Source organism: Neocloeon triangulifer, unplaced genomic scaffold, assembly GCF_031216515.1.
Source record: "Neocloeon triangulifer isolate White Clay Creek 2 clone unplaced genomic scaffold, ASM3121651v1 ptg000001l, whole genome shotgun sequence".
Taxonomy (NCBI): Eukaryota; Metazoa; Arthropoda; class Insecta; order Ephemeroptera; family Baetidae; genus Neocloeon; species Neocloeon triangulifer.
The window spans coordinates 8,466,267-8,587,153 of NW_026775544.1; the positions used below are offsets into that span (position 1 = coordinate 8,466,267).

The window sequence follows — 120,887 nt, forward strand, 5'->3', positions numbered from 1 at the left end:
CTCAATTAGTCCTAGTTTATTCCGTTATAATTATAAAATATTAATTTGTAAAATTTGGATAACATGGAACACAAAGAAGAATGAAGCTCAGATAATTTTAAAAAAAGCTTGAGCTCTACACGAGCTGTTGTGTTATAAATCACTTGTCAGAAGCTTGTCATGTGACAATTTTTCGCAGGGAAGCGTGCGCTCTCTCACTTGTGCATATTCTATACGCGAGGCAATAAGTTTTGAGGAAGACAAATCACAAGAAAAGCTGCCGCGCTCCTTCCCGCTCCCCACAAAAGCGGAGGGCGCGTCGTGCCGAGCAGGGATAATTTATAAATACCGGCTGAAGGGCTAATTGGCACTCATCAAGGCGAAATGAGTCCCGCTAAATATTAATTTCAGAGGAGGCGTGTGGCAACAATAGCTTGGTGTAGTTTGGAAGTGACGGCGGTGGTAATAAAGTGAGCGGCGTCATCTGGCACGAATAAGGGCGCAAGAGAAAGAGAGAGGAACGAACAGATTGCTCTGCTCTCTTCTCGTGAGATGATCAGGCAAGAAGGTGCGTGTGCCACAATTATTTATTTTTCCCTCGGCTAATGCGCCTGTGGTTTATGATTTATTGCGAGACTCGACTGCCGTCGACCAGATGAGAAACAATTAAGACCTCTCGCTTTGTTTGCTGTTGTCTATTAATTCGTTCCCATTCTCATTACTTATTGCTCACAGGTGGATTCTCTCAGGTAGCAGATACATTAATATTTAATTTTCTTGAATTCTGGCACGGACTTATATTTATACAACTCGCTCATCTGCTGGTCTATCCACGTTGGGCAATAATTCTATGCTAATTTCCTGCCGGCGTCATAAAAATAAAATATTGCAGTGGGTTGATTGCGGGCGAGCTGTTGGATGGTTTTGTATTTTTATGGCCATCGTGCGCAGCATAACAGCAGTTTGAGTGTTGCTATAGAAATATAGTTTAAACTGCTCTTTTAATTTGTGAAATCATGTTGTTTATTTCTTCTTTTTTGTGCAAATTTTAGCAGTGATTTCAAACTTCTGATATATTACATATCTTCATTGTTAAAAATTTAACAAAAAATTATTTAAAAATGATTGTAAAAAATGAACTGTTTTTTGTTCTAATAATACTTATGAGGGTGATTTAGAATTTAATAAACAAAGCGATAAAAAGTAAATTTTTAAATTGAAATTATCAATATAGCATAATTTTATTGATGATATCCAATGTTTTTCAGTTTTTAGAAAAAAATGCATGTACCTCAAAATATTTCTCAATTTATTTTCTTTCCTCATTTTAGCATTTTCGTTATTATAAGATGAAGTAAGTTTCGTCATTACAAAATAGTAAAATTTTTTCCATTTCAGAGCTTGTGAAAATTTGAAATAGCATACTAAAAATACCCATAGATTTCACTTGTCCAAATTGTATTGAAAGGAAAAAGGAAAAATTCTAAGCTATACAAGGCAAGGAGGGCAATGCTCCCCACATCCCCAACCGAAAACACTCATCCTGCTCTATGGAGATGGCAAAAAACTACTGCGTATCGATGCCAATCAGACAATTAGGGATAAAAAAAACAACAATAAACAGCCGGAGAGACCATAAAGATGCTCTACAGAAATTTTCATCCAAAGAAGAAGCATATCAGGCATAATTCAATGAAGGGACAAAAAGTGTTTCTTGGCTGAAAATTGCCTGTTCTAATCTCCTAATAGGAAAGGAAGATATGTAATCCGAGCTTTGTTGAATTGCTCTCTGCGCGTTTATAACACAATATCAGAATGAACACATCTCCAGCACTGCGCCGGCTTTTTCCCTCTGACTCTCTGCGGCATGAAAATATGACCGAATGCATGAATTCGTCCGCTGTGCCGAGCTTTTTGTGCACCCCTCTTAGCGTAATCACAAAAGACGCGCGGCGCTTTATTTTGCACCCAAGAGCGCAGGAAATCCTCGGAAACAAAAAATCGCGTCCTTTGCCGCTGCGTGTGTATATGCGTGCTCATTTTTATTTATGCCGTTGTTGCTATCTGCGTGCAAATCATCATTGAGAATGGCTTTTGAAAAATGATCCCGCGCGCCCCGACCATTGCTGTTTGCCAACGCGTGAAATGCCAACGCAAACAAACTCATGCTGCTGCGATACGACCATTCAAATAAATGAACGTGTCATCGCTCGATGCACAAATTATTTTTGTGCCGCCAACAGAAACCCTTTTGCCAACAGCCTCCTTCTCAAAATCGGCTCTGATGCTTTGAACTTTGTCAAATGGTATGATAACCTAATTTCACGTTTTAAAATTTATTATTTTGCATTATTAATTCTATACTCAACATGAAATTGCCTCAAATGGAATTGCCTTTGGATTTTAAATTTTGTGCTATATTTTATGATATAAACAGAACAGATTTATCAAAAAATTGACTAACATTATTACTTTTTGATGTAACTGTAACTCTTCAGACAGTAAAATATTAAGTTTTGAAGTTATAGATACAAATTAAGGACTTTGAATTATATATCATCTAATTAATTAAGTAAAAGGTTGAAAATAAATTTCTTCAATTAATTTGTATTAAATTAAATCATTGATAGTTTCAATTAGTTTTGAAGAAGAAACACAACTCACTGCTTTTTCGTTCAACAAATTGCTTTTATTTCAACGTAAAAATTTTTCAATAATTTGCGGGCAAATAAACAACAGTAACAATCGTAATATCTATTTTTATAGTTATGAATTATTTATTATATAAATACTGAACAGGCAATTTAATTTATTTTATTAAAATTTGTTTATTACAAAAGTATATAATTTATTTTATTTCGTTTAATTTATTTTGGAATTTTCAATATTTTGAATTTTGACCCCTCGTTTGTTCTTGAAAAAATGTTTATAATTGTAAGATATCTTTTTTTTAAATACTTAAACTATAACTTAAACGATTGGTAATTGTTTGTGTGCACATCTTAAAAAAGGTTTTCATGGGAATGGACAGTTTATATTGTTCCTATTTTATTGTTCCAAAACAGAGCGCAATATTTTTTGGGAAATCAGTTATTATCAAGCTCTATTAAGCTTCGTCACAACGTGAGGTTCTCTGGAAGCACGTTTGGCGCGTTCTTAATTGGGTGTGCCTGAATACATCTCGTACGTGCAAATTTTCCGCCAGCTAAAAAGCAGCCGGGGAAGAAGGGCAGAAATGCTAGGCAGCCCGCAGAGCGCGCACCCGCAGTTACCAATACCCGCTCCGCTGCATACGCTATGTGGAGAGAGGGCGGCGGAAAAATAAAAAGAAAATGCTCTCTATCTTCACGGACAATTGAACCGACTGATAGAATCTTATTCTCTCGGGCGCGAATGATATGTCAGTATATATCCCGAGTCTGGTGAACCAAAACGAGCCAAAGTATACATTCGCTATATTATCTCAGGGCGCTTCCTCCGCTCTCATCTTCTCTCTCTCTCTCTCGGCTCTGTATAAACGGAATATAGTATTTTGTGCCGCCATATAAGTGAAAAAAGAAAAGAGAGCGAAGAGATTTGATGGTACGCCGCTTTGAATAGCTTTTGGATATAGAATAGCTTATCAAATACATTTATCTCATCTTCTTTTATATTCTTTTGGCAAAAAGAATCACCCTCTCTCCTTCTTGCTTCGAGAGCCCGCTGCATTTATTTTCCCAGAATAACACACACATCCTCTGCACCTCCACATTATAACGCGCCGCCGCCGCCGATCCAATATTCATTTTCAGTGGCGCAGCTATTATTCGCCAAATAAAACAGCGCTATTCTACATCCACCCCATCCCTCTTTTCTAAAGGGCTTTTTAGCGGACGCGCGCGCGTGTTGCACCAAAAAATCCCATTGCCTTTTAGAATTACACTGGATCTTTAGAAAATATATTGTAGCTTTGAAAAATGCCATCAAAAAATCAATCTGTGTTAAGCAAAAAACAAACAAAATACAGCTATAAAAAAGCTAATACAAATTATACTTTTTTTTATAATTGGCCTAAGAAATGTTTCTGATAAATTTTTAACAATTAAGCCGAAACAAACAAAACAAAAATTTGTTTATTTTAGTGTTATTACATAGTTATATTTGCATGTGTTTCTCAATATTGCAATATTGCATGAATGACAAATAATAATATATATTATATTAGTTTGAATGATAGCAGATGAAATTTTTAATAATTTTTAATAATATAAAAATTGTCTTATTTTAAATATTATTTGTTTCAAAGCCATTTTCATTTCAGTTTGATCCTTTTTTAAGATAGGAGATTTAACATGTAAAAATTATTTTATAGTAATCCTATTGCCAGAGCTAATTGGAAATTGGAATATGACTATAATTTATTAATCAAAAATTGGCGCAAGTATTATAAATAAAAATGTCGAGAAAATCAGTTTTTGTAAAAATTAATAAAAAAATTTATTTTGATTTACATCATGTTTATAGGGATAAAAATTAGTCAGACAAAAATCAAAAACCAACTGCCACAAAATAAAATGGAAAACCAAAAAATCGATGCTTTTTTAAGAATGTATTATGTCCGCTATTCAAGAAATTATATTTAAATTGAATTAAATTAACTTCTTAATTGTTGTTTGAAATATAGACCACAACATGCTGTTTATAAACTATAGTTCTGAATAGTTTTAATAAAACTCTGGTAATCTTCCCCTCTTGAAATTCATAAAAATTATTGTTTAAAACGTTTTTATTTAAAATAGAAAAATAAACATTTTCAGCTTGAAAATATGATAATTTTCTAAATTTGATATCTTCATCTCTATGGGCAGATGAGACTGATGAGATTCCTATTGTTTAATTGTCCTTTTTCAAATTTAAAAAACGAAAATGTCAAAGAAAACATTTATATCTGCATTAAATTATCTCTTTAATATTTATTATTGTCGACTGGCAATCAGTTGGTCTCCTACTCTGGCTTGTCTCTTGTTCAATTTAGGGTACCAAATTGCGTGATGAATTCGGGACGTTCGGCCATAAAACGACAGGCAGGCATATTGTTTGCAGCTCAGCGGAAGTCGAGCGAGGTAGGTTTCGGAAAGGTTGCCGCCTACTTTTTGATATGCACGAAATGTGCCGCACACATATTCACGGTTATATACGCGCCAAGCCGCTAATTGCACGGTAATAACCATCAACATTACCTCCTCCTCCGCCTCCTGCTACAACTGCTGTTATTGTGTGCTCGGTGTGTATATGTTTGAGCTCTCTCTGTGAAGAGGAAGTGGCCTTTTATATGAAAAACCCACCTCCACATCGCATGACAAGAGCCCCAATCACGCGAGATATTCTTGTGGCAGTCTCTTTGGCTTGCCAAACTCTCGCCTAGCATTTTCCTGACTTTTCATTTTCTGCCCTATAAACCGGCCGCCGACTGCCAGAGGCTGCAAATTTAGCGTGCCGCCACGAACACAAATCCGTGCATGAAAAACGCGGTTTGCCGTCGGCATAAAAAAAAAATGATCGGAGCTGGAAATTTTTCCTGAAGTGCCTGTCTGAACAGTTTTTATCAGAGTTTTTTCAAGCGCCCGGCGGTAAATTCAATTTAACAGGCATAGATTTATCCGAAAATGTTTTATGAAAAGTGCAAAAACCAAAAACGTTTCCGCATGTGTACATATTAAATGAAATGGTGAGGTCTTTTGAAATTTTTTATTTTTAAAACTGGAACCTTAAAAAAGAATTCATATAAAAAATTAGTTCATGGTGATTTGAATTCAATCAATCCTCAATCGTATGAAAATACATAATACTAAAAATAGTTATAAATTTAATATAACCACGAAATAATCAGTTTAAATTTATCAATTTTGATTTCTTAAAATGATTTATACTACTTTACTATACTTATCTCCTTTCGTCTGTGGTAATGTAAAGTTAGGTTGTAAGATGTAATCAAAGTTTTGCAAATAAAATAAACTGTTTACAGGAAGCTAAATGCAGCATATTTTTTAGTTTCTCCTAAAATTTACAGAATAGATAAGTCAGAAAAATTTGCATTAAAAAATAAAAATTTTCTGATCATACTTGCATACTTTTAAAAAAATACTCCCATATGTCTGAACTTTTCAGCATTTTTAAAAATTTTAATTTTCGGTATGAAAGAATATGAAAAAAATACGCCTCTGTTTCTAAAATATTCACGGCATTTGGCATTTCTATTTAAAACCTAAAATCAACCACACTGAAAAACGCTATCATTTTGCAGCACATAATGTATATGGTGTATGGAAGCTTTTTGAAAAAAAAAAAAGAAAAAAAAGCTTAAAAATCTGCTCTCGATCCGGTGAGCAAGAAATGGAGCATCCGCAAAAAGCACACCACCACCACCAGGGGCGTCATTTGTGTAATGATGCTGGCGGATAATGGCTCGGAAGTCGACGAGCATCGTCAACAACAACACCAACACGAGTGATTATTCTTGGCGCTCGCGCGTATATGCATGAGCATATTATATGAAAGAGAGAGAGAGAAAGAGTAAACATATACGCAGGCCGGGCCTTTGTAACGGGTTACCGGACTGGAAGGCCTCACTTCTTGTAATTAAAAACACGCAGAGCGACTTTCATTGCCATTGGGGTGGTGGCAGGGCGCACCACCGCGCGTTTCAGGCCAACCAGACAATCAGCAGCGCACAAAGCACCCCGTGCGCTGCAGTTTTTTCGCGGGTGCATTAGCTTGGCTGACCTAATTGCTGCATGATGTGAACGCGACGAGATAATAGCCATCCGGGTGCTCGACGCGCTGCTCGCACAATCGTCCCTGTTTGCCGCGTGTTTATCTTCCCGTTAATTTTCCGTTTCGGTTCTCTGTACGCGCGTGGTGTTCGCTGCTGCCGCCCTTTCACGCCAAACAATAAGTCAATGCTGCTGGTTTCGCGCTGTGTTTGCGAACTCTCGCTCTGCTGCCACTGCAATTATCGCCCTAGCTCGCGAAACCCTTTCGGCTCTGTCGTTGCGGGGATTTGCCATGCTGACTGCAAACCGTCGCAGTTTGATTTTTGCTGATTTATTGTTGGCGGCAGACAACGGGTCACACCGTGTTTGGGAATGAAACAAAGCTGCGGCCCTCTCCTTTTGTTCAATTACTCGCGCGCTCTGCTTTAGCTCACAGATTCAATACATTTGACCAGCAGCAGCAATATAGAATAATCTCAATTTAGCCTCTTATTTAAATGAGATAAAATAAAAATTACTGTAAAAAGTAATAAATATACAAAGACCTTCCTTATCAAACTCAAGTAATGACATGACCGTTAATTCTTATAGAAAATGACATATAAGAGAGAGAATAAAAATGTAAACATTTTCAAACCTATCTAATTACAGTCTAAGGAACAATTTGATTTGAAATTTTACCAAAAATCAAATTTCAAAATTATTATACAAATGAACTCATTTCATTTTCTTGATATTAAAAAGTAACTATTTTTCCATTTAAATATATCCCTGATATTTAAATTGTTTATAAGAGTGTACAAAAGTATCAATGAAAGTTTTGAATTTTTAAAGCAAAGAAATAGATCCCCTAAAAGAAAAGAAAAAAATAGTGACAGTTTCAATTATTCAAAGAATAAAATAGAATCTTTTGTATAGCTGGAACTTATTGCAACAAGATATATAACAAACTGGATTAACTAAATAGTTCAATGAAGAGCCAGCGGCGATTGGAATGAAAAGCGATGGAAAAAAGAAAGATTATTCGGCCTCTCATGCATCTGCAGCACAATTATTGTAAATGGTTCAAGCCTCTGGTCCGTTTTCTCCCTAAATCGAATTGGTCTGTCTGTCTCTCATTTCACCCCAAGTGCGAGAGGTGGCTGCTGGCTGAGCGAGCGCCGGCTGGAAATCTGAGTTGTGTTTATTGCCATAGAATCCATAATCCTATTCGGAACTGCGCTGTTCTGTCGTCTCAACATCAAGCTCCTCTCGCGCAAATTTATATAAGATAGATATTGTCTACACCCTGCTGGTGTGCGTCTCAAAATTTAATGCCTCTCCAGGGCCCTTGCGCGTTGCCTCTCCGCACTCGCTCTATATAGTGCCAATTATAGTTCGATGAAGTTGCTGCCGGGTTGCGCCAGCTGCATTGAAAAGACGCTCAAACATGTGAGGTGATAATTAGATTTCAAAGGGAGAACTTCTTGCCGAGTTGATGAAGCGAAAGACACCCCTGCCAGCCACCCAAGATTCTCCTCAAGTCCGCATGTCTAACAAATATAATTTCGAGCAGCTATACAGCACGCAGAGGCCAACACGAGCAACCCGACTGAAAGTAATTCGAGCGGCAAACTACCTCCAACAGAAATTATTTCACTACCTGAATATTATGCTATTCACGATGTCTCCATTTTGAATTATCAAATAAATTTTGAATGTGAGTCAAAACTAACTTTATGCCTGCGTGTGAAATTAGGATTAAAATTCACGTATATGTATATCAACGCGTCAAAATAAAAACTGTCTTTAACACAAATTGGAGTAAACTCTTCAGTATTAAAATATTGCTTGTTGAAATGAGTAAAAAATTAAAATAATATTATAAGGGAATATATTATGTTCACACTAAAAAATTATTTATTATAAAAATAAAAATTATAAATTACAAACTACTCAGCTTCACTAAAATTTCGGCTTTGTCTTGCGTCCCAGTGAAATTTCTTCTCTTTTCAGTCAAAACAATATGAATAAAATAATTTGCAAAAAGTTTCCCAGCGTGTTTATCGCCTCTTTGTTAATAATACTTGCATGGCTTTGCGTGCCTAGTTTTCTCCTTAACAATTTTCATCTATTTTTTTCTGATGGGGAACAAAATAAATTTTATTTTATTAATAAGTTTATCATTCCAATATCAAATCAACTATGGATAAATTTTTAAAGACAAACTTTATCTTGTGATATAATTTACGCTAAAAAAACTTGGACAAAATTTTAAGCTATAATTTGACTTTGAACTTTATTGAAAACCTATATTATTATGCCCAATTATGCCGAAGAATTTTCAATATTTAATTCACGCTTCAAAACTCTAGGTCAATCAATCAAGAAAATCTGCTGGATGCAACGTAAAACGGCTTCTTTGCAACCCCCGCCGGCGTGTTCCCCTTGAGCGGGCATGCTACTCACTTTCCGCGCGTAAAACACACAAAGGGCCGCAGCAATAAGACATGGTCTGCCACTGAGGCGAAATCCCTTTTGTGCGGAAGCGCACCAAAATAAAGCCCAGCAGTTTGTAGCGCATGCATGTTCCAGGTGCAATTTAACCAGCCAAGTATGAAAATCATAATTTCTGGCCGCTGCTCTTTCTAGAGGGGCGCTTGCTGACTATACGCGGCATGTATAAAATATTTTTGTCAGAAAAGTATCAACAGGATAAATAATGGTCTTTTTTATTCTCGCGGCACTCAACAGGGTGGGACGCTTGGTACGATGCACCGAGATTTTTTAGAGGTTTGTTGTGCGCCAGTGTAGGTTAAATATAAAGCAGATAAGATCAGCCAAGCGGAAAGGGGCATGCGAAAGACGAAATGCAACAACTATGAATGGTAAAGAGGAGGCTCGAGGCGCGCACAAAACGTTAAACAAGCGGCGCGCCAAAGAGCCTCTCATCGGCTGCTTTTTGTCAGGGGCCTCTTGCTTCGATGATCGTTTTATTCTGCAAGCGATGCACACTCCTTCATTCCTTTTGTCCCATTATACCTGAAGAAATGTCTTTATTTTTGATAATAAATAATCTTTTTATATGCCCGCCGAGGATGCACTTTTTGTGCGGTACTAAATCTTTTAAGACGATACCTTTGATGTTGGCGGAATTCCAGCAGCTACGGGATCAGACAAGAGAGGCTGGGGACTAGACCCGCACCTAATTATTTTGTCAATGCTTTTTTTTAGGTTCACATCCCCGAGGCCATAGAGTGTTATGCAGTGTGCTTAATATAAATAATGAAAATTTTTATTTTGAAAGAATGTACAACTCGACTAACTTATGTTATGCGGAACTTTCAAATTAAATAATTGTAAGAATTATTTTTATTTTTATTTTCTTCTCAATTTTTAGATGCTTAAGGTCTAGCTGAGTCAAAGTCTTATTAAAATTTGCTTTTTGATAAAAGTTACATAAATAACCTCAAATATATATATGTTTTTATTTATTTGTACATTTTCTACTTTAAATGTTTTTTTAAAATTATCTCCTTCATTTTTATTTACGTTAAAAACATTTATTTTATTTTATTAATTATTCCTTCAATTATTAATTTTTCAACGTTATAAAAAAAATTACCATTTTTGCTGCTGGCAAATAAATATAAGTTATTATTGCCCCATGCAATTTTCAGTTAGGTAAAGGAGAACAATGCTGTTATTAAGATAGTATCAACATCGGCGATCCCAACTAATAAGTTGAGAAATATTTAATACGATAAATATGTATTAATCGGTTTGAGAAGAAAATCGAAAATAAAAACTACACTGAACAAACACTAAAAGTTGATAGGAGAAAGACACAAAATTTCTGAATAAAAAGCTTTTAATAATTTTAATATAAAATCTTTTTTATTGAACTGCAAATTATTAAATTTTCATTGGGCTGAAGACCATTTATGAAGCAGAAAAAATTACTCTTTATTGAAAACGTTCCGGGGATCGACCTTTTTCACAAAGCGTGGTCGTGACGTGGGCAGCTGCCGTTTTAAAAGTCCGGCAGCTCTCGCATAGGCAGGCAGGGGCGCTGAGAGTGTGCAAAAATGACAGTTTGAGGCTCGGATCGATTGGATGAGAACGGCAATCATAAATAAAAGCCACAGCAGCAGCGGCCGAGCAGTCGGTGCCGTCATCCGCATGCACACACTGAATAAATGGAGATAACAGCAGCTAACCAAAACGAAAATTGAAAAATTTCCTCTCTGTGTGCGTCGGTGCTCGGATATGGGCGAGCGTCAGCAGCCAGCCGGGGTTTAGGTCGAGAGGGCATTGCGCGTTGGCGAAAATTGTGTTTGCCCTCTCTCGTCGAGTGTGCTCCTCTCTCACTCGCTCGCGCACAAAGTTTAAGAGAGAAAATAACACACGATTTATACGCCCAAGGGGTTTTTAGTGGGCCCAAAACGGACACATATTTCCTGTTTACCATGCTCATTTCCTGAGAGCGCCGCCGCCGGAGAGAGGCTGACTGACTGACTGCTGTGCACAGGCTAATGCGCGCGCGATGCCCTTTCAGGTCCACCAAGTATTAATTTGTGTGTCGAGTAGCTAAAGAGGTTGAAAAGGAAGCAAACTCTCCGACTCTGTAATTTGCTTTTAATTGGGATCGTGCTGTTGCTCTTGCCCCGCCGCCGCGCCGCCGACCACTCTCCGCTCATAATTTCCCATCGCTGCACCCTCTCTTCTCTCCCTGCATACAAATGCGTTCCCATTTGAATTGAACGCAAACCGTATCTACATAGCCAAGTTCCATACTTTTAAAACTTAAAAGAATTTAATATAATATTTCTGTTTCAAAATTTAAGAAAAAAAATATATTAAGAATTAAATATAATTGATTAACTTAAAAGAAAATAATATATCCGTCTTTCCTCAATCCCACAATTATTTGAAATTTTATTTAATTTGAATATTTCTTTCTATGCTATACTGCCTCTGTCATAATAAATCAATTATTGTTAGTTAAAAAACAATTTTTTTTTTAAGTATATTGTTTTATTTTTTTGGGATTGTTTTGGCTCTGTAATGAGAGAAAAATAAGTCATCTAAACCCAAGAAATAATGCCCTGGCTGAATCATATATATACAATAACCAAAACACCACAGAGAGCATCTCTTTAGTAAATGTGGCCAAACTTAATGCAAGAAAGATAATGCGTCGCACAAGCATTCAGCTGCTTGCTACTGCCCCGCGAACAAAACAGGCTCGCTCTTTGCATATGTGTGTACATAATAATAAATCACTCTCTGCCCTGTTCATGTAAATGACACACATATAGCACTCGCGCTCATATGATACGTAATCTTACTCACAATCGCAGGCGAGCAACTTTTATTGTACAACAGCTGCCGCCAAAACTTGATCTGATCTTTCCCATTCATCAGTTCTCAGCAATAATAATAATGTGATCATAGAAGCATTAATTTATATATCACATATGAAAGGGGCCCTTTCATCAGATGTGCGTATTTAACACAACTCTCGTAGCTTATGAGCTGCCAATAAAACGGGCGTGCATATGCATGAACGCAGGGAGAGATATTCATCAAACCAGTGTTTAAAGACAAAGTCATAGTCACTGGTTGTGAGAGCAGCGGGGTTGAACTGAGCCATCTGAACCGCGGCTAAATAGCTTCATTAACAAGTTTCTATACATAACATCAACGCAAAATATATAATAATACTATAAGTTTTTATAAATAATGTTAATTAAAAAAAAACAATAAATAATGTAATGAATATTTATATCAGTGTTACACAAAAAATTATGCTCCTTTTCATCTTCATGGTGTCAGAATATGATACGCAAGCAAATAACCGCGATATTTCAAATTAGTCAATTAAACCAAAATGAAATCTGCTTGGCATAATAAATAGATCAAATGCATGGATTTTTAACATGCTTGGTTGACGGAACTATATTTATAAGAGCTTAAAAATCAGTGTATAAAACAGCAGAGGTAGTAAGGAAAGTAACGCAAGAACCACGTATCCAATTTCTTCAAATAGTTTAGCAAAAGAGTGGTTGAATAAATTGAATAAAAAAAATGAAGTTAGGCAACTCTCACGACAGGAGTGTTGAGATGGTATACATAATCTTAAAATTAAGGGGCAATGTTAAGATCATAAAGATAATTAAAAGAAAGGTTTTTAAATACCTATAACTGCAGCAATGAACTCCTGAGAAAGAAATTAATTTTGAATTTTCAAATCAGTTTCCCAATGTTAATATTATAAATAATTATCTTTTATATTTTCCTTTATAGTTTTGTATTTTATCAAAATTATTATACAGTATTGCGTTATGCAATGTATACATATCTGAACCGGCACCTAATGAATATGAGCACTTCTCGTACTCATGAATGATTAATTCCTCTCTATCTGGTGCACCCTCCAACGCGAAATCTCCTGAGCATTTATTCCATTCCAGCGTGCAAAAATGCTGCTCATGCTGTGGCGGTGGCACAGCAGACCCTCTCCTCAGAGCGCGCACTTTCAGTCTAATAATTCTCTCCGCACTCGCCATCAGCAGCGAGTTTGGGTTATAAATTCAAACATCAATGGCGAAATTTGCAATGCTCCAGCGGGCTTTTTTATTCGCGGCACACACACAGTAGCGTCATACACAATGTAACGTAAAAAGGGTGCGAGAGAGTGTATACGTATTTGCATAGTTAGTGCCGCTGAGTGTAGGTAGACGGTTTTGCTTTTAAAACATTAAATATACATGCGAGTGTTGGTATTATGGGCCTGTAATTTGTATCAAGTTACTAAAAGCATGGCGCACTTGTTTAGATAACGCGGCGGCGGCGGCGGCAACAGCATCAGACAGCAGCAGAGAGAGAGAGCGCGCGGTCGGCCCCAAAACACACACCGCTTGCTCCGACGCGCAATCAAGTGGAATTATCAAAAGCATTCTCGGCATTCTGATAATTTAATTATGCGGTGGAGTTGCTCTGTAAGTTAGCCATTTCAGCTATTTGGAACGAGACGCGCAGCACGCGGGGACACGCAGCTTTTTTATGCCAGTGCCTCGCGTCAATAACTGGCGACGCGGCTCTCGGCTCGGCCAGCACCGCACACGTTGCGCCACAGGGGTGATATGTATTTTCCATTTTGCCGATAATTATCAGCTGCGAAAGTGGCGAACTGGAAATGTATCCGATAAACCTGGCGGCACGCTTCATTAGCATAACCATCCAGTGCATAATAATGAATTAAGCCAATAAAGAAGTTCTTGTTAAACGTTTTCAATGGTATAATTATGCTGATTTTTTTTTTTAAATTTTAACAACCAGAAGAAATAAATGATCAGTTATAATAAAAACACGAAGGATAATTAGAGTAAATAGTATACAAAATAATAAAATAAGATAATAAAATTTTACAAATGGATTATTGCGAAATTTATATTTGAACAAAAGCATAATATGAAAGCTACTGAAAGTTTGAAGATGACACATAATTAGAATGAAAGTAAAATTATTTCATAGCCATTCTTGAGCTAAAATAAAAATTAAACTTGACGAGACTGATGAATCAGGAAAATTAAATTATAATTACAAAAGATTTTTTAAGATGTGGGTTGTGTAAATGAAATTATAGTATTAAATTGTTGCAAAGTAAAACTATTCAGAATAAACTAAAATTTTAATAACATTTCAATAATTTGTAATATGAACTTTTTAAATATTTTTTGTTTTTTATTAATATTTTTTTTTAATTGTTAAATATTTATATATATTTTTTAGCATGTCCACAAAGCAAATAGATATCGGCATTTATTTAAAGCAATTCAACAAACGAAAATTCTTAATCTATTGTAAAAGCCAGTATTATTTAAATAATTTAATTAATGTATATATTACATACGCATGTTAAAAATAAATTAATCTTTATTGCGGCCTCATGCTCCTCTGTTGACGGTTACAAGGTGACATAATTATAATGTATTTAAAAATTCTTTTCAACTATAGAATATTAATGAGTTTTTATGCTTTACAATACAGAATATATCTTATATCAGAATCTTCATTATTATAAAGTTATAATTAAATATGCTCGGCATTTTTTTAAATTATTTTCTATAACTTTTTCCGTCGAAACAATTATTGTTTAAAATCCTCTGCTCAATTAAATTTGATTTGTAAAAGGACTTCGCAACTACTGTTGATAATTTAGTTGCAAAAACTGTGTTTATTGAAATTTAAGAAACGCAGCTCATGAAAGTGCGACAACACATTTCGTTAAATTCTCCTCTATGCTGCACCCACACTCATATACTCAAGTCGTAATTCTTAATGTCTGATGGAATTAAGCAAAGTGGTGCTTACAATTAATAAGAAACAAAAACACGTTGCAGAACAAAGCGAGGAGCGCCAAGGAGACGCGAGAGGGAAGTTAGTTCATCCCCGTCGCGCGTCCGTCTCGATTGTCTGGCTCGGACCGCACCACTTCACCACTAGCGGTGGTGTTGTGTAGGTATATGCAGTAAGTGGTTATACACCGTATATCGGTCGGTAGTTGGCCACAATACGCGCCCTTAGGGGCGGCACGGTGGCCACCAGCCGACCACGCGGCTCGCGATTGGCGGCTGGCGGCGCGGCGGGGCGGGGATTCGGCCGCCTCGTCGCCGCAGCTCACACCAGGGGCAGATGGCAAGTCACCCTCGACGCGAGCGGACGCGCACCTCTCTTCTCAAGGGTAAATGCATCTGCCGGTGTCCGACGGCCACCCCATGCCTAACGCCGACTCCGAAGCCAAGGCCATGACCGCGCACACCGACCTCGCCACCGAGCTCGGCTACGCCGGCATCCAAGAGCTGCTGTCCGAGCACCACGGCGAACTCGTCCAGACCGGCAGTCCCGGATTCCTGTGCTCGGTGCTGCCCAACCACTGGCGCTCGAACAAGTCGCTACCTGTGGCGTTCAAGGTGGTCGCCCTGGACGACGTCGCCGACGGCACCATGGTCACCATCAACGCTGGCAACGACGAGAACTACTGCGCCGAACTCAGGAACTGCTCGGCCATCATGAAGAACCAGGTGGCCAAATTCAACGACCTCAGATTCGTAGGCAGAAGTGGCAGAGGTGAGTTGACGTTTCCTGCAATTGTCCTCCATTGTGATGAATCTCGTTGTATCATTCTTGTCATATATCCAGAAAATGATTAATTTTTTTAAATTGTTTATAGACTGACAAAGTTAATTTTTCTCCTTAATTTTTGAATTTGTCATTTACATAAAGCAAACCTTGACCACTGTGTTTCCATTTTGCTTTAATTTATGTGTTTTAATTAAAGTTTTGATTTTCTGAAAGCAGAAAGTTTTTTCTGCTGGCAGAGAATTGATTTTTTAATTAAAAGTTTGGCAGTAGAAGCCCGACCACAAAAATTGTTTTTCTTGATCTCTTGCACGGTTTCAGTAATCCACGTAAAAATAAAAATCTGTCTCAAAATCAAGTAATTTAATTTGATTAATTCATAATATTTATAAGAAAAATAGTCCATTTAGAAAGCTTTTTCTTTAAAATCAGTTTACAATCACTTTTCAAAATTAATTGGAAACACTAGTTTAAAAGACCCTGAAGTTCTGATTTAAAATATCAATTTTGAATTTTATATTTTAAGAGAACGTAATTGAATTTAAATTGAGAATAATTCTTTGGAGCTTCTGGGTCTCAGCTGCTTATTTATCTCCTTGATTAGAAGCGAGTCGTCTTCTGGTTGTAACGTCTAATTATCTCGACGATTCGGTCCCTTCCTCGAGCTGATTTACGCGACACTCTTGAGGTGCGAAGCCGAAATTCAGCGTGCGGGGGTGTGTATGCAACCCGATTGTCTCTCGTGCCCTGCAAGTTGCCTTGCGAGGAAAGGAAGGCATTCCATCCATATACCGCGTATATCCGCCGCCGAGCCATCTAGTTTACATGGCTGGTACATCCCCCCTTGTTAGGTCGGCTCGCTGGCCTGACTCATCGCCCCCGCCGCTTTCATCTCTCGGCTTGCATTAAGAAGGGACGACGAGGGTGGAATAGACGAAATTATTGCGTGGCGGCACTTCTTCGATCATACGTACATATATACGCCCTTTCTAGTAACTAACACTTTCTCTAACCAACCTCCACCGCATCACTTGCTTGCATGGAGCAAAAACTGACATTGCACACATATCCACCCTCCCTCCTGCCAAAGATGCAGCCTCGTAAGAGCCCATGTAAATTCTATTTATTTTGTCTGCCGCGCTGCAACTCGCTCGCTTTCTCTCTTTCGCATTTATTTATTCACGCCCTTTACGAGCGTGTCAAATTTAATTTGCGTCGCTACACCAAAGCCTCTCTAAAATGCCGTCCATCTATATGTGTAATAAAAATTTACTTGACATTTTGCGCTGTCGCGGGATATCCAAATTTTATTGGAAGTATCTGTTGAGGGTGCAGCTTTTTCATTTTGTGTTGCTTTTATCTGTTGCAGGGAAGAGTTTCACACTAACTATCACAGTCAGCACCTTGCCTCTCCAGATTGCCACGTACTGCAAAGCCATCAAGGTGACTGTCGATGGGCCCAGAGAACCCAGAACAAAATCAAGTGAGTACCTTATTTTTAATTTGAATTTACATTTTATTATACCCCTAACACTGAAAAACCTTTAAAATTATTTGCAGACTGTTGCTTGAATTTTTTTATTATCTCGAGACTCAATTTTACTAAATAAATAATCTTTAAATGGAATACAAGCAATTAAATAAATTTAAAATCTGCTTTATTGAAAAAAAAGCATTGATATCTTCATTTATGAATAAAAATAATAATTTATTTCAAAGAGAAAAGTCGATAAACTGTGAGGGTTTGACCGCAATTTCCAGCACGAAAAAAAATGCTGATGACTAAATTTTGGCGAAATCACGAGCGTAGAAATTGTAACAAATGCGGTCCATTTGTTCGGCCGCGTGATATAACCGAGTGTGTCTGGTCGAGCTGGAGCGAGTTCATGCAGACGAGCCACATAATTCTTGAATAACCATAATATTTTACGCGGATGTCCTCTCCGCTCGTTTTTTCGCCGCCTATTATAAAATCCGCGGACGGACGTAAAAAAGCAAGCACGGAGCGGCGAGCGAGCGGTCGCTGAGCGAGAGAGAGAGAGAGAGAAGCTTAGAGTGTGTATGCAAAGAGTATTATTCGTTATAAATGCTTTGCTTACGTTGCCATGACAACAGAACAGACGCGAGTAATTAGTCGTTGTGAGGGGGTGTGTGAGCGGACCGAGGCGGGGTGTGTGGGGGTTGAAAAAAGTGGTCGGTTGGCCGAGCCATGGCCGATGTAAAGCACGTATTAGCCATCAGATCAATGACAACAAGACGGCCAAGCTTTTTCCCTCTCTCGCATCGACGTAAATGCAAAAAGCAGGCCTTTTGCATATTGATAACCCTAAATTAAGGTAATGGCCCTTGCGGGTGCGCTCAAGGGCGACGTCCTGTCCCGAATGTGTCCGGCAAATCTCTGAAGGGCCATTCCGAGCAATCTGATTTCGGAGCAAGGATAATACGTCAGTCAGCTGTTTCAAACGGTTTAAATGGTTTAAATCCAGAAAGGCGGAAAGAGGGTTGAAGTGTAGATTTGTTTTGTCAAAGGGACACTTTAAACCAGTTTACAATGCTTTACTTCAGCTGAATCTCGCTTTTATTTCGGCTAATAACATCAAACAAAATTAAATTTTGGAATGATATAGTTTGTTTTATTTTTTCAAATATTTTATGCAAATTTTTAAGTTGCGCTAACAATTATACATCACTATTTTTTTTTATTGTTTATTTTTCACAAATCAAGTCAATGGAAAAGAAATTTTTATAAGAATTTAAGATTTTTATTAATCAGGGTTTTTATTGTATTTAATTGAATTTTAGTATTATTTATCTTTATTAAAAGAATGAGAATTTAAACTTTCACACGACCCAGATTAAACTCTTAGAATTTTTGATATGTTCTTTGTCGGGGTGAACGCTATTACTTGTCAGCAAAACTCACAGGGCAGATTTATCTCTTTGGCTCGACGGAAAGAAAAAAGACGCTGCGTCTGCTGAGAGCATTATTTTATCAGTGCATCTTTCAGCGCTCACCACGCATATGATCCAAGAGTGAAACTGGCCGATAAAAAGCAAACCCGCACTAAATAGAAGCGCGAAGACCAGATATGTGTTGTGCGTGTGTATGTGTGTTTTATGTTCGCTGCCGTAAAATACACAAAATAACATTTGTCTGCCGCGGAAACGTTTGAAGTATCTTTTGAAAGAAGTCTCGGCGCGGTAGTAAGATGTCGAGCGACATTTGTAAACATTTAACGTCAAAACAAATAAGCATCATCTCAAATTTAAATCTAACCCGGTGTACACGTAATAAAATTTCTTCGTCTCATCTCTTTCCTGAATCGCGCGCGGCGCACACAGCAAAGTCTGCTCCTCTCCACACGCGGTGTCGGTCGGTCGGATCTGTGGAAACCAAAATAGTTCTTAACTCATTTTGTTCACTAACACTATTTTGAGGTGAAACCCTCGGCCTGCAGCCACCACCCAATTATGCCGAGCGATCTCTCGCACACTCTCGGCGGGGTCCAGCAGCTGACCAAAGTTGTGTACAATTATGCGCGTCCCAGCTGTGTGTTTGTCGGCAGATCATGAGCTATAATTAAATCACTCCCTTGAAACTTAAGGAATAACTTTTAACGCAAATATGCTAATTTTACAGACTTTTATGGAAATAATTAAATAGGGGTTTGTAATCTATAAGAGAGGAATTTTCTGTAAATTTAAATAAATACTTAGAATTTTTGTATATTCAAAAGCAATTGGCAATCTTAACCATTTTTGAAAGGAATAGTTATCGTTAAAAAAAAATAGTTGTATATTATGCACTTTAAATTTTAAAATTGTTATGTTAAAAAAATATTATTTTTGTTTATTTATTCATATTTTTAACATTCAATAGTTGAAAACAAAACAATTTATTTGAAAGTAAAAAACTGTATTTGTTATTTATTTATATTAATATTTTTAACAGAATCATTTTACTACGAATTTTTATATTTGATTTGCATCTTGTTAAAAAAAACATTATAATATTGTTTCTTTTTTATTTCTGCATAAATAATTACTTTTAAATTCCCATTTCGATTTTATATAAATAAAAATATAACTTAAGCTGAACGATACTGCATTAGTGTAATCACAATATTGATATATCCAATACTTAAGAGCTCATTTCGATCGCAGCACTTTTCACAATTGTATTGCTATAATCTTATGATTCAATTTATGGCTGAAAATTTTTTAGATCAAGCATATTAAAAATAAAAATAATAAAACATCAGAAATTGTCTTTCGCATAGATGGAAAAATATAACAACCACCCAATTTAAAGGAGGTTTCTGACTTGTTTCGGCAGGCGCTATTATGGAAAAAATCCCGGCCGCGTTTTGGATGTCAGATTAAAATCACATCCTGATTTCGCCCTCGGACGCACAATTCGGTGTGGTGAAAAATGATCGCGGCGGCGTCGGCTCCAATCCTCGCCAACTGCTCATTGGCCAGACACAGCGTTGAAATTGATTGAATTTTTATCCGGCATTTGTTTCCAATAATTGACCAGCACACGCGCAGTTTTAATTGGCGAACGCAAATCATTAAGCCGCCGAACCGAGCTAAAAAATAATTACATATCTTTGGCAGCGAAACAAAATTATATAGAGAGAGAAAAAAGGTGCCATAAAAATGGTTACGCGCAGTCATAATGCTCTGGTTTTTATTTCCACTCCCCTCTCTGCAAATGCATATGTTGCGGAGCGCGTCCGTGTGTGTGTGTGTGTGTGTATGTATGATACAAATCTAAAACACGGCCGGCTATGCAAAGATGGCTGCTTTTTAACCAACATAATGCGCTGTTCAAAGCTGCCGACCGACTGGTGGCCACCACCACTCGTACCACACCCTTTTTTACAAAATAAAGAGTGGTGTATAACCCTTTCCTCTCTTTTTACGCGCTCGCTCATCAAGAGCCGGCGAGCAGCAACAGTACGTCGTAAAATAAAAATACGATATGCTCGGCTCGGCGCGGGTGAAATTGTTGATTCCGCTGTTTGTTTTCAAAACGCGCAACATCACACACAGAGCCAATTCTCTCTGCGTGTGTGTATTTGCTGCTGGCGAATCTCTTTATTTTTCCCAGACAGATATACAGACATTGCTGCACAGCACAGGGGAAAAATCCTGCATGGTGTGAAATGCAAGTGGCCCTCTTGAATGCGCTCCTTACACACACGCATGTACGTCCCGTTTTCCCTTTCTCGGAAAAAGACCCTCTCGAAATTCCATCTCTCCACCGCTATACTGGAGAAGAGCATTGTTATTTTTGCTATTGAAAGAGCAAAGAGGAAAGTTGTCTTGTGCGTGTGTAATTGAGATGTGCTCCCGCTGCTGATCTTTTCTCGGACGATGTTTGACCACTCTCGTGAAATATTGCTCCCCAGCAGCAGCCTGGCGTATACAATAATAATAATAAGACTCTCTTTCCTGAGGAGCTTGTTTTCTTTTCACTTTGTTGCTGCCCGGCAGTAAAACAGTAAAAGTGACATTAATGACCCGACGGGGATGATAAAATTAATCTCTCTCGCCCTGGTGCGCGCGAGTCTAATTTTGATTCACCAGCTGCACCGCATTGTCTGGTGGAACTGTCCACTTGATTTAATTCGCCTTTGTTTTGTTCCAGTGCATTTCCTGCCAGGTCAGCATCCCGGAGCCTTCGGGCCCTTCTCCATGGTGCCCTCGCAGTGGCTCGACCCTGCCTATGTGGCCGCCTACAATTGGGATTACATTCGCAGAACCACCGTGGCTGAATTCTGCAAACTGCCTGGGGTCATACAGCCGCCGTCGTTTATGAAAGGTAAACAATTATTTCCTTTCCTCATATCGTTTCAAATTTTTTTGTCGTTTCTTATAAAAAAAATATATATGATTTGGTACAAAAAAGTCTAAACTGATTCAGTTTAAAAATTAAATAATATCACAAGCATAAAAATTTAACTTATTGGCTTGTCCGAAATATTAATTTGGGCAGCTCAATTGACACTAATTTTGTCAATTAATTTAATTCTTTAAATAGAGTTTTTAACAGAAAAATTCTGAAATATTTATCATAATAAATTTTCTATTTTCCGACTATTTAGCATAACACAAAAAATTTTAATTTGTTCACGTTTTTTTTTCATTTTTGAATTTCCACTTAAAACTGGGATGGATTGTTTCCAGGTCACTTCTTTTCTCACTTCCACGTTTATGATTTGAGCTATGAAACATGGCGAAATAAAATTTTTAAAAGCCTTAAATTCACCCAGGATATAGTGCTGATTTTCTAAATTCCCGTGTGAAAATTTTTATTAGAAAAAATTAAACAAATAAAAGATGAGTTTCATTTTTTGTTGATCGGGTTGCTATTATTTGCTCGGGATTGTAATTGAAATAACGTTTTGATTCCTTTTTTCAATAATATCCTTGCTTCAAGTTAACTTAAAACTTGCAAAATTCTTAACGGTTGCACCATTATATCTGCATTTGAAGTTTAAAATAAAATAAAATGTTGTGGGAAGATTTGGTGCGGTTAGAAAGAGTGGCGTTTAAAGATGTAAGGCGACAACACTCTTAGCTAATTTTCACTTAGTGTGGCCATTGAAGTGAGTCATACAGAGCAGCAGGCCAATATATTCCCATCCAAGTATAAAGCCCTCCAGCTTATTATAGCGCCCCCTCCTCGGTAAATAAATGCTCTGCTGAGGATGAAATCGGATTAAGGAAATAACCAGCAGCGGCACAAAAGCACAAAATGCGAGAGCGCCGCGAGAATCCCAAAAGATTTGAGCCGAGTTGAATTCTCGCTCCTCGCCAATGCAAATTTCCTTGAATTTAATAATCACCTCGTCGCCTTAAGGGTTAATCTGTCGTCTGAAATTTAATATGCACGACTCTCAAGTTATTGCCAATCTATGTGTGTATATTTATATATATTGGCTATTTGCATTGATTTCACGCGAGATGCATTTTATTGCGAACATGCGGGGCTCGTTTTTCCCTCTGCGCTTTGCTTTTTAAAATTGCACATATACGCCTGTCAAGCCTTTTGCTCGCGCTGCCGTGATGTGGGGCGGCGAGATTATTGATTGGAAAAGGGCACACACGTATATTTTTATCTGCGAATGAAGTTCTGATTAACCATCAGTGAGGTTGCCACTGTTGAATATTTCACAGCGTACTTTTAAATATAAAAAAGCAGACCACCAGCACTTCACAGAGAGCAACGAATGTGTGCCTCTCGTGATTGTGTGTGCACTGGCTTTGACATCAATGCTTGCGTTATTCTATATTTACCTTTGAAAAATGCATTTATTTCTTGCTAGAAATAAAAAAAAAGTTAAAAATTAAATTCTTTATGAATGACTATATGAATTAAAATGATTTTTATAAGTTTTATTTTCTGTTTACAAATTAAAAAAAAAATAAATTGGTTAGATTTTTTTGATCTGATTGATTTTTGTATAAAATTGTTGATATTTTAAATGTCTGAAGAGGAATATTGAACCCTATATTGAATATATGTTATTTGCAAAATTGAAGTGGAAAAAATTAATGTATTAAATTTGCACTTATTCTCATCCTTAGGTTTTTCTTGACCCAAAATTAAATTAAAATTTTTGTATGTTCACAGGCGGTGCTGAAATGAGACCTAACGATTTCTACCTCGGCCAACCTGGCGCTTTCCCACCACATTACATGCCCCCTGGCGCCCTGCTGCCCTACCCACCCCCACCAGACCCGGCAACCCTTGTACAGCCCGCTGGAGCCAGTCCCTTGACCTCGAGTTCGCCACCCTCGCAGGCAGCAACCAGCACGTCCCTTTCGCCCGCACCCCTACTGCCAGCACCTAGCAGCCTCCTCATCAAACGACCCCTCTCGCCTTCCTCTTCACCCCTGAACTCGAACAAATCCAGTTCCCCAACCTCTTCGGAGCAACAGGAGAGTGTAAGGTCTGCATTCCAACAAGTAAAGCCCTCTGCGTCCAAAGTGCAGGTGTCGCCACCCCTCACAGCATCCTCCAGCTCGCCCAAGGGCGAGGAAGAAAAAGCTGCAGCCAAAGTGAAATCAGACAGTACTGTTATCAAAAGTGGTTGCGGCCCCACGCCGAGTAATTTGGCGACGCACAAAACCGTCTGGAGGCCGTACTGAGAGACAAAGCTGGAAGCAAAAATCGAGTGATATGTAAATAAAAACAAACAACTCCCATGATATGTGCAGTATTTTGACTGAAAATAGTGTACAGCGTGTAGCGAAAGAAAGAAAGAAAGTAAGTGCAATGAGCAGAGCTTTTGGTCCAAATAATTATAATAGCTGCAGCCGAAATGTATGTGCGCGACTTGTTGTTTGATTGCACCTTGTATGAATACAGTATGCATACTTGTCATGTAGGTATTTTTGTAATTTATGCTGTGTACAGTATGCATTATATACAGAAAAAGAGTCAATAAGAATATTACCCAAAGAAATTCAATATATTAGAAAATTGAGAAAGAGGAAAATTGGTCGCTACGTTTATTTAAATATTTATGAACCTAATGCATTCAGTTTCAAAATGAAATAAAAAATGCAAAATAAAACATAAATCGCAAAATATGTTTCATTCCTGTGTGTAACAAAATCGACCAGCGTGATTTCCACAGAGTGCGGTGAGCACGAATTAAGCGCCGTTCTCTTTATTTCCGCTCTGGGTCAATCCCAAAAGTTGCCGTTTGAGTCTTCAAAAGTTTACGGCCGGACCAGTGGCGGCCATTAGACTGCTTACACCGGGAGCAACGTCCAGCAGTGGTGGGATATATTCTACGACGCTAAAAAGGCAGTAAAGTAGTAAGCCAGAGGCTCATTTACCTAATTGAACGCCCCGCGCGAATTCAGTGAAATTATTAGCCTGCATGCTGTCTCGCTCTTCCCCAACTTAATGAACCTATCCTCTAATATACAAAGAGCGAGGGTAGAGAGAGAAAACACTCACACACACACAGAGGGCTTTCGTGTAATGCTCCGAGTGCAACTCTTGGAATAACGCACCAGAAATTCTCTCTCGACATGAAATAACAGAGCGCACTCGTTTATTACTGGCCACCCCGACAAAGCTGCGGCGCCCCTGAATGGACACCCACTCACACCGGCCGAAAAAATCAAATCAGGGTTCGGTGCTTGGCTCAAAGGGGTCAAAAATTGCCGAGGGCGCCGATGATTAAATGAAATTGAATCAGGAAGCTCAAAGCTATGCTTCTGATTTTAATGCATATGGCAACACCCAAAAAAGGCAACTTTGAAATGGTTTTCTCAAAAATATTTAAGATTAAAAAATCTTATAAATTAAAAAAAGCCGCACAATTTCAATTTTTTTATTGATTTATAAGCATCAATATTCAATTTAAGCTATTGAATAAAAGAATATTTTTTTTTTCATTTATTCAAAAAAATTGACATCCTGATAAGCAAGAAACCTGTTTTAATTTGTTTAGACATTGAGTATATTATATGGAAATTTGAACAAAAAAGTAAATAACAGAGATTAGTTTTAAACATTTATTTCAATAAAATGAATTATTATGATTAAATAAATTTCAGTCAAGTTTCATTATAGAAATTGAAAAATCTGCCCAACATATATTGCATTATATTATTTTATTTTTATGCCTGCATAAAAGGGCCTATAATTCCAGTAAAATTTGAGCCAGAGTGATCTTCAAATTTTTACTCTTAAGTTGAATCGTTCCTAATTAACAGTTGAAAAAATAAATCTAATGCTGACCTTAATTATTTCCAATATTTGTTGTGAAGAATAAATGGTGTACCAAATGGATATTTAGGTACAGTCTGGAAATTCTAGATTTTCTGCGTCAACAAGAGATTTGTTCAAGCCTTCGCTTCTTCCTTCCCTCTCCACATTTCCACAAGTTTGCTGTCTCGGCGAATCTCTCTCAGCTGCTTATCGATTATGCTAAAATCACATTATTAAAAAAGCGGCACTGGAATAATCCGCAACATGTTACAATCGCTGATTAAATTTATCCATATTTCATGCGGCTTTGGTGGCACCGCGCTGGGGCTGGAGGATTATACTCGAAAGAAGCGCAGGAGCGCCGAGGGAGGAAAATAAATTGGATGTAACTGCCTTTGTGCGCGCCGGCAGAAAAGTATTACCGCCTCCGCCGGCGCGACTTACGTTATTCAACAAGTGGATCTCATTAGTTGCTGATTTAAATAACTTTTTTTTAAAGGAAAATGAGATTTTTACATCTGTCGAGTGAGCGAGCGAGCGGGAGAGAGCAAAGCTGTTTTATATGCTCAGGGCGATGTTGGTGCTGCAGAAAAAGCGGATTGGGGGAGTTCGCCGCCGCGTGTAAAAAGGAAGAGCGAGCGCGAAAAAACACTTATCCACGCAATCTTGAGGTTGCAGCGAGTACAAATTGGATTAAATTAAGTGGCGAAGAAGAAGAATACGGAAAAGAAGAGGCGCCGCCGCTGATTTAAATTTATTTGCCTCTCGCGCGCGTATTTCACTCAAACCGTGGCATCCAGACTCTCTCTTCAAGCAGATGTACAGGTTCGGAAATATAGGTCTGTGGGGGTATAGATTTTGCATTTATAGGTACAAATTTACATAATGTCTTGCTAACCCAATTGAAGAAATGCGAAGCGTGTTATAAATCTTAAATTGGACTCTTGACACAAATTTAGTATAATAATATATATAAAACAACTTCACGTTAAATTAAACATTCAAATATTCGAAAAGAAATTTTACCACTTAACAGCCTTAACAGCACATACACGACACAACTCTACATACACATAAAAATTACAAAAAAAAAAAACATTCACACACACTAACAAATTAACAGCATTCGTTCAGATAATTTAAATTTAACATCAAATACATATTTTATTTTATTTTATACATAAGCAAGATAAAAGTTAAAAAATTTTAATGTTTTATAGTATTGTGTATTATAAAAATTTAATGAAAAGTTATTTTTTTATTTATTTATTTTTATTATTATAATTCAATTTGAGTAAATAATTATCAGGTTTTTAAAACAAAAGTATAATTTTGAATATTGATGTTTAACTATAAAATAAAAAAAAAATGTATAAATGAATGTATTGCCTTCCAACGCTTAAAATAGCTTAAATACCTTAAAGGATTATAACATTTGGTGGCACCACCTTAAATGTACTATTTATTATGAGTAAAAAGTGAAGACATAATCAAAGTGTAATTAATTAATAAAATTTTGTAACCGCAATTAAAATTTCAAGTCCACATCTCGCTGGCTGCATGGTGCATGCATCAAATAGTTAGAAATTCTTCAAATTTTTTTCAAAACAGGTATTCAGTACAAACGCGTCTCTCAGTAGTTCTGCGCTTTTGTGTCTCTCATGTAGCTTCAGCTGCACTTCCAAGAAGTGGCACCTTTCGCTACGTGTCTAGCATCGGCAGAGTTAGTTGTTTGTCGGTTTTAAGTAGCCATTAGAGAATAAATCACGACGCTCATTATGGGCAGTGACAGAAAGTTAGCCACCCGCGGGTCAACACAACGCTGACCGAAAACAGCTATTTTCACGGCATGATTCCCATTTACCTTTCCATAAATGGAGCCCAGCATGTGAGAGAGACAGAGAGGCTGCGTTTATATTGTGTCTCTTTTTCTTTGAAAAACTCTTGGTTCTTGTGACAAGTAACGCTGCAACCTGATCATGAATTTCCTGCTGGTGTCGCATTCTCCACTGTACCGATGATGGAAAAACGATATTTTACGATTATAACCTATAAGCAGGATTAAAAAATTGATTCAATTCAATTTGTAAAATTCTTTAAAAAATTTAAACATTGATTAGGTGCTGATTGCAGTAAGGTATTAACGTGTGGGGGGAATCTTTTTGGTTAGAAATAAATAAATTTCTTTTGACGTGTTTTTTTTTCAGAAAGAGAGACAATTTTTACAATGGGAAAAAAGCCAAATTATGAAGAAATAATTTTGGCATCAAAGTTTTGCTATTAAAACTAAATATATAATGATGAAAAGTATTTGACACTCAGTTTTCAATGATTAGAAAAATTTATAATGAAGTATTTTTTTTCCGTTTTGAATTGATTCATCAAAAATAGGTGAAATTGCGCTTAAAAAAAACTGGAAAATTTTTTAAATAGGTTTTATAACTATTTAAAAGTACATTTCATGTTTTTTTTTTGTATGAAGTACATGATTAACTACCCAGATTAAAATAAAAAGAAGGTATAACTTTAACAGAAAGCTTCTTTTAAGTTTTAATCCAGGTTTTACCATTGAACCTGTATTAATATATTAATATAAACTATGCTAATAATTATGAGCTGTGAACAAACTCGTGAAAAACTGCCCCTGTTTTTAATAAATCACGTTCAGCCAGAACTCATCTCTCTATTATATTTCTCTTTTGTACGCGGCTATGCAGTGCGGGAGCAAACTAGTTTTTCCTGCGCCACGCACACAACAATGATAATTCAGGCGGCGGTGACGTCACTTTTCGGGTATAGAGGGTGGTTTGGTACGTGGGGAGTTATTGGTTTCGGTGCGCCGAACTGCAGCCCCTTTTATTCCCATACTCTTCTCTTAAAGATTTTTATCCGGCGGCCGGCGCTGCAACTCTTTTATGCGCGCTGATCACCCCCTCACCCATTATTATCCCGCCCCGGCACTCTCCCTGTGGGTCCGCATTAACAAAGCTGCCGAATGGAACAAAAGCTGCTGGACCCTGCTGCTGCCGCCGCCGCGAGGGGGTTACGACCCCATAAGTATTATTAAAGAAGCGGCGCGACGCACATGCCTAGTTATCAGCATAAATGACTCACGAGCCAAACAAGCGTGCAGAAAGGAGAGAAATAATAAAAAACGCCGGCAGACAGAAATTCTCATTTCGCATCGAGCTGCAGAAACCGCCAAACGCAGTCGCGTATCTTAATTATTCGATCTGGCGGCGCATGACCACTGCGAACAACTCGCCCTCGTTTTTTTTTTTTTTGTCTCTGATTTTTTCCCGACAATTATTCGCGCGCGGCGGCGTCGGCCAGCACACGGCATGTTTAATCTCTCGCCCTTGTTATTGCACAGATGGGAAAAATTTCAGTGCTCCCCGCCGTATGTACTATACGTGCGCGTGAAAAGGGCTTCTGGCGAGATTGAGGTCGACCCTCGGCCAACGTTATGGCTGTTTTTCAAACCTGCTGCTGCCGCCGAGCTGCGTTTTGTGTTCGTTTAAATAGCGCGTGCAGAAAATCCAAATTATTTTCATGCTTGACTCCACTGCTTTTGTCCGTGTAGGGCTGGTGTATTGTAGTGTAACTCAGGTTGTCGCGAAATGGCCCTTTTTGTATTTTTGCTTGTAATGTAAAGAATGATTGCACCTTAAAAAAAATTCTTAAAAAGTTACAAATATAACTTAATAATTATTTTCAAAATATAAAGTGTTATCAGTTATTTTAATTTAAAAAAATTTAATATTTTTCAACATTTATATTTTCTATTTGGAGGAAGCTTTAAACTAGATAGGATTTTTTCAAATTATAATAAGCCTACTAAAATGTTAACTTTTTATATTAAATTTTCATTTACTTTTATCGTCATAATCGTAGGTTTTGGTTCTATGTATATTACACGAACATGAATGGTAAGAAAAATATTTAAATAAGCATTAAAACCTAAAGGAAAATAATATTTATCCTTAAATATTAAAAAGGCTATAGTATGATCTATGATAGTATAGTATACTCACAAAATGCTTTATAGGGCTCACAGTGCACACCTTAAATTATTTAAAACATTATTTTCACTGTAATTTTAAATTTTATGCAAAAAACATTTTTTGATTTCTTTTTTCGTTTTGAAAATTAAAAAAAATGATAAAGCGTTGCATTGGTATAATTTGTTTTAATCAAACGGTACATATATGTATTTGAATTCACTCTAAAATGCATCATGAAAAAATAGGAAAACCATCAATATAGAGAAAAAATAGTAAAAATGCTGTAAAACGTGGAAATCACGCCTAGCTCTTCTGCATGGTTGACTAATCCAAATACCGTGTTCATATGAATGTGCTCAACAAAACTCGCGGAACATACAATAAAAAATAAACAAATTGATTGAAGCTTGAAAAATTCCATAGAGCGAGCGCAAATACATAAATATTTTCACACGCAGCCCTCACAATGGTGAAACACGCACACAAATATTTGAGCAGATAAAGACGCAACTGCATATCCAGCAGCAGGATGTCTCCTGCTGACTGGAGCAATAATTCAGGCGCGAACGAAGACGTAAAAAAGCCAGCGACGGGCGAGACGAGAGGCCTCGCGGTTTCTCTTGGGCTCACTTTTCGGATTTGTGTTTTGATTTATGCCCGCGAGCCCATTCAACTTGGCATTAGGGGGTCTGTGTTGCCGCAACATTTCCAAATGGCTTGCCCTGATAAAAAGTTAACACGAGTCTTAATATCAATGCGCGAGAGCCAACCAGCAGCCTCGTCCGCTCTCTCTTTTCATCCACAAGTGTCACGCACTTTTCAAAAGGGCTGCTGTCCTATAGCTCTCCGCACACCTGTACTGCAGCGAGCAGAGGGCGAGATGAAAGGAGCACTTTTATAACTTCGTGTCACTTTTTAACACCTTTCAAACGCGGGCTTTCATTCCTCTCCGCCTCTCTGAAAGTGTAACGTGCGAGCCAGGCCACATTTTCGCTATTAGCTCGCCAGCACAACAAACCGCGCGAGCGGGCTGCCTATCTACACATTCTGCAGGCGAAGAGATAAAAAAAGACGAAGAAAAGTGAAAACCGTTGCTCTCAGAACTTCTAACTTTTGAAATAACATAATAAAGCATTAATTTTTTTGTTCTCAAAAGCATTTTAAGAAAATGTATGTGTATTTTTTTACAACTCAAATTTTGTTTGTAGTTTTCATTTTTATAATTTTGAATATTTGGATGATTTATCTTGTTATAGGCAGAGATTGCCTTGTGGTACACCAATAAATGTAATTTGCAAATAAAATTAATACATACATGTAAAATAAAATATTATCATGTAACGCTAAGTAAAATTTTGTTCATATAAACAATCAGAAATAAATAACCTTTAATTTAATTCTTTTAATTTTTTATAAATTTTTTTTTTCTTTAATTTTTCATATGAATTTAACTTTTTTTTTAAATTTCAATGTAGATTTCATAAAATTATATAAACTGCCCTCAGATAATTAAAATTACACCATTTAATAGGTTTAATAATCATTAAGTAGCTGGTGAATGAAAATATAATTTAATTAGAATTATATAAAATTTAAAATACTTATTTTCCTGAGACAATCTATTTACCATATATTTTGGGATGAACAACAGCAAAATTAACAATAATTTGAAGCGATTCATAAACTTTTTCTAGTTTTCGTTGTTTCAATATGGAAACGCATTCAAAATAAAATTTAGTGACTTTCAAGATTCATATTTGTGGGACAACACTGGCCATAGTTGTCTGATCTCTTAAGAATTTCAGCCGTCACCGTGTTTGCACATTTTTTGCACCTTTTATTGCTCCACAATGCAGTCGCATGACGCGCATAGTTTGTGTTTGTCAGTCTCAAGTTGTGGGGACGCGCATATTTCTGCCGATTGTGTCAAGCATTTCGAGTGGAATGGCTTCATAATGCGGGTAGAATAAATAAATATAATACTTCTCAGTATCTGCCGACCTGGTCCAGATCTACAAAGGCGATGAATGAAAGAATGAATGAATGAACGAGCAATAATAGGTTTTGGGCAAACACGCAGTTAAAGGTCAGAAAAGAATTGTGACTTTTCTGATGCGGCGAGGCAGAGCGGGGAGGAGGAGACGCATCATCACTTTTGTTAGCCACCAAATCTTTTCAAAATGATATTTATTCTTGATATCTCACTCCATGCTTAAAGAAAGAGGGGATATAAATCTGTGAATGAAGCCGACACACAAAGCCGCCTCAAGGAAGCAGCTTTAAATATTTGTCCTCTCGAGCTTTTGATAAAAGGATCGTAATATCATAATGGTCAGTATCGTGGCTTTCTGAAGCCCGGACACAAATTCCGATCTCCTTCACCTCACCGGGCATAAATATTTCCTCTCCTTTTATATCAGATCAATTGATCGGAAGTCAAATATTTGACATTTCCCTTTTCAATACCTTTAAGATGGTCCAGTTCTGTATTTTATTAGCACTACAATGGTGTATTAGGAGGCGTCATTTTTGAGATTTATTTTTTACTTGGCATAAGAAAAAAAAAACAGATGAAAATGAAGTACTTATTTAATTCATTTTGTAAAATTCAATTCAATTAACAAATAAACGCACTTATTATATAAATACGACCAAAGAAAAATAATATAATTATTTTAATTTTAATAACAATCTGAATATTTATAATTTATATTTGTATTGCATATTATTGCTAATTATTATAATTTTTTTTAAACTAAAATTTAAGACTGAGGGTTAGTGAATTGAATTAAAATTTTTTTTATAAATAATATTTAATGAATTTCAAAGAGCTATGAGTCATTATTATTTCATGTGGAAAATAATTTGTCCTCTGTCGTTTGGTGCATGGTTTAATAAATTTTGTGTATCATTTTTTTAAATTTAAAAAGAGTAAATTTTAGGTTAAAACAAAAAATACATTATATAGTCATCACTGGAGGTAAATATCGCATGTCTCTTTATCTTATTTTCTCACCTTAATCTGAAATTTAGTTAATTACAATCCAAATTCACTATCTAGATTTACTTTCCAAAACGAAATCCAATGTAGATAGTTTGGCTCTGATTGTAAATTTCCCTACACAATATATTAGAGCTATTCAATCTGAATGGAAAAAGTTTGAACTCCACCTTCATCCCCAAAATCACTCGCAGAAGCAGGGGCAGATTTTTTTTATTATTTTTGGCAGCTGATCGGGTGCAGGGAGCCGCGCCTTTGTATTTTGTGATGAAACGGCACACAGCAGTCGGACAAACTCTCGAGGTTCCAAGTGGGCGAAATAAAATATTATAGAGAGAGCATTAGTTTTGATTCAATATGTCGCCAACTGAAATGCCATTAATGCAATAAGGTGCCTTGTCATCGCATCATGTGCAGCTTTCGAGGGGCCGGACGCGGTATTAGTGCATGATAAATCACACGCCGCAAGCCATACATTTCACTCCGCACACACATACACACACACACTGAATTATATAACACAATGCCCGCGCGCCGTGTAAAAAATTGTCACAAGCTGCGTCCGTGCAGCGAGCGGACGGATCTTTCTCTCTGCGCAAATAATAAAAAATCGTATATATATCGAAAAGGAGAAACGCTCTTTCTCTCTCTCGCGCCGCGTATGTAATAAAGAGAGACCCGCGAGGAATATAAAGGGGAGAGAGTGGTTTTGATTCATTTTTGCGTCTGTGCTCTCGCGTGTAACATGGCCGATTGGCTCATTCGATGCGCTCCTTTCTGCGGCGCAAATCAAGGGACAAGCGTGCATTCATTTCCCGCAGCACCACAGCGGCCGCCTATTGTGCTCGTTTGACGTCTTTATTGAGCATCGCGAGTGACAACCTTGCAAGCTGATTTTCATAATTGGAAATTTCGCCGTTGTCACTGCGTCATGTCGACGGGAAAGTTACCACTGATGGCTAGCAACAATTAATTTTGACCGGGGAAATCCTGTGATCAGTTTCGCTCCTTCATATCTTTTCTTCGACCTTATCGGTAGATCGTATTTACCTCCCAGTTTTTATTAATAATTATTGATGATACAAAAAAAAAATGGAAGCAGAAATTAGATGCTACAAATTTGTTTTGTATTACAAACTAATAACATAATATTTTTTTAACACATATAAAACCAATACTTGATTTTTAAAAAAGAAACCACACAAGTTTAAATTGTTTAAACAAAAAATTGTCTATAGCAGTTTTATTTTTTATAAACAAACAAATTTACAATAAAAATTTACAATTTTTTTTCTAAATTTAATTTTATATAACTTTAACAACATTTTACAGACTTAAAGTTTTATTGTAATTTAAAACATTTACAATTTTTTAATATTGTTATTTACAACTTTCTGTAAGGCCTTAAAAATTGCTTATAATATAATTCTCTCCTCATTGAAAATATTATGATTCAATGATTCATGGGTTCATGATTTTCTAATTAACAACCCTTGTGCATTTAATGAATTACAAACCTTTCTATTAATATTTGAAAAGGGGAGAAATAATTACAGCCACGACAAGACCTTTGGTCAATGTAAGTAAATTAAGCTTTCCTTTCCACGCGACGTAACACGAATTTGAACGCAAAATTTTGCATTTCATTGCGAGGTCTAAATTTTTGAATCCAATTCCGGTATGACACTCGCAATAGAGCAAATATACACGATTAAGCAGCACACCCATAGAAGCTCTCTCCCTCTCTCTGCAAAGTATTTGCTGTACAACTCACCCCTGGGAGTTGTCACCCTTATTTGAGAGGGTGCGAGACTCGGGAGGCGCTGTCAGCATCTGTTTGATCTGCAAACCCTCCGCGCGCCAGAGCCGCCGCGCTGCTGTCTTGCTTAAAATCTGTGACCTGTAACCCCCTTTAAAATCTGATGATATTATACGCTATGCGTGCCCTCTCGCCCCCGGACGCCCTCCTGCACCCCTCCATATGTGTACGCTCATCGAGTGAATTATTTATGGGTGTGTGTGTATGCGAGGCTGGCAAAATTGTGACCTTTCTTCTGTCGATTCAGGGGCAGGGAGGAAATGCTTCCACGGCTTTGATTCGAGACCAAATTGTTCGTCTCGCAGTAAAAGCAGCGCGTTCAAAATTACTCCCTCCTTTGCACTCAAATTTGGCCAAAGTGTGGGTGATTATTGCGGCATATGCGTAACCTTGGTTAAGTAAAGAGCTGCATAATTAGAGAAAGTAGATATTCGGAATTTTCGGCATTAAATAAAACGTTTCAAAGTATGTTAATTTGGAAGTTTTATATAAAACTGTTGCATTAATTATATAAATATTCTAATATTTCCAAGCATAAAAACTTCCTTAAAATATGGCAATACCGCCAATACCGTAATATTGATCAATCAAATTTTCAGATTTGAAAAAATAAAAGATTAATTTCTTTCAGAATAACTTGACAATGCACAAACCATGAGCAAACGAATTTATTAAATCTAAAAAATTTTCAGTTCCACCAGCTTTACATTTTGCTAAAGTCTTGTCCGTGAATAGGACAAAGGAACTTGAAAAATCAAGTGCTGCGATAAATTTATCCTGTTGTTCGCACATGTATAATGCATGCGTGAATTTTCACCAAGGTGCTGCGGGGGTTTTACCTTTCAGCTGGTGTTCTCGCGCGATCACACAAATTTGATTGGGGCCAATTCTCGTGGAACAATAAACACGGTAGTGCGTCTCTTGCGCGAGTGGGAAATTCGGCTCCTTCGTGTGCGGCACCCGCTGGTTTTGTTTGAACACAGATGGAAGGCTTTATTATTAGAATGCCGTATGTCGTCGACATACGCGTATAATTCCCTGCAGCGAGGCATTATTGGCATCACGCTGTCTTCAAGTAAGAGGTTTCCTCCCAGATTGCACGCCTCTGACTGCGCCTCGGCCAGCCGCACTTAATTGAAACTTCAAAGGAGATCTGGAGGATATTATTTAATATAATATACGACTTTTATTTTTTTCTTACTCCCCATTTCTATTCAGCAGTCCCGTTTTATTGCAGTTTCCCAACCGACGTACCTTATATGCAGCATAACAAAATCAAGTGTGACAACCGCGGCTGTGTAACCGAAAATTTTTGCGCCTATTATGTTTTGTGTGCTGCTGCTGTTCGAGCGGGAAGTTTTCCACTTTTTATATTGCCCCAATAAAACACGACCGCGTTAGATGAAAAGAAAAACTTCTACGTTAAGCTGTTCTGCTGGTCACGTTTTTCGCCTTGAACCTGAAACTTTCTAAATTTGTCCCTTTGGCTTTTTGTGTAAAAGGAAGGGAATGGTGAAAAATTTGGCTTTATAGAAAAGCTCTTTGCGGTGGAAAAAGAACAAAAAAGACGCACAATGTGTTAGGGTAAATATTGAGGTTCTTGGGATTTTGATGCGTGAAAATTGCTTCAACCACAAAGGACAGGTTTGTTTGTTACGGTAAAAATAAGAGCCCCTAAATGCAAAGTCTAAAGAATTTTATTGATAGGGCGCAGGTCTTTGATGTATGCGAAAGTTGAAGGACGCGGTGCAGAAGGTTGTATAGAAACTTTTGGAATGATAAACCCCATAAATTCCGTCACATTTTTGTTTCCACTTAAACATTTTATTACTTTCAAACATTGAAAAGCAACATTGTTGTATAAACAATTATAATTATTGGCATGGCAATATGTGGAAATATATTTTAAAATATTGTTAATAACAAAACCACGAAGAATGATTTATCAGAAAATACATAAGATTTCATAATTATATACTGTTGGATTTTTTTTCATAATTTTTTAGCTCGCTATGAAAAATTGAAAACATAAATCTTAAAATAACTTTATTTCATGCGTTTGAAATGAATGTTTAACCGCTTTGTTAATTTCTCTTAAAACAAAAAATATAGCTATGAACTTAAGTTTTAATATTTTATTTTAATTTCCCAAAAATCCTGCATTTTATGGTTTTTTTTTCAATTAAAATTGATAAAAAAAAAGTCTCGACCATTTGAAACAATTGGATCAGCACAGAGTTATTTTAAAAACATGCTGGATAAGCTCTCCTTTTTTCTTGATGTAACTTTTTTCTTTGCCATTTGAACTTTTGCACAGCAAATGTGGTATTTTTTTTTTTTTGCCGAATTGAAAATTACGAAGTAGGTAATATAGGGCCATTCAAATGATGGGGTCCGGTGGAGAGGCCGGCATGCAAATAATGATACACTTGATGGCATCAAACATTGCCATCATCATCGCCGCCCGCTCCCTAAGGACATTATGCAAAAAGAGTGCCCTATCAAATTGAAGCAGCAGAGCCGACTGCTGCGTGATGGACGCGGCTCGCGGATGGATGGATGGCCGGGCCGAGCTGTTGATGGAATAAAACCTCATGAGAATGAGTGGTCATCACACACGGACGGGCACCGAGCGAGCTGGTGGCGGCGGCGGCCAGCGTGACATATTTTTATTAGTGATGTGCACCCACAGCGCGCCAGGATGTGGCTGCCATGGGGCTGCTCTCTGTTAATATTTTGCGGCATCAAATATGCAAATAATTTCAATGATAGAATTTAGTCACCATGGGAAGTTTGCAGGTCGTATATTTTTCGGCAGCAGGGGCTGAAAATGACTCTCGATTTACAGCAGCCGCATGGTATGAAAAAATGCATTCTTTTTTTTAACCCATCAGAGGGAGATATTTATGGCTTTATTATTTTAATAATACTTTAATTTGTCAAGGTTTGTGAATTTATTTTATGAGAGAGGAAATTTCAAAATGTAAAATGCAGGCAACCATAAGAAGGCTTGAGAAAGAAGAGCAATTTAGAATTTGTCGGATAATAATTCAATACAAAAACAAGTAATTTTGCTCATTTATCAGCATTCAATGATTAAAATGTCGCTAAACATTAAAAAAAAATCTTTGTAGCCTAAAACTTTTTTATGAAACTAATTTATAAAATTAAAATAAGCGTATTTACTAGTAAAAATTAAAACTTATAATAGCGTGTATTAAAGGAGGATTTTTAACTACAAAAATTGCAAGTTAATGATTTTTTTAAATATTTAAAAAATAAATAGTAGAGATTGCCTATAGGCTATGAGGTTTAGTTGCAAAGTGTCTTTAATCACGTCAGAAGGTGAAACAACAATTTGACATGTTTATTTTTAAAATTCTTCCGCTGCCACCAATAGAGATTAATGGAGACATATACACACAAAACACGCAGCCTCCGTCTGTAATGACTTGTAACGATAGAAATGTACCATTAATCATTATTTTACTGTGAGACTTGTAACTCACTGAGTTAAACTCAGCCTCTTAGAGATTTCAAGAAAAAAAATCAGGATGTTATTGTTTGATGGGCACCGTGTGGGGCTGGCTAACCATCCAGAAGAAAGATCTAAGGAAAAATATCTTTGAAATTCATTGCTAGTGAAAATTTCCGATTTTTCTTTTATATTTAATGTTTCAATAAGTTTCAGATGTAAATTTATAAATTTTAAAAATTCAAGTCCAATCAAAATTTAAAATTTGGCCATCAATTCATGTAGAAGTAGACCATTTTTTTAACTTAACAATATTTAGAAGACTAAACTTTCACCTCCTTTCCCAACACACAAACAGTTTGATTATTCCAGAACGCATAATGAGGAAAACCACTTCTGAAAACAGTTTCTCCAGAAAATTATTTTCTACAACTTTCAGCATCTTTCACTCTCGCCACTTCCAGGAATTTTCCTTTCCACTGGCAATTGTTGTGTTGATGCCACTGCTGTGCATGCATATAGCAGGAAGACATCATAATTTATAATAGTTGCGCACAACCTCGCGTGCGTTTTGTGACTTGTGTTCTCTCTTCTTAGGGCGCGCTGCACAAAGCCTTCACCACATGCGGGGTGCTTCGCCCTGGCCATAAAACTGCTCACCCTTGAGCACAAGGCGAGTAGTTGTGTTGCAACGCGCACTTCCCTTTGGGCTGCATGAAAAAATATAAAACAAATATAACGCTGCCTGCACATCCATTCATTGACCTTTTCGTGACTAGGATTCGTATAGAGTCTTTGGGTTGCTGAAAGGAAAACTTGCAGTCGTTTTGAGCTCCCCGAATTCCGTACCATAATAATGGTAATGGACATAAAATAAATTCAGTGTCGCGGGCCAAATTTCGTAATTTTATTGCTTAGGGATAATATAAATTAAAGCATTTGGCCTTCGCCAGAAAATTTACAATCAAGGATATCATAAATTTGAATATGAGACATTTTCATCTTTAGACTGATAAAAGTCCCAAAAATAAATCTTTGACCTGAGTAAGTAAAAATTTTATTTAAATATTATGGACATGTACTTCAATTCAAAATTTTAAAGAAATCTAGAATGGAAACTTACCTTGAAATTATTTAATAATTTACATCCTAAAATTTTACATATTAAAAAAATGTTAAGTAAGGAAAGTCGTCCAAAAGAGTATAAAAAAAGAACTTTTTGCCCAAAACAGCCCAAAATCAAATGATGTCAATTTAATTCTGTGTTTATAAAAAAAATTTGAATTTAAATTATAATATTTTTATGTTTTCATTTTATTAATGTTGAAAAAGCGATATTCTATATTTTTCTAAGATTTTTTTATCACTCATACCTATATGTAGCAAATTACTTATTTGAAACAGCAGGATAGAGCAGGTTCAGTCAAATGTAAAACTTGATTACGAAAAATCCCCCGACGTGCAAACAAGGTTTTTTATTTGGTTTTATTCAGTGGTATGCTGGCGGTACAGCGCGGCGAGTGCATACGCTCTTTGGTTCGAATAAAATTGTTAGGGGCTAATAAAAATTCCGACTGCGCCACTTATCAAATGCTGATTTGGCCGTGTTGCCGGCTATTGATTTTGCGCCACGATTGGAGCAAAAAAGGTAGGAATGAAAAGCAGTGGCGTGGTGGTAATAATGTGTGCTTCGAGGTCTCCACTGTGGTTGTTAAAAATCTACATGGCCGACGAGGCTCGCTCTATTATACAAAATCACGAGTGCGCGGCTGTTTTACAATGCATGGCGTGAGCTATGGCCGATGATTTTTTTTTCCAATCGCCTGCTTTTCCACCAGAATTCGATTCCGTTTTGCGTCGCCGATTGGACAATTGGTGGTTTATTCAGCCGCGCAATTTTCCGCCTTTCGCCCCAGAGCTCGGTTGGCCGCTCCAGATAAGCTTCGATCCGCTCTTGGCGCAAATGATCTAAGGAGCTGGCCGCGTTAAATTTGATAACAATAAGCCCTGGACCTGACCGAAAAAAAACTAATACACCGTACCAAACGATCTTTCGCCCCAACGGAGGCAATTCTCCCCGAAGGATTTTCTTTCCCTCGGCGCACACCGCTCATTTCACATCCTCTTTTAGAACTTATGGTACAGTTGCCCCGCTTTATATCGCTGCGTGGCCGGCCGGTGGAATTAAATGATTATCTTTATGGTCCTCTGGTGGATTTATACGAATAACGCACAGTGGTCTGGGGTCCAGTGGTGTCGTTTTCGCATAAATTTGCTACACGGTTGACCGACCGAGACAGATTGCGCTTCTTGAATTTAATAGTTTTCAAGCAGGGCACTCCTGAGGGGAACACAATCAGTCTTTCTGAATTTAATTCATTTTGTCAAAATATTATAATGATGTACAGGAGGGCTGGCAGTACGAGCTCCATGGGAATGTAAATTTAATTGTTTACACATAGCAAAAAAAATGCATAATTGCTAATTTTTTCAATAAATAAATAATTAGTTTTAGAATAATATAAATTATGAAAATAAATTAGTATCTACATGTAGCTGTAGTCATATTATATAACAGAAAAATATGCTTCTTTTAAACTCAATTACATTTTAACAGAATCATTTAGCATTTTTAATATTTCTTTAATTACTTGTATTTTGCATAATTTATTTATTTTAAAATAATGATTTTTTTATGTTAATAACACATAATAATTTTTATACTTGTTTGAGGTCTTCAGTACAAAATATTTATTTAATTTTAATTTCATCTTTACTTTATAATGAGGTTTTCATGCTCTGCACATAAATTTCATTGTAAATAAATATACTTCCATTGGTATAATTCGGCTTAAAATTGAAATTGATTGGCAATGAGGGAATAATTTTGAAAGAGGAAAATTTTAAGATTTATTAATATAGGATTGGAGTTCACGGATTACAAGTTAGAATGTCCGTTGGGTTTTAAAGACTTGCCACAGCCCTTTTTTGGATGATATTTCCATACATAAAATGTATCTGCCTTTATTTGCGCAGCAGAAGAAGTTTAGATTTTTTTTCATTCTTAGCTTCTTATAAAAAAGATTATAATAATCTTGAGAAGTCAACTATTTTAAATGAATGATATAGTGATCCCTCATCCCACTTAACTAGTAAATATTTGAAAAGCTTGCCAACTCCAAATGGGTTGGAAGCAATTTTCACCTGATCAAAAAAAAGAGCGAAATTAAAAAAAAAATGTCATAATCCCGAGAGAATCAGCGCCGCATAACTTAGCTTGATAAACTAAACTAACCAACTCTGGAGCTGGAAATTGTGCATGCATAATAATGCAGGCCGCGCTCGTGGGGACACATGGTGGCTGCTTTTATTATTCCGTTCGCAAACAAACTGCTGGCAGAACACACTTGGCAAAATAAACGATGTATGCAACCGGCTGAGCAGCTTGCACAGCACGTCTGGCAAACCAGGTAATGTTTCAATTACAGCGGGCATTGTGTGCTTGACTGGCAGACACAGGAGAGCCTGAGTGCGCTGCAAGGTTATTAATCAGTTTGCGCCCTGTCGATATTGACATAAGAAATTATTTGTGCGTTGTCAAAGGCGGCCATCAAGTCAAATGGTAATTGGATTAGTTGCAGCAGGAGCAGTTTGCTCGCACCTGTCCAACGAACAAAGCCTGTTGGTGGATGAGAGCAGAGAGGGCCGCGCGCGCCGTTGCAAGTTTAATGTGTGTGTGCACGCCGCGTACCTCTCTCTCATCCTGCCGCTTGTTTGCATGACTTGTGACAAACGAAATCAAATTTACTTCTCTCCCTGTAGGCAAATCCGCGGACTTCTGCTTAATTGGCGAGCAGGAAAGCTGTGTAAAATTTTTACGCTTTCGCTCTTGAAAGTTTGTTAGTTTTAAATATTGCAATATAACTTAATGTTTTCATTTTTATTCAATCTTTTTTTTATATGTTAATTATTAATTTTCTTTTTTATTCAAACTAAGTACAAATAGCAGATTAGATATTTTCAAAATTATCCAAAATGATCGAAAAGAAACGGCATTAAAAATAAAAATAACAAACTTGTAATCCGTGTAAAGATTCTGCCTAAATTTTACATCTTAAAATTTGAATTTGAGATATATTCATTGTTTTTAAATTTTAAAGGTCAAAGGCACATGAACTGAGCAAAAACAATTTATGTTCCTAAGGGAAGAAATCAGACTTGATAATATTAAATTTGTCCCTTATAGTAGTGCCTTGCATTTAAAAAGCATTAGAGCATTTAATAATTATGCTTATATAATAATAATTTTATTTATTTTTTTAATTTTGTTTAAAAAAACCTAGTAATTTATTTAAAATAAAAAGAGCTTAAAAGAAGTTTTTTTATAAATTTCCTTCCATCTAAAGATTTGCTAGTTTCTTTTTAAAAGTTCAATGAATTATTCCACAATAAACAGGCCACGCGTCTGTTCAGCTATAAAAAAGTTTCCATGAATATGCGTCGCACGCCACTTTTCCGTGAATTTCGTGTGCCTTAACCGACCACACAAGCATGGCTTTGTACTTTCCTTTGCTTTTTGCTGTGATAATTTCACGCTAATGTTCTGCGACATTTTACGCATGTCCAGCAGCAAATTTTGCCACGCTCGGCCCACGCGCTACAAAATTCGTCTCGTCTTAGTCAATTCCACACGACGATCGTTTTGTTCAATTTTTTTCTTCCTTTTTATACAAATTCCTTCGACTCCTTTCATTTGGCACTTTTTGCCCGGCAGTTGCAGTCGTAAAAACATTCACCAACTATATGCTATGTGATTGAATAATGTTCCTCACTTAGCATTATTTGACGGGGCTGTTAAACCTACAGAACAAAACCGACCGTCGCTCCTCTGCTAGAATAGCAAAGGCCTATGCTCTTGTTTGAAAGGGTTATTCTTGATGCTCACAATAGCTTCATCCTTCGTCTTGACCTTTTAATAAACCCATTTGGGCGCAACCTTCAACCCTGTTGGCGACGCTCTGAGGGCGACAAACCCTAAAAAAAAGCTTCGCGTGCAGTGTGTCGCAAGTGTCAAAGCAACACAAATCGCGCTCACAACAACCCTTGGAATGTTCTACTGCGGGCGAAATTTTCGTCCTTTTTTACTAAGGGGCTTGCATTACTCATCACACTCCAGGCAAAATACCTGCCTTTATTGTTCTCAACAGAAAATAACGAAAAAAAAACTCGCAGCTTCAGATTCTAAATAATCTGAAATAAATTGCCTTAAATTAAATATTTTGTGTTGAAAAGGTGATTTTTTATGCCGTGCAAACTGTCTAGTTTTAAAGGCGATTATTCACAAGTTACTAAATTGTAATGTCAATATATAGTTTTTGATGATTTTATTTTAAAGAATCTCACTTTAAGGGGCTTAAGAAAAATGACTATGCCGAATTGAATTTTTAGTTCATTTCCTTTAGTATATCAAAATCCACTCACGTCAGTGCTACACAGAAAAAAATCTCAAAAGCTGTACTTTCTAAAGAACTGTCTTTAGCAGGCAGGTTTTCTTTTTATTATTCTTTTGCTTTTTATTAAGCCATCTCTTGCACAAACAGCTGCTACTCCTGCAACCTTTTCAGCAGCATACTTTTGCTTTTGTACAATTCACATTTATAGGCCTCGTCGTGACTTATGAAAAGAGACAGCAGCCAGAAGAGAATCCTTTTGGTACAGAGATCTGCTTATCGCGCACAAAACGCGCATTGATATAAGCTCACCCTCTCAGGGCTGTTGAAATTGCAATTGATGGCCATTATAAGATTAATTCCTCAAGCACAAACTCAACCTTTGACAAGCTATATACAATCTACCTTCGCACTGTTTGCAAAGCAACTTTAAGAGATCGGGAATTTCATGAATAAAAAAAAAGGATTTTCTGTGAACATTTTCAAAGAATAAAAATAAAATCATGGGTTAACCATGTATTTTTATGGGACGTTGAAGAAATCGAAACCATAGCATAAATGAAAGTAAATTAGATTGAGCAATAAAAGAAAATTGAAATGTATTACCGTGCCCTGTTATAAATTTTCCCGTGAAAGAGCCGATGACAGATTTCGAAAGGTGTGCTCTCCTCGCGTGTTTGTTATTGAATTCAATCGCTCCACATAAATGTGCACGCCGGTCATTGTAAATCATAAGGTACACCGCGACACATTCATCTGTTTTGGTTTGATGAAAAGCTCTCCCTAAATGGCTCTAGATGCGGATCTGGGGTGTCTATTGTGCGCTACGTTGGTCTGTCGCAGCGCATGGCTCAAAAAACTACTTTCATACAACTTCAATCCTATAATGTATAATGTGAAAAATGAGGGGAAGGATACAGAGCCCGCGCGTCGCATCTGAATGGGAACTGGTCTGAAAAGTAACTGCCGTCAACAAACCAACGTAATTTATGCTAAAGAGACAGGCAATTTACAATTTATATTTTACTTGTTAAATTAATCAACATCTACAAGCATCCCCAAAAAGTAAAAATATCGAAAAATATCAATACAATATTAAAATTATTCAATTTTTTTCATTTTATTTTCAAGTTTTGTAATTATTTTTCTTTTAATCGGCGCTTCTTGAGAGTTTTCCTGAAGGAACTTTAACTGTTGAATTTCCCAGCAATTCATCGCGGTTACGAAGAAATACAACGAGCGATAGTGAAAGTTAACAGAAAAGCCACACAATGGGGCAAAGCAACGGGCAAAGGATCGGGGAAATCAAATCTCCGGTGAGTGCTTCCCCCTGTTAGAGCAACGGAGCAACTGTGCGGTCTGACCGTATTGGGTCCCCTCTTACGTCTGACGGGGGAACTAGCTAAAATATTATCAGTGGCACAAATTTTCTTCTTTCATGCTTGTTAATAAATTTAGATGTCATTTAAAAATAGATCTGGCTGAATGGTCACCACCAGAGCCAAAACCTATATCAACAACAACAACAATTAAGTTGTTAAGCTTGTTAAATTAAAAGTCGTAAATATTGTGTGGAAAGAAAAGTCATTTGTGTGGTTTTTACTTTCAAGTGCTTTCAAGTACACGAATTATTTTATTTTTGCTCTCTCTAATCATCGGTAATTAATTATAAAATTAGTTTGTTCATTTAATCGTTACTATCGGTTACTATCATTTATAAAGGACTAAATTTAAAATAAAAATATCCTTGGTGGTAAGTGGTAATATTATTGAAAATGCAATTTAAAAAAAAAACTGTTTTGTGAGATGAAGCCCAATTTTATTTTAAGCGTTTTTAGTAAACTAACCCAGCCTTATCAGCAAAAAAGTGTAAGTGTAACATTTTTGTAGAAAATAATAATGCAATACCCTTTTTCTTCCTGTACTTCCCAATAAACAATAAAAAAAAATATTTAGTTTATCCCTCTTCTATAGATAAAAAGTATTTAATGTTTCCTAAAAAGTAGATTGCTGCGTGTGAGAAGCACTCTTTCACATTTCAATCTGCCAGTTTTGCAGTGAACTGATGCGTGGAAGAATATAGAGATCCTTTCCCATTGAATGATGAACGAGACCAAAGCACGTTCATTGCGGATTTTGCCTCCTCTCATATTCAGAGTAAGCATGTTTGTGCTAAATTTGCGATCGTTCGATTTATAAATAGATTTTGACGTTCTATTAAACCGGATCTTTTTATCTCATATTGCGGTTGATGAAATCGGCAGTCCAGAAATTGATCCAAGATTTAATACTAAAAAATTAGAAAATTAGTTTTTTAATGTGTTGAACGAAATTTTCAATTATTATCCGCTCTATGATTGAATCGATTGAATTAACTTTTACACGTGACTCAACGTGATTTATATATTGCCAAAACTATCTTTTATTGATGGAGATCAAATTTGATTAATAATTCTTTTGTAGTATAATAATAATAGGTCGAGGGTTAACACAAGATGATTGAAATCCAAGTCAGCTTTTCCTCAATGGGTTTTTGTCGTTTATTTTTTCACGCAGGTAAAATCAGGTAAAACAAATAGGGTTAAAATTATTTTAGTTGTTATTTTTGCTAAAAAAGTAAACATATTTAAAAAGCATTTGTAGAGAATTAATATATTAGTATACATATATACTCTGATATTTATCATTATAATAATTGTGAAATACGCATTATCCAAACCGTGTATAAAATATTAATTAAGAAATGACTTCAAAATTCATTATTTGAAAAATTTGATTTTGAATTTAAACATTTCATTTTTTTCTTTTCATTATTGGGAACCACAAAAAAAATCTTTTTGATTCAAGGCCATTGAAAAATATTCAATTGTTGAAAACAATTTATTTAAAAAAAGGAATTGTTGGAGAAAATGGCACCACCACTAGTAAGGATTTTACTAAATATTCCGAGATCAAAGACCCCATCCGCCGCAGTGACATTAAATGCAATCCAAAACAGTTAACTTAAGAGTTTTTTTTTTCCGAAACCAAGTTTCGAATTTCTATTGATGATTTTACTTCCGTCTATGGCTGCCGCCAAACTTTCCAATTAAAAAAAAAATCAAGTTATTTCTTTTACTCTTGGCAGTAAAACCATTGCGTGGTAAACATTTTTGTTATTAGAGGAGCATTTAGACGAGTTCAGACCATTATTATAACAATCCTTCAACGAAACCGGCTCATCATTGAATTTGAAAAATTCCTCCGCGGGCAGAAAAATATTAAAATTTCAAAATGGAAAATGTCATTTTACTACATGTTGCGATTGCAAAAAAAAAATTATTGAAAATAAAGTGGGGTGCTTTCAAGATAAATGATGGTGCTTTAATGCGAAATCCACGGCAAGCCAAATATCCCAATCAAACAGCCTTGCTAACAGACCCTGGCCATCTCTTGATGGCGAACTCGAGTAGCTTGTTGGGCAGCGCGGTCTAGCTGCAGCGTCCGCATTGCACGTTCTCTGCGCTCCCTGTTCTTTACCTTGAGTTGAGCTCTAACCTTGGCCACATCGTCGGGGCCTGCATTGAAAATTAAATAAAAAATGATATGTCAAATCCGGAAAAGTCAAAGAATAGCGATATTTTTACTACTCACAAACACATCCACAGAGGCTGATGTTGTTTTGTCTGCAAAATGCCACTGACGTAGGTAACCGTGCTTTTCTTGGGTCAGCCTGCAGTAGCAGGCGTTCGGCAGGGGCAGCACTGTCAAGTCCGAGGCCCAGGCCCTCCTGCCGTTCGAGTCGGATCAGCACAGCATCAGCCTCAAGCAGAACTTCATGAAGTTTTGACGGGAGGGTGTCGACGCCTGAGAAAAATTAAATCCACAAGAAGGAACTGAAAACACGAAACGTTTCTTTTGCTTACGAGTATGGGCATCGATGGGCACAAGGTTGGCCAGGGCAGCAGAGATCTGAGAGCCATACGGCATCATTTCCCGAATCACCGCGGCACCTTCAAGGGGGCCCATCGTCAGCGATTGGTGGAAGATGTCCTCATCTCCATGAGGAAAATCGGCGGGCAGGTTCATAGCACTAAAAGTAATTGCAGATATTTGGAAAAAAGAATAAAATTGAAAAACAAGAGCGCGACGGTTAATTTGAATTCTGAATGAGTTGAAAAAGAAATGCAATAATAAGAATTTTGCAACAATTAACAAATGAACAAATAATACACACGTCACCATAGAAACGATCAAATCTAGCTTTTAGTCTACAGTTTTTTTACTCCTTATTGACGTAGTCAAATCAAGTCTTTACAACAATGATTGTTAAATTTTCCAATTATTGATAAAATATTTCCTATTTGTTGAAAAGACTTGATTTGACTATGTCAGTAAGGAGGCCTTAAGCGCCATACAAACGTGAGAACTTTAGACGAGGAATTTACAAATTTTGAACACAGTTCAGGTCAACGGCGCTTTGGGCCGTAGAGGTGGTAAAATAGCGCCCCTTATTAAAATATAGCTATTCTACTACTATTTTAATATAATCGTTTACAGTTCTGGACTACGGCTCAGAACTGGTAAGATAGCGCCCCTTTATTAAAAATTTTTTTTTTCTTTCCTCAATTCTTTTATTTTATTTTAATCTAGATTCTCTAACTGAGAGTCCATTAGTCTCATAGAATTTTTTCGCTTTTCCCATTGATGGACAGGAGATTCTGTATCAGCTTTTTTTTATATAAAAAAAAAGCATTTCTTTGAATAAAATTTTTTGCAGGCCAACCATTAGCAGCAAAATACTTTTTCCTATTTTGGCATATTTGTGATTCATTCTTGCATATTTAAGATCAAAGGCGTCCACTTATTATCATCCTTATTTATTTTATTGAAATTATTGGTATAAGAAAGCTTTACATTTTACAATTCTCTCTGGTGCGAGTTTTATTATCTTGTTAGTGTTTTCTCTTTTGCCGAATGTGATATCGACGAGCCAATAAAATAAAGCTAAGCAAAAGTATGAAAAAGATATTAAAAGTTTTGTTTGATTATATCCTTGCTCACAATTTCAAATAGCAATTTGTGTGTGATCCTTTCTGCTGCATTATATAATTTATAATTTCATACACAACTGGTTCGTCTCTGACAAAACATCTTTAATATAAAAAAAAAATTATAAAATTCCATCCAGACTTTATTTTTATTTGTCCACATTGTTAACATTGTATATTCAATTGTTGAATACAATTTATTTAAAAAAAGGAATTGTTGGAGAAAATGGCACCACCACTAGCAAGGATTTTGCTAAATATTCCGAGATCAAAAAGACCCCATCCGCCGCAGTGACTTTAAATTCAATCCAAATCAATTAACTTAAGAGTTTTTTTTTTTCCGAAACCAAGTTTCGAATTTCTATTGATGATTTTACTTCCGTCTATGGCTGCCACCAAACTTTCCAATTAAAAAAAAATCAGGTTATTTCTTTTACTCTTGGCAGTAAAACCATTGCGTGATAAACATTTTTGTAATTAGAGGAGCATTTAGACGAGTTCAGACCATCATAACAATCCTTCTACGAAACCGGCTCATCAATGAATTTGAAAAATTCATCCGCGGGCAGAAAAAATATTAAACAATTTTAAAATTGAAAATGTCAATTAACTACATATAAAGTTGCGATTGCGAAAAAAAATGATTGAAACTAAAGTGGGGTGCTTTCAAGATAAAAATGATGGTGCTTTAATGGTAAATCCACGGCAAGCCAAATATCCCAATCAAACGCCTGGCCTAATTCGTCAAAATTTTTGAGTCCGACTAACTCGCAGCCATTATCGCCTCCGCTCGGACGACCAAGCGGACTCATTATTTATCCATAAATTTGTGAAATCCTGCAATGGTGAATCAAAGGCTGCTTTTACATGACGATCAGCAACTAAATCTCCCCTAACAAACAGGGAGAGAGAATATATATATAGAGAGAGAGGCAACCAATCTCCATCGGCGCTCTCTCTGCACTCACACACACCATTATGTCCCATCGGAGCCATACACTCTAATTATAGCTTAATTATACCATTGAATATATAGTATTGTGGTTTATCGTCTCTACTGTGTAATCTGAAAAGTTTATCCCCAACTCGAGTCCTGGCCGGCGTTCGTTTGAAATCTCTCTGCTCAGCGCTTCATCCTCTCTGCTCTCTCGCTTTGATTCACTCGCTCTGATTTCCAACGCGAAGCAGGTAGCCTTTAATTAAATAAGGAAGCGTATGGAGAAAATTATTTTTTGCCCCTGCTCCCTCTCCGCTCTCCAAGGAGGGTCGTTACTTATCAGCAAGCTTGCACATTATTTGCTCTCTGTTGTTTTACACCCCAGCGAGAGAGGATGTGTGTGTAATCTGGAAAAAGTTTGACGGCATTGAAATAATGGTGACCGCATTCGCGAGCATTGAATAGCACAAAAGCAAATAAGTTGCTTTACGCTACTGGCCTTTCGTACCCCTCGAGGAATGGTACTCGAGCGCTGTATTTTTCTCCGCCCTTGTGCCCTTCTGCTCTTGTAATTTGAGATCACTTGTGCAGTGCACTGCTGATTACTTCTTTGTTTCCCTTCACTTCCCTGCAACACCTCTGATGTTTTCCTTTACGACTTAACGTGCAATACACTTTCATAAAATTAGCGTAAGAATCAGATTTTTAAATTATTGGAACTTCAGAAACAAATAAATTGTAGCACAAAATGAGGTAGTTTTATTAATTTTATTTGTGTTGAAGAAAAACTTTATTTCATATTATATATGAGAAAATTAGCTTGGAGTCAATAAATAAACAGAATATTTACCCATGAACCATGAATACATTCATAAATGTATTTTAATAAAAAAAAAATCTTATTTTACATAATTTTGTCTTCATTCTTCATCCAAAATTTCTTCCTCTAATTGTATTTTTATTATGCTCTCGAGCTGCTCACAAGAGAAAATTTTAATGCAACAGCATTTCTGCTATAGGCCTTAAAAACCAAACCCAAATTGCAAAGAGCTTATCTCGATATCTGATTGCTCCACGCTCATCTTATAAAAGTTTCAGAAAATAAACTTCGATGGACATGCGTGTCCGATAAGTTGCATATATGGAGATTGAGATTCTAAGAAAACATCCTGTGGACACGCATGCACAAGTTTTATTTTTAGAATGTAAAACCTTGGCCGCTTACTGCGGAAAAACCGTCGGAGCTAGATGCAAATTAAATCCTCTTGCATACTTGTAATTTTATTTCAATTATGTCTATCAAAATATTGCGTACAGAAAATACAATTACATTGATGTCGTCCTTTAATGTTAAATTGTGTAAGAGAATCAAATTATTTTACCATCTTGATTTTTAGAAATAATGTATCCCCATTTATTGAACACTAATTAAATGTCATTTGCTTCAGTTGGGACAGTTCTATCAATTCGTCGGAGGAAGTGTCACCACAGGGGCGGAAAACCATATATAATATTTTTTCATCAAGTAAACAGGATTTTGATTGTGGTGTGAAGATACATACTTGTTCGGACTAATTGAGGTTTGAAGATAACTTCAGACCATATATATTCCTATCCATATTATCTGTTTTCCTTTCGGGTAATTAAGAAGTTCAAGCTTATCGCAAAACCCACTGACCACCAAAAAAATCTGGTTCGAGACAGTTAACGATGGAAGGTTTTGAAGATATCTCGCAAAAGCAAAACGAAAATTGACTTTTTCCTCATATAATGAATTAATATGTGGTTCATTATGATATCGGCATAATCGTCCAAGCAACAACATCCTGTCGCATAGAGTGAAAGAAGTAATTTTCAATGAAAGAGATTTAAAAATTTTATCTCCAAATATTCTCCTTGAAGGATCGAAGTGTTTTCCTTATTCTAATCATTTAATCTGCTGTTTATCTTATTTACTGCGAAGTTTTCCTGGACGATTTTCCTTGTGGACTTTCATTGTTGTCTATTTAACATAAGATTTAAGTTAAGCAATGCTAACATTGACCTTTGCAAAGTCAAAATTCATAATCCTTTCCTTTCTATGTCCTTTCTATAAATAGCCTTCTTTAAATCAGATGAATTTTAACTGTTTGAACCATGCAATAAAACTATTTTATGATACCTGAGTAAAATAAATGAAAAATTTAAATCAGTTTTATTATCATGAATTTAGAATCATTATAATAACATAATCAGAAATTGACATTTTTCTTCCCAATGCATCCAATTATATAAAATTTTAATTAATTTCTAAATGTGAAGCAAATTGATTTAAAAAAAAAAAAATCTTAAAAGTAAACTGAAATTTTTAATGGGACTAATTAATAAATTATCTCTAACCTATACTATAACATGCCTTAATTATGCAATATATGTAAAGTAATAAAAAAAATTTCATATAAATGCATTAAAATGATTGATTTTGGAGTTCATAATTTAATCGAATTGGCATATCAGTAAGCATCATTAATAAAATTGAAAAATTTAAAAAAAATAAATAAAACATTGCGTTGTCTCATTCTAGGTGGGAAAGTCTTTCTCCATGAATCGACGCACAGACGCACATGGATCAAAGAAGAAAAGTGCTGCGGATCAAATGCCAAAGCTCCACAACACATATTTGAGGTGACTGCTGCGGGTCACAAAATTCCTGCTTTTTACGTTTTCGACCAGCATTAATTGTGGTCTGAGCCCATCACCACAGAATTCAGCAACCATTCATAATGCAGGGGCGCTGAATGATGCGCGATGATGGTGGTGATGCGCGCCCGCTGATATAAGTCAGCCATAGTGGTTAACCTTTTTATGTGTTTTTTACACGTGGAGAGCCCAAAGACACATTCTCTCTCTGCCCTCAGTCTGTCGTGCACCATGACCACACTCACTGAATCTATATAGTGGTAAACCAGCCAACTGCACCCACTTTGGAATGAATGAACACACCACTAAATACACACACCCACATAAAAGGTTTTTTAACTACCGCGCTCGTATCCTTTCAAATGTGTGTAGCCTCAAATATGCGCGTGTTGGCTTCCAGCAGCAATTCCGCATTCACGGTATTGGCCACACGAGGAGACCATCGCGCATCACCGCATCTCTTTATCTCTCGCACTTGGAAATAAACGCAAAGGTTTCGAGTTGTGGTGATGGTTATAATTAATTCACTGTGCCCACAAATTAATTAAACGTCTAGACATAACAACTTTTTATACTTTTAGAAATTGTAAGTTTTTAAAAATTAGGAATTATAAATAATACTTCAGATAATAATTTGTTTAAAGTTTACTTAAAGTAAAGTAATTTAGTATTTTTAAATTTTTTGCATAGAGCTTAAATTAAATTTAGGACAAGAGTCTCTAAATTAATTGTTTTCGACAAATCTTTTTTAAAACTGATTAGAAAAGTAGGATGAAATCGGCAGTAAAAAATTATCTAAGGAACGTGTCTACAGAAAAAAATATAAAAATACAGTTTTAAATTATTATTTTATCTTCTTAGTATTTAGATTATTTTTCAGTAAAAATCGCATTACAGTAGGTGACTAGGATTTAACAGAAAATTGGTGACTATTTCAAAAGTAAAAAATATTTCATTTAAATCTGACATATATTATATTTTAGAAGTTTGAAAGTTTATTATTTATACATTGCATTTATTTAATATTTCATAATTTTTAAAACAAAAATTAACAGTAAAAAAGTACGATTGCAGCTGGCAATTTTCATGATTGTAAATTTTTGATTTGCGATTAAAAATCGGGGAAAGTTTTTTCGTGAAAATTTTATTAATATACTTTTATACTTATCAACTTAAAACTTAAAAGTCATATTTTGCTCAAGTTTTAAAAAGCTTGTGGATGTTTTCTGCTCGTTGTTATCTGTTGTGGTTTATATTTTATAATATCCTGTCACTTGATTCACGACGGGAAAAAATACAGAAGTTTCCAAAAAGAGGCATTAAGTCATTTGATGATGCACTCTTCCCGATGACAAAACTCGCGCGCCGGCGAAGTGCCGGCTGGTGTCTCTTTTTTTCCCTTGCGCTTCCTGCATGCATACGGAATCGCAAATGCCTCTATTTCGAGAAGGGCCGCACACATGTGAACCAGTTTTTTTATCATCTACATTAATCATAGAAAATAAATTCCATTCCAAAATATGTATGAAGAAAAATAAACGAAAAAAAATCTGTGCGAGAGCCAATTAATCGGTTCGAGTAGCACCAAGAGAAAGAAAGATAAAAGGCTGCTGACAGGTGCACACGTGGTTCCTGCTGGAGGAAGACAGGTTGGTGTGCATCAGACCGCCCATGGAGCGGCCGAGACCCGCCTCTGTTGTGCGAAAGAGGCGGCGCTTTGTTTCTTGGAAGGCAGCGCTCATCTGGGCAAGACCTTGGGCGCCTTCTGAAGGTGGCCGGACAGGGCGCGGACGCGCGTCGGACGCATGCGTCGCACCGGGCCTTCCGACCGAGGAGAGAGAGAGAGAGAACATCATTAAAGGCTGAATTTAATACACACTGATTGTTGGGGGCGAGGAGGGGGAGCGCGCGGCGAGTTGGCCGACGCAGAGGAGGTGGTAGAATCATATGCTGAAACCACAACACAGGAATGAACAGCTAGGGAGCCAGGCCACTCATTCGCCGTCCAGAGTGCCAAGAGCAAGCACACATACGTACCACACCTCAACACATACACTCACAAAATTTAACCTCTCGCGGCGGTTGATGCTGATCAGCGCCAATTCTATGCATTTACCAGCTTCGAGGACCTCCAACGTTACCCTGTCCGAGGAGGCGCCTGTGCTCAGCACCCTGCAGGACACCACCAACAAGATGTCAACGTCGGACGCCGGCGGTGGCACGGCCGTGCAGAGCTCCTCCGGCGCCTCCGGAGGCGCCGCCAGCAACAACGGCGGCGAGTTTTGGTGGACGGAGCGGATGCTGTGCGAGGTCCAGTCCGAACACCCGGGCGAACTCATCCGCACGGGCAGCCCGTATTTCCTGTGCTCGGCCCTGCCACCCCACTGGCGCTCCAACAAGACGCTGCCGGTGGCCTTTAAAGTGGTGGCCCTCGGAGAGGTCATGGATGGCACCGTGGTCACCGTCCGCGCCGGCAACGACGAAAACTACTGCGCCGAACTGCGGAACTGCTCAGCCATCATGAAGAACCAGGTGGCCAAATTCAACGACCTCAGATTCGTCGGCAGAAGCGGCAGAGGTAAATTTACAATTTTATATATTTTTATCGGGATTTGTTAATATTTTGCCGTTGTCTCCATCCGCGTTTTACTCGCCATTGTTTTGTATGCGCGCGTGATTTGGCCGGCGCCGACGGGGGTGACTGCAGGGTCACGCGCGCCGCACGTTGATAATGGCCTCTCGGTGCTGCTGATGTGTCATTTATTTCGCTCACGGTCCCCTATTGCAAAATTAGCGGCCAGCGTGACACGACTTCAATCGTAAATCGTGTGTTAAATACATGCAAAATGCATGGAAATTTTACTCAGGCAGCTTGTTAATTATATAAAGTTACAATAAACTTCAAATAGAATTATATAAAATCTGTAATTACTATATTTTAATTTATGATTTGGAATTTGAAAAATTTTTGATCTGCTGGCAAGATTATTATTGAGCTGTATTAAAATCAATACTGTTGTGAGGATCAAGAGAGCTTCCAATGTTATATTGCCAAGTTTTTTGTATTATAATTTTTATCACAAATATCGGAAGTAATTCAAATAAAAATCAGGAAAAATTATAGCACGCTTGCACCCTAAAGATTAAGGTACGCTTTTGGAAATCTTATCCAAGCCGTTATCCAGAGATATGTAAACATGAAGTACAAAGAGCGATAAGCTGCGCGAAATAAGTAGTTTTATCGAAACACATGTTTCAAATTTTCCTATCCAATTTCCTTGTTCCCAAACAGGGTTTTTACATTGTTAAGGCTTTTTTAATTTCTGAAAGTAATTCCTCGTTTCCTTAGCAAGCCGCAAACCATAAAGATTCATCGAGGTTAACCAATACAATTGACTATACTGCTGGTGCATCAAAGAAAGTCGGAACTTAAAAATAAAAGCCTCCGATAAACCTTTTATTCACATCACTTTTCATTTTTACACTTAATTCGTCTGCGGCAATTTCGCCCAGAGCACCAACCAACCAACAGGTAGCCTGCTGATTTGAATCAACCACAAATCAGGAGCAAAATGAGCAGCACATTTTCGAAATTCTGCCCGATTTTTATACAGTCTCAAAAACGAACCCCACGCATTTCAACAAAACCAAATTCGAATTGGCTTGAATTCCAGCAACAATATATCCCTCGCTTTTCGTGTCGGCTCGCGGAATGAATTAAAGCGATCAAAATTTGGGCCTATCATAGCCAGACCGGCGGCGATGCATCACTCTCTCGCTTGGTCTCAATGTACATACATATGTGCGCCATTACAAGCAAATAAATATATTCGGCGGTGGCGGCAATAATATGTATTGGCCAAATGGACGGGGCGAAATTTGTTTGGCAAGCCGCTCGCTTCTCGCTCGCCCGCGCTCATTCATTCGGCGCGTATGAGATGGATGATGTTATAGACACTGCAGCGGCGCTAGCTGGCCGTGTTTGTTGTGTATATGGACGCGGCGGGTCTAACCCGATGATGGACACATTATCTGCCGGCGTACATGTTAACTGATTTGCGTCGCTCCCATCACTATCCCATCGATCAACAACAATCCTAAAAACAAAACGCTCCCGCCGCTCCTCTGTAATGGTCACTTGTATTGCGCGCCGCTTGTTATATATAGACGATAAAATACATACATATACGTACACACAGATGTCCCTGGCCTTTTGCTGCGTACACATTATGGCACATCACAGCAGAGCATCCCCCCGTAGCTATTATGCTGTTTGTGTGTGTGCCAAACTATGTGCGCTCGCCATGCGGAAATAGTAGTGCGATTGGAAAATCTCGGCGCCGCACAAACACACACACACACATACACACATCCATCTATAATGTGCCGGCCCATGATAATGAACATCCCTTTCATTACTCCGTGTGTGCTGCCGGCTCGCTTGCCGTGCACTGAATTATTGATGCACCCGAGTGCAGCTCTCAATCGGAAATAGGCCTAAACAGCCCTAGCAGCGCACGCCACTCGCACTGATTGGCCTCCGATATTTCATACGACTCGGGTATCGCATGGACACATTTATGACTGAGTGTGTGGCCGGCAGACGTGCAGCACCGTAATTGTCGTAATTGATAATTCATATTTTAATTGCTCCATTTCTCGTCATATTGCTTCAGGAAAATATTTCACGAGCTGTTTGAGCTGCTGATTATCGCATTTCTTTTTGTTGGTCTAGATTAGTATGCACGTGTCACTCTTTCAATATGTGAAAGGTTGCGTATAAATTTATGTTTTTAGAATTTAATGCAGCTTCCTCTTGACGCTATATTTTTCTAATCTCTCATCCCCAGATTTGCTTGCGGTCTAATAAAAATATGTTTTCAAATGATAAAACTAACTCATAAATATGAAAAAAAAAAAAACTCAAATTAATTCAGCACCAAAAGATCTAAATTAGATCTGTAAAAAATTTTAACATACTTCAATACTCGAGTTAATTTAAGTAATAATTTTTATTAATTAACAAACTGCATAGATTATATTAAAATTACTTAATATTGTTATTATTTTTTTCTCTGAAGTTAAGTATGGAGAACATGTAAGTTAAAGGAATTTTTTACTATAAAACAAACCGCTAATTTCTAAAAAATTTATTCTTTATTCCCCCTTCTGAAATTTCTTTTCTCATTTTTTCTTGAGAAGTGAATTATGTTTGAAAAGTTGGTGCCTTACTTTTGTTCAAAGACTGGAGCTGCTCACTGTGTGATGAAAATCCCCAATTCAAAATTTGAGCTATCCAAGCATAAAGATTTCTGGCGCTGCAACAATAAGAGGCAGTTTGTTGTAGGAGTTTGTATATTATGTCTCCATTGAGACGGCAGGGGTTAATTGTGTGTCGGATATGCAGCGGGAATAAAAATTCGGCGTTATAGAAGCGAGAAGAGCAGCGCATTTACCACGCCACTCTTCTCATTCAGGTGTACATCTCCATTATCGCCGTGAGATGGAAACATTTCTAGACGGATAGAGTTTAAAGGCAGCGCTAAAAAACAAACCTTGTGGAGCAAAAAAGATTGAATTGGTCGCTATCCAGACGAGAAAAAAATCATCATTGTGCTTTATTAGATACATTTCTTTGCATTGCAAATTAAGTAAAAAAAGAATTCATGCGACAAAAGTACAACAAAGTGGACACACTCATATCTCTGAGCTCTCAAAATTTTATTGCCAATTTTACTGCTTACTAATTTAGCGTTCCGCAGAAGTGCCGGCAATAAAAGAAGCTTTTACAGCTGGTAGCGTTCAGTGCACTTATGTATTTCAAAGTGATACAATATGATATATCGGCCAAATGTTTCTCACTTTATTCCAATCAGCGCTAAAAATCCCATAAATGTCATGATTTATCAATCATTTGAAAAGGAAGGAAAATTTTTATCTACAGCTGCAGAAATAATGTAATGAAAAAAATTTAAAATTACATTTTAAATTATTTTTTACGTATCAGCAAAATTTAATTAAAAATTCTTTTTCCTGTCTAGTGCAGACTTTATATTGCATACCTTATCTTGTAGTGCTTTCCTCAACTTCTTTTCCTCTATTCACGACAAAAAAGTCGCAGCTCATTATTCAACCGCCCTTCGAAAATTATCTCCTGGGTAAAATCTGTGTTGTGCCTGGGAAATCGCATTTGCATACACATTATTATCGCGTATATTAAAAGAAGCGACAAAGCCAGAGGAGAGCAGGAGGACAAAATGCGAGAGCGCCGGGCAGCAGCTTTATTAAACTCCCTGCCTGCAACTCATTAAATTTCCTTTCTCCTTTATGATGTGGTTCATAATATTTATCAAATGTCCAATTCTCTCTATAAAATATCACATAAAGGGTTATGGCTTTGTTTGACAAAACTATATATATCGTGGCCTGTGTGCCTGCGAACAAGGGACCGACAGAGAGAGGGCATATTATTAGCGTAGTTCAGTTTGTTTCCTGCTCGCCGCTCTAAAGCACCTCACCACATAAATCGATTTTTCTCTCAACAAACACTTTGTAAGCTCTTTGTGCACATAAAAGATATAATGACACAGAGTGTACCGATGCTAGCTCCGGAGAGTGACGGTCGCTTGGGCTGCCTGCGATAATTAGACGCACATAAAAACACAATTTGATGCAAAAGAAAGAATGAGAGGAGACAAGCGGCAATTTTTGAGTTATATAAAAAAGACGGACACCGCTCGGAGGCGTGCGTGAGAGACGAATATGACATATTATTTTAGTCTCATGTGTCTTTCCATTATTTCCCGCCAGTGAAAATAAAGGGGAATGAAATAAAAACACACGAACTGTTTAATTCTCTGCTCTCAAATAGAGAAGAGCGGACGAAAGATCTTTTTTCTCGAGCTCTTGAAACTCCATTCCACCCTGCGGTTTCGATTTTATAATCTTGATTCAGGGTAAAAATGAGCGCCTGACCGGCTGCTTTTCATACTATAAATATAATTATCGGTGGCATAGCAGGAGCAGTGGCGGCGGCGGCATTTTTATCTGTCAGAGATGCTGCTGCTCCTTTCCGTATTAGAGATTCAGTAATTCTAGATCGTCTCTCTCATTCTCTGTCGTCGTCTTCGACTACCACAAAAATATTCCTCGTTTTTGTGTGGGTTTTGCTCGGCGAGCAATACAAGCAGGCGCAATTTTATTTCAACACATTTTTCCCTCCAATATATATATATTCTCATTACACACACGCGCGCCTCTCTGCAGTCAGAACTTGCCAGGGCACTTTTTGAGAAATATCTTTTCCATCAAGGGTGTAACTGGCTATTGAATTTCGCACGTCATGATACATCAGGCACACTCACCAAGGGGTAACTCAATACGTGGCACGCAAACGAAAACTTCAACGCATATTTTCAGCATAATCTCGAATGACACACTATGTAAGCAATGAATCAGCCTAGTGGACGGAAAATTATTATTACCAGCAGAGTGGGTAGCTTTTTTGCAACAGACACGACATGCCTGCATGCAGCAGGCGCGCGGGTTAAACTCCCCTGCTGAAAATTTTTAGTTCCCGAGTAACCGAAATCCCAGTTCCTATTTTGCAGTTCCTAGGAAGTGGGGAACTGGTGGTAACTGGCCCAGTTACCAGGAACTGGGTCGGTTGCCAGGAACTGGACCCAGTTACTCGCTGGTAACTGGTCCTAGTTACCAGCATTCCAAGGAGGATAAAAAACAGAAAATACATTTTTCCAATCTGTTTTATTTTGTTACAAATAAGTGACGCGAAACATTATTAATTTTTATACCGCGGGTATTATAAAAATTGAAATTTTTTAATGAATAATCAGTTCTCTTTACTTACGTGAAATCGTTGTCATCGATACTTCGCTAATCACACAAAGACACAAAGCGCTTGATTCTTCCTTAAATTTCAATTAAAATTTCACAAATCACTTTTTAAATATTTCGTTAAATTTTCTTTGAACGAGGGGATGAGATAAAATCGTCGCGCCGTCCGCCGCGTCGCCCGGCCGTCCAGCTAGTCGGCTTGGCTGACTGGCCACATGGAACTCGAATAGGGTTGTATTGAGCGGCAGATAAAAAGTACCTGAAAAAAAGAGGAGAAACAAATTAACCACCAAGTATAACGTGTCCTTGTATTATATTAAACTTCCCTGATAGTTTAGAGTGCTTTTTAGCTGTCCAGCGACGATTTTTCCTGTTCAAATTTGTAAAAAACAACCACCTCATGGAAGGGTTGTATGAGCTCGAAAAACACAAACATGGCCCGGAAGCTGTCAGAGCGCATGCTCTCAGGGTTTCTCACAGGTACTCGCGCTCAGCACACCAAGCGACACATCCCCCAACCACCAACTTAGGACTTAGAAATTTTCTCTGATCAAGTCAGACTGGGCTCGTCGTTTCTTAATTTTGTAGAACCTTAGCTTTGGGTGTTTAATATAAAGATTTAAAAAAATATATCTAGCATAAAATGATTTTTTTGTTGGAATTTGGAATAGTTTTTTTATAATCATTATAAAAAAATTTCTGATTAAATTAAACCAAAATTAAACTCAATAATTTGGGAAAGCACCACGCGCGGCCAATCAATTTTTAAATTAAATATTTACATGCCTAATCTGGAAATGAAAAAGCAAATATTAAAAATGTATTTAAAGAAATATGTTTTTAACTGGTTCTTATTAGTAAAAAAACATTTAAAATCTTTTAAATGATTTATGGTGTCCTTTTTAACCAAATAAAAGAATTCAATAACGACACAATAACCCACAGAAACCAAGAGCCAGTGTCTCATTCCAGTGTCCAGCACGGCTGGGAACCGTTTTCCAGTGTCTCCCGCTTACTAAACCAGTTCCTCACTTCCTGCCCAGTTCTTTCTGCTTACCGCCACTTACTTTCAGTTACCGCCAGTTACTAGGAACTGTTTTGGTTACTCAGGAACTAAAAATTTCCAGCAGGGTCCTTAATATAAAAACCAATCAACGTGTCAAAGGGAGCAACAAATATTTTATTCCGACGAAAATCAAAATTTTTTGGATAAATTGGGCAAAAAGCAGGGTTCGGAGGCGCCTGCTAATAAATTTTTAATTTGGAAAACGCTGGTTTATGCTCAACCACCGTGAATTGGTATTACACAACCACAAGAATGAGCTTACAAACACACACCACTACTTTGTATCGCCATATTGCGCGCGTGCAAACCCACAGCAGCAGGAATCCATTAATTTTGCCAAAAATTTTCTGACTAAATAACTTTCGCACTCTCCATTTCGCGGTGGAATGTGAATTACGGAGATTTTTACACAATTTCTATAATCAGAATAATTTTGCTTGTTTGCAGGAAAGAGCTTCTCGTTAACGATCTCAATCAACACTTCGCCACCGCAGATCGCGACATACAGCAAAGCCATCAAAGTCACCGTCGACGGACCCCGCGAACCGCGCAGTAAGACTCGTAAGCATCCTATTTGGGTGATTAGTCTATCTAACAAAAGTGCATGTACGGGACTGCCAACCGTTTTACATAATTTTAGTTGCATGTTATTGCATGATCTAACTCATCTATGTTTCTAACTCTTCCTTTTTCTTCAGCTTCAAATTAAAAAAAAAAATAATAATAATAAATATTTTTTGAAGCAAAGATAAAATTAAATTTGAGAGTTTACATAATGCAAGAAATAATTATGAATAATAATTTTAAAAAATTAGCAAACCAATATTAAACGGACGTATCTAAAATCAATATAAATATGAAAGCTTTTATTATAGTTGTAAAATAATTCAAAACAAGACATTTTTATGAAAAAATTGCATATTTATTTTTTATTATTATTCAGTCTTTTTGTGGTCCTGTAAACTGTATTTGAAAAATAATCGATGGCAATTTGTTATAATATACCAATTCAAACAAAAGAAATGCGAATTACTTCATCAAACACAGATGTCACGTACGTATCTAACTTCGAAATACAATATCTTTTTTTGTCCGGACCTTTCAAAAGTACGTGAGTTTCGATTGCTCACCTTGTGAGCATTTCAAAAAATTTCACGGTCGGTGACTATGGCGGCAGCTCCTCCGTTCCTAAAATCTCTGCTTGATCACATTTCAGTGGTTCTTGCCATATAAAGAATAGGACTGTGCCGTTTATAAAAAGTAGTTTCCGAAACAGACGAGAAGTTCATTGTCACGCCGAATCACTCACGCATGCAAAATTGTATGATGATCAATTTCCCATCCGTCCCCGCGCGCCAATCTCGTCGTCGCCGTTGATTTGCTTCGTGGTTTTTCTCGGGTATTATGCGCTACTTTGACGATGCCTGCGAGATTAATTTGGCCCTGCCATACACTAGAAGCAAATTAAAACCGTGCATGTGTGCGCTGCAAACTGCTTTTATGAAATTCCATCTGATTAAGCTGCCTGAATACACAGTTAATGCAATATTATTACTTCGCGATTATTACTTGATGCTTCCTTAGCATTGCAAATTAAGCAAATCGAGTTTAGATGAAGCACGTGGTTTTAGTTGATGTGATGGTTAAAAACTTTTTGTCGTCAAACAAATCTCATTCAAAGCTAAAAAGATATTCTATATTGAATTTTTACCGGTCAAAATATTTAATCATCAGTGAACATAAAAACTGCAAAAGCTTTTCTAGCTATCCTTTTGCCAACAGTTTTGTGAGTTTTTTTTTCTTCAAAATTTTGTAAATTTAATTCTAAATTCAAGAGGATATCTCTCGGAATGCATCCGTCCCTTATTCCGTTGCATCAGAAATAATTAGACTCGATTAGAATGATAAAGTGATGTGCACCCTCCTCTCATTAATTTAATCTCTTCTCGCGCGCGTACAAAAGCAGTGCCAGCAGCTCCGATATTATGATCAACAATGGAATGCGCATTTTAATTTGTGGAACATCAATAGAGAACAAGACAGCACATCATTAATGAGCCACACGCATGTTTGAATAAAATGCTGTCTCATCCTCATCAAATAACTATTAGTGATGCGCACTTTCCAATTAATTATCTTTAATAAATTTCAATCATTATAAGAAATTATGCAAAATTAGAATTTTTTACCTTAAACTCAGAGAACTTCTTAGAACATCAACATAACTTGTATACTTAAATAATTTTGCTTTCCACGTGAGACATTTTTGGATGCTTAAGGCAGATTAAAACTAAGTTTTTTTTTACTAAATTCGCCCCTTGATATCATTATCGTGCCAGATTTATAAACCAAACAAATTAATGTAGAAGGTTGAATCTATTTTTAGATTTCCTGCGACGCTCTATTTATCAAAATTTGAGGTCACGCAATTTTCATATCATCTCGTTGACACTTCCGTGCGTCAGTGCATGAGACTGCCGTACTTTCTAATACTGAAGTGTAGCGCTAAAAGCAGAAATTAAAATAATGATTTTAGGGTGAAAATACCGTTTGTTTGGCTCTTGAATTGCGCAATTCTGGTTGCATTCTGATGCGATGGAAGTACAGCAGAGGTGGCACAAGTAATAACCCGGCGTGCAGCAGCGTGCAATTATTGCATGTTCTGTGTGTGTGTGCAGCTCTGTAATTGCCGCAGCAGATGACATCCAGCACATACACACACGGGCAGATTATAATAAGTAAACACATACATGGGAATAAATAATAAATTATTGAGAGCACCCGCTATCATGTCCAAGTACACCTGGCTCTGATTAATTGCGCATTACAAACCGACCACGCATTGATTTGTACTAATTGTATATCAAACCAGAATAGGTTTTCTTCGTAGTGCCTCTATTTCTTTTTTCTTTTTTTTATAATAATTTTCTGCAAAGAGAAGGCAAGATCAGTTGCCGGCTGAAACCCTCAGGGGCACACTTCGGAAGCCTGCTGCTGATAAAACACACGCGCACACCAAATGAATCGGCAAACATATGTATATATACCTTTTTTTCCATTACAGTGGAACACCTGTTTTACAACCGAATCCACTTGAGGCTAAAAATTCGCTTTGTGATATTTTTTAATTCAATGGATTTAGTTGTTGTTTAAAAGCAGGAAAATTCGTCTCAATATTTGTTATCAGCATTTAAATATTCGCACAAAATTAAAGAGCCGCAAATCGCTTCACCCACAATCTCTTCCGCCCAGAGCTCCAATTTTTAAACTGGATTGACTGGTATCATGGAAAGCCACTTTTGCAAAATCGTGAGAGAATTGTTGATAAAGACATGAGGAGAATGCCTATATAATATTTCCTGTCCCGCGATAATTCACAATGCGCCTATTGAAAGCAAAGACCGCCCCCGTTTATCGCCTATTTTCCTTTGGGAACGTCGCCTTCACAAATTAGCCTTTCTAATGATAAGCGAGAACGGCAGGAATTTCACACGAGATTGCCTATCAAGCATATCCAGCACATTTGATTTTAGATGTTCTTTCCTTGGATTGATAAAAACTAAAAATAAAAATTGAGTTTCTATATGATATTGAGTATATATTTTTACAGTAAAATTTAATTTTTTCCACTTTTCCTTCACATTTTACGATTTTGTTTGAACTTGCACTTCTTTTATCGCGTGTGCTGCAAGGCTCCGGACGTGAAACGCGAGGCGCGATCTTGAAGGTGATTAACGCAAAGTGTCTCCTTTTTCTGCCTTCGGACATCAATGCGTTGCATCACCACGCAACCAGGGATATCGTAAATAAATGTATATAGAATACAATATGTAAAATATGCATAAGACTTCCTTATTTCAATCAGCCTCCAAGATTATACTGGAAATTTCCATCCATGTTTGATTTTGTGCTCAAGTATTGTCATGATAAATGTTTTATTATTACTTTTAAATACTTGCTTAGGCAACCTGCGCGACGTCTGTGTAATCAGGCCATTAATTACATGATTTATAATATCTTCAACTCTTTAGAATTTTTATATTTCCATAAAGATATTTGAAAAATTGGAAAAAAATTAGTGATAGTAAATAAATAATTCTATAACGGTTTAAAAATAAACATGATTATTTTTTTTTTTAAATAATATTGTTAATTAAAATATTTTTAAGCTGAAGGACTTCTGAAATTGTTCTAATTTTCCTCTTTGCTTTATGTTTGCACGCTGCGAGGCTTGATTTTTGAATTTTATACAAAAAAGCTTGGGCAAATTGAAAAATTATACAAGCGCCTGCTGTTGATTTTAGGTCAGCAACAGCAATTCCGAGCGATCGCGTTAGGGCAGCGTCCTTACTTAGATTCACACCCGTTCGGCAACCACCACCTGCGGGACATTGAGAATTACCGTCGAAAGTCGGCCGACACCTCTTCCTCGTCGTCCTCCCTCGGAAACGCGAACGCGTCGTCGGTTACTCCGCTGGCCACTTTCAAGACGCCGCACACGCCACCTTCGACAGGTGAGTAGCTCTTGAGAGCGCAATAATTATCGCAATGCATTTTTCACAACAATTATGCCGCGAGGTGCATAACCTCTTTTTTTCACTCCGGAGAAAAACGAATTCGAGTATTTGTGCTTTATTCCTCTTACTCGCCTGTTCGCCGCCGCGTGAGTTTGTTGTATTTTACTGTAAAACTCTGGGCCGTCTTTCTGCATCGCTGGAGCATGACTCTGTCGATTCGATTGCCTTGAATTTTGTTAGAAATTGAATTGTCAATATCCCAAAACAATTATGCTCCTTTGCACATCTTCCTTAACAAATGATGTAGAATTTTCATTATCATCTCGCGTGGCTCCATCGCGCTTAAAGATACTTAGGCGTATCTCTCCAACACGTCTCTATTAGGAGTTAAAGGCAGGTTCAAAATAAAATTTCCCATTTAAATTTTTTTAAATTTTAGGCCTATAACAATAATTTATACAAATTAGACATATATGGATTTGGAATTGACTCATGAGTTAAAAAAAGTCATCTGATATATGAATCTTCTTTTGAATTTGCCATTTCGGAGAGCCTTAAACAATTAAAAAAATAATTTAAATCTTGCTTGTGCTTTGAAAAAGCTATTGTTCATAGGTTATAAATTTTATTAAAGTATTGTATTTTACAACTTTTTATATAAAATTTAATAAATTGCTTATAAGTATTTAGTTGACACTATAAATAATAATGGTAATAATGTAAGACAACTTATTTTTAAATTAAACTTTATTTATTTATTTATTGAAGCTAATTTTATTTTTATTTTTTTGTTTAAATCATTTGTATTTAATTTTTAAAATAAAAATACATAGCTTTGAAACTGAGTTTATAAACTCTTCTTTTAAAGTTCATCATTAATATTATATTAATGTATTATTATGAAAGAATAATTATAACTTATTGCATTTGAGATAGAGATTAAACCAAATTTTTGGCATCAACTTACAATTAAACAATGGCAAGGCAATTATTTATCAATTTCTCATCTGAAAAGCTCTCAAAATATCAGTGAAAAATTTTAAAACATGCATTCTGCTTATCCATTTTGTGCAATAAAACAAAACCAAGCATAATTATGCACCCCAATATTCGCGAATGTGAAAATAGGAATAAAGAAATAATACACTAGAATAACAAACATTGAGAAATAAATTGTGAGCTAGAGACGGACGGTTGCTTGGCAGCTTTAGCGCTGCAAGGCGCCACTAAGTTCGCGAGCTCCCTGCACTTGACATCTACATTATTAATATATTAAAACATTCAGCGAATTATTAATCGCTTCGCATGCCGCGCTGCATGATACCTTTTGCTATACGCCTGGCCGACGTGTCAATGCAACGTCTCCGACACAATATTACACATACACGTAAAGGAAAACTTTGTAGGAGACCATTAAGTCGGCTTAATTAACATGTCGACACCATGTTTGGGTATGATGAATGTTATCAATTCATTATCGCGGACCGTGCAGATGACGGCGGCTGAGCAATTGTTGCCTCGTGACAATGAATATGATAAGCAACAAATCATACAGCACACGAGCCGCCGCCTGCTTGGCACTATTAAGCACGTCTACACACCCTCTCTGTAAGAACCCTAATTTATTAGTCGCCTCTCTCGTGGATGAGAGGAAGAAAGAAACACACCTGTGCGCCTGCTTATAACTTCTTCAAGTTAAATTGGTAATATTAACAATCAAAAGTGAAGTTGAGCTTTTTAAATTGAGATAAAGGAATAATTATCGTGCCATGCATGAGATGTCTTATCCGATGAGTTCTTGTAATTTATTTCTTATAAATAATGTCCTTATTCATTCAAAAATTATATACGGCCTGGCCTGAAAACGGTATAATTAATTAAAAAAATAAATGGCCTTTAAATGTAAGCTTGTAGCATAATTATTTAAAAAAATCCAACTATGCTAATTGAAACTTTATTTCGAATAAATATCAATATTTCAAGCAATAAATTGCCAACATGATCAACTCACAATATGAAAGTTTACATTTTCAAAAATCTTTAACTACTTAGTCTCTGCTTCATATTAAAAAAATTATTTGTCTAAAATGTAACAAAAAAATAATTCGTTCTGATATTTTCCAAAAAATTAAATATTAAGTTTCTGTGTATTGAAAAATGGAGCGCAACATTTTTCAAACTCTTCTACTAGAATTTTCATAGTTTGCCTCTTGCACTATGGCCATCATTGACATAATTACACACTTAACACGTTAAACCCATTCCATTTTGTGCTGTCAATCAACTCGTTTGCTAATGTGGACGGTACGTGAATTGCAGTGCGCCATCGTTATTTGTCACCTTGATGGCCGGAGTCAAAGACCTCGCGAGCATTTCGTCGAGTTTTTCCTTCCTCTGAAATCCAATCAAAAAAGTATATATAATCCAATTCCTATCATGAGAAACAAAGCACCACTTCTCACGTAGCAGTGCTGCGTTTGCCGTCGGGTTTCATCATCGGCAACGACTTGAGAAAAAACGCGCCGGCTGCAATAATTTTATTTCTCAAAATTATTGTTTTGATCGTTCCATAGAAAATCCATTAATTTTTTATATTATTGAAATCAGTGTGCCGGTAAAAAAACACACTCGCGCGCAGTTAGAAGTGGCCCAGTGGATCTCGCCGCTCATCTATATGTTGTTTGGAATATAGAGACACACACTGTATATGCATGTGTATAATAATATCAGAAGCAGAAGCAATATAATAATTTAATGGTGACCACAAAAAGAAGGGGAGACTTTGTGTACCGGGAGGTGGGAGGTGATGGTCGAGTTGGAATCATCTTTTTCTCTCTGTCAGGTGTCCCAAAATTGTGCACACAGCGCGAACAAAAACGCTCTCACTCTATATAATCCGTTTAGATTATCTGTCAGAGGAGCAGATCTTCAAACCCAAAAGCAAAATGAGTTTTAATCAAAATTAATTCGCAAAGTTATTATTCTTTTTTTATGTAGTATTAAAAAATGTAATTTATTTTCCTTTTTTTATTTTTGAATTTTGTTAATTTATTTTTGTTTTTAATTTATATTTAAAGAAAAAAATTAGTTTATTCCTTTTCTTAAAAACATACATACAACTAGATAAAATAGACAAAATTACGTTTAATTAAATGCGAACTAATAGGTGCTGTTTTTCCAATACAGCCAATGGCACAATAAAGATTAAAAATAACTAATTATGATAAGCGCCGCGGAGAACAGACTGAGTTCACAGAAAAGTTTGAATTCTAGCGTTCAACAATCTCCGAATGGAAGTAGCGCTGTTTAAGTTTTTATATGGCTGTGTGTCGGTGCCTCTCCTAAATTATCACGATGCTGCCCAGCATCGTCACGTATCTCATGTCATTTTCTCTATAAAACAAAAACGATTAGCTGCTCCTCCTTCTTTTCTCCGCTCTATAATCCCGAGATTCTCCGTGTAATTTTTATACGCTTCTGTTATAAAACTCCATCAAGAAATTCAATCTCCTGTATGAAATGAGAACCGTGAAAACGATATTACATGGACCTAGCTATACGAAATTTTCGGCTCGGATTTTTTATTTGCTCCACATTATATTTTAAATATTTTTTTATTTGCTCCACACGGAGATTTATGGCAGGTTTGGGGATTAAAAAAAATACTCACCCGTTTTCCGATGAGGGAAACAGGAAAGGAGTTGTAGGAGTAGGAAATTCCGAAATATGAATGAATGTGTGTCGGCTTTGAAACTGAAAATGCGCGATAAAGGTCCACGGGGCGCGTTTGTTTCCTCATTGATTTGGAGCCAGACTGCTGAGAGATGCTACTTTTTGTGCAATTATCTGCCGCGTCTCGGATGCAGGGAGGCAATTTAGCTTTGTATCTCTCTGACGGATAATCGCCCGATATGCCGCTTTTGCCTCTTACCTGCTCCGATCTCCTCGTCGCGCCGTGATTTTCTACTTCTTTCGCTGCCGATTGTTATTTTTCTTATTTGAAGTAATAATGATTCTGTTACGCCTTGATAGCAACGCGCATCATGTCAGAATGTAAATTACACGGTGGAGCGTAACAACAACCAAAAGGAGCCTCCAATTTGGTCTGTCATTTCGAAAACAATACTGCACGCTCTCTCGGCTCTTTTTTACCTACCAAATAAGTCCTCCGGCGGCGGCAATCTAAATAATCACCCGATCGCTCGCTCCTTTTCTCTTGATTTTTGGACGATTCTCCTCAGTTTATGTGCGTAATAACACTGATCGGCATAGAGAGAACATAAATTTTCTTCTATTCCTCAAAAACGAAAAAAATTGCATCAAATAAATTTTTAAGAAGCAGGAAAGTGGAAATAATCTGATAACATCATTGTAAACGTTGTTCGCTTTGAAATTTAAAAATCACCGATGAAAGTGATTAAATATAGAGAATTATCAGCATTGTATAGCGGGAAAATTTACAAAATAATACATAATGAAAATTACTGTGCACTCAGCATTCATAATATTGAAATTTTTTTATTTCCATTTTTTCATTTTGAGTGGGCCAGTTCAAATCAAAGTTGTATTTGAAATGCAATATAAACCAGTCGCTTAAATAATAAAATATTTTAATAAATTCTTATGAGCTATTCGTGTGTGTGAGGTAAAAGATTACTTAGATTACTGAGTTGGCTCATTTAGGTTTAGAGTTGCCCAAAACCCCACTATTGCAAACTACCACAATTCATTAAAATTTTTGGAGGAACCGCAACGCACGACAGAAGTGTGAAAAATTGACCTTATCTGCGTGCAATCATCTCGGTTTTGTCGGTGGCACCGCTCATTCAATTCACCGCATGTAATCAGCCCCCAGTAAAACCAAGAGATTTTCATCAAGAATGGTTTACTGGGTGAATCCTGCGGTTAAATCGGTTACAAGTACTACGAACGCCCACTCATTGAATCGCTCGCTGGCTGGTTGCCTGTTGACTGATTATGATGGATCAACCAGCCAGCAGCAGAATAAAAAGCCGCAACAACCTTGTGAAGGTTGAGGCTGCAACAGCGAAAGAGGCACTTCCGGAGATGTGATGTAATTATATTATTGCTCTTGGGGTTGTCCCTTTTTCGTCCGCGCTTCTCAGAGCTGCCCACGCGAGGCCCGCAATCACGCCAAGCTTTATCAATGTGTGAGGCCAATTTACTCCACCACTCGTCTTTGAATCGGCCGGCGGCCGCCGCCGCGGCGGCACTCTTGTTTACAAAGAAGAAAAAGGAAACTGGCGGCTGGAATCGCTTTGAGGCACCCGCTCTCGCTCTTGGGTGATGATTGACCTGCAAAGTGCGAGCAGGCTACTTTTTACCTCAACAACCTCAACATGTGCGTTTAGCTTTTGAATTTTTTTTTGCAATATATTTATTTACCTCTTCAAAGGCCATTCTGGCAATTCAGCCTAAGGAATACCCAATTTTAATTTCTCCAAGTACTTATCCTATTATATTTTATATTTCTTCAACAAATCACTAGAATTTTATAAAATATGAGCTGATGTGAGTTAAAACAATTACAATTGGTAGAACGTTTAAAATGACTACAAAATAATAAATTTACTTATAATTACAACGATTTTTATTATATTTTTTTGATGTGGTTAAATTTCAGCACTCTATTATTCACAGATTTCTGTTCTATTTAATTAAGAGGGTAAGAGGAAATTTCTTATATAGAATTTTTGAAAAATTTCAGAGAGTGATTGAATTTTTATAGAAATTAATAAAATAGAGAAGATTATATATTTTCTTTACCATTAATGCGTTAAATATAATTCATGTAAAAATAAAATAAAAACGAAGTAAAACAGTAAAATGTGTTACATAAAAATTTTAAAACAAGATTATTTACTGAAAAAATAACTTTAATAAAATGTCAATTGATATAATTAAATTAATTATTAATAAATTAAGAATATCATGGAATAATGAATAGACCTTGGATTATAATTATAATTTATAATTGAGTATTACTGAACCGGTAAAACAATCCAATAACGTTTTAACTGCACCACAAAACAATACACACACGGGCAGCTGAGACTGGTTTGCTGATCAATTACACGCATGCACAGGAACCTTTTTGTGAAATGAAAACTCACAAAACCGATTAAGGGCACACACACGCGCTCGCTCGCCGCGTAGGTCGCGCAACGAAAAGTATTAAAAAGAGAGCAAGCAACAGAGACGAATTATGTCAATAATGGTGGTGCAGGTGCTGCGAGCGAAACAGAGTGCGAGCACGGAAAAGGAAGAGAAGCTGCTGCTGCTGCTGCTGTTTCACCGTCGAGCTCTTTTGTTACAAAAATTTATAAAATAATAACAGGAAAAGAGTTGAAAAAGGAAACACTTCCTATCGAGGTGATGCTTGAATAACTTTTTCTCCTCGCATGTTTGCGCAGTCAGCAGATCATATGGACTCAATAATTGCATCTGTCCTCTCCGTTAACTAGCCGGCGTGTTCTCATAATTTGAGAGGAAACAACGCCGCGCCGCTTTCGATCGCGGCCAATTATTTTGGGAAATGATTCTTCACATTTTGAGGAAAAGACCCCAGTGAAATCCCGTTTTGATACACACAAAACTTTTCCGGCTGCGCGTCATAAAATTCTGATAATGAAAAATTGGTGTGTAAATCCTCACTTTGCCATCAATCACTGCTCGAAACAACCCAAACTGGCCATGGCCTGATTTTAATTTAATGCCCATTATGTCGCACTTGTCTTGTACTATTAACGCCGCGTGTAATCAAAAACTGTTTCCTTTTCACGATCTCTCTCCATAACTTCTGTGAGTGATCATTCTGAGAATTTTTCATGTTTGGGGAATTCCCGATTATGAGCTTTGTTCTTATTATAACCTATAAATAATCATAATTCTATGCTCAGATTGTCCATTTTTTAAACTTGTTATTTTACCATAACAAGGAAAGTGATAATTTATATTTATAGTATTGATTAATGGTAGTAGCTTTATGATAATTATCGTTAAAATTTATATATTTATAGACTAATTTTGTGTGGAAAAAAATTAGTTTTGTATAGAGTTGAATCATGTAAAATAATACATAGATAATAATATAATTGTGTAAAAACACTATTTTTAAATTTAATTTTTATGGGCTAATGAAACTGTTCATAATATAAAATTTTTTGATAATTAATATTATTTTTTAATTTCGTTGCAGTTACTAAAACTAAGTTTTTAATAATAAGATCTTCAAATTTTTATTTTATTATAACATTTAATTTATGTTATATAAATTTACTTAAAATATTTTATGTGTTCTTAATTTTTTTTAAATAGTTGAAAGTAAGCCCGGTACATATGGTCAACTTCAAGCAGAAAATTTAATCGCGTGGGGCATGATCGTTTAATATTTTTAACTGCAGCTCCCAACAAGCGAAGGGCAATCTTCATTGTGCTCACTAAATAATACGCGACCGCGCCGGCACGCCACCCAGATGAATGAAAAACGTAAAAGCCGACAAAAGGCGCATCATCTGCAGCCCGCCGTCTCGTAATAACAACACAAAAGGAAGAAAGAAAGAGCTAGGTGTAATTATTTTGCGGGCCCTCGAGGGTAATCAGGTGGGAGGCCTCGCGATGCTAGTTAGTTCCATTTCAGGCTCTCCGAGGAGCGATTCTTCGAATCGGAGGCCAGCGAGCAGCTTTTCGCCCGAAGAAATTAGTCTCTCTAGTTAATCGCTGCGCGCGCGATTCCAAAAGTGCACTATAAACTTGTACTTTCTTTCTCTCCGTGTTTAGTAGAGTTAACAGCAACCTGCCGCCGGAATGGCGCTCTCGCGTCTCCAATTAAGCGGGCAAAAGTTCAGCGCGCGCGGTCCTCGGTAGCAGATGCACCTAACAGTAATCAAAGCCGCAAATTAATGATGGCACACTCGTGGAATCTGCTGATTTTCTCTTTTATTGTAGTTCAAAGGTCGTGCTCGCGAACGGGAGAAACTAAGCCAACAAAGAAGAGGCACACGTTAGTCTGAAAACCTCAAACGCCAATAATTCACATGAGTGCATAATCACGTATGAGTTGGATTTTTAATGATGGTTTATAGTTAATTTTTGGTACAAAAACAATTTAAAATGTGTATTAATTTTGGCTTAACATGTTAAGAAAAAAAATACAAACATTTTTTTCAATCAGAAAGCTTATTTTATTGTGTTTTATCTCAAAATACGACTATAAAGCCTGAATTGTTTTGATATACCTAGCGAGCGCTATTAAGTGCCGGAGGCAAAATAATGTTTTTGGATTTTGACCTTGAGCGTTATAATAGCTTTGAAAAAGTTTATGGACCTCTTTAGAATGGCTGAAAATTAAAGTCGCGATTTTGAAATAAATTAAATAAATTGCAACACGGTGCACGGTGCCCTTAATCTTCTGCCAGGGAGCACGTGGAAGCGACTTTAGAAAATCTAATTTAAAATCTCCCTTTCCCACGACTGCAGAGTGATACACACACAGGCATGAAAATATGATTCTCCGCTGCAAGAAGAATAAAAAAGCGGCGAGTGATGTTATTTATTTTCCTCACGTCACTCAACCTTATCGTATTCCATTTGTAATACTCGGCTCCAAGGCGTATTATATGCATACGGGCGCAATGAAGTACACAGGAGTAATGAATACGCCTGTTCCCATGCCTGTAATCTCGCGCTAGTTGATTTCCAACCGCTTTTTAATACGCTGCGAGTATTATATCGACACCGCGACTCCGTTTGTAACTTGATTAGTCGCCAATCAACAGAAATCAAATCCCAGTGAGCACATACCGGGTGACATTAAAAGAGAAGAAGTCCGGCAGCTTTTCCACGGTTGCTTGGGCACCATTTTAATTTCTTGCTCATGAATTAATTGATGGTATTTGATTTCATAAACTCCATGAATGGAGCGAGACGTCTCAATATTCTTTTTTATCAATGAAGTTCAATCGTTTAAGTTTAATTGGTCTATTTTGTTCTCGTTTCAGACCCACTTGCGACAAACGTAGCAAATGCTGATTTGGACATGCCGTCGAGTGAGAGTTCTTGGAATGGATTCTGTTCCAGCACCTACCCTTCATACCACTTGACCTCATCACCTTTGCAGTCTTCGGGTTATACGCCGTTTGCTACAGACATTTCCACGCTGGCCGAAAACAACCCTACTCCCATTTCACATCATCTCCCCTCAGGTATGATTAAAATATTTGAAAAAAAAAAATCAAAATATTTCTGAAATAGTAATTCTAATTATGGGTAAATACATTAAAGTTTAATATTGCGTTTTTTAATCCTTCACATATCTTTGAGATTTCTGCAAATAATAAAAACTTGGAATTATCAATAAATCAGATGATAATCTTCAGCATAAGAACTCCTCATTGTCTTTGTCATAAATTTAATTTTCTTAAAAAGAAAATTTATTTTGATGCGGTAATAAATTAATTAATATTTTAACTTACAAAATGTTTTATATCATGTATTTTTTTAAACAATACTGCAAAGTTTTAACAGAGTATTAGAATAGTAAATTTAAATTATATTCCAGGTTTGTCCGACCACACGGCAATGTCTGCCGAGTACTCGTACAGTGAATCGCGTCCGAAAACTGAAATGGAGGTGTTAGGGAGCAGCCGGCAGAATGCCGAAGCGTACTCGCCGCTGCTGATGCGCTACCCCACAGACCAAACAACCGCCCCGTCAGGGTATCTGCACACCGGGACGTCGCCCACGTCATCACCAACGCCCTTGTCCCTGATGTCATCGAACCCCTCCAACAGCTCCTACATCATCATGCACAACAACTACTCCACAAATTCGTCCTTTTACGGTAGCGCCTCGTGTCCAGGCGGCAGCTCCAGTCCAGCCGCCTCGTCCACCTACCTGCCACCCACCATTCTCTACCCCCATTTGTACAATCAAAACCACCAAATCCACTTGCACCTGCAGCACGACGCTGAGAACAAACCCGAAGTCCAGTACAGCACAACCACCGCACAGGACGAACTGGCAATCGTCACGAGCACCAGCAACGTCACAATTTCAGGGTCAAGAGCCATCGAGCAGGGTACGATGATTGCAGAGACGCAGCCCGTGACTGACGACTCGAGGTACTCCAACGATCGACACGCCGACCCTTCAGTCTGGAGACCATACTAGTTCGCAGATTTGTGCCAGACGTGTATTGTTATCGTGATCTCTTTCTGTTTTACTAACTTGAAAGTGGCATTAATTGTTTCCTAGAATGCATCAAGAAGCGCGGAGAGAAATATCAAAGGTGCGCTCAATTTTAATTTGTCAAGGACTTGGCGCCTTGCTTGTGTTGCGTAATTTTTAAGAAACTGTCAAAAATGGTCAAAGTTTGATATGTATATCATTTTCAGTTTGTTAGTTATGATTAAATGTTAAATATGCCAAAAACATTTCCATTGTTATAAATCGTTTTTGAATTGAAGGCACTGTAAAGTTTGGATTTTGTTTGTAATTATAAAAAATATTTAATTTAAGGGGACTGCTTCAATACAACCTCTTCATTTTATATTGAAATCTACCTTTTTGTAATGTGCAATTAATTAATTGTAACAAAAATAAATGGAAAATATTATGCTAAAAACTTGTTTTGAGTTGCAACACAATATAAATACTTTAAGGAAATCCTATATTATAAAAAATCGCGAAAAATAAATAAAATAATATAAATACTGCTTTATATAAAATTTATAAAAGTTTGCTAATTATGCAGACATCTAGAAGGAGCTCTCATGGTAGAAGTAAAAATATCAACCATGCGGAAGCTGATTGGTAGCGTCCAAATCCAAACTGGGTGACATTGTATACAGAAACAACCTCATAGTGAGATCAAGTTCTATTGAAACTGAATCTGTTGGGGCAGAATTTTCATCGCCCTCCACCTTCATGGCAAGAATTTGATTGATTGAAAAAAAAGAAGCAAGAAAAATAATATAGTGGAAAATGATACATTGGAGAGGAGTTGCGCTGTCATCGTGGGTGGCTGAAGGGAGCCCTCTCAGCCACAGGTAGGACGACATGACATTGAGTAGACACACTCGGTGTCACTTTCAACCTGCTACAAGTAAAAATATCTCCGTGCAAAGAAATCGCCTTGCTCAGGTTATCCTTCACAGTTAAATTTTGCCTCTATACTCATTTTGCAATCAATGAAGCAGGAAATTGTGACTCGCAACAGAAAAATAATTATTTATTTATTGTGCCTTTTTTTTATTCTTTATAACCTTACATTTTCTAGACATACACACACTCACAATATAATACATAATTGTTTGCTTTAGCATACAGCATAAATATCAATAAATATATATAATTTTAATTCAAGAAAGTTTGCATTAACCAACAAAAAAATCGTCAAAGCTATGGCTTTTAAAATGTAACTAAAAATCACTTCATTTTTCACAATTTAGTAAGTAATAGGCTTTCAATATTTATGGATATAGGCAGTATTTTCAAATACACGCTTAAACAATCAAAAATATATTTTCTTACATATTGTGATCGATTGTGATTATATCATACTGGACTTCCGTCACTATTTATATATTTAGTCTTTGTGCTCTTTTGAATACACAAAATATAAGCTTTTTTTGTTTTTTTATTACTATTGATGTTATATATAAGATATACAACTAATTTTTCCTAATGAGAGACGCAGTACAGCTTTAGACGCTTTGCTGCAGGCGCAGCAACCAAATTTTAACTTCAACCCAATTACACGCATTTGTTGAAAGCACTACAAGCCACATAAATACACAGCACTTTTAGAAGATCGATTAGCAAAGTTAGAAACTAGAGAAAATTTGCAGTTTCAAAAATAAAAGATCTCACAAAGATAATTTTTTTAAGAAAAGTAAAACTGTTTGGATTCCTAGACAATTTCTGATTTGAAGGCATTATTTGACTTACTAATTTAAGTAAGAGCACAAGACACTTAGAGAGTATATAATATATTATTTATATTTTTATTGATAATTTTAATCCCTTTGCATGATTAACCATTGAAGCGACTGTCAAGATCTCGTTTAATTTGTAAATTGTGACTTTTAAGATCTTATTAACTTAAAAATAAGTCAAAATGAGAACAAAAAATTTATGATCATAAAAATGAGAATATAACAAATCGAAATTATACTCACAAATAAAGGAGGAAGAATTCCAATTATGCATCAGGACTGAATCCATAGGCCATGGCCACCCGGTGGAAAAACTCAGCCAAAGCTTGCTTTAGATTTAAGTCGGTAGCATGGGCGGTTAATCGCCTTACTCCATTAAAAAGTACTGGCAGCAGTACTTTAAATTTGGAGTTGTCTAACTGTGCGACTAGATCAAAAACTGACCCCAGCATCTCTGCCCAAACTCGACGATGAGCTTCACTGTCCTGAAGAACGCAAGAATGATATAACAACAATTGAAACTTAAGTCATTTTTTTACTTTAAAAATGCTGCTCTTTCTTTGCATCTCTATTTCAGGAGAGATGGTTGGGTCTGGACTCAACGACTGCTGTGTGTTGAAGGGATTTTTCCTCCAGTTGGCCCCAGAAGATGATCCTGGCATTGCATGATTTTGCTTCCGCTTCTTATACTCTCCAAAAAGTTGTGCTATCTCATTTTCGGTGGCCACGGAATAGACTGACATCCTGTCCTCACGAGATGGTGAATTTTGCACCTCATCATCAGTGACGGTCTCGTTTTTAGGAGAGTTTGGAATGAGATCCTTTGTTTCTAGCGGACTAGACTTTTTAGGGCTTTCCTCCTTAGACTGTATTTCAGGAAAGTCGTCTGGCATCGCAATTAGGAAAAATATTGGCTAGCACGAGAAAAATCCAGTATTAGCAGTAAATAATTTAATTTTCTTAAAAACATTATTTACCTGATCAGTAATTTGGTCAACTACTGAATGCTGGCCATCTCTGTCAAGGACAATTTCAATGTAGATGTCACAGAGATTGTTGAAATTCTGCTGCAGCATGCACACAAATGAATAGGTGTTGATTTGAACACCAGTGTTAGAGGCCATCAAATCCTTGATTTTCAACTTTTGTCCCTGTTCTTCTAATAGGCACAGCGTGTGGATGCTCAGTTCAAATAGAGTGACCATCTTAAATTACATTTATTTTTAAAGATATCTTTGAGAAAAAAAAATTACTTTTATGGTCCATGCAGCTCCAGCTTGACGATACAGGTTGGCCGCACGCTGCAGCTGTGCCACTTTTTGCATCAAAAATTTTAGACCAGGCCGGCCATCAAAAGCAAGGGCCATGTTGTAGGACTGCTGTAGACAGGAAAGCAGAATCTGGATGTGCTCGGGAGCGAGCAAACTCAACATGCCAGACAAATGAGAGCCACCAAAGTCCTTTTTATCTTGTGTTGGCGTTGGTGCTGGTGAATGTAGCAAGACATTTGCCAAACTGAAATTTAATTCATTTTTAAATGTTACAAAATCATTACAAGCATGTTTTTTAATTCACCTCGGAACAACATGGGATGTCCCTTGCAGAAGCACGTTACCAATGGTTTGTAGTAATATTTGGTGGGCTAGCAAACCGACAACCATATTCCTGAATGGCACTCTAATGATGTACGAGTCGGGATTAAGGGTGAAATCCATATCATGGGGGTAGAGCAAAAAGATGAAGCTCCTCTCATCATCCCCGTCTAAAGGCATGGGAGCTGCAGAGAGATTCCGCTGACTTTCAAGAAGAAAGACTTGCTGTGCTAAGTCCAGCAGTCTCTGATTTTCAGCTGCAGTGCAGTCCCTCCGAGCTGCAACTTTCACTTGGGCCAGGTCACCATAGAAGCTTTGCGAGCCTACATTAAATGCCGCCACAAGTTGCTGAAGAGATGTGACAGATATCGCACAAGATCGGTGTAGCGCCAGACAAGCAATTTTCCATTGGGTTGGAGATAAAACTGGCCCAGCAGATAAAATCAGGTGCCTATAGATACAATTAATATAAAAATGCAATATCAAATTAAATAAATACCTCATACAAGCAGAGCCAAGTCTGGCAATGCTTTCTGTGGGTTGCACAATGCATTCAATCATCAGCAGCAATATTTGCTTCAACATAAGTGTGGCATGAGGTTCATATTCATGAAGATTGTTGTCTGCAAAATATATAATAAATATATTTATGTAAATTTTTTGATTAAATGAGTATACCATGAACATAGACAAGGTGGTCTACAACCAAGTCAGTAGCAAGACCACAGCACTGTTTGAAATTGGGAGCAAAATTGTCCCAACCTCTGAAAATTCTGCCTGTTTTGCGTAGCCAGTTTTGAACGGTTGGAAGGAGGATGTGATTTACACAATAAAATCCAAACTCTGGCCCTATTAAAAAGTTAAAAATATAAAGAAAATGTTACATAAAAACTATTGTTACCAGGGGTTTCCATCAACGACCTCAACATGCTGAATAGTGTGTCCAAGCAATGCGGCTGATACTTCCGAGAGCTGTAAGTGCAGCAACCAGCCAGTCCGTCAATCAGCAAATGCCACACATGGAGCACTCCGCTTCCACAGTCCATTGTTTCAAGAGATCTAGTGGGCAAATTCTCTGTCGGGTCCAGTAGCTTGTAAGATATTTCGGTGTCCTCCTTGTGGTCATCAAAGTATGTGACTTCGATGTTGGGTATGACCCCATCCACAAGCTGAAGTGTGCTGTTAAGCTGAATTCTGTTAAAGAAAAAAGAGGTTATAAAAAAATTAAATTTCCTTTGAAAATTAACAAACCTATGTGCAGCATGGAAAATTGGACACGCAGGCATTCTATACATTGAAGACAGAATTTCGAAGCAACGTTGCAAATATTTTAGAGCCGCAATGCAAAGTTCAACGCATGGGCAGTCATTCTCATACTTTTCCTGAGAGGCAACTGTTACCTCTTCATCATTAGTAACTGAAAATTTTATTTTAAATTAATAGATAATTGCACGAGTATTTAATTTTTACATGGTCCTCTGACGTATTTCAAGAGGCAAAGAATGCAATCAATCGCTGCATTTGAGAAGACCAGGGGATTATCCGTGTTAATAAAGACTTCAAAAACGTCAAGCAAAATGTTCATCTGACTGGACTGCTCCTCCTCTCCTTTTGGTACCAGCGATGAGGAAGATGTGTGAACTACTCGAAGAGCACCAAAAAGCGGACGCCAGCCAGACCGAATTTCTGTGTTGTTACATTCAACAAACTCACAGATTGATGAAACGATCTAAAAGCAAATTCATTATCAAATATTTTATAAGGTAATTTTCGGAAAACATACTTGATCTTGTACATCCGAGTCGCAAAGCTCCAAGCATAAGAGATTTTCAAATGGCTTGAACAAGGCTTCGTTGAAGTGGAAATGAGATAATTCAGACTGGTCACTCAGAAATGTTGTGACAATGTCATGAATGCTTGTTATGGCCCTTTTGGAAATGCTCCTTTCTTTGTGGCATGCTGCCTAAAATCATAAATTTTAGGCACCAAGAATTATTGCAAATTTATAATTTTACCTCCATATAATGAGGACCCACAATAGCCCAGGCTTTCATAATGTGGATCAGTGGACGGCCACTCCTGACGCACTTCAGCATCACCTGTGTTATTCGGTTCAGGAGCAGAGCATCACTGAATTTATTTGACTTAAGCCCAGACGTAATCAACTGCTGCCACCAATGTGCATTAGACTTGGAAGTTTCCTTTCCGGAAGACGCAGAAACAGCAGATTGAGAAAACAGCTGTAACTGGCTCTCTGAACAGAGTGCAGATAAAAACCCAATCAATGCCTTCAGGTTCAGTTGCATCGCAGCCTCGTCAAATATTCTACAATGTGTAATTTTTTTTATAATTTATGTACAAATTAAGCCATGATTATAGTGACCTGTCAACATGCTGTGACAATGTGCTGACAACTAAGCCAGTATATTTTTGATTCAAAACTCCATGCGAGTTCGCATCTGCTTTGCTCTCCTGAAGCAAATCTGGTATAGACGAATTGTTGGTAGCGACTCCAGAGCTCGACGTCAAAAATCCGTACACATCCTCACTTTATAAGGAAAAAATTTATAAATTTCAACTGTAAAAAATATTGCTCATTTACCATATTTGTTCATCATCCAAAACATCAAGGTCTAATTTGTCAACTGAGGTTGTTTCCACTTTGCTCGACTTTGAAAGGATGGCTGTGGTTTTCTTCTCCAACTTTTCATTTTGGCTGAAAATGTAGTACTCCAAAGTTGAAACGTAAGTGCAGCACCTATGGCAAAAATGAATGATTTTGAAAAAACCCTATTGTTCTTTCTCAAACCTGAAGACGTGCTGCCAGCAATCTGTGCTGTGACTGCCCACTTCCAATCCAGTAGTAAGCAGTACATGCATACTAAGCGCATGAGTTGTGTGCAATTTTTCAGTTCCCTTGTGGAGAAGCTTGAGGCGTCGTAGCCTGTGTTTATGAGCTTCTTGTTTTGAGTGACGATTTTCCTTACAACATGCAGAGGCCAAAAGTCCAAACACAGCCCCACTCCTACTTTGCAGGCCTTCAAGGAAATTTTATTTGTATCATAATAATGTTTAAATAAATCTTTTTTACCTAAAATATTACTGAGACGAGCAGCAATTTGCAGACCTTCATGGCTTGCAATGACGGCCTCTCTCACAAGTTTGTGCTTTGATCTGGCTCTGTCGGTGCCCAAAAGCAGCTGAAGACTTGTCACCCCTGATGTTTCTGAACAGCCCTCGCCTATTGTGTTTGTCAGAACTGTCAGCATGGAGTTCCAGCAGCAGGTCAGAATTCGTCTTGACAGTTTCATTCCTGCCTCGACTTCCAAAGTTGTTTCCGAAACGGAGGTTGTCCTTCGTAGTTTGCAAATGTCGGTAAGCATTTGACCTCCTTGATTGTTGTTGCTCAATCCGTCAACATCTGCATAATCTGATTAAAACAAAATAGAGGGAACTTTTAATTTATAGAAACCTGTCAGAAGGTTGATGAGGGCTACACTTCTAGTCGAAGTGCTGTTGTAGCCAGAGACCTCCAAGAGATTGCAATTTAAAATTAGCTGAAACAATTCCGCAAGCCATGCTGTAGAGAGATAAACCAGAACACCGCTGTTGTAGACATCCTCAACAAAGTAATGCTGTAATAACAGTAAAATAAATAAATCGTTGCCTCAAATTTTTATATGGCTAATTTACCTCGGTGACAGGCAAAGGAATGGAATTGTCACTGTAGTAGCCAATTTTAATCAGCTTCAGATTTAGTAAAAGTGCATTGTACGTAGCTAAGTAAATGCCATCAGCATTTGCTATCAAGATTCTGGAAAGGGTCTTCGTAGAGCTATCCTCTTCAGGACGTACTTGTTGTTGTGACAGCAGATCTGAATGTACAGGTATTTTAGATTAAAATAAAAAGTTACATTGTACACATACTTTGGCAGTACTTTGAAGAAAATTCTTGCAAAGAAGCATCAACTTCAATCGAGCTGCGCAATTTCACCAGCGAAGGAACAAAGGACTGGAGAACTCTGAAGAAGCAACGGGCGTTATTACGTTCCGTGTCAACGTATTCAGTGCCAGTAATTCTTTCCTCCTCTAAAAGTAAGGTCTTTGGAACCCTCTTTGCAGTTTCATTAATTTCATCTGTCTTCATATCATCTTGTTCAAAAGACCCCTAATGAAATAAGACCTTTTAATATTAAAGCAAACAAACCAATATAATAATTACATTTCCTCCACTTCCACGCTCAGAACCGTCTTCAGGGCCTTCTGTGTCCCCAGATGAAAGGCTGTTGCAGTCATCATTTGTGGCACCCCTTTCCTCGTCGGCTCCCCTTTCAATCCCACTACTATCACTTTCGTCACCGTGCACATAAACCCGAGGGGCAGCAGCTTCTTTTATCATTTTCTTTTCTCTTTCTATTCTCTCTTTGTAGTTTTTTGGCAGACGAGCCATGTCTTGATATGTCAAAGGTCCTTTGAAAAAAGTATTTAATGTAAGGTAAAAAAATGGCAATTTAAGATTTAAGAGATCATACCTTCATAATCACTTGCAGAAAGGGTCTTGTAAGTAGCATTAATTTTCTCAGCATACTTGTCTATTATTCCTTTCCCAGAGCACAACTCTTCCAGAGAGTTCAGCATCGCAACGATGCACGCAACACTCATTGCACGAATGCTTGAGTCTTGAACTTGACAACTTTCTTCCACAGAATCCATGACTCTGCAGAAGGAAAAATATTAAATAAAGGACAATAGAAATTAACAAAAATTTACAATCGCATGAGACTCATGTCACTTTGGGGAGATCCCTTATCATCTTGAATTAAAATTGGTCCAGCAAAATCGACAATTCGGCTAGGGCTTCTCAGTAGCTAGATAAAAACAATTAACAAAATTTGAACAATGACTAAATAAAAAGACCATACTTCCTTCAGCGCCTGTAGAGCATCCAGTCTGTGTTGAGGGGGAGGGTAGAGGAGCATCCTGTGGAAAACTGACTCTAGCACTGGCCGTAACGAGCCAACGCAACCAACTATGCGGACTAACTGGGTGCCAATACTGCATTAAAGATAAGTAAGGTGAGCATATACATTTCAGAAGGAGCACAAGCCAACCTGTAAACAGTCTTCGCTTCATGACTATCAAAACTAAGAGCAGACGCCAAGCAGCCGGATCCTCTGCCCATTTCTCCTTCAGTCTTGTTACTCGACACAATGTTTTTATCGACTCGAGGGGATCCTAGGAATGCTATTAGTGATGGGCAAAATTTTTGCCAGAGGAATGTGGTGAAGTGCTTGTTAGCATGAGTTTGTTGCGGAAGACTAGATATCAAAGTGTGCAGACACTCCAGGAGGAACACGACACCACTGCATGAGCGTCCAGCAGGAGCACTAAAATTAATCAAATGAATGAAAATCATCATTAGCAAACAAAAACTACCTCTGGACTTCTTCCATTCTGCTGCAGATGAACTGGAGAATGGGTATGACTTCATTGAAACAGGAAACTCCAAGAGAGAGACCGCCCAAGCTTGACTGAGACTTGCTCAGCTCTTGACTTTCATCCTCTGTAAAATTATTTGTTGCGATGGTCAAGAAATTTATGCTTTTATATTATTAAATACCTAAGAAGTTACAGAAGGATCTTAAAGTTTGACTAGCTGCAGCTTGAGCTGCAGTGCGCACAGCTTGATTTCCAGACTCGTAAGCTTCACTACACAACGTCAGAACTTGGATAATGATGCGGCCGTTCATTGTCCAGTAGTTGGAACACGCCATGTTCAATAGAACCTTTGAAAAAGTTATTTTTTTGTGACCTTTAATCAGAGAAATATTTAGACAAACCTTCAGCATGTCGACCTGAGTGTCGTCGGACTGCGACAGGATGGAATTGATGCTGTGGAGCAATTGTGATGGGAGCCACAGAGAATCATCCTCCGGTTCATAATTGGAGTGGAACCGATCGTCCCGCAGGATCTTCTGCAACCCGCTTATTCCATAGGTGACGAATTTGCTTCGTTTTGTCTCGAAGGCCAGCAACAAAACTGCAAAGCACTTGGTACGCAGTTCGTATGGCTGATCTCTGAGCATTCCATGTTGTCTATCCAAAATTTCTATAAAATGAAAATAAATTTTTAGATCTGTCAAGCAAGTACGGCAAGACTTAAACTGCAGACAGCAAAAATATTTAAATATTTGTGCTGTGCAATACAAGAAAAGAAAATGCATTAAAATTGAAGCTTTGATCTTACCAACTGCTTCAAGAGTAGCAGCTTTCAGCGCAGGCAGCTTGCAGTAATCTGCTTCCTTTGCAATGTTCGCTAAAAGCTCCTCCATGGTTTACTCCAATGCTTTGTTGTTATTTCAATGTATTGAGCTCAAGCTCTTTAATCCTTTGCCTGAGAAGAAAAAAAGACTTATGAGAACCAATGGAATGCCAACAGAAATCTTTTTTGAGAATAATTAAACGGTACACCAGATGAGCAAAAACTAGAATAAGAGGGATTGCTCTATTGTTTTTGTGGAAACTTTTTAACGTGATTTCAAAGACGCAGTTTCTACTTCTGCAATTTTGTGTGTGTAAAAAATAAATAATATTTAAGTGCAAATAACTCAAAACTCAAAAGTTATAATACATACCTGCCTAGTTTCACATTTCTAATTAGCAGCAAGTGTTTATCCAAGCATCTATCTGCTAAATAATTCGATACTAAATTGCGTGGGTGGATTAAGTGTAAACGTCATATCAGCTGCGCCGTACAGGGGTTGCTTTTGCTCAGGCGCGTGCCATAGGGGTGGCTCCAATCAAAACAGCAATGTAGATGGGAGGAAACACACTAAGTTTAAATTCATAAATTAACACAACATATAACTAACAATAATCCTGTCATTCACCTCTTCTTATTTGACCCGCATCAGAAGTTTTTTATTGAGGCTATGTATTATGATAATTTTGTACATAATTATTCTGCCTGCCTAGAGCCGCAATAATTATTTTATGTGTGGATTTGGCTTATAAACTCCGGCTAATGCGAATTTACATTATTTTGTAGACAGGTAGGATAAATCTGATGTTATAGTGCGATTTCCTGTCAAATAGGGCCAACGGATCGCCGGACTAAAATGTAAATTTAATTTTTTCGAGCGTCAAAAACAATCAATAAAAAAAAAGACCGCAGCCGGTCTGTTTGACAACACACCGCGAAAACACACCTTGAAAGTCATTGGTGCCAACGTGCTACAAATAATTGGATTCGGTGAAACTAGATAAAATTACTATAATAACATATAAACAATAAAATAGCAATATCAATGAAAAAATTTTAATCTTAAAACCTTATTTTGAGTAAAAGATGTTCTAAAAAATTAGAATAACCTGTATTACTTACGAATAATACGAATCAGAATTTTTATGTTGGCAACTTTGAAAATCTAAGAAAACAGAAAACACATGTTGGTTCTTGGTTGAGCAACGAGTCAGACGAGACGAGAGGCAAAATTGTCCAAATAATTGTTTTTCTGTCTCTGACTCTGCTAACTTTAGCATAAAATCATTTTTTTATTGTTTAATGTTGTCTAGCTAACAGTTTGAAAAGGTAAGTTTTTTAATTTTTTCTTTAATCGTCCAATTAATCATGAAATCAAATTATGACAATATAATTAAAATTAAACAATTTTTACTAAAAATTATTTAATATTATTATGGTTATAACTTATAAATAATTTCAAATCTAATTCATTTTATTTATAAGTAAATACATAAATATATAATAAAAAGTTTTAAAAACACGCAATCATTGAATTTGAGCTCAATTTTACCACATTTTAAAGTGTTTTTTGATTTGAACTATGTAATACACATTTTACGTAATACATAAATACTGATGTTGGAAATTTCTTCTTTCAATTTACTATTCATAATAAATTGTTTTGATGTTGTGCTTTCAGATAATAACAATGCCAATCCATTTTTGCCCGTGGTGTGGCAACATGCTGTCTTTGACGTCCACTGAAGATGCAAGTGGAACTCTTGCCTTTGTGTGCAACTGCTGTCCCTATTCATTTTTGATGGAGAATGAATGCGTCTGTCGATATATTTACACAAGAAGGAAAGAACTCGACGATGTGCTTGGAGGTGCTGACGCCTGGAAAAACGTCGACTCCACAGAGGCGCAGTGCCCTTCGTGCAACCACCACAGAGCTTACTTCATGCAACTTCAAACAAGATCTGCCGATGAACCTATGACAGTGTTTTACAAGTGCTGCAAGGACGGTTGTGGATATAGATGGAAGGAGTAACAATTAAATTTTTAATTATACGGAAGTGAAATGTTCGAATGAATAAATTGGCTGTTTAAAAATGAATAATCATTTCTAACTTGCAAATTTTCTACTGCAGCTCTGGCACGAAATCCAAAATATAGTTGTTAATTTTCTTTGAATGTAGCATTCAATTTTATTTGTTCTATTTTTTAATTTGGTAATTTAATTGCATTTGACTTAGCTTACTTCATTGCGCTTCATTCATTGCGTAAAAGGTTTCTTAGGTCAAAAAATTACGCACAGGCATATGTCTTAGAAAATATTTTTAAATATATATTAGCAAATTTTGTACATTTGGTCAAGAGATGAGGCAGTTTTTGTCCTCGCGTGGAGAATTTTTGTGTCTAGCCACTGCAAGGGCATCATTTGGGACGTAGGAGATTCTAACACCACCATAAGCTTTTCTAGGGGGCAGACTGTAGTCAGCTTCATCTTCCGAGCTGCTCGAACTGCTAGACGAGGAGCAAGAAGATGAGTACCGACGAGGGCGGCTTGCTCTGGACGGTCGAGGAGGGCGTTCTCGTTCTTCAGGTTCTTCTTTGACACTTTCGTCAAACCTCACACTTCTCCGGGCTGGACTGACTTCGTGGTGAACTTCGACTCTTGTTTCAACACTCAATTCAGGCGCTTGAGATAACCACCTGTCAAGGTCTTTTAACATTGGCTGCTGCGAAGTGCTCGGCCCTAATTTCAAGAAACGCTCCAAATTTCTCTCCAGGACCATCCTGTCCAAACCTGGTAAGAGACAAATATCTTTTGAATAAAATTTGTTTAATGAATATTTTATTAAACTGACCAGCTGGTGAAGGGGTCCATGGAGACAAGGCGGACTCGTCCGTCTGCAGAGCAACTTCGCATCTCTGCGGCAGGGCAGTTGCACCAAGAAGGTCCAACTGAGGCACATGGGGCGCTCGGGGCTGCAAAGCTCTTCTGCCCATTTTAGGTGATCTCATTTGAGATGGACTTGGGGGTGGCAGGGAGGGAGAGGGTGGCTGTAGCTGGGGACTTGGTGGTGGACTACTGTTGACTGGAGACCTGGGAGGTGAAGTTGTGGGTGGACTCGATGACGGCACAGGAGGCGGCGTTGATGGTTCAGTCTCTTCTTTGGGTCTAAAATTAGGAAAAAATATTAGAAAATTTACTTAAGGAATACTTGTTTGTCCACAAATAACTTCAAACGACTCTTTTAAAGACAGACTAATTTCCGACTTGGCACGTCACCAATATATACACAGACAGTGTAAATAAACCAATAAAATTTTATGCTCCCAGTTCGTAGAAAACACGGACAAGCTTTTGTGTTCATTACTTAATATCTACAACCAAACGTAGATCATAAATTTTTCCAAAATTTTCATCTAAAAACGCACCTATATTTTCTCAGGATTCCTTGTGGCGCGGCCGAAGAAAGTCTCTCAATCACTTCTGGCGGTAAACTTGGCGGCTCTTCAATAGCCGGCGGCGATTTTGGCTTCTTGAGACACGGCGGCAAGGGAGCTTTTCTGGTTGGCGACGGTGACATCGCCATTGAACACCCCACTGAGCAAAAAATTGAGCCTCTTCTGGGTAAGAAGGGCCGCCCGAGGAGCGACACGCGGCACGTCTGGCAGCAAAAGCAGAGCTCGGTGGCGTGCCAGTGCTGGCCCTGGTGGCTCATCTGGCCTTGGTCCACTCCGATCGCGTCGCCACAAGATTCGCAGAATTCGGCAAACAAGTTGTCGAAGCAGCGCAAACAAAAGGGTCGGCCGTCCCTCATGATGTAGCGCTCGCCGCCGAGCTGGGTGTCGCACTCAAAACAGGCAAAGTGCTTCATGTGCCAGGCGCGCCCCTCGGCTTCTGTGCACTCGTCTGCTAAGATGATCTGCAAACAATTTGACTGGCGCTTGACAAAGGCGGGCAATTAGCGTCGCAGGGTTATTACCTCATCACAAGCGGAGCAGCGCGGCTTTAGAGTCTCGGCGTGATGGCGACCGCAGTAAAGTTTGCCCTCGCGGTGGAAATATATCAGGTCCACGAGCAGCTCGTTGCACACGCAACAGGTGAAGCAGGCGGGATGCCACTGGACAGACGGACCAGCACGCGATGCCGTGACGCACATGTCACTGAGTCCGAGAGGCTCCGAGCACTGTTGAGAGAAAAAGGAATAATATTAAAAATAAAAGTACAGAAAGATTGTTTGTTAAAACTCGTCAAACGGCATTAGTTTTTTCGTCGCTGTGGGGCTCGGCGGGGCAGGGTTTTCTGTGGAAAGTTCAACTTTTGGTACTCCGCTTTTTACCTGAAGGTTTACAATAAAATGCTTTAACTCCGTATCTCCGTTTTGCTGATTGTTTGTGCTAAGTTCTTTGTTAGTCAAGCGTCAAGCCTTACTACCCACGCAATTTGATATGGTCTACATTAGTTGATTTGACTATAGTGTGTCAATTCTCTTATACACAAACTTCGATGCTAAGAAAATCTGAGATCTGAGCAATAAAATAATAAAAAAATTTAATTACACTAAAAATGCATTTTTTTCCATTTTGCCCTTCTATAAGTATGGTTTGTCGAGATCATCAAATTTCATCGATAATCTCAATAATTTGATAATACTTATTAAATGAGGAGAAAAACTCGCGAAAATTTTTTCAACGTCTTTCAAAAACTAAATCGTTTTTAATTTGCAAAACATCATGGCCGGATTTATATTTTTAAAAGAAAATAACCTTAAAAAATATTTACACATAAATTTCTAATTTTTTCTCTGATGGTTTGGCTTTTTGAATATATTACTGTATATCTCTCACAGACTAACCAAAAATTGAAAAAGTCAAATCTTCTTCTGTATGTCCAATGAAAAGGCATTTAATTTGATAACCTGTCTTACAGAAGAAACAAAATTGGTTATTAAGATAAATACCAAAATTTCCATTAAAAATTAGAGATAAAAGCAATTTGGTTGGCCGGTATCATACAAAATACGTAAAGAGCAATTAATATTCATGATGAAGCTATTTCGGAGGAGGAGTTTTTGAACGGGACAGGGGCCCTTTCATTTTTCTTGGATGCGACGCGCGCGGATAAATACCGAATCAATTACATGTAATATTTTAGGTGAGGCAACCTCGTCCATATTTCGCAGGCTTCACTGCTGATGCTTGGCATTTATTAGGAACGCCTCTTTCCATTTGCGAGCGACAGAGATAATTAGTCTTATAGAACAGCATGATGTGGATAAAAAGGGCCGCGGAGCGAAAGCATTGCGCGAGGTGTCATCTCTCTCTCATGGGAATTGCACACACCGGCTTAATAAAAATAAAGCCATTAAAACTAGCACACTTTCGTGTTCTGATTTACAAAGTAATGCACACATCAAGTACTCGGCAGAAATTAAAATGTATGTTCATATACGGTTTTAATCAATTTACGATCAATAAAAGGGCAAGGTGCATTTTAATGCTGTAAAATATAGACCACTGGCGCGAGAGTGAGATTCAAATACATAACTCATTCCAGATAATTACCGAGAATGTGTCCAAATCGACCACAAAAAGCAACGTGCAATTACTACCATGGAAGTTGAATGCTCCAGAACGTGAAAAGCAATTAAAAAAATTCTCGTGGGCTCATCGCGGCAGATTGAATCTTCAGTGGGTCCGCGCCGATAATCGGCCGTTCTTGTAGGTACATTTGGTCGGTGCCGCACAAGGCAATAAAATAATTATAACTTAGCAATAACCACACATGCATCAATCTTTGTTACAGTTACAGAGAGAGAGAGAGAGATGGAAAAGGAATTATTGAACGTGCGAGGGGGGCAAAAAACGCATTCGCAGTATAGATGAGTCTGCGTGCCCTCTCGCGAACCGCCGCGTGCATTGGAAGTGAAACAAATAAAATGTAAATTGAAAAGTGTGCAGTGCAAACGAGAGGAGGAGAAGGGTAAAGCAATAATCACCGGCACAAGACTAGCTGCATCCAAGGTAGCAACAATAAAATTATGGCTTTGCACCGAGAGAGTGTAATTTGGGTTCATTCCTCTGCCATAATATAATATTTTATGCTTATTTTCCTGTACCCAAAGAGTTCTTGGTTTCCGTTTCTTTTTTCAGTCAATATTTGAGCTGGCGAGGCCGAGAGCTTTGTTTGTCCACTCGACCCAAGAGGGACAGGATAAATATAGAGGAAAGAGGCAAAAAATGGAAAGCGGACAAAAAATATTGGTACGGCACTCTCTGTCGGACGGGCAGATTTGTCGCGACGACAAGCGTTCTAAAATTACTCGGCTCTCCACTCAACTATAGCGCGCGCGAGTCCATTATATTATTTTTACTCCCATTCCCATGTCCGAGCAGCGGCAAAAAGTGGCGACCAGATCAAGGAGAGAGGGAAGAGGGACGTGTGCGTGTCAGCCGGCCATAAAGGAATGCGATAATTACGCATTATTTTCACATTATACTCACGGATCCGCAGGAGCCGCCCGAAGCCGCTTGGCGCACACAGCCGCGACCCAACGCTTCCCGCTTACGCTGCGCCGAGAAAAGTCGCAGCTCGCGTTTTTCCTCCTCGGACAGGCCGTGGCAGTAGCGCACCTCCGAGTCGTGCGGCGGCAATTGCTGCAGCAGTTGCCGGACACGGTAACGTTCGCCCACCGAGTTGACGTAGGGCACTTTGTCCTCTGGTAGCGCCGAGAAGTAGAGGTGCACCTGAAAGAATGCGGAAAATCCAGATCTTAGTATTTGCTTTGGTGAACAATCAATAAGAAAAACTGAATTTTGGGTTCTTTGTGAATATGAAAACTTTTTTTGTGTGATTCTTTTTTAAATTTCAATAAGTATAATTGTTTCAGGTTCGTTTTTTATAATGAAGGATCATAATATCTCAATTTTACAATATTGTTTTCCTCCAAAGAGGGTGATTGAAACCTGATAGCTTGTAATCAACAGGGCCACATCTGCATCTTATGACATCATTACAACTACACACATCTTATTCACATCTCACGATATTGACAAAAAATATATCTATACTTTTTGCTTTTATGAAAGAAAAATTTAATAAAATTACATTTAGGACCATGAAACATGAACTAAATATTCAGATTTAGAACAAACACAACGATTTGCTGTTTCTAACACATATACACTTCAATAATAAGGAAAAAAATTCAATATGTTTAATCATTTAATTAATAAAACAGAAATTAAAATAAAACTTGATTAATAATAAAATGACTTAGCAAAATCTGCATATTTGTTGATACTTGTTTAAATTACAATTATTTTAATTTTGCAAACTCTCTTTAATAAAGCACTAATATTTATTTCAAACTTGTTTTCTAAATAATAATTCATTTTTTACACATTGTTAAAAACGAGGCTTCCTTCAGACCTCGGCATATTAGAGCAACACGTTTTTTAAACGTTCCATTCTTTTCTTGAAAGTGCTGTCTGTCAGGATGGACGCTTTAAAAAATTTTATAGCGCCTTCGCGTTCGCACAATAGTTACGGGCGATGTAATAAAGAGTTGTAACAGCCGATTCCGAGAACTCGCTTATTTATATTGGATGATCAAAGGTGTAACATTTTTGTCAGCATGTATTATATTATCCCATGATCACGCAACGTCAATTCGACCGCTTGAAAAATGAGTCGGCAAGCCCACATTTTACCATTTCACTGACCGCAGCACATTTGATAAATTTGCCACATTAAAATGTGTGGGCCCTGCACGCATTACAGTAAAAACTTCAAATTGACTTGTTAAAGTTTAATGGGAATAACTTCTATCTCGCGCCACTTGTGTGTTTATGCGTGTTTAAAGACCTTGCAATTTAATTGTTATGTAAAAAGAGATTTCCAGGCGCGCAAAGCTCCCAAACACAATATGGTAAAAATTTCAATTAACTTGCGTGGAGAAACTCATGTTTTATATATCAAGCGGTTCATGAAACAATATCCCACGCGATTAATCTAAAAAAGGCTAAGAGCACTATTACTCAAAACTGAGCAGTAGCGAGAGAAGCGTTTGTTCTTTGTGTTGCATTATAATCGTGGTCAAACCTATTAAGTTGTGGCCCACTCTAACGGAATGTGATATTTTGTTATTCGTTCCTTTTATTGAGGTTATACAGACATATATTGATTAATAATAATAGAGATATCACTTTTCACGTGAAAGGACAAACATACTCGTGTGAAGTGGCATAACGAAAATTTCAAAATTTTCTTTTTTCTCTCTCTCAACTATAGACTTAATTATTAATTCCAGGCAAATTGTTCGACTTCATATTCAAGTATAATGTGGAATCCATATTTTTTAAGGGACAAAAAAATTATATATTGCTTAGAGATTATAGTGAAAGCCGTTACACCACATAGTACATTTTCATAGATTGGCCGCCTTGATAAAATACGCATTATACATTTTAAATGAACTGTGACTAGTCTCGACGGGGAATCAATTTTTTTAACGTTGGATGAGAAAAGCTTTAAATAAAATAAGCAGAGAGAATGTATTAAAAATGGAGATTTTACACTTGATCATCTCAACGTAATGGTAAAAAAGCGCGAAACCGTTTTTTAATAAAAATAATATAAAAACTGACCGGAATCATTACGGATATTTTTTATTAGACTTCAAACCTCTTCCCTGTTAATTATCGGGAGTTAAAATTTCCGGCAATTTTAATTAAGACTAATGATAAAGCAGACAAGCTTATCAGATAAGCAAATATTTTGCTGCTTCTAACACATCTCTAACCTGCGCATTGTTTTTCAGAGTTCATTATTTGTGCATCTGCATTTTATGCAAACATTCACGACAGCAGATAGGAGAGGAATGTTCTTAAGTTTATATGAGTTAACATTAAAAATTTCTCATTTGAGTGGGAAAGTTGGCATTTAAAGGCCAAGGAGACGTTCATGGAGTGAAGAAAACTGGAATTTTCACTCCTAAGTTCTTGCTTGCCATTAATATTTAAATATCAAATTTTCTTATTTTATAAAAAAATTATCATTTTCGTCAACTAATTTTTCAACTTAAACGCACACGTGGCAAGTGGTATTGATTTTTATAGGTTGAAAATGCAAATTTACAGAGTAAATATTTGAAGCTAAATCAACTCTGAAACCAAATAGGATTATTTCAACTGTTGTTCTTGAGCTTCAGTGCGGTTTGAATAATTTTTAATTCGTAATTTTTTTCTTGTCCTCTGGGCTACACAAAATCTCTTTATGAATGCAAAGAATTAATGGCCAACTGTCTGGTGGAAATCGTGCTCTTTGTGTTTTGCGGCGGAGAGTAAAAGAGAGGGCCACATTCAGAAGATGAGTGACAAATGAAATTCAAGCAGGCATAAAGCGAACGCGCAGTGCACCTTTTAGATCTCCCCAGAGTCAGTTTGAGAAACGGTAACCCAAGACAAATAGGGTGGATTGCACAGGCCCTGAGCTGGCAGCATAGAATGAATAGAAAAGGCGGATATATATGGGGCAGCAGCCATATATAAAGTTATAAAGTGTGAACAATTGGTTGGTCACAGGTCGTGAATTCTTGGAATGTTTCGGGCTTTGTGTGCTGGCGAAATAAGAAAAAACTCATTCCCAAAGGTCACGTGTGTGGTTGAATGAAGGGAGAAACATAATCCAGTGTTGGCTGCCTGTTGGTCGAACTGAGTGAGCCTCTGATTTTTTACCTGCGCGCCCGCCGTATCTCTACCTCTGGCAGGCCACTTTCTCCCATGCCAGGTATAACAGCTTCGCCCCGGGGGACATTTATTTTATTATTTTAGGGCCGCGCGCGCAATCCACAATTTATACTAGGGGGCTCCTCAAGGAAGAGACGGACATACCTGGTCGGGACGCAGCCCCGGGGGCACCCAGGTGTACTCCTCGAGGGCGCAGCCGGAGTCGTCGTCGCTCTGCGAGTGGCGGTGCGGGTCGACTGCGACGGGTGGCGCCGCGCCGGGGTGCGGCGCCGTCGACGCCACGGGTGGTGACGGAGGCGGCGGCGGCGCCATCACCCCTCGCATCAAGGGCAGCGCGTGGTCTTCGCGAGGGCACTTGCAGTTGCGACAGGTTTTGCTGCAAATGAAAAACACAAACACGTTATTGCGGTTGAAACACGAGCAACTACACTATGTACACTCGGACAAAACTCGACGGCGAGCATAAGACATTTTGCATTTTAATTATTATTCGCCGGTAAAATATGCACCGGAGTGTGATTAATCGGATTTCAGTGTGTGGGAAATGGATCGGCACGGCCGAGCAAAGGCGAATGGCAACTTCCAGCAGATAAAAAAACGTATAATGACCAGAATCGCGTGCGACTGAGCGATTTTTACTGCACGTAATGATTCCTTACGATTTAAATGAAAATTTTATTTTTACTTTTAGTGTCTGGCAAGAAATTTGAAAGCGAAATTAACGAATATTAAAAACAAAACGAAAGATGTGCCAGAAAAAATAACAGGCAAAAATTCACTATCCAAATAATTTTTAGAAACAATTATTCTGTAAGTCAAATAAATAAATGAATTTCAGTGACTATAAGGTTGAATTCGTTCATCTCAAGACTCAAATAAGTAAAATACTTTTTCCCTAAAAAAAATGGCAAAAATAAAATAAATACCTAATAATAATCCTACAATTTCCAAAGAAATCAAGAAATATGAATTTTTCTTCTTTCTAAATCTTGCTGCAGCAAGATCATCCTAATCATAAGCAAACTGATAAAATTATCATGGTTTGAAAAGAGATTGAAATTTGAGAAAAAAATTCCAGAGAGGACAGAAGACGCTTAACACGCACAATAGTTAAAAATCTATTTCGTAAAACAGGTGAAAATACGCTATTAATTTTTTTTGAAAGCCCTGAAACTCAATCCAAATAAACCCCTGACAATTATAAAAATTATCCATGCATGGTATAATCAAAATTTTAGAAGTACTTTGGTGGCGGCAGTGCGTGGATGGGGCTCCTGAGCGGTCCCCTGATAGGCGGGCTTTTCAGTTCGTCGGGGGTTGAGAGCGTCCTGAGGGTAGTTCGGCGTCCGTACAACTGTCGATAGTACTTGCTCTGATCACCATACACCCAACACACTTTCCACCACTGTCGGCACATGAGGACATTGTTCTGTGTCGGGCCCAGGTGGGCCTCGTTTGATCCCCCGGTCATTGCGTCCGCTCTCGACGCGACTCGCGCTCGCACTGCGACCGAAGGGGGAGCCACCGCGGCTGATGCTTAATTGCTTCTCCTCCTCTTTCGTGTTTCGACTCCAATCATGAAATACATTTCTAACACACTAGCCAACGGGGAATATTTTTCTCTGCGTTCGCCACACTTCCTCTTGTAATCTTGGAAACCGATGCTAAAAGCATTGGCTTTTTATGTCAGGCGCCGTGAAAAAAATATGTAACACTCGTCAAGTGTGTAATCCGCATTCATAATATAATCGGATTCAACCTTTTTCCAAATCACCTTGGCGTTACCGAACAAATTTTTTAAGAAGTTCCCTTACGTCTTAATCAAGCCGCAAAATAAAATGTGTCGTCGAAACGAGCAAATAAATTTTAATTTGCCACCTTTAGCTGGTCATAATCTGAGTCTTTGAATCAGGTTAGCTCGGTTTAATGCGGCTGGTTTTATAGGAATGCTTAAAATTTTACATGCAAATGATGGGCAATTACAAGCTGGGGGACTCGCAAGCAGATCTTTGATTTATCTGACGGGATGGGCGGGCTTTAAAATGCAAATCACAGCCCGGGGCAATAACAAAAGTAAAAGACTTGATCGCCAGCGAGCCGTTTGCTCTCCTACTCGCTCGCCACTGGAAGGGTAGCTGTTAACTCGCTGATTTTCAGACCCAATTGAGCAATGAAAAAAAAAATCGGTCCCTTTAAAAAGAAAACAGGTATGGGTTTGTAACAAAAAAAAAGGGTTAGCGCGACTAACGCGGCGTCGCTTATTAATTTACGAGAGCATCAATTTGTGATTTCTCGTAAACGACCGTAGGTGTCTGCCGACGAGGAAAAGGAATTTTTCGTCCGACCTGCGGAGGCGCGAAAAGCTTTGACCGACCGTCGCACGGTGGCACCACTCGCCAGAGCCGAAACAGGTGCGCACCTGTTGTGCAGGTGAAAAGCAGGGGGAGCGAGAGAGCGAATTTAATTCCTGCGTTCTTCGCCATCTATCTCCTTTCGCCTTCATTTCAGTCGGAGGATGCCAGACTTGCTTTAAAAAAAAAGGAGAAAAAAACAAGGAGGGGGCGAAAGATAGGGTTATAAAATAAAACTGCTGCAGCTTTGAAATGTACAAGTGTAGCTTCTAAATTTAGACGTGAATGTGTAAACACTGACTGCATTAGCATTTCCTCGCTTTAGTTTTTTTTTTTTTTTTTTTGCTGCCGGTCGCAGGAAATGAAGGAGCACGCGTGTTTTGAAGAGCAGTCAGTCAGTCACACTCAAATAGTGCACCGCCCGACTGTTAATCATATAACAATATGAGTAGCTGTGGGAATGAGAAAATCGAATGGAATTAAAGTTTCTCACTTCCACACTTACCGTATACGACACGGAGTAATTTAAAAAGAGCCCAGGTGAAATATTTGCCGAGGAAACAACTTGAGAAACAACACCTCCGACTGACCGCGATTTTTAAACGCGCATTGTCTCAGCCGCTCTCAACTTCTTCTTTTTTATTCATCAAATGAAGCTTCTCGCCGACAATTGCTTTAAAATAATTGCCCTTTCTCAAGAAATATGAAAGCTGGAATCCAGTGCACAAGGTACACACACAGACTGCTAATTATACTGTCGCGCCGACGATGCTCATTTCATTTGATGTGTGGTCTTTCTACGGATAGAGCACAATTTTATCCAGCCTTGTCCTATTTTATCAACTTAAGCCGGAACAAAAATGCTTTACGATGAATGGAAGTTCCCACATTTTTTACTTCAAAAACTTGAGGTGCTAACAATAGTACATATAAATTTATCTCGCCACCTCAGAGCAAGTTGTAATTGTTATCAAATATATAAAGCACACGCCACTTTTACTGTAAACCCTTTGCTTTTACACAAATAATATTTTTATTTAAATTGGAGGTGCGGCAAAAAGTTTTGAAAAGTAGGCTTATTGCTTGACATATCCATAAAGCAAATTGTTACCAAGAATTAATGTTTTAGGCAATTGCTTAACAGATATGACCAACGGGAAGCCTACTTTACAGAAAAAAAAAAATGTTGCAGACGCGCGTTATATTTATTATCTTTCCTTGCTCTAATATAATTTATCTATGCAACAAGGCAAAAGAATATGCTTATTTCTTTTTCGTTTCCCAAGTAAAAGGATGAAAATGTAACGCAAAAAATTGGACGAAACCTTTCTTTTTTATTATAAAAGTGAATTATAAATTGGAAATCTCTCCTCAACATTTATCACTTCCCTGAACTTTTGAAAACCCGCTGTTTACCATAAACCAATAGTTATCTCAATTATATCTGTGCGGTTCGTGATTGGAATTTTTATAACTTGCGTGCGTGCTTGCTGCGATAATAAACGTTGTAGGTTGTAGAATTTAGCAACACGTTATTCAGTTTCTAATTCACAACAAGGCGTTATAAATATAATTTTGTAAATGCTAGAAATTAAATTATGCTTGAACTGAAGATAAGGAACTTATGGGAATTAAAAACAACAGAACCGCTTCTATCCGTGAAGAATATTTTTCATCATATAGCATTAATGAAGAAAGATGATTGTATATTTGATTCCGCTTTGTCATAATAAAAGCGATCCAACAGTTATTAATTAATTGTAATTGAAGATTGTGAATGGATTTTAATTGTATTTTGTGCAGTGATGCGTAACACAAAAGCAGCATGTCCTGATTTTTCCTTATGGCGCCCACACCCACAAGATAATTGAAGAGCAGTAAATTGTTTTTCTGAAACAATAAGCCTCACAAAAACCCAATCGCCAAAAAGCCGCTCTTCAATTCAGATTTCAGATCATCGAGATGATTGTTGTAAATTTATTTATTAAAAACTATTTTGGGTGATTTAATATGAGTTACCGTTTTAAAATAGAGAGAGCATAAATTAAGATTTATAAATCATAATTCAACAAGAATCTTTTCAGCAATTTAATGATTACATTTTTAATTCTTTGGAGCAGCAGATGGTAGAAAATATAAAATAATTTAAAAATTTGATGATTTCATTAAAAGCGATTTAATCTATAGCACACAACTAAAAACTATGCCATATTTGTATAAAACATATGAATTTTTTTTTAAATAGCACACTCAATTTTTCAGGCTTATTATTTGTTATCCCAATGAAATTTACCACGATGACTTGAATGCTTGCGGCAGATATAAATTCCTTCTCCCCTCGAAACTATTAACCGCAAAAGTTTTGTCTTACACCAAAGTATTAAGTGTTGCTCTGCATGCATATATGCAGTGATGCGCCGCCGCCGCTCGCTTGTGTGAACAACATTGAAATAGAGTATGTACATATTTTATATTAAATCTGATATCTGTGAAAACGTAATTTCTAGCATGAAAAACCACTGCTGAGAGAAACTCTCACTCGCGCAACTAAGTAAGTAAGTAAGTAAGAGCTGTCAACAGTGTTGAATGATCAGTACAATACATTCAAGGTGAATTATGGAGCAGCAGCAACGCGCGGCGGGCGCTGCCTGTCACGTCTTTTTTTAGCAGTTATTGATGCATAAACAGAGAGTTGTGTTTAGGAACAAAAACAGACGGCCGACCGGAGGCGAACCTACAAAAAAAAAATGGTCTAAACAAAGCCCGAGCTGCGTGGAAACGAGGAAGAAGAAGAAGAAGTGCTGAGTCGCGGCAGAACCGATTTTCTGGAGTTACAAACGCAATTATAAAGCTGAGGCTTATAATTCAGACGAACCCACCCCCAAGCCACACAAGACGAAAGAGAGGAGGGTCGGGTCTGTTCCTCGGAGATAATCTCGACTAGGTCCCGGCGTTAAATATTTTCACGCGCGCCACTGCATAATATGCGCTGGAAAGCGGCGGCGTCTCCGATGTTTATTCCAAGCACATCCTAGCGGTTCATCTTAACATAAACTCGCGGCAGCTACTCTACCAAATTCTCATGTCATCGTTTTTCTCCCTTAGTCACACAAAATATGAATTCTCTCTCTGCTCCACAATGAGTCACATAAAATATTGCACTCCACGATTTTATATGGTGTGTATTAATTCGGAGGGGATTTTGCGCATCTCTGCGGCGCCTCTCCGTCTGGGCGCCGCCGAGACAGCGGCGCGCGACGGGGGATGTCGGAATGCTAATGCACCCCCGAAAAAACGGTAGTTTTCAACGCTTGGTTTTTTTCCGAGAAAATGAGCGAGGTCGATGCACACAAAAAAGGCGTTTGCTCATTTTTGGAGAGCTGCTTTTAATCCGCTCCAACGGCGGAATTTTAATTTGACCCATCGCAGAGCGTGCGTTTGTTTGTTATTTTATTTTGTGGAAAATTGTAAAGATCTCGTGTGAACCGAAGAGGCTATTAATCCTCAAGGTTACGAGCGGCATGTAATTGCCGATGACCCCGCGTTGACCCCCTAACCCGATCACGACTCTACAATTATAAGCAAATATTTTGTTCGGGAGGTGACCGAAGCGGCAACGCCGCCCTCGCACCTGTCCAACAGGTTGATTTTTCCTTCAATTCGCTCACCGAAAATTGCGTCACTTGCCGCTCTTTGCCAACTAATTTCAGCCATTGCCTTTGCTCGACTGGCGACAGTTCAGATTTCAGACGGAGAAGAGAAATTCGATCGGAAACTCACCGCCAAAAGTGCTGGGCAAATCCTGGACATTGATCGCCGCAGTGCAGACATCGTCTGTTCGGCTCGTCTGCAACGACAAAAAAATTATGGTTATTTTTTTTTAACGAAAAGAAAATTTTCTTGGTCCACCGGATTTCGCTTTCCCACGGGACCAAAAATTATTAAGTCGATTGATGAGTCACGGCAACATGGACGATTGGAGAACATACTACATTGATCGGAGATCGGCGCCGTTGAGGTAATCAGGGCGTTTTTTTAAGGATGAATTGCAGCAAGTGACGCTGCGTGGAATAATTAGCAAACGCGCGTTTCGGCGCAACCCTTACCTGGAAAGTTAAATTCCATGGTGGTAAACCATAGGAGTCAAGCGAAGTGTCGCACTGCACGATTTGCGTCCATGCCCAAAGAGTAAAATTCCAGTTTGTTTAACTGCCACAGGTGCTTTCGGAGCAACTTCACGAGCGAGCAAGGCAAGATCTTCAGCAGCCAGCAGAGCGAGTGCCCCTTCTCTTCTCCGCCGACCACATTCCCACCTTCCAGACTCCCGCTCCGGCCACCTACCGGCAAACCGGTCGAACTAAACGAACCCTTTCTTTTTATCGGCAGCTTTTCATGAGAACTGTTTGAGCAGAGGAATTTCCGAGCTGTGGCAAAGACCAATAAAATGCACTTAATAACCATATGGGTCAATTTCGCATGCGATGTTTAGCCTGAGGGGCTTCACTGAACGAAATTGTAAGAGCTGCTGCAAGTGAAATTTTACTGAAAATTTTCCTTATACATATAATGATAGGATCCAAGAAAGATACATAATATAATAATATACATAATTAAAGGAAGTATTTTAAATACTTAATTTAATTAGAATTTACAAATTCTACAGTTCAGTGTCAACAAGAGGAAAAAATATTTTAAAATGACAAAATTTTTGCTAAGCACTGCGATTATTGATTTAGCATTTTTTTTGCGCAGTCTCAAACAATGTCAAAAGGATTAAATTTTTATATGTTTTTGTATTTGATATAGGAAAAAGCTAATGAAAGAATAGAAATCACATGAAGAAACATTTATTTTGATTTAAAGCATTACACCAGTTACGGTTTGAAATTAGGTAGTCCTAAGGGGGATAAAATTACAAAACTTCACAATAAAACGAGCACAGTGAGCTCCAAACGGCTGGAAAATACTTTTTTTGTTAAATAAAATTAGCACCACTTGTCAACATTCAGATATATTTATTTTGTTTGATTGGTAGCACATTCATTTGACAACAAAGAGGGAAAAGACAATAATAAGCTGCAGCTCAGTGTGAGTGGGAATGTGGACTAGAGAGAGTCTCTATTTCAGTATCACGTCAAAATCGCCCCTGGAATGTTTGTGCCGTTGTGAGGGGATCTACTCATGGTCTTCTCTCAAGGTCGAGGGGCTTCATCGAACATCGCTGATATCTGCCTTGGAGCCGAAGATGCGCACCAGCTGGCTCTCGTAATCCTCAATGCTCCTCTTCATGATCTGCATGCACGGTCCCAACAGTCGCTCGAACGCTTCAACATCTAAGAAAGCAAGCTTGACGCAGTCTACAGCCACAGCCGTGGCCGCCCTTGGCCGGTGGGTGACCAGGGCAAGTTCTCCGAAGTAGCCGCCCTTCTGGACGCGGTTCACTTCTGCCTCGTTTCCTCCTTCAGCTACTGTGATGCTCACTTCACCCGCCTCGACAAAAAACATGCCGTCGGCGGCGTCTCCCTGCCTGATGATGACCTCCCCAGGGCCAAAACTCCTCGGGACAAGGGCATCGGCCAAATTCATGCGTTCGTACATCTCCAAAGCCTTCAGCATTGGCACAGACTCAATCAAGCTCTCGTACATTTTGCGCTTCCTGAATGCAGACTTGAGCAGGATTCGGCGAAAGGTTTGCCTGTCCATGGCCCAGAGAGAGCCTTCCGAAGCTGCCTGGATTGTGGCCGCCCTCGGCATATTGTACATCAGGGCCAACTCACCAAATGAGCCGCTGCCTTCGTACTTGTACACTTCCTTTGGTTCTGCGTCTCCGTCTGATTTGACAAAGGTCAGGTAGGTGCCCGACTCGATGACGTAAAAGTTGTCGCCATCGTCTCCCTGCTTGATGACATATTCGTTTGGCTGAACTCGACGTTCAAACATGGCATCCAAGACGTCTTGCATTTGCTCCTGGAATTATATTATCGATCAGAGATAACTGTAAGACGCAAAAATGCGCTTATCAGGTAAGACGGCTTAAGAAATTCTTGTTCAGTGATGAAATATAAAAAAAATAACAATTATCTTGCATGAAGCCACATATGAGTCAAACTTGTAAAATCAATATTTAACTAGTTTTACTAAGGATAAATTAAATTAAAATGAGCAATCTGTGTACTCTTTAATTTAAATAAAAAAAATTTTATGAAATGAGGTTAAAGGTCTTTGCACTTTGTAATTTAGCTTACCGGGTCTAATGCTCTGAATAGAAGGATATTTTTAACACTATCGGCAAGACGTTGCCTCTGCTCGTCTGATTTTGGGTAAACAGCCTGAAATCAAATTGAAAATTGTTTGAATAAAATTGGCAAACTTGTCAATATTGTGTGTTCTCCGTACCCGCACCCCTTCCTCTTCATCGTCCTCCTCCGGGTTGTAGGTTTCGGCAAATACTGATTTACGTCTGGTGGAGAATCTGCCCACTGGAGGCTCCACTGCAGACATAATTTCAATTGGAAATTTTTTATCTTATCTATGTGGGGCGCGATTTACCTTCTTCATCCCCAGAGACCAGGGACTCTTCAGGTGACCCGTCGATCTTAATTTGAGTCCGCGAATCTCGCAGCTTGGTAAAGAAGTCGACGCCGAACTGGAGTAAGTCTGGTGGCTGTTCTAGTAGATAGTTGATTGTGAAGTCCAGAAGAACTTCCCTTAGTTGATTCGGGATCGAAAATTTGTCCATTGAGCCGCGATTCATCTTTACTGAATGCAGACCCCGGAATCCAAGATGGCCGGGCTGCTCTCTTACAACCTCTAAAGAGGAGCAAGTGCAACGTTCCGCGCCGTAAACTAGTTTCACGCGGCAATGAAAAATAATGTATTAAAGATATAAATAATTTATCTTCAGCATTCTAAAATTAGATTTTTGAAAACAGTTGTCACGCTAAATTAGCAAATATTTTAAGATTTTTCACAATTTAAAAACCTTTTGGCGGAGGGATTTTGTCAGTAGTGCCACCACAAATACACATTATTGACTATACCTATTGAAAAAGTCAGATTAATTTGAATTCATTTTTCTCCTTTAAAAGCGACCTCGGAATTCCTAAATAAAAGTCGTGACGCGAGCTCACAAAATAAATTCCATATTTTTTTTATTATTCATTCACAGCGTTAAATAATTGTTGGAATATGTAAAGCAGCCAACAAGAGCAAGCAACAAGTGTGTGCAATCAAATTAATTCTCAAGTCTATATTACTAAAAACATAAGGAATTTTTATGAGATCAGCTCAGACTCCTTATTGTAAACGTCCATAATTTTCTCCATGATGGACCACAGCTTGTCCTTCTCCAAATCTTTTGCAAACGGCTGCAAAAATTTAAATATTAGTTATTTTACAAGTTAAAAAAAAAGAGTTAATTATTACCGAGTACCACAAAATGCTTTCGCCCTCATCGACCAATGGCACTTGTGCTCCATAGCACTGCAAGGCAAGGCTGATACAAGCAATTGCAACATGCTGAGGCTTCAGTCCAATAATAGCCGGATTGTGGTGAAAATCTTGCAAAAAGGATGCAGATGCTTTGGAAATTGGCAGTTTTTTCCACTGTTCAGGGTCGAACCAGTCTTCTAAGGTTTTCAAATAGTGGAGCATGTACTGAAATATAATATTAAATAATTAACATTAGAAGTTAAAAGGAACAAAAATGAATTATCAGATTTTTCCAAAACCTTTTGTATTGATTATAATTATTGTGAATTTAAATATGAATAATTGATTTTACCTTGTGTGGGTGAAGCCATAGAATTGAGAATTTGAGCATCCTCATGATGAGCAGCTCGGCTTGAACCAGAGCGTCTCTCATTCTCCAGTAATCATCGTTCAACTCGATGGGCTGACTATCTCTATGAAGGGTGCGATTTGTGACGTTGATAACGTCTCGCACCTTTAGCGGCTCATCGTGGGCTTTGCCAGCCAAAAACAAACACGCCCCAGCAATAAGCTATGATAAATTAATATTAATAATGTAAATAATTTGTTTAATAAAATGCGAACTTACGAAGCAGTCGTATGATTCGTCCGAGGCTTCGGCAAAGAACCTGTGATAGGTAACTGCTGCAGTAGCCACAGTCAACGGCTTTGCGCCTAACTTAAGACCTGGATAATAAAAATTGGTAAGTTTTAAGTCAAGAATACCTAAATTTGTTTCCGAATTAAAACAAAAATTATTATAGCATTTTTACCGCATTCGAAGAGGAATCGCACAGCCAGATAGTGGCTTCTTTCGTTGCGTAAATAGTCGACATTGGCCACCCGCTGCTGCCTCTGCGCCTGCATGACATCGATCACATCCTTCATTATGGCAGCTACCCTTTATCGGGCCAAATTAACGCGAAAATCTTCAAACAAGATGCAGCTTTTGCTATAATTCGCTTACGGATTCAAAATGAAAACAAACTGTTAATTACAAATGCGGACGACAGGGGGCACAGTCGGCCAGATGGGCCAGCCTATGTGCCTCGGGTGGGGGGAGCTGATGATTGAGCGGGATTATAAATATAAAAGACACAATACTCGTAGCAACAAAAAGTAAAAAACGAAAAAAAAAATATATCTTCATATTAGTGGGGTTGGTTGCAAAAACAGATTTTTATTTTATTGATCGTCGTTTTTGAACATTGAATATTTTATTTATTCGTATGGTAGGAATTGGATACACCAAGATTAAAAAAGAGCTATATTTCATTTTAATTATGTACAGAACAGTAGCGATTTAATAGTATCTCATCTTTGGTCTCTCTCACGGCTGCTGCTGCATCAAAAGCTGCTCCAGTTCATCTGCAGACCTTAGCAAAAATGCAGCCGACTCTCTGTAGCCCGTGATCAGCTGCCTGACAGCTGCCATTTCAGCCTGGTTCAGTTTGTGGTTCAGAAGTGGTTTGCTGCTCTTCATACTCAGATCAGTCGGGCCTTCAAAATAAAATATTAAATTAATTTAAATGATTAGAAAAAAAGACGTATTAATTTAATACCATTTGTCGACATCAAGCTGTAAGGTTGGAATGGTGGCCTTTGAAAGGTTGGTGGAGCTCCACTGGGTCGGAATGAAGATTTTGAGGTGGCTGCGTCTTTCGAGTCAGTGGTACTTGTTTCGGCTTTGGCGAAGTGGTCAATGGGTGCAGGTCTCTCATTTGCTGACACGGGCATTGGCTGGCTCACAGGCTCCAGGCCTAGTCTCATTCTTTTGGCATTGTGACTTTCGTTTTCACAGGCTTGCGCCAATATCTGCTCCGCCTGGACTGACGTCAAATGTGCTGGTGTTGGTCTTGCCTGAAAATATGTTTTGAGTTGGTTAATTTTATTCCAAACAAAAAATTCAATTAATAGTTCAAAAAAATGCTTATAACTTACTGTCTCCAAAGAGGCGCCATTTTGGTCTCTTGATCGTTTTGTGCGCCGGCAACTTTTCAGGTATGTGCGAATTCTTTTACGAGCACGCTCTCCAAATTCTGGGAACTGACGAGTGCAAGAGTCTATGATTGCTTGAATTTTCTCTTTAGGTTGTTTTGAAATTGGCACCATTCGGTCCAAATTTTCGTCAACAAAAAGCCTTACAAACATCTGCAATTATATCAAATAATTTTTTTAATTCCTATAAATATCAATTTTTCTTATATTTACATTAAACGCTTTTAGTCTCTCAGGGTCTTGTGAAGGCCCATCTAATTTATCATCCTCTTCTTCGTCGTCTTCGTCCTCCTTATTCCCCGATGATGACGTTTCATCAGCCATCGATGCAGTCTCCTGTGGACTCTGCGATATAGCAATATTTAATACATTGATTGCACAAATGATCATTGAATTATTAATACACTGCACAAAAATTATAATCATTTATTTAAAAAACAATAAAATAAATATTACCTCCTCTCTTAGCTTTGACTTTAAATAGGGAGGCCATCCTTCCTCCTCAGCTTCGTCTAATCTGAGATCACCGTTGCGGCCTGTTTGACAAAAATTTCCTTTAATAAATGTCCAAATTTTGCCTCCTGTGCTAGGATCTTTTGAAAAGCGCAAACCTGACTGATGGTTCCAAGCCAAAAGCATCTTCTTTATTTTTTCTGCTTCTTTGTTATAAGCGCCTGTGGATCGAGGAAAATAGGAAACACATAAAGGCGTGTGTGATAAGGATTGGACAAAAGCCATGCATTTAAGGCAGTAATATAGTTTTGCATTCAAAACGGCGCAAAATTATCCGCCAGGTATATTATATAAATGATATAAATATCAATAAAATTCTTTAACTTGCCTTGATAATCGTCCTCCATTGACTCTGGCTCAGGTGTTCCGAGGTTTTCCTAAAATCAAATTTTAAAGCTTATCAATATAAATAGTTAAAAATCTAACATAAAACTATAACTACATATTCATTCAATTTAACAACTTTTTAAATTTTACTTTTAATTTTTTTAATATATACAGTTGTGATCATAGGAAATAAAAATAATAAATAATTAATTTCATGGTAATTGGCAAAAACGCAGTATTATTAAATATCTAAAATTGTTCCACTAAAAATTTTAAATTTTTCATCAATCCCTTTTTCATGAATTGCCTACATAATTTTGACGGCTCAAACCACTGTTATTTTTTTTTATAAATGTATAAAAGGTTTTCGTTAAAAGGTAATGAGCCAAATGTTAATGAAATAATTTAGGATGGAAAATAATTTTAAAATAGTAGAGGAAAAGTTGCTAGACGAGAGTCTTAAGCGAGAATACAACCCGGTGTGTAAAAGTTAAATGCGCGACGGCTACGGCGCACTGGTGAGAAGTGGGGTTATATGCGAACGGGCTATCAAGCAAGCGTAAATGTTATTATTTTGATTCGCGGTCGCACCCAGTCAATGATATGAAATATAATATTACATTGAAACTATTTTACGCGAAGGTTATTTTGTCCGATTTCAGATATTTTTTCTAATTTTTTTGCTCCATAATTTGCGATAGATTAAAATTATAAATCTTCTGTTTATGACTGAAATATGAAAATAAAAATATTTGCAGCGACTATGTTCTCTATTTCTCCTTAAATAAATTAATATCTGGTGTTTCAGTAGACTTATTTTATTTATTTATTACTATTTTCTTAATACATTGTTACTGTTTTTACTTTTTATTTTATGACTTGAGAAAAAAAATAATAGAAACGACATAGATTTAATTGACAACGTGAATATTTGTCACTTTTATGTACAAATTTAAAATTAAAAATTCTGCATAAATTTCCTCAATGCAGCTTTTTCACTCAAATATTTTATCTTTATGTTATTTTTGCTGCAGCAAGACTTGTTTGAACGTCCATCAGGGTATTTTCCCTCTTTCCCCTACTATTTCTCAGCATTATTTTCGGAAAGTCTTGTTGACACATTACAGGTAGCCAGAAAAATAGGAAGATTGGCCGTGAAATTTCAGGGTGTGCGTATGTACATATATGTATTTTGTTTGTGCGCTCGTGTGTGTGTATTGAAAAAAAGAAAGAGGAAAGCTGCTAGGCGCGCAGGTAGAAAAGCTGAGCCACATACATATATGGGGGTTGGGGTTTTCAATCCCTGACGCCCCTTCTCGCAGGCAGGCGAGCGGGCGGGAGGGTGGACGGGCAGCTACACACACACACTATACACTATAGAGGAACAGACCAAGCTTTGCTCCATACGCACCATGCAATGTGTGGGTATATGTGGTGAGGTAGAGGAGCAGTACATAATATATATACTCACAAATAAATACGCCCCTGCCCCTTACAGCCGACCGTTATTTAACAATAGAATAGGAACCTGCTGCAGGATAATTTGAGTCTCGCTCATAATATTTTACGCTGCAAATACTCAAGTACCATAGTGTGGAAGATATCATAAAAATTACCATCGCAACAGACGTGAACTGTTGATAATTCATAAAGACGCTTTTCTTTAATTTTACACAGGACTGAGTTTTATTATAAGCAATTTTATTTTTTTATTTTTAAGTTAGCAAATTGAGTCTAGAATTCATGTTATTTCAATTGAAGCTCGCTTTTTCCTTGACGAGTTGTGGAATATTGTATTATTTTTTTCATTTTTTACGGTTAATGTTTAAAATTACAGGTATTTCAAAATTAGAAGAAAAAAAATGAAAAATGCAAATAAACCAAATTTTCCAGCAATTATCTAGGAAAAAAATATTTATTTTAAGTAAATATTTCAAATATTTAATAAAACGTGATGTTTTTATAGTAAAATTTCCAACGCTGAAAGTGTAAAGCAAACAAGATAGAGAGTTATGCGGCCGGGCGTACGGATAAACTCGTCTTCTTTTTTCTTTTGTACTTTATTTATCGTTATATTAAAGTAGCTTGTGCAGCGGCTTTTGCAACTGGCCGTGCCGCGTGTGTGTCGTAATGAATGGCAAGGTGAGACGGACTGGTTTTTTCATCACGTACCCAGATAAGGACGTCGCTTAAGAAGCATCTCACCTGTTGTCGTGTCTTTCCTCCGATTAGCCATACGACAACGCGCGCGCGGAAAACAAAGGCAGCTTGCAAATTTATGTCAAATAAGCACGCAGAAGGAGCGAAAAGGTCGGACAGTGGTCGAATAAAATTAATCAGCCTGAGGCGGGAGTGCGAAAAGCGAGTCGTCGTCGCGAGACACACACATGAATAAAGAAAGAGAATGTGTTTTTTAAACTCGTCTTACCTTGGCCCTCCTTTTCGCTGCTGGGTGCGACATGGATGACTCTTTCTGTGAACACAACGCAAGACTGTATGAGATGTGATGCGACCAGAGTTCCGCGTGAGAGTGCGAGGAGTGGAGGGGGACCAGAGAACACCCACTATTGCACCCACTACACCCCAATCGATATGGGAGAGAGAGAGAAAGAGAGATGAGTATATGTGTGGGCTCATCACCAGCACATAGCCGGGCCCAAACCCGTCCGTGATCATGCCTGCAACACACTCTCTTCAGGGACTAAATAATGTAGGACCCTGCGTGTGCAGATGTAGCCCTTCAAAGGGCACGGAGCGGCAGCCTGGCGCTCCCCGTCGGTATACGAGATACAGAAAACAGGTTCTCGCTATCTCTACGACGTGAATTATAAATCAGGAGCGCGCTTGACGGAATTGATACTTAGTTGCACACACACCTGATCTGCTCAATAAATAAATTGATTTACTACAGAAAAGGAACAAAAAAATAAATAAATAATACACTCTAATCTGAAAAAAACATTATATAAACAAATTTAATTTTTTTAATAATTAGGAATAAAAACAATATACACATTATATTTTTGTAAACGTTGTAAAATAACTTTTAAAATTAATAAATAAAACTACTTTCTTACAAATTTATACCTTCAATTAAAATTTAAATCTTTACTGAAATTCAATTCAATGCGTACAACATTCTATCTAATTTCCTCTCTTTCTCTCCTTGGGGTTGGAAGGGAAAAAATATTTATTTTTTATAATTTATTTTTTTCCTTTATTTTTTTGCCGTACCTCCAGGTTGAGGGCCTCGTCATCCGTGAGGCCGAGACTTCTCATGTGCTTCAGGTATGTGGTGGTGATGGGTAGGCTGTAGTCGATCAAGGGAGGCTCCAACCGCCCGGGTGTGGCCGACGTCACGCTCGGATGGGCTGTCACGGGTGCACCCCCCGCCGAGCCACCTGCCGGGCCGGATGGCGTTGCCCCTGGCGCGGGGGCCACCGGTATTATTGGCGGGGGCGACGGCGACCCCGAGTCAGTCATCGAGGGCCTCCTTTGACAGTCGGTGCATTGCAGTAGGAATTTTGTGACGGCCTCCCGAGGCAGGAAAGCGTACGTCTCTGTGATCTGGAATTATATTTCAGGGGCTAGTATATTTTTTGTGCTCTCTCAGCGACGAGCGTGCTGCTGGTCGGTGGGTCGGTCGGGTTGTTCTCTCTCTTGCTCACTCATACTCTCTCTCTCTGGGTATATATTTTTTGCTGTCGAGAAGGGAAGAAGGACTAGAGCTGCTTTTATTCCGAAATAGTGGTGCCTGGAAGGGGGCTTAGAGGGTGCATAACGTGTTTAGATGCCTGCTTTTATAAAGGGGGAGCAGAAGGTGGGTTGGGTTTAAAGGCGGGCGGGCGGGCGGGTGGAGTGGGCGGAAAGCGACCATGAGAGAACCCCATGCAGGCAGGAGCAACCCTCTTCTCCATTACGGCAGGCAGAATTAGTTACTAGAGCAAAAGAACCCACCTCACCCAGACCCTCTCTTATCCACACAGAAATAAAAGGAAATAACTTTCTCTATATACCCTACACATACACCCAGGCCGGGCAGGCGGAGTGAGTGAGAGAGAGAGAGAGAACCCTTGCTGCTGCTGCTGGATCATTTTTTGCGCAAAATATCATATCGCAGCAGTGGACCCGCTTTTGCAGGCCCACTGCGCGCCCGACCGCTCGCTCGCTTTTGGCCAACCGACCCACGGAACGAAACCGGCAGTTTAATTCTCTCGAAAAATTCATTGATAATTCGAAAATGACGCCTAAAGGGGCGAGTGTATTTCCCAGTTAAATTCCAGCTTGTTCGAGGGTGGAACAACAATGCAGATAGGGTTGGGTTGGTTATTCGTGTAAAGCCATACTGCAGTACAGCGGCAGTACATAAGGCAAGGGGGGTTGAGCAGCAGGTCGGGCGGTTTATATTTCCACACTTAATTGAAAATAAGTAAGAAATAGAAATTAATTAATTAATATAAAATAATTATTGTATTAAAAACATATAAATTCATTATATTTTGTTTTGCCTAAAAATATCTCCTTTCGTAACATGAAACGATTTAAAACTTGAAAGGTGGCTGGGTGGATCCTGTTGCTGCAGAGTAACTTTCATTTATGCATTCCAGGATGAGCACGCGGGTTGGGAGGGGTCGAGGTCAAAAGGACGACGGCATGTCTCGCGAAAAAGTCGCCTTGGTGCGGTATGGAGCAGAAGCGGTGGCGGCGGCAGCAGAGGAAGGACGGGCGGCTTTTTGTGGGCTGATGGAGGCTACGTGAGTGAGCTAAAGCCTCTCTCGCTCCTATCTCTCGTGTAAAATCAAAATACAGCGACGGACACACCACCAGCAGCACCAGTTTGCCAGGCCACTTCTCGCCAAAAACGGACAAAATATTATATATATTATATTTGCTCCGCGCTGGGCTCTTTTTTCGCAAAGCTTTTTCATGAAAGCGAACATGGTGGATCAATATATTTTTCATTTTAATATATTTTATTCATTAGAATCTTGCAAAAAATGTGCATTTTTAAGATTAAAAAAAGTTTAAACTTTTCTTTTACAAATCTACATAAAGATTATTAAATAGTAAAGTTATAATTTAAAGTATTAAACAAGAGAATAAAAACGTTTAATTCTTTGAAAAGTTAAATAAATAGGGCACTTTAAATTCCACAAGAAAAGTCGAAGCAAGAAATTTGTCTTCAAGGCAAAGTTTGAGCTTTCTTGTGCGCTGAGTATTGAGAGCGAAAAGTTTCTGCTAATTGGGTTTTGCATGTCGTCGCGACGGCTAACAGGTGGTTTCCCTTGTTACTCATGCGCCCGCGAGTTGTTTTTAAATATTTGATACTCACTGCTCTGTAAGTACGCTTCTGACCAGCGTGCTTTCCTGCGCGGCCTTCCATGTCCACGTGCACGCTGTAGATGATGTCAAAGAAATTCTCGACCACTGCCACCTTTTTGTACTGGTCCTAAAATAAGAAGAAAATTTAATTATTATAGTAGTTTATTTTTCCAAAAATTGTTAAATCAAATTGTTAACATTCAATTGTGGAAAACAATTTATTTGAAAAAAAAGGAATATTTTGACAAAACGGCACCACCACAAGCTAAAATTTTCAAGATCAATAAGACCCCATCCGCCGCAGTAACATTTAAATTACTTTAATTATCCATTGGATTGCAATTTCTGATTAAATAGTATTAATTACTTCCAAAATTAGTACTTCTTTTTATCAAAAATAAAATATTCAACGTCACATGAAGAATTTTAATATATTTGCACATGCTTAGTTAGAATAAATTTTTTAATCTATATGACGCTATATCAGTAATTTTTAGTTTCCCTTTATTTAGAACAGAATTTTATTCCTCCACCCCTCTCCCCGAAATAAAAAGGCATCACAGCTCTAAAAGATTTTTGTTATTTTCTTTTATTGTGACTTTGAAATTTATCATTTAATGCTTATTTTTAATTTTGTTTAGGACTCAATTTTCAAAAATAATATGAATATTTTTAGCCTATCATATAGAACTTTCTAATTTCATTTTAGTGTTGTCAAACCTATTCATTTACAATTATATTTTCATCAAATTTAAAGAAATTTCCATACATTAAAATATTCTTGCTGAACATTATTCTATCTATACTAAATTTGAACAGAGATTTCAAAAACTGATATGATAAATGCAAAAAATATTTTATTTTATAGGATCTAGGTGCAAAAATTTCAGTATGCAATAGTCGCTCTCGTAGTGTCTGCGTGCCTGTGTTAAATGTTGTTTTTTTAACCATCATTGTGGAGTGCCCATTGCTGTTGTGCGCGATGTGCACGTACAAGCGCAAATTTGCGAGGTTCAATCCATTCGCCCGTGGTTTTGGCCCGGGTTGAGCGGCCGAGTAGTTTCAGCGGCCGACCCGGCGGCAGCAGCACGTTCTTCACCCATGCCCACCCATGTAGTCGGCTCCATCTCTGTGGCGTTCAACACAACTCCAGCCACACCAGTTGCATAACTCGCGGGGCGGCAGGCGCACTGGCCGGCGGCTGCGTTTCCAAACATAAATATTAGAGAGACGCGCGGATTTGACACCAGACCAGGCGGCATAATAAAAAAAAGGTAGAAATGACGCAACCTCCTACAGAGTATGCAATGCCGCCGTTCTCCGCTGATAAGTGGGTTGCTATCGCTGGTATTGTACTTAAAAATATATATTGAATTATAATTCAGGGATTCCCAAGAAGACTGATGATAACATGTTGGACACTCAATAAAGTTTGGTGCTTTCAAAGGACACTCAGCTAGGTATGAAGCTGTCCACGTATCAATTAATTTTAGGCCATGCCATTGGAAACAGAGATAGAGCGTCAAAATAAGTCTAATCACAAAATTAGCAACTGATGCTGATGAATTGACGATCTTTAGTTTCATTAAAAAGGACTTCCTGGAATTTAAAAATAAAATAAAATTTTTTGTTTTGATCAAATTTGATTTGATTTAAATTCCAGCGACAGCAACGCTCATAAATAAATAAAATAATTAGTAAAATGCAAGCGAAAGCAACCCGCCTAACAGTGGTGTACGGCGGCGTTGCATACCTTGTAGGAGGTTTCACCGGGACAGATTATTCAAAAATCATCGCCACCTAATAACGAAATGCACGCATCGCGCGTCCGAGAAAGGATCAATAAATATTACGCGCTGGCCCTTTGCTCGTCACACACGCCGCCGACACCAATACCCCGCATTATTATCTCTACTGGCAGAACCGGTTCCATCAGGGCGAAAAGTGACGAGCATCATCTCATTTGCATAATGCGAACTCGGGAAAGAGAAAGAGAAAAGAATCGCTTAAACCCGCAGTGTCAGAATTTTTCCCGGAGAAAATTTGCAATTTTTTGTTCCAGCGATGGTGTCTGCTCGGCTCGGGCCGCTCACTCAGTCAAGAGGAGCTCACGTAACCCGCTCGCCCGCCAGTTTTTTTTTCTTTGCGGCGGCGGCAGTGACGGCGGCAGGTGAGGGGAACAGAGGGGAACTCCGCTCCAGCACCCACACCTGCGGCCCAACGGACGATTTTTTGTCTTGATTTGTTGATTGCGGCTGCCGGTGTCACCGCGCGATCGATCGCCATTCCCAGCCCGGCCTCCGGCCCGTTTGCGGACCGCCAAACGCCATAAAACTCCCCTTGCCGGTTCACCCTCTCACCACGTCGCGAAAAATTAATAACACGTCGGGGCGGCTGTTGCGCCGTTTTGATCCTCGGCTGACGGAGGTGAATTTTGCGGCGCGCCAAATAAAAATATGCACGGGGGCGAGTTTTGCACGGTCGGTATATAAAATAAGCACAAGCAATAAGGGCTCGAACTGGTTTCGGGGGGCGGCCGGCCGGTCAGTCCGCGGTCCACGCTCGCAGCAGCTCATCTTGCAAGATGCAGCGCATGCAGCAGCTCAGCTAACGATGGATTCAGAACAGGTCGGCCCGTACCAGAATTGTGTGGGAATTTTATGCTCCCATTCAGCGCGAGATCGCCGCGGTCGTTATTTTTCTGCATCTTTTGTCGCCGAAAAGCGAACGAACGGAAACCGAAAAGCGGCCGGGATGCTTAATTGCTTGGCCGGAAAGAAAGAAAAAGAAAAGCGGCGGCGGCGGCGAAACGGCGAGCGAACAAGCGAGGCAAGCGAGCGTGTCGAGCAGGCAGGCACCCCGAGAGGGGTTAAAACGGAGCAATCAGTGAGGCGGCGAAAGGCAAAAAACCTAAGGTCATGCAGCGGGCGTTGCAGGGCACACGCGGCGCGGCGGGGGAGAAAACAAACATAAATTGGTCGCTACTGCCGCTGTCTGTTTTCACGCGCGCCAGATTTTTCCGCGCCTCCCACGACAAAGGCGAGGGATGAAAGGGGATGCAATCAGTGAGTCATCTGCGGTCACCTCCCCGCAGTCAATAAGACTCATTATTTCGCGCTGCATTCGAGAATAAATTGTCACAACCGGCGGTCGGCCGCTCTCACTCGGCACCAAAGGGTATCGCGAGAAAATTTATTTGCAGCAGCCGAGTCGCCGACGTGCCTGTGCAATTATAAATAATTGTCGGTTTGCGGCCTCCGCCGCTTTTTGCTGCTCGCGGTGCTGGATTTCGGCGCTCTTGATGCGCTCCTCTGCCGCCACCGTTGCCGCCGGACGTTTGTTATTTATTAATGCTGCAACGGCTCCCTGTGTGTCGTGACAAATTTGTCTCCGTTTCTCCTTTATCGGCACGGTCACTGGACGCGCACTGAGAACCACGATTTTCAAATCAACGTTTCCTTGTTAGCCCACTTTTAAGCTTTTTTTCTTTAATTAATTGAAAATAAAATTACGAATTTTTTTAGAGGCCTTGTGGTTTAAAAGTAGTCCATCATATATCGTCTTTTTCAAATAATTTAAATGACATTATAATTAAATAATAAAAAAAGCTTTAACGGATATAAAGCAAGAATTAGTTTTTTCACTCTATAAACCTCGTTATTAGTAAAAATAAGTGTTAATAAAGAAGAATAATCAAACAAAATAATTTTTTTTTTAAATTTCCACCAGTGCAAAACTTGTTGAGTTGCGCGAAAATCTTAACGGTGTGTGCGCGTGGTATAATAAGCTTTAAAAGGGGCTTAACTTCTAACTAAGTGGCAGTTGTTTCGTTTTAAACAGATATTTACTAAGCTTTAATTCTATGTCAAATCCATGCCCTTTGCTATTATGTGTTAGATTATTATTATTTTTTTAATAGAAAAAAATAGAATTCACATGATTTCCTGCACATTTATAATTAAGTGCACAATATACTAAAATATGAGTGCGCTCGGCACTACCTTACTGACAATGAGTGCAAAAACCGTGCGCTTAATTAATGACTATTCTAATAATAAAGCGAAAAGACTGACAATTAACCCTGTTGCACATAAATATAATATAATTGAGGATTTAAAGATCAATTTATAATCGACTTAAAAGTCACTTAATCGAGTTTTCACTAATTTAAGAAAATTTGCAAAATAAAAGCAAAAAAAAAAATTATTCCAACTGATTTTTTTTTTAATTTAATTAATATTTTTTTAACAAATTAATTTGAATTTTTCCATTATATCAGCTAAAAATTAAAAATAATATAACAAAAAAGTAGTAATCTACATGCACGATATTTTAAAAGTATCAAACTAAAAATTTATATGAACTGGCTTTTCCTTGGTTGAATATTGACTGAACAAGAAAAATTTTGGTAATATTCATCCTTAACTTAATTCATTAATGCTATTTTTTTTTAAATAATATACCTCCAACTTATAATTCACATGTGAGGAAAATTGTAATTTTCTAATGGTACAATGAATTGGGGCTTAAGATCGAAAGCTTTAAATGAAACATTTTAATGTGAATGTTATTATTCTGAAGAGATAAAAAAGAATATCATAAATAAAATAGCAGCCGCGGCATGTGTTCAGTCAGGTCGGAGAAGATGCCATCCGGCATACCAGACACCGCAACCCGTGCCACCTGTGTGGGCGCAAAATGCAATTCGCCACTCACGAATTTAAGCGGATGAAGAGAACCGAGAGGGCCGTAAAAGTGGCGGCGGCGGCGGTGGTCACACACACGCATGCACCACCTGTTCTGCAAGCGGCCTACCTTTTCCGTTCCCGTCGGCACGTACAGCTCGGGCTCGGCCAGTCTGGTCATCCGACTGACAGGGTTAAACCGGGGCTGCTTGGGCGGAGGCTGCCCCGGCGGGGGCCCCACTCGGAAGCCCTTCGCCTTCACCCAGAAGCGGAACTTGGAGTTGTCAGCCGAGTTGGCTTCGTGACCCTGAAGGGTGCGCAGGATGCGCGCATACTTGCGCGCCGTTATGGTCTTGGTCTTGGCCGAGTCGCCGTAGGTGCCGAGCACCCAGGGCTGGAACGCGTCGAACATGTCCCTCATGATGGGGCGGACTACCGACTGTGCCATCACGACCACCGACCGACCGACCCGCGCGCCGCTCTCCCCACCCGGCCGCACCAGGTGCCGCCTAAGTGACTGGAATAATAAGAGAGAGCGACGGCGACGACGACGGGCCTCATTAGCCACCCGGCGGCTCCCAAACAATTCTCTTTCTCTCTCTCTTTCACTCCTCTCGCGTTTATTTCCTCTTCTCCGCTTTTCGCCCTTTTCGCCGCAGAAGCGACAACACAGGCGGCGGTCTGACTGCGCGCTCTTTTATTTTTTGTTTCGCTCCTTCCCTTTCTCTCTCAGATATATTATAAACATTTAAAACTAAAAAAACCATCTCCCGAAGTCACTTGTTGTTTGCGAGACATTTATACAGGTAAAGGATAAAAGGCAGAAGCCGCACTCGTCGGCGGCGGCGGCATTAAACATCTGTCAAAAAAAACTGCCGCTTTTCGCCTCCCACAGCCACGCGGCCCGCATCAACTCGCGCGGCGGCGACTGAGTGAGAGATCTCCCCTCCGAGGCGACCACACGCAGCCAGCCGAGCAGCAGCCGAGGAGGAGAAACAATGCTCGCGCGCCCCGAATCTGAAACGGCCCGAGCGGCGGCTAATCGGGGATTATTTTTTGATATCGCGCGGGGGTGAGAGACAAGTGGTTGCAGTTCGCAGCCGCACTGCCTCTCGCGCCCCATCATCCCCCGGCTATCCCACCCGAAATGACGCAACCTCGTACAGGGTATGCAATGCCGCCGTACTCCGCTGATAAGTGGGTTGCTGTTGCTGGTATTTAATGACATATTATAATTTATATTATTTTATTTATTTATTTATGAGCGTTGCTGTCAAAATAAATAAATTTATTTTTACAAAAATAAAAAATCATACTTTTCAAAATGTTGGTAAGTCCTGTTTTTATGAAACGAAAGATCGTTGGAAAACATTATCAAGTTCTGCCCGTTGATTATTTTTAATAAATTCCATATATATTTATTTCTTCTTATTTTTTTTTTTATAATTTTACATAAATTTTTTCTTCAAGGAAGGTATGTACTTCCATTCCAGCTGATTCCAGCGTCAAAATGCCTGCATTTTTACTATTTAAGCGTTTTAGAATTTCTAAATTTTTTACCATGATAAAATAGCGCGTTAATAATAATTTTTTTATGATAAATCATAAGCCACATTTATTACGTGCTATGTTCAGTGAAGGGAGAATGAAGAAATAAATAATTCAATACATTTTTGAGTAAAATACTACCGACAGCAGCCCACTTATCAGCGGCATTGCATACCCTGTAGGAGGTTGCGTAGTTTCTACCTTGTTTTTTTTTTTAATATGCCGCCCGCCCGCCCCCTGCACACTACTTGACTCTCCTGCTTGATTGTTTGTCGCCACCCGGGGCGAGCGAACGGTGGCTTTTGCACTCCCCGTGCCTCCCCATAGTTTGTGCGATTTAGCACTGCCGAGAGCACGCACAGACCTCCAGCGGGCGGCCCGTCTGCCACTGCTAGAGAGATCGAACAGCACGTCGTCCTTGAAAAATCGGAAATGGTGCTCATTGCTGAATCAATTATTCAACGCGTGCCGCCCGCAGCTGCTCGCTCTCTTGGCCGACGGAGGGAGCGACCGGCCGGCCGGCAAACTTGCGGACCAGACAGACCGTTCGTGATACTGGAAGATCTTGATAGCATTATTTTTCTGCCTCACTAATTATTAGGACGTCTCGCTCTGACTCACAGCCGTACAGAAATAAAATACAAGTCGATTGCATATGGAGACGAATGGATTATTGTAATTGAAGCAAATTTTAGGTCATGAAAATTTATTCAATTTTTATTTTTATTAGAACCTGTATTCATTTCAAATAAACGTTAAATTTGAAAATATTCCTGACTTTATTTCTGAGAAGCAGTTTGCACGGTTTTGTCGTTTACAGAAAAAAATCAATGTTATAAATACCAAGAGAAATGAATGCTCAGAATTATTAATAAAATCCAATGAAAAAGTTCAAAATTTGTACTGCATTTTCATCCTGATTGTGAGGGTTTTTTTCATTTCTTTCGAAGGATTTATAATTGTTTTCAAACTGTTCCAAAGCTTGCCGTTTTAAAAACTTGTTCTTCAACGATTGAAATGAAAAATATCACGAATAAATTAATCAAATGTCCTCATATTGTGCGCACGAAAAAGGAAAATTAAAAATTATTTGTAAAATAAGTAATTTTTAGTGAGCTTTGAATTAAATCATATTTAAATAAAATATGAATTTTTATGCAATTCAATGATTTATTAATTAATTTTCTCCAATAAGTAAAACTGATGAAATTTACTTGGAGTAATATGTTTAAACATGTAGATTTTTAATTCAGACAAAAATAAGAAAGTTCCTTGCTTATTACATTATTTTCCTTACATAAACATTTTTGAAAATTTTAAATAATGCCAAATAGTTTCATATTTTTAAAACAATAAAACCACTTAGCAAAACCATCATAGTTGAATATCTATAAATCCAATTATTTTTGTGACGTTTTCTAGAGATATTTTTTTTTTTTAAATTTAAATAGTGCTTAATTGCAAAATTCCTTATTATGCCTTATTTTTCTCAGAATTATTAATAATAGAACATAATCTCTTATCTCACAAATCGCATCGTGTTCAATGCAACTTAATAGACTCGCGCTGCCATGTAATAAAATCTAAAAATAAAATATGAATAATGTGGCTGCTTCTGTAATCACGCTTCAAATGTGATTTATGCAACCGGTCTGCTTGGCGTGCCGCACTGGTTGCCTTCGTTCGA

General features: G+C 38.0%; 9 protein-coding genes across 16 annotated transcripts; 3 read left to right on the forward strand and 6 right to left on the reverse strand.

Moving 5' to 3' along the window:
• The first annotated feature begins 15,425 nt into the window (after nt 1–15,425).
• On the forward strand, nt 15,426–24,377 carry LOC132194580 (segmentation protein Runt). Its single transcript, XM_059615952.1, has 4 exons — nt 15,426–15,845; nt 17,227–17,340; nt 21,514–21,687; nt 23,503–24,377. Exons 1-4 carry the CDS (start codon nt 15,464–15,466, stop codon nt 24,018–24,020), a joined length of 1,188 nt encoding a protein of 395 aa, XP_059471935.1. The 5' UTR covers nt 15,426–15,463; the 3' UTR covers nt 24,021–24,377.
• Nucleotides 24,378–46,571: 22,194 nt separating this feature from the next.
• On the reverse strand, nt 46,572–49,515 carry LOC132198587 (uncharacterized). The gene is made up of 4 exons (XM_059622703.1): nt 49,401–49,515; nt 47,254–47,420; nt 46,982–47,194; nt 46,572–46,905 (listed from the first exon to the last, which is right to left on the reverse strand). The coding sequence occupies exons 2-4, from the start codon at nt 47,414–47,416 to the stop codon at nt 46,760–46,762; spliced, it is 522 nt and encodes a 173-aa protein (XP_059478686.1). The 5' UTR covers nt 47,417–47,420; nt 49,401–49,515; the 3' UTR covers nt 46,572–46,759.
• Nucleotides 49,516–53,964: 4,449 nt separating this feature from the next.
• On the forward strand, nt 53,965–76,062 carry LOC132205875 (runt-related transcription factor 3-like). Of its 3 annotated transcripts, none has more exons than XM_059635227.1 (5): nt 53,965–54,572; nt 61,362–61,475; nt 65,219–65,428; nt 74,452–74,655; nt 75,012–76,062. In XM_059635227.1, the coding sequence occupies exons 1-5, from the start codon at nt 54,080–54,082 to the stop codon at nt 75,620–75,622; spliced, it is 1,632 nt and encodes a 543-aa protein (XP_059491210.1). In that variant the 5' UTR covers nt 53,965–54,079; the 3' UTR covers nt 75,623–76,062. The 3 variants fall into 3 exon arrangements, with proteins under 3 accessions (XP_059491210.1, XP_059491218.1, XP_059491228.1); XM_059635235.1 differs by having other exon boundaries at nt 61,362–61,466; XM_059635245.1 differs by lacking the exon at nt 65,219–65,428 and having other exon boundaries at nt 61,362–61,466.
• Nucleotides 76,063–76,696: 634 nt separating this feature from the next.
• On the reverse strand, nt 76,697–86,163 carry LOC132197133 (brefeldin A-inhibited guanine nucleotide-exchange protein 3). 2 transcript variants are annotated; one of them, XM_059620227.1, is made up of 30 exons: nt 85,871–86,163; nt 85,616–85,812; nt 85,228–85,374; nt 84,821–85,089; nt 84,601–84,766; nt 84,417–84,543; nt 84,092–84,367; nt 83,903–84,035; nt 83,751–83,848; nt 83,513–83,697; nt 83,203–83,450; nt 82,908–83,148; nt 82,674–82,855; nt 82,453–82,615; nt 82,072–82,401; nt 81,790–82,018; nt 81,583–81,738; nt 81,364–81,528; nt 80,996–81,305; nt 80,764–80,943; nt 80,451–80,709; nt 80,232–80,397; nt 79,882–80,174; nt 79,659–79,829; nt 79,480–79,603; nt 78,964–79,431; nt 78,642–78,903; nt 78,366–78,593; nt 77,928–78,302; nt 76,697–77,873 (listed from the first exon to the last, which is right to left on the reverse strand). In XM_059620227.1, the coding sequence occupies exons 3-30, from the start codon at nt 85,310–85,312 to the stop codon at nt 77,655–77,657; spliced, it is 6,108 nt and encodes a 2,035-aa protein (XP_059476210.1). In that variant the 5' UTR covers nt 85,313–85,374; nt 85,616–85,812; nt 85,871–86,163; the 3' UTR covers nt 76,697–77,654. The 2 variants fall into 2 exon arrangements, with proteins under 2 accessions (XP_059476210.1, XP_059476201.1); XM_059620218.1 differs by having other exon boundaries at nt 82,072–82,410.
• A 247-nt stretch (nt 86,164–86,410) lies between these two features.
• LOC132197227 (DNA-directed RNA polymerase III subunit RPC10) lies at nt 86,411–87,343 on the forward strand. The gene is made up of 2 exons (XM_059620376.1): nt 86,411–86,571; nt 86,924–87,343. The coding sequence occupies exon 2, from the start codon at nt 86,933–86,935 to the stop codon at nt 87,272–87,274; it is 342 nt and encodes a 113-aa protein (XP_059476359.1). The 5' UTR covers nt 86,411–86,571; nt 86,924–86,932; the 3' UTR covers nt 87,275–87,343.
• Nucleotides 87,344–87,534: 191 nt separating this feature from the next.
• On the reverse strand, nt 87,535–101,628 carry LOC132197174 (protein prickle-like). Of its 2 annotated transcripts, XM_059620290.1 has the most exons (8): nt 101,444–101,628; nt 101,118–101,184; nt 95,131–95,362; nt 91,741–91,983; nt 89,220–89,423; nt 88,669–89,159; nt 88,095–88,408; nt 87,536–88,033 (listed from the first exon to the last, which is right to left on the reverse strand). In XM_059620290.1, exons 1-8 carry the CDS (start codon nt 101,460–101,462, stop codon nt 87,597–87,599), a joined length of 2,007 nt encoding a protein of 668 aa, XP_059476273.1. In that variant the 5' UTR covers nt 101,463–101,628; the 3' UTR covers nt 87,536–87,596. The 2 variants fall into 2 exon arrangements, with proteins under 2 accessions (XP_059476264.1, XP_059476273.1); XM_059620281.1 differs by lacking the exons at nt 101,118–101,184; nt 101,444–101,628 and adding an exon at nt 96,231–96,478 and having other exon boundaries at nt 87,535–88,033.
• A 540-nt stretch (nt 101,629–102,168) lies between these two features.
• LOC132197207 (cAMP-dependent protein kinase type II regulatory subunit) lies at nt 102,169–104,150 on the reverse strand. The gene is made up of 4 exons (XM_059620341.1): nt 103,887–104,150; nt 103,734–103,828; nt 103,583–103,666; nt 102,169–103,304 (listed from the first exon to the last, which is right to left on the reverse strand). The coding sequence occupies exons 1-4, from the start codon at nt 104,089–104,091 to the stop codon at nt 102,546–102,548; spliced, it is 1,143 nt and encodes a 380-aa protein (XP_059476324.1). The 5' UTR covers nt 104,092–104,150; the 3' UTR covers nt 102,169–102,545.
• Nucleotides 104,151–104,458: 308 nt separating this feature from the next.
• Nucleotides 104,459–105,801, reverse strand: LOC132197215 (cyclin-Q). Its single transcript, XM_059620353.1, has 5 exons — nt 105,581–105,801; nt 105,397–105,494; nt 105,121–105,339; nt 104,763–104,993; nt 104,459–104,704 (listed from the first exon to the last, which is right to left on the reverse strand). The coding sequence occupies exons 1-5, from the start codon at nt 105,693–105,695 to the stop codon at nt 104,612–104,614; spliced, it is 756 nt and encodes a 251-aa protein (XP_059476336.1). The 5' UTR covers nt 105,696–105,801; the 3' UTR covers nt 104,459–104,611.
• A 195-nt stretch (nt 105,802–105,996) lies between these two features.
• Nucleotides 105,997–118,120, reverse strand: LOC132197187 (nucleolar protein 4). 4 transcript variants are annotated; one of them, XM_059620302.1, is made up of 11 exons: nt 117,783–118,120; nt 112,978–113,094; nt 110,880–111,212; nt 110,074–110,118; nt 107,647–107,695; nt 107,417–107,479; nt 107,262–107,341; nt 107,019–107,150; nt 106,749–106,958; nt 106,370–106,667; nt 105,997–106,307 (listed from the first exon to the last, which is right to left on the reverse strand). In XM_059620302.1, the coding sequence occupies exons 1-11, from the start codon at nt 118,098–118,100 to the stop codon at nt 106,138–106,140; spliced, it is 1,815 nt and encodes a 604-aa protein (XP_059476285.1). In that variant the 5' UTR covers nt 118,101–118,120; the 3' UTR covers nt 105,997–106,137. The 4 variants fall into 4 exon arrangements, with proteins under 4 accessions (XP_059476285.1, XP_059476293.1, XP_059476303.1 ...); XM_059620310.1 differs by lacking the exon at nt 107,417–107,479 and having other exon boundaries at nt 117,783–118,117; XM_059620320.1 differs by lacking the exon at nt 110,880–111,212 and having other exon boundaries at nt 117,783–118,116.
• Nucleotides 118,121–120,887: the final 2,767 nt, after the last annotated feature.

Excerpts from the sequence above, each read along its gene's own strand:
- LOC132205875 (XM_059635227.1), top strand. The coding sequence starts at position 54,080 with ATGCTGATCAGCGCCAATTCTATGCATTTACCAGCTTCGAGGACCTCC. Across the intron at positions 54,573-61,361 it reads CGTCGGCAGAAGCGGCAGAG|GAAAGAGCTTCTCGTTAACG; the intron begins GTAAATTTACAA and ends GCTTGTTTGCAG. Across the intron at positions 74,656-75,011 it reads TTCACATCATCTCCCCTCAG|GTTTGTCCGACCACACGGCA; the intron begins GTATGATTAAAA and ends ATTATATTCCAG.
- LOC132198587 (XM_059622703.1), bottom strand. The coding sequence starts at position 47,416 with ATGAACCTGCCCGCCGATTTTCCTCATGGAGATGAGGACATCTTCCAC. Across the intron at positions 47,195-47,253 it reads GCCCATCGATGCCCATACTC|GCGTCGACACCCTCCCGTCA; the intron begins GTAAGCAAAAGA and ends AATTTTTCTCAG. Across the intron at positions 46,906-46,981 it reads CAGCCTCTGTGGATGTGTTT|GCCCCGACGATGTGGCCAAG; the intron begins GTGAGTAGTAAA and ends TTTTCAATGCAG.
- LOC132197215 (XM_059620353.1), bottom strand. The coding sequence starts at position 105,695 with ATGAAGGATGTGATCGATGTCATGCAGGCGCAGAGGCAGCAGCGGGTG. Across the intron at positions 104,994-105,120 it reads TATGGCTTCACCCACACAAG|TACATGCTCCACTATTTGAA; the intron begins GTAAAATCAATT and ends ATTATATTTCAG. Across the intron at positions 104,705-104,762 it reads AAAGCATTTTGTGGTACTCG|CCGTTTGCAAAAGATTTGGA; the intron begins GTAATAATTAAC and ends AAATTTTTGCAG.
- LOC132197207 (XM_059620341.1), bottom strand. The coding sequence starts at position 104,091 with ATGAATCGCGGCTCAATGGACAAATTTTCGATCCCGAATCAACTAAGG. Across the intron at positions 103,829-103,886 it reads GGTCTCTGGGGATGAAGAAG|TGGAGCCTCCAGTGGGCAGA; the intron begins GTAAATCGCGCC and ends TTATGTCTGCAG. Across the intron at positions 103,667-103,733 it reads ATGAAGAGGAAGGGGTGCGG|GCTGTTTACCCAAAATCAGA; the intron begins GTACGGAGAACA and ends ATTTGATTTCAG.
- LOC132194580 (XM_059615952.1), top strand. The coding sequence starts at position 15,464 with ATGCATCTGCCGGTGTCCGACGGCCACCCCATGCCTAACGCCGACTCC. Across the intron at positions 15,846-17,226 it reads CGTAGGCAGAAGTGGCAGAG|GGAAGAGTTTCACACTAACT; the intron begins GTGAGTTGACGT and ends TATCTGTTGCAG. Across the intron at positions 21,688-23,502 it reads GCCGCCGTCGTTTATGAAAG|GCGGTGCTGAAATGAGACCT; the intron begins GTAAACAATTAT and ends GTATGTTCACAG.
- LOC132197174 (XM_059620281.1), bottom strand. The coding sequence starts at position 96,457 with ATGACCGGGGGATCAAACGAGGCCCACCTGGGCCCGACACAGAACAAT. Across the intron at positions 89,424-91,740 it reads CGGGCGGCTCCTGCGGATCC|TGCTCGGAGCCTCTCGGACT; the intron begins GTGAGTATAATG and ends TTCTCTCAACAG. Across the intron at positions 88,409-88,668 it reads GGAATCCTGAGAAAATATAG|ACCCAAAGAAGAGACTGAAC; the intron begins GTGCGTTTTTAG and ends TCCTAATTTTAG.
- LOC132197187 (XM_059620302.1), bottom strand. The coding sequence starts at position 118,100 with ATGGCACAGTCGGTAGTCCGCCCCATCATGAGGGACATGTTCGACGCG. Across the intron at positions 111,213-112,977 it reads AGAAGCGTACTTACAGAGCA|ATCACAGAGACGTACGCTTT; the intron begins GTGAGTATCAAA and ends ATATAATTCCAG. Across the intron at positions 107,480-107,646 it reads AATGGAGGACGATTATCAAG|GCGCTTATAACAAAGAAGCA; the intron begins GCAAGTTAAAGA and ends CTCGATCCACAG.
- LOC132197227 (XM_059620376.1), top strand. The coding sequence starts at position 86,933 with ATGCCAATCCATTTTTGCCCGTGGTGTGGCAACATGCTGTCTTTGACG.
- LOC132197133 (XM_059620218.1), bottom strand. The coding sequence starts at position 85,312 with ATGGAGGAGCTTTTAGCGAACATTGCAAAGGAAGCAGATTACTGCAAG. Across the intron at positions 83,149-83,202 it reads AGCGTGGAAGTGGAGGAAAT|GGGTCTTTTGAACAAGATGA; the intron begins GTAATTATTATA and ends TTATTTCATTAG. Across the intron at positions 79,432-79,479 it reads CTTGGCTCTGCTTGTATGAG|GCACCTGATTTTATCTGCTG; the intron begins GTATTTATTTAA and ends TTGTATCTATAG.